Source organism: Camelus bactrianus, chromosome 9, assembly GCF_048773025.1.
Source record: "Camelus bactrianus isolate YW-2024 breed Bactrian camel chromosome 9, ASM4877302v1, whole genome shotgun sequence".
NCBI lineage: Eukaryota > Metazoa > Chordata > Mammalia > Artiodactyla > Camelidae > Camelus > Camelus bactrianus.
This window is the reverse complement of record NC_133547.1, coordinates 39,750,127-39,892,299: the sequence shown is the minus strand read 5'-3', so window position 1 is coordinate 39,892,299 and position 142,173 is coordinate 39,750,127. Positions and strand designations below refer to the sequence as shown.

Here is a 142,173-nt window from a genome sequence, read left to right as displayed (position 1 = left end):
AGAGTGTTGTCAAGAAAGTCAAAACATTAGAAAATTCCACGTGCCCAATATGTGAGACTGACTAGGCAAATTACACTTTATCTACAGGAAGGAATGCTACATAGCCAGTAAATATTTAATAGTGTGTGCAGATGTGAATGGCCAATAGGTACAGATTTTTAAGTGAAATGTTAGGAGCAAAGGAGAAGAACTTAAGGATGTATATACACAGCTACTCCCCTACCCAAGAAGCAGGAATGAATAAAAGTCAAGTGAATATTTGAAGTAACCCCATAATATTAAATATAACTTGCTTAATAACTACTCATTGAGCACCCACTATGTTTAAGCTGCTTTTCCAGGTGTGATAAAAACATCTGTAACACCACTGAACAAGAAGAGACAGAAACCCCTGCCTTCTAGGCATTTACGTCCTATGGGGAGAGATGATAGAGAAAAACACAAGCAAAGTAACAGTAAGACAGTATCTATGTGTATCACATGCAGGAGGTGCATAACTCTTTAGTGTATGGTCTGTGAATTTTAGGTATACGCACTCTTATGGAATCGCCACCTAGATCAAGATAGAAAACATTTCCAGCAGTGCACAGTGCTCTTCAATGTGGAAGCTCACCATTCAGCTGACCTCTGTCACTTTGGATTCATTTCGCCTGTTGACTTTCAGGAAAATGGAATGATGTAGTAGGTACTTTGTTGTTTCTAAACCCTCGGTCCACAGTGTGTCTGAGAATGATCCACACTGTGTGCAGCAGTGGCCCTTTTATTTTTACTGTAGTGAACTCATTGCAATATTCTATCATATGAATGGTGGAATTATAATAACCCACCACAGTTTATCTGTCCATTGTCCCATTGATAGACGTTTGGAAAATTGCCAGTTCTTGGTTCTTTCAAATAAAGCTTCTAGAGGATGCAGTGACTGGTGTCTGGTGAATCAAGGTGGAGAAATCTCGTTTTTGAATGCTCACAGAAGGGTGTGATGGAAGACATTTCCACTTACTGAAGTATGGGGGATAAATGCTGGCTTACACATGATTTAATTTAAACTCTATGCTAACTTGAATAGCTTGCTTTGTGGTCTTTCAAACATGCATTTTACACTTGCTTTAACCATTAAAGAAGAGATGCATTGAAAAATCAAAACGGAGTAACTGTGGTTCAGGCGTTCAAAATGGAGCCAGGTGGCCATTGTAGATGTGGTTTCAGACACGTTCCTAAATCACTGAGAATGTGAATTTTCCGAACTTACAAGACTCAAGGACAAGACCAGCAGTTCTCAAAACGGTATCTGCCAGCTGCAACCTTATGGTCTCAAGGTCTCCTTTGTAACTAGGCAATCATTTCAGACCCAAAACAATTCTTGCCTAACAAGCACACTTACTTCTTGCCAGCTCCAATTTGAATTCTTGACAAACAATTTATGTAATTTTGTGGCATTTGCCTTCAGAAGCCTCCCTCATTTTGTAGTCCAGATAAACACCATTCATGTGCTTCTTGAATCTGTGTCTTCCAGGGTAGAGTCTTCAATTTAGTTTAAATTAAACTTTTTTCCATTCTTACAGGCTGATTTATATATAATTTCCAGCAACAGGAGGGAAATAATGGCCCCAAGACTCCCACAGAGACTTAGGACTTGGATACCTCACCATGGCAAGAAGAACTGAAAAGCTTCTTAAGTTAAAAAGAAAAAAGGCCATCTACCAGACATTCAAGACACACTGGCACCACCCTTCTCATTGGCAATGCTGAATTCTAGAAGCCGTCAGAATGCTCAAGGTCTTCTTCCTACAAGTCCATACCTAACCAAACTAGCAAGACATTTTCAGATGTGAAAGGACTAAAAACATTTATCTCATGGGTACTAAGAAAATGAGAGCGTAAACCAAGAAAGAAGCTTCTGAATGATAGTTGTACATCAGCCTGGAGAGGGCACTTAGATGGCATCTAACATAAGAATGGAAATAGATCCTAGAACATTGAAGATGTGATAAAGCCTAGCAATTTGAAGGGGAGAAGAATCCTGCTCTCTCCATAGGGGATTCCTACCACTCTAGGCCCTACTCACTAAGCTCTACACAAACATGACCTAATAATAAAGAAGGGATGAATGGAGGCTCAGAGAGAGGCCTCCCTTCTACAGAGAGCTCACTAAGGCTCCCTGCTCTAAGGATGTCAGAAATAGGACAAAGAAGTCCCAAAACACCTCACTACCAGATAGGATCTCCATGCACCAGCCACTGCCAGCATCACCTCTCAGTTCCTTGAAAGCAGCAGAGCCACTTGGATATTTCAGGTGGCCAGGAGGGAAAAAGATAAGACACAGCAGGTGTGATCAAGGCTTTATTGGTGATGAGACAGGGCTGGGCAGGGACCACGCTGCACACCAGGCCAATACTGCTCTTCAGGGCACTGCTGGGAGCTCAGCCCTGAGCTCTACAGGCCAGGGGTCTGGTCAGGCTACTCATGGCAGAAACAGCCATAGAAAGGAAGGACAGTCTGGCTGGCTTTCGAGCAGAAAGGAAACGTCAGGAGGTGCCTTCACGGAAGGAGAGTAGGGTGCCGTAGAGCTTTAAAGATCCTGGATGAATGGGAAGTGGGAAAGGCATAGGGGCCAAATAAAGCCTGAGTGGGGACAAGTGGAAAGAAAGGATACACAAGACATCTGGTGGTGGGGGTGCAGGGAGGTCCGGCTGTTCTCCAGGCCCATGGTGCTGCAAGCACAGCCCTGGCTCCGCACTCCGGCTCCTGCCTTCCGGGGCACTACTTGTTGCCCCACACCGCACTCTTTGTGTACAAAGGGCCTGGGAGGAAGCAGCTGGACTTCATGTAGGCAGCGATCTTCTTCAGGCCCTGAGGGTGGGAAGAAGAAGGTCAGACGAAGGTCAGCTGCCCCACTGGAGCTGAAGCAGCTCTACTCAAGTTCGGGACGTGGTACAGCCCTTCCTTGTGGGGTCAAATGTTCAGCAAAAGACAATCCTCCTGGGGTCCCAAGTTTTGGTAAGTTACCTCTTCAATTTCCTGTAACCGATGTGATCATCTTAACAAGACTTACCCCAAAAGGAGACTGTGCTGTGCTACATGCTGCACACCCACTAGATATAATGATATCCAGGCAGCCCTCATTCCACGGCACCTCACTTTATTGTGAGTCACACATATTGTGCATTTTATAACTTGAAGCTATCTGTCAACCGTGCATCGAGCAAGTTAACCAACACCATTCTTTCAACCGTGTTTGCTCACTTTGTGCCTCTGGTAATTTTCCCAATATTTCCACCTTTTCATTATAATTGTATTTATTACGGTGATTTGTGATCAGTGACCTTTGATGTTACTATGGCAAAAAGAGTAAACTCAATGAAGTCTCAGAGGATGGTCAACATTTTTAGTAACAAAGTATTTTTAAATTAAGGTATGTACATTGTTGGGGTTTTTTTTAACATAATGTACTGGACATTTTATAGACTACAGTAGAGTGCAAACATAACTTGTACATGCCCTGGGAACCCAAAAAAGGCATGTGACTTGCTTCACTGCCATATTCACTTTATTGTGGGCGTCTACAACCAAACCCTCAGTGTGCCTGAGGGTTTAGAACCTCCACATGACTAACCTACAAGGCAGGTTCTAGTATCTCTTTACCGAAACTGAGGTACACAGGGTTAAGCACCTTCCTCATGCTAATGCAACTAGTAAGACATAGGCCTGGAACACAGCCTGTCTCCCCTCCAATCCGCTGCTCCTTCTGCTGCACTCCCCTCCCCATCTGAGCACAGGAGGACTTAGCCTTCCCACCTTGCACTAGAATTCCGCTTTTTCACAGGCAGGCTGCTAGTTTTGCCCGCAGAGGGACTCCTAGCACAACAAAGAGGCTCAGAAAGTGCCTGAACAGCATGCAGAACAGACCAGATCGCACCCTGCGACTCGGGAAAACCTGGATGAAAGGCAGTGGGAGGCTTTGGAGCAGCAAGGCCAGGCCAGGCTCTAGTTATTCCACTTAAAGGGCAGAGTCCAAATGCCTGGCCTGGTCCCTGAACCCAGTCTCACTGGGCCAAAAACCTATCACATCTCCAGTCCTGCTGCAGCCAGCTCGGCAGGATGACACTCAGGTGCATCTGTGCACCATGTTCCTAAGACAGAGAATGTCCAACATGTTCCAAGGATTCAAATATCCTGAGGCTGCCTGTACCCAACAGCCCAGATCCCATCAGGCCACACATTGCTGCCCACATTCTGTCTCCATTCTCCCTGCCAGGTAGTTATCTCATCTCTTGCAAAATTCTCAAGGCCATAAGCCTGGAGCAAAACCAGAGCTGAAGAGAAGTAGCTGAGAAACCACATTTCATAATGGGAAGTGGGGATGGGAAACAAATTGTAGGCTGAAAAACCTATTGGACTAATGCCCCAAATCCCCAGTTCTGTGATAAACAGGCTTTGTTGCTCTCCAATTAGTTAAATGAGGGTGACCGACGATGAGCTGTGAGGTGAGGTCAGGCTGTGCTCCTCCAGCACCAAGATGGTACCACACACACCACACAGCTCGGTATTCCTGTAGTTCTCCAACTGCTCTGAGCCCCAGAGGGTGGGCGCCAGGCCTCTGTTACGTCTGCATCCCCCTGTGCCTGACACAGTGCCTCACGAAGAGGGGAAATCAGATCATAAATGTGACTTAAAATAAATGTACTATCCCATTTCCCAGACAGAGTCTTGGAGGGAAGAAGGGAAGGGAGACAGGGAGGGAGGGAAGTGCCCACCATAACAGATGTCAAGATAAAATCTTTTCACAGAACACCTACATACATACTCAAATCCCAGCACTAACTACAGTCCTGGGAATCTCAGTACAACCCCAGACAGGATCCCATTGCTGCAGAGCCCGCTTGAGATGGGGAGAAAATATTCTGTGTTTTTGGTACTTAATGTCAATCCTACTGTGTCTCAACTCTACTAATGCGAGCTACAAACAAATTCCTGAAGGTTCTCCTTCATCCGCACAGTCCATATGAAACCCAGACAAGGAAAAGAACTGAGTCTTTTCTTTTCAGTACAGGAAGAGACAGCCACTGACTGCTAACCACAGACACAAGGTGCTATGCTTGGGACCCCTGTAAAATCTCTGTTGGTTCTGTGACCTTCAGCAATTACTTAACTTTTAGCTTAATTCCTTATCTGTAAAATGGAGGTAATAATTCTTCTATGATGGAGGAATGTTATAAACATTAAATCTGATACAACATGTGCAAATTCTTGAGTACACATTCTGATACGGCAGTCCTCAATGAATGCTAGGTATTCTTCACCTTATCTCCACAAATAGGAAAGCATCAGGGAGAAGAGAGAAGACAAGAGATATAAATATTAGGAGGATCAGGGGAATCACCTCAAAGCGGCTCATGAAGTCTTTCAGGTTTGGGAATTCATCCAGGCACTTGGGCTCAAATATGCGGTGCAGGTCAAGGACGTCATAAGCCAAGAAATCCATAGTTGAGCTGCAGGAAGGCAAAGGAGGAATGGGCACCAAACTCTGAAACTGGGACAAATGACAGCTCATCACCCCTCAAAGCCGACCCCCTTACCTTGTCTCCTGCAAACCAAGTCCTCTTCCCCAGAAACTCTGAGAAGAGCTTCATCTTTTCAGGGATCTCCTTCAAGTACACAGGCTTCAGTTTCTCCTGAGGCAGAAACCAGCTGTCACTAGCCTCAGACACAGACTCCCTGGGCAGAGAGCAGGCCTCCCAGGGCTGTGCCTGATCCCAGATGCCAGGTGAGCAGCCATGTCCCCTGACGGCACCTGGGTCAGTGCCCACGCTCGAATTTAACCCATCTGTGCTCACTAGACTCCTACTGGGAACCACCACCCATCTGTGATGGATGATGGGAAGGCAAAGGGCAAAACCACACTGTCCCTGAACCTGTCACCACTCATCTCCAAACACCACCCATGGGTCAGAGCAGTAGTGCTAGGAGACCCGACAGAGCTTGGGACTCAGACCTCAGGCAGCACTAAATAGAATCAGAAAAGAAGTTGAATGTTCCAGTCCTGGGAGACAGAAATGGTGTGGACACCTGAGTGGTTTCTGGACAGCTGAGGAGAATTTGAGACGCTAAAAAGGAGGGAGAGGGAAAAAGTCTGATCCCGAGATGTCTACTGGGCAAACGTGTTCCTGCCTGAGTTGCCAAGGAAGAGGCACTGATCTAACAAGATAAACACCCTGTCTAGGTACTGAATTTCCACCCTGGGGAGTCTGGACTGTATCCCAACATTGGTGGGAACTGACAGAATTTCCACTTCATGCACAGTGGGGTTATGAGGCTCACTCTGGGGACACTATAGGGACTGAACTGGTGGATTAGTAGCTCCAAGAGTTTAAATAACAAAGGGATCAGTGTAGAAGGAACCAAGAATCCAGTCTCCTTTCAAACTCTGTTCAGCCCAAACCAGTAGGAGGGGACTCACAAAGTCAGAGCTGTAGCAGACTCTGGCCAAGTCATTAGAGGTGTCCACAGCCTGGTTCTCCAAAACGTCCACACGAATCTTCTCCTCCTCTGTCTCCCCACCTGTGTCCATACAACAGAGGCTCACGTTCAGCATCACATTCCAGCAAAGCCCAGGGCATGGTCACTTGTTCCCCTGTCCCCGCCCCCAGTCCCACTCACACATGTTGTGCTTGTGAGCAATGTAGCGAAGGATGGCGTTGCTCTGGGTGAGCCTGTGAGCCCCATCAATTAGATACGGTAGCTGCAAGAACAACAGGGCAGGTTGGTTGGACCACCAGGCTCCCCTGCACCCCGTCTCTTGAGCAAAGGCAGAGATGAAGTCTGGCACTCAAAGGCCCTGGCCCATGGGAGGTACTAAATAATGTACTGTACTATCACTGAATGAGCTGGGACATAGAGCATCCTGGAAAGGCAGTGAGAGAACTAGGGAGCTGAGAGGTGGAGCAGAAGGCACCTGATCCTGAAACCTCTAAGCTGGGAAAGGAAAAGGAGGAGAGACACCGTCCACTTTCCCCCACAGCACCCGCATCCCCTGCACCTACATTGGGGAAGTCCAGGCCCAGCTTGAACTTTTCACTCAGCCACTGGCTTCTGTCATAGTCAGGAGCTGTGGTAAAGAAGATGCAATAAACCAAACCTCCCAAGAGAAAAATACTCCTTCCTGTGAGGTCCTACCAAGGAGTCAAGAGGCCCGACCCCCTGAACAGATGGTTTTGGAATCTGAACACTAAGTCTCACATTCCAGCTTAGGGAGGAAAGCACACTTAGGAGGCTCTGGAACCTAAATGAGTAAGGCTTGCAAAGGGTTTGTGCAAGCACTAAGGGGAATCCGTGCCAACGGCTGATACAGGGGCCCAGCAGTAGCCTCTCATGTCCTGCCTTGGCGGCCAGCTGCAGCCTCAAATGGTTCCAGAAGAGGCAGGCCCCTGCTCCAGCTGGTGGAGTTTGACAGAGGCAAGGAAACGGCCAGGACAGGGGTTGCTTGGCATCAGACAGGCATGACTTGAGCGGAAGTCAGAACAGGATGAGGATGTCATTACCGTCTCCCATCGTGTAAGTCTTCTCATAGTTTGAGTCTGTACTCCAGGAGCAGGCGGATGGCATGAGCCAGCTAGAATAGATGGCCTTAACAGACGTCAGGTGTTAGGTGCTGATAACCTGACTTTCTCTGCTCCAAGTTACCCCCCAACACCATAACCCCCTCTCTGCGCGGCCCCTCCTACACGCCCACCTGAGAAGGAGGGGTGGAGGGAAGGGGCTCTGCTGCAACAAGCCGGGGAGAAAAAGATTCTGGGTGAACTGGTCCCCAGCTGCGCAGCATTTCCTCGCCCTCACGCCCGCCTCCATCCCATCCGCCCCGGTGGACCCCTCGATTACCCCGCGGATGTCCCAGTAACCCAGGGTCATGGCCATAGTCAGCGTCGGTAGATTCGGGGGTGGGGGGTGGGTCCTCCTTGGCAAGGCTGGGCTGGAAGTTCATCCGGGTGCCTGGGTCAGGCCTGGGTGTGGCCTGAGACCACGCCCCCTCGCCGCTCTCCGCTCCGCCCCGCCCCCAACTACTACCCAATCTCCTAGACCTCCTGAGACCGAGGGCACCCGGGGCTCCTGGGGCTGGCGTCTGCGCCCTGGGGTAGGCAAAGTAGACCATTTCCACCTCCAGCCGCGAGGACTCCCGAACCGAGCTCGGCGCCGGGTCGCTGAGGGCCGCCTGGTTCCCGCCCCCAGTCAGATCTGGACTAAGTCGGGGAAGGTAGCCGTGCGCTCGCGAAACAAGCCTGAATCTTAGCAAAAGCAAGACTCCTCCCCCTCCCCGTCCCGGTCAGGCACCGCTCAGCTTCGCCCCTCGGCTGCCGAGTTCCCGCGAGCTCTGGGAGGCTCTTGACTGCGAAGTTAAGGCCAAAGTGGTGCTCCTCAAATTGAGAGATGAAATCAGACCCTGTCACAGGAAGATCAGGCCTCCCAGGCATCCTAACGGTCCCCCGCCCCTTGCTTTATAATCCATGACAGCAGCAAGTGTTCCAAAACAGACTATCACTGGGATAGGAAGAACCACTCAGGGGAAGAGGCAGAAAAGGAAATATGGTCTCAGTGCTTTTTTTCAGGGACTGTGGAGGACCTAGCCCTCAGTCATGTGGCTAAAAGTGATAATGATCGAATATAAATTAATCAAGTGGTTTATGGCCTAAATAGTGACTCTGTTAACATAACCAGGCCCAGCAAAGAAGGTATCTTGGAGCAGTCCAGAGATATCTCGAAAGCCAACTAAATGTCCCTCACATTGACTGGCTCAGTGACCTGGAGTGTGGTGGTCTCGGAGTGAATGTGACTGAGGGGGAAGAGTAGTCTTCTGAGGGGTGAGGTGCCTCTCCTACAGTAGAGGGTGGCCAGCCAGGAGTCTGGAGGACCGCCCTCAGGACCACAGTCAGCGTGGGTCCAGGAGACTCTCAGCCGCCCAGGTCCACGAATTCTAGCCCCGATCCTGGCTCCTGTCCCAAGTGTGATTTTGTGGAGAGGGTGGCTCAGGTGGTCTTTGATGACACTCTGTGATCTGTGACCTGTGTTACAACCTCCACAAGAATAAATGTTCTACTTGTCAGCTTTCTGCTTTGAAGGTTGAAGACTATTTCAAAATTAGGAGAATAGGACATAGGTTGGCCTGTGTCTCCTTTTCTTTTGTTTAAAGGATATTACGAGGAAATGGATATATGAAAGAGATGAAAGGAACTTTAAAAAACAAATGGGTTTTACAAGTTAGAATGCAAGGTTGGTACACTACAGAAAAATAAGTTTAAGGTTAACTAATACTTTATAAGGATAGAAAGGTATAAACACAGTATTCAATAAAGGTTTCAGACCTCAAGATGTAGTATGGAGTGGGGATTGAGGAGGACAGGTAGACTTTATCTAATGCCTGTGAAATCACAGAGTCAGAGGTCTGCACATCTCTGCTAAGTTGGGGAGCTGGGAGAGTGTGTCACCAGAGACCAGCAAAGCCCCTTCCCTGTGTCAGACACTCCCCAAATATTCAGATCTTGTCAGTCGTCGGGGCTTGAGGTCTGGATCCAGGCTCAGGATGCAGCTCGAGGTCAGGAGGATTCCCTTGTCAGTTTGTCCACAGGGAGGTGATGGTGGCCATGCACACACAAAAGTGCTGCCCCTCTTAAAAGTTATAATTTTCATAATAAAGGAGTTATTCTAAGATTTATACATCCTGAGCTTGGAAGAAAAACATGACCAGATTCCACTGAGAAAACGTCTTTCTTAAACTAACATTAAACAGAATAATAATATTTTAAATGAGTAGAACAGATATTGTTACGTTAGCATTCACCCATCCATTCTTTTTTTGGGAAAAAAAAAAAAAAGAGCTGCGATCCTGTCATATAGAAGGAACGAAGAATAAGAAAATCCTGGGTCTTTTGCACCACAAAGGAAATCGCAAACAAAATGAAAATACAACCTACACAATGGGAGAAAATATTTGCAAACAATGTGACAGACAAGGGCTTAATTTCCAAAATATACAAACAGTTCATACAACTCAACAACAACAACAACAACAAAAATCCCATTCAAAAATGGGCAGAAGACCTAAACAGACATTTCTCCAATGAGGATATACAGGTAGCCAACAGGCACATAAAAACATGCTCAACATTGCTAATTATTAGAGAAATGCAAATCAAAACTACAGTGAAGTATCAACTCACACTAGTCAAAACAGCCATTATCAAAAATAATAAAGCTGGAGAGGGTGTGGAGAAAAGGGAGCCCTCCTACTCTGTTGGTGGGACTGTAAATTACTGCAGCCACTATCTAGAACAGTATGGAAGTTCCTTAGAAAACTAAAAATAAAGTTACTATATGATCCAGCAATCCCACTCCTGGGCATATATCCAGAGAATATCCTAATTCAAAAGATACATGCACTTCAATGTTCATAGCAGCACTTTTTACAATAGCCAAGACATGGAAGCAACCTAAGTGTCCATCAACAGACGACTGGATAAAGAAGATAAGGTATATTTAATGGAATATTACTCAGCTATAAAAAAGAAGGAAATAATGTCATTTGCAGCAACATGGATGGACCTAGAGATTATTACACTAAGCGAAATAAGTCAGAGAAAGACAAATATTCATATGATATCACTTACATGTGGAATCTTAAAAAATAATACAAATGAACTTACAAGACAGAAACAGACTCATAGACATAGAAAACAATGGGATGATAACTAAAGGGAAAGTGGGGGAGGGATAAATTAAGAGTTTGTGATTAACAGATACATACCAATAGGTATAAAATAGATAAACAACAAGAACCCACTGCATAATACAGGGCCCTATATTCAATATCTTGTAATAACATATAATGGAAAAGAATGTGACAAAGAATATATACATATACATGTACATATAACTGAATCACTTTGCTGTACACCTGAAATTAACACAACATTGTAAACCAACTATACTTCAATAAAAATTTTTTTAAAAATAGAAAAAGTAAAGTGTGTCTCTTGTAGATATCATAGAGTTTAATCATTTTTAATGCATTCAGCCAATCTCTGTCCTTTGATTGGAGAGTTTAATTCATTTACATTTAAATAAATTATTAATGAGAGACTTACTTCTATCATTTTGCTATTTGTCTTCTATTTACCTTATAATTTTTTCTGCCTCATTTCCTACATTACTGTCTTTTGTGTGTAGCTGATTTTTTGCCATGAAACTTGTTCTTTACCTTCTCATTTTTATTTGTGTATATTCTATAGCTATCTTCCTTTGTAGTTACCGTTGGGGATTACATTTAACATCCAATAATATAACACTAATTTGAATTGATATCAACTTAATTTGAATAGCATTCGAATCCTTTGCTCTTACACATCTCTGTCCCTTTTGTTTGATTATTGATGTCACAAAATTGCATCTTTATGCATGTGTGTCTAAAGCCATAGACTAATAATTTTTAAATGAACTAGTCCCTTAAATTATGTAGAAAACAAAAAGAGTTATAAAACAAAGTTACTATAGTACTAGCTTTTATCATTATCCATGTATTTACCTTTACTAGAAGTCTTTATTTCTTCACTTGGCTTCATATACTCTCCAGTGTCCTTCATTGCAACCTGAAAGACTCCTTTTAACATTTCTTGCAGGGAAGGTCTAGTGTTAACAAACTCTCTCAGCTTTCATTTATCTAGGAATAATTAATTTCGTATTTTCTACCTAATAGTTGAAGGACAGTTTTGTCAGATATAGGATTCTTGGTTGATAGGTTTTTCTTTCCTTTATCACTTTGAATATATCAACCCACTGGCTTCCAAGGTGTCTAAGAGAAATCTGATGATAATCTGTTTGGAGCTCTCTTCCATGTGACGAGTTGCTTCTTTCTTGCTGCTTTTAAAATATTCTCTTTGTCTTTCAATAGTTTGATTATAATGTGTTTTTGTGTGAGTCTCTTTGAATTTATTCTAAGTAGTGTTTGATGAGTTTCTTGAATGTTTATATTCATGTATTTCATCAAATTTGGTAAGCTTTCAGCCATTATTTCTTCAAAACTCTTTCTGTCCCTTTTTCTTGTCTCCTTCTGGAACTCACACAATGTGTATGTTGGTCTACTCAGTGGTGTCCCACAGGTCCCATAGGTTCTGTTCACTTTTCTTCTATCTTTTTTTCTTTCTGTTTTCAGACTCAATAATTTCAATTATCCTGTCTTCAGATTCCCTGACTCTTTCTTCTTCACACTTGAATCTTCCTTTGAATCCTTCCAGTGAATTTTTCATTTCAGTTATTGTACTTTTCAGCTCCAAGACTTATTTTTGGTTCATTTTGATACTTCCTATATCTTTCTTGACATTTTAATTTTGTTCATACATTGTTTTCTTAACTTTGGCCACATCTTCTTTTAGCTCTCTGCTCTGGGCTGGAAGGAGCAGCTGACTTTCTGTAGGTAGAGATTCTTCTTTAGGTCCTGAGTGTGGGGAAGAGCCTGACTCATGATCTGGAACCCATTAGAGCACTGGCACTGAAGGCAAGACACTGCCCAGGGAGACAAGTGACAGCTGTGCTCTGTGGAGTGAGTTAACAGTAACAAAGAAGACTGCATCTGTGAACTGAATCTGGGCTTTTCTCCCAACCTCTTTGCAACAAAAAGGGGAAACTGAGGTTAAGTAACTTTCTCATGCTCAGATGACTAGGAAAGACTGGATGCAGCCTGGCTCTTCTCTCCCCAATGACTATGCTCTTTCCATTGTGCTCCCCTCAATGCCCCTAACCACTCCCATCCCTCAGGAAGCCTTGTCATTCACTCCAACTTAACAATATTCTTCTGTTTCGGAAGGAGGCTCACAGCTCCTCAACAGCTGCAAAGGAGGGAACCTAGAAGAACAAAGGGGCTCAGAACATGCCTGTGCAACTTGCAAGAGAAGCTGAATGACTCAGCAAAACCTGGATTAAGGTGGATGAGGGAGATGGATCAGCAAAACTGGGCTGGTCCACGCTCTAATTATTCCTGTTAGAGGAGAGAGAGAAACTCTTTAGCCTGGTTTTGGGACTGTCTCAAATTTCCCAGCTTGTCCCTATCACTTTGTCTCCTGGTCTCTGAGGCGGGGTGGCACTCAGGTGCGCAATGTGAGTAGCTGCCTCAAAGATTAGTAATTCCCCCAGAAGCTGCAGGGATTACTGTGACCTCATCTTCTAACACTAAAACTTTCACATCACTTTCTCCCACACTGACCTTGATGGAGTTAACAATCCTCCCAGCTTCAACCCTCCTCCACCCACCTTCCAAGAAGAACCTTCTGGCTTGGAAGAAAGGACCTAAATACCCCCTGGGCTTCCCTCTGCAGAGACTGACCCAAGAACATGTTCCCTTAGTCTTCTCTGCTCCCTTGTCCCTGAGGGGCCATCGTTGACAGGATGGAAGTGTCCACTGGCCTGAGCTGTGGTTGGAGCACAGAATTCTTCCTGGACAGCCCCCTTCCAGTGGCTGAGAGGGTGGCTCCAGCCACTCCTGCCCACCTGGCCTGCCAGGTGCTCTGAGACCCGGGAAATGCAGAGCCTCTAGCTGGAACCATTTGGGGAAGAAGTGAAGTCTGTTCCTACCTCTTAACTCCAGGGATCTGAAAAACCAAGCTCTGGAAGCTCTTCAAAGACAAATGAGGGGGTAGAAACAAGAGCTTGGTTGGTGTTGGGGAGAAGGTTCTCTAAAATCTAAAAGGATTTAGGTGAAAAGTGCCCGGTGAGCTGTACAGATCTAATCTCTACCCTCAAGAAGCCTCTGGTTCAGATCTGCCCTGTGCAATATGGGGTCCACCAGCCACATGTGGCAACTGAGAGCTTGAAGTGTGGCTACTGCAACTGAGAAACTCAAATCTTAATTTTATTTAATTTTAATTAGTTTAATTTTAAAAGCTGATACTCAGTTCAGTCATTGGAAAACTTATAGGTATATTTGGGATGATTTGGGTATGTGACTCAATTTTTTTCAATTTGTAAATGTTTTGAAATCTACATATAGGTTAAGTATTTCCAGTGAAAATTTAGGATCTGAATTGAGACATGCTCTAAGTATAAAATATACATCAGATTTCAAAGACTTAGTAGGGACAAAAGAACTTGTAAAATATCTCATTAATCATTTTAAGTTGATTTACACATTGAAATTATATTTGGGATATATTGGGTTAAATAAAATATATTATTAAAGTTACTTTTTTTCTCTTTTTAAGGACAACTAGAATACTTAAAATTAGACTGGTAGCTCCCATCATTACAAACTTTCTTCACCCTAGGATAGGTTATCTCCCTCCCCATAAACCCCTTGTAAGTTGAAAATGCACTTAATACACCTAGCCTACCTCAAATGTGCTCAGAGCACATACATTAGCCTACATTTGGGCAAAATCATCTAATACAAAGTCTATTTTATAATAAAATGTTGAATATCTCATGTGATTTATTGAGTGTTGTACTGAAAGTGAAAAACAGAATGGTTGTCCTGCACAGAATAATGGTAAATGCATGGGTTGTTTAGCCCTGAGGTGGGGTGGCTGGCTGGGAGCTGCCCAGCATAACCCAGAAGGTATCATATCATGTGTCATTAGACCAGGAAGAGATCCAAATTCAAAATTCCAAGCACAGTTTCCACTGAATACATTTGGCTTTTGCACCATCATAAAGTCTAATCATCATTAAATCAGGACCATCTGTATTTCCAATGGCTGGCACTGGTCGGGAGCAGAAGGAACGCCACAAAGAAGGGCCACCTGGGATGGAAGTGTCTGGAGGACAGTCTGAACATGCACAGGACACAGGAGGGAAAGGTCAGGGAAGCCTAAGGGAGTGAAGCTTGAGCAGGACCTTGGAAGGTACACTCGGATGTGGGTGTCATCACTCTGGACAAAGGGAGGAAGAACACAGAAACAGGAAGCAATAGGCACTTTCCAGGCACAGCATGGGGGTGAGGGTTATGGTCAGAGAAGAGGCAAGTGTCTTCAGCTCACCCTACGTGGCAGCCACAGCCCATGATCACAGAGGTGGTTGAGGACAGCAGAGTCAGCGCAGGTGCTGGGAGGGGGCACCCTGCTGCCCTCACACGTAGGCCTCCTTCCATTTGAGGATGTGTTTGCACTGCTTTCCTTGGGCTCCAAAACCCAGAGAGATGACTGGGTCCTGCAGTCCATCTATACATTTCAACATGCGCTTAATGATCTGAGTTCTACCCTATGTCTAAAGGGAGTGCAGAGATCTTGGCATCTGAGATAAAGTCCCAAAACTTGCCTTAGTCAACATAGCGATGTACCTTCTTACTGTTGTTGACAATGAGGAGGGGGAGCGAGGGTGAAGTCCACTTCTCAGGTGTGGAGTTTGAAATGAGCCCAGGAAAGTCCACTGGTGGAGCCTTCCTGGACGGCCAGCAAGCTCGGCTAATGTGCTTTCAGAGGCAACCTGGGGTGCGGGTCGGGGGCTGTCCCAAAGAATCGCCAGCAGCCTCACAGAAGGGGCAGCAACTGAGCCAAGTGGGAATGCAGAGGTGCTGTGGAGACTCCCAGGAATAACGGGGTTGGGGAGGGAACAGGACTCATAAAGTGAACATGCTTGGAGCCCTGGCAACCCCGTTTTAACTCTGGGCTATTGGGCCCTGGGAAAATATGGATCACATTCCTTATGGAGCATAAAAAAAGGACATGGTGAGAAGTACCCATTTTATTGATTCCAAGATGTACCTTTTACCCCCCATATTGTAACTTCTCTAAAATTAGGATGTCTTACAGTCAACAGCACGTTGTCGTTTACATGGTTGTGCTTTGTAAATTTCTTATTTGTCCATAAAATAACAATGCATCTCACAACTGATGAAATGGAGTCTGCATGGTTTTTTCGTCCATTCTGACTTTTTTGTTATCATCTGTTTCCCAGAGCAGATGGGTGTAATCTGTTAATATTTTGTTATACAAAGTGTGTGGAAGGTCTAAAATGACACTCTAGCACAGTCACAGAATGCCACTGGTTCCTTTATTGAACCAAAGGCCAAGGGCCACAGAAGTGTGGGGAACATCTATCCAAGGTGACGGTGGGCTGTGTCACAGGGTTTTCAGACATGGACCATCAGTGGGGCATTTCTACCTCACCCCTCGCCCATACCAGGTGGCTAGTTGGTTAATCAGTGCCTTCAGGCTGAACAAAGTAGATTTTCTTCACCTGGAAAATAAGGATTATAATACCCACCTCACAAAGTGACTATGAGGATCAAGTGTCAGTGATCTGCAAACTTGAAAGGGTTATAGCCAATTACAGTATAAAGAAAGAAATAAACTTGTCATTTAGATGGTTTAGACTAAGAACAAGAAGATGGAAACTGTCTTACAAAGACACAGGCAATCCCTGCTCCTCTAAATAGGCACACGCCCTGGCTGTGTTGCTTAACTTCTATGTTAAAAGATCAGACATTCCTCAAGCTCTATTGACTTAAAAGCAGTAATTCTCAACCTTATCTGCACATAAGAATCAACTGAAGAACTTTTAAAACAATACTGGGCCCCGTCACAGACAAATGAAATAAAAATTCCCAAATGTGGTAGCATCCGTAGTTTTAAAAGCTCCCTGGGTGAATCTCTCATGGGCTGGGGTTGAACAGCTGCTTCACAGAACATGCTGTCTCCTTTTCAGAAACACAGAACACCCGCATTCCAGGATTTTGTCCGAAGACGTCAAGTCTGAACTCTCTGCCACTTGATAATTATCAAACACTCTGCTGTGAGAAATAATATTCTGTATATTATTTCAGCAGTTCATTCTTCCCTTTAGATACTTTAGGCTGTAACCTTGGATTAAAATGGACTTCCAAGAAAGTGAATCTTGGGGGAGGGTGTAGCTCAGTGGTAGAGTGCATGCCTATCATGCACAAGGTCCTGGGTTCAATCCCCAGTACCTCCACTAAATAAATAAACCTAATTACCCACCCACCCACCCCAAGAAAACAACAGAAGGTGAGACTTTAGGTAAAATAGACATAATAAAACTCGTCGTCTTAGCCGAGACCACACTTTGGAGACCCTTCACAGAGTGGCTTTTAGCAGAACAGAGCTTTGCTATTTTGACATCTGCCTGCTGTTAGGGGGGCCTCCGGGGGAAATCCCCTTTTATGAGACAGGAGACCCTCTGACATCACCACGAGACAGTGTTCCTGCTGAGGGAGCAGAAGGGGTTAACAGCCCATGGATATGATTTATTCTTACAAAGGTCCTCAAAGACCTGTGTGTCCTTTCCAGGATTGCTTATTTTAGGTCTTAGGCAAAGAAAGAGACTGAAGTGTTTCAAGTCCTGCTTTGTTTGTGTTTCCATCAGAGAAGAGGGACGAAGTTGTGGCTCAGAGCCCAGGAAGACATAAGAGACATGTGACTGACTGTCACCTCCCGCTCACAGCACCTGCTAAGGAATCAACAGTCCTTGGTCTCAGTGAGCTGCCCTGGGGGTGTCCTGAACACTGACAGGTAACAGGCGCTCCTCAAAGCTGGGTAGGTGGAGCAGGCCCTGGATCGTCCAGATGGTGAAAGGACTGCACCTCCCAGTGAGGGGAGGGTGGGCAGAGGCTGGGTAGGAGTTAGAGAGGCCGAGCCCTTGGGACAGGAGCCCTGTGATGCCCCTTACATTGAAATTATGAGAGGCCAGGTACAGCCTGGCCAGGAGGGGGAGGCGATCCTCACCTTGGTGGATCCTAAAATCTTCCCTATAGAGATATTGTAAGAAATAGCCTCCTGAAACCTGTCACTGGGTTTTGCCTTGTAAAGAACATGACAGTATCTGCTATATCGAGATCCTGCAGGAAACATTCCTCTAAGGGGTCATTACTGGAACAGGGGCACCGTCCCCAAGCCACTTGTTCACGTTTTTTACTTTATAGACACAGAATTGCATAACAAATTGTACTTTACCATTTGTCTTATCTTTTAGGAAAGTTATAGCCAGATTTTGTCATCTGGAAAGACTACAAAGTCTCACATTGTTCATTTGTGTAAATCTGGTCTCTGACTCAGCACTATTTCTCCTCCTTTTTTTTTTTTGTACTTTTTCCCCAACTACCTCACTTTTTAAAATTATGTATGTCTTTTACACTTGATCTTAGCCAAAAGGCCAAGAAGCGATGGTAATGTCTTTTTATGTTTCTCGAAATGCTTTTTGGAAAAAGAGAGAGGCCAGAGTGGGAGAGAAAGAGACACAGGCACCTGAGAAGTACCACTGTTATAAAGGAAAGCAACACTCTGCAAAACGTATCTCATCAGACACAGAGTTGTTTTGATATATGAGCCAAGAATTTTAAATGGTGGAGACTGTCACTGCCATCCAGCCAAAGACCACCAGGAACACAGCCATGGTTGGGTTTATTCGTCTTTGTAGCCAAGGGGAACACTCAGGGAACCACAGAGTGTCTCAAGAAGAGAGTGTTACAAAAACCCTATTAGGGGATTTGGGTTCTGGTGGGGTAATTTGGGAGAGGTCCAAAGAAGCAGAAGCTTCCTCTAAATTTAATGCTGTCAGAAAGCTGGGGTGGGAGGATGTGCTGTGATTGGGTGTTTTGTGAGTAACAGTGATTTTGTTTCTGTCTGTAATTAGGTAAAATTATGGTCTTATTTTCTTTCATTTTATCATGGTCTCAGAGTAACTGTGAGGTTGTTGTTCTGTGGGGTTAGTTGTCCAAAAGGAGAACAGAGTCTGCTGTGAGCACCAGAACAGCTTGTGATGACATTAAGGTCTCCCTCTGAATGTCAAGATCAGTTCCAGACACCAAGGACTGCTTTCTTTCTTTCTCAGCCCATAACACCCACCCTTTGGGCCAAGAACAAAGTCAGACCACAGGACATTAATTCAGGAAATCCAGGTGTCCTCCAAAGTTGAGATTTTGCTAAGAGCAGAAGAGTGTGCATTGAGTTTAGTCTGTAGTTAAACTGAAGTTAATATTTTCCTCTCTTTCTGTTGCAGGATGAATGGTTGAACAATTTGATGTGATAATGGCTGTGCAGTAACATTTAAGACTCCGGACATGATATATCAGCCAACTGTAAAATAGGCAATTATCAGAAACAAAATGACCATCAGTCCTTGTAATAGGTCTACAAGCCAAAAGGTAAAGTACTACTTTCCTTTTCAGGAAAACAAAGTAATTAAATTATCATCTTTTAAATACAATAGATGCTGTTAGTTTTTAAATGGATATAAATTGAATCAGAATGTTAATCTTAATCCAAAGTCTTGAGCAGAAGCTGTCCACTTCTGAAGTCAGCATTCTCTGGAAGATACGTTAAGAATCTCAGTTTAAAATTTCCAGTGGAATGGACATCCGATAGTCAGAAGGAAGTGTTTATCTTTTGAGCTGGGAAATATTAACCTAAGGACCAACACTTTGGAGTTTCGTTGGTGAGTCAGTTAATAGTACCTTAACAAGTCCTTTTTAACGAAGTTCAAGGGCAGTTTATCTCAGGTATCTTTTCCAGAACAATTAATATTTTGTTGTAAATGATAAGAGAGTCGTTTGGAAATGCAACTGGTAACTGTTGACAAATCTAGAGGTATCGTATGACTCCCTTGATCATATTTCATTGCAATAGGATAGAACTTACATTGCAGGTGAAATTTTCAAAGACCTGGACTAGACTTTTATTAATTCATAAGGAGATAAACTGTGATAAACTTATACACCTTAAAGCACTGGCAATATTTTAATCCATGGAAGTTTAAGGGTGCTTGTTAATTTCAGTATTTAGAATTCCATTAGTTCTCCCTACTTTTCTTAAGGACTGTGGATGATAAGAACAGTAAGATGTGGGGGTAAAAGGCAAACATTACAGAGTTCCTTAAAAACAGCACCAGTAAAATGAATGTCATTGTAAGAGAGATAAGTGGAAATTCCCCGAGGTCAGAAAACAAAATGAAGCAAAAAAAAGTTTTATTTATTTATTTTTTTTTTTACAACATTTAGAGCCAGGAAGGAAGAGTTTTAATTTACTCTGAGAAGACAGAAAATAACCAGAACATAGTGTTTATAATCCATTGTAAGAGGCAACGGATTTACTTGTCGAAAGTCCATCTGGAGGACTGAAGGGCTCTCAAGACTTCGATCCTTGTCCACAGCCTATCTTTACATTTGACCAGGATCATCACATCGTTGGCAGCAGGACATGTTTTACAACATCTTTGGCAATACCTCTAGAGTTAACCACACCAATGTTTGTTTAGTATTGTTGTCAGTGTATCTCTGCTATTATGAGTAATATTACGAGGCATTTGTGCTAAGTTCCATTTTAAATTATTTGGGGTTATGAATCAGCCATTCTGAGAACACCAAAAGTTATCCTTTGCAACTTTCCCCACTTCTAAATTTTTCCACTTTCCACTTTTCTAAATTAGGGGTTTGTCTCTGACAATTAAGAATAGCCTCTCTGAATTCCTCCGAGGCCTCTCTTTTCTGTACAATTACAGGAGCAACTGTCTTGGCTACAGCTGCTTGTGTAGCACAATGGTCAGCTAAAGCATTGCCATGAGGTTCTGGGTCTTGGTGCTTTGAATGAAGTTCTACTTTTATTATAGCTGTTTCCTTGGGTAACAGCTTATCAGCTAAAGGTTGTTTTTTTTTTTTTTAACTTGTCATCTAATTTTTATGTTTCAAGAAAACCCTTTATTTCTAAAATATTCCAAATTTGCAGGCTACCCCAAGAGCAAATCTACATGCTCGTTCCTTTCCTTTTTACCAGCTGGCAGGCCCGGATGAGGGCAATTATTTTAGTCTTCGAAGCCAATTTAATTTCTGGACTGGTCTATATTTTAAGAGTGAATTTAGGTCTGTGGTAGCATTTTAAAATATAAGCAAATAAAATTAGGTTAGGGCTAACCAAGGGAATTTCTAACAAAATGATTTGACTATGAGAAGAGCACTGAAAGTTATGAGAATCGTTTGGTAAAGAAAAGGAACCTCTACTAATCTGGGCATAAAATAATTTAGTTATTTTACATGAAAGATCCAAATTCTAATTTTACTCCTTTCGTACATTATTTTTGTAACAAATTGTAGTAAAAGGGTCTATTAATATTCCTTTATTTGTGTGTATTTAGGCAAACATAGATATATAAATATAAAATAGATGATAATTTAAAGCTTTTAACTATAGCTTTAAAATATAAACTCAGTATATTAAATAAAACAATATGTATCATATTAAATTTCTCATTTGAATAAATTATAATAATTTTTCCAAATAAACAGAAAATTACCTCTTATTCTGTATAGATACTCTCTGCAATTACTGTATCTGGTACAACTTACCATCTTCATTAATTATTATCTTTAATTAGAGTAACCAATATTTTCTCTTTTTTTCAGACACAGGAGAAACCCAGAGGAAAGAAAGTTTAGAAACCATCCAGCTATTTTTTTATGAGCATTTATCTCACCGTATGTAAACATTTCAAGAAGCCCAAAACAGATATACATGCATCATCATCCAAAGACATTTGCATATTTTACTGGTATTTTAAGAAACAAGGGCAAATTAAAATTATGTTTAGTGACCAGTGTTTTTGTATCTTTCTTCTCCTCTTGGGAACTGCCTTGATTCCGTCTGCCTGGAATCAGGAGGGCTCGTCTGGCCCCTGATAGGTGATGCTTGCTCTTTGACTAAGTCCCAGAGATGCAGGTCACACTGACCATTCTTACGGGTGGTCACACCACAGTTCTCATTGGAGCTTTCCCATCTGGAACAGCGCCCTGCTCCAAGCCAAGCATCTACCTCCTTCATTTTTTCCACTATAATGCTCACTCCTGGGTATATCTTGCTAACTGACACAGTTTCACCAATGACAGTTTGAAATTACACTGGCCACTCTGGGGGAACTTTGAGATGAACAAAGTGTTCATTTGAGAGGTGCCCTAAAGTAAAACAAACAAAAGCCCCAACTGTTCCGAAGTCAACTTTCTTTACTTGGTATTAGGAAGCTAGCTTCTAAATGCAATTCAGTCTCAAAAGTTGCCCCCCCCCCGAAATATTCTTCAGCTACAGCAATTACAAAACATGAGAAACTATCTTTCTAATCATCCTTTTTAGACATTAGTTGGAATTAGCTCCTGCTGTTCTAATGCCCTTTCCACTTTTCTGTTGATGGCTTAACATCAAAACATAAACTGAAACTGACTGGCAAATCATTCTATTGCATGAACTTCAGCATTTAGTTGAGCATTTTAAGGAGGTCCTGAAGACTAAAAACGTAAGAACTGTCATGAAATTTCATGAGAAGTTGTCCTACTTGTCTAAAGAGGTCATTTCATTTAATGTGGATGCATACTCTCCTTCATTTGCATATTTTGGTGATTAGTAGGTGCTTACTCTTTAATCTTATGGCTTGTTTTTGTGTCCCAGGCAGGGTGAGGGCCTCAGAGCTGGGCTGGGATGTCCCTCTTTAGTGCTTTCTTAAGCCCCCAACCCAAACCTTGAGAAAAATAATGGTGAACTGTGACACCTGTCAAATATGAATCTTTGGGGTCAAACCACACCTTGAAGGGAGGGGAAGAGGTAGGATTTCCCCAAAGTGGATATTTGACCTCACTCACACTCAGAGAGGCTTGTCTCAGGCTGGAAGAGAAGGATGGGGGAGGGATGAAATGGGGAGGGAGGCACTTTGACCTGGAGTCCCAGGTGTGGGGAGCCCTGAGGTCCATGTTGATAGAGGCTGAATTTCCAACCCCTGTTTAAAGACTTCTAGGAGTTACACGGGATCTCCGTACCATTTGCACCTGTGGTGCTACCAGTAAGCCCCTCTAGGGACACGCTAGCTTCTTTAGCTCAGCTGTCTGATGTTAAGAGATTAGTTTACTGTTCTGTCCAATGAGAATAATAACAGTACCTACCTCACAGGGTAGCTGTGAAGAGGAAATTAGGTGAAGCAGTTGGAGCTGCCTGGCACACAGTGTTAGCTGTGAAGATGATGATGATGATGATGGCGAGGGTGATACTTCTTTGCATTATCCTCATGCCTGGAGGAAAGTCTCGTTAACTGATTTCCACCTGCTTTCAGTTCCAGGCTCTGGGATGGAAACACAGAGGTATCAGGATGTCACCACAGGAGCCAGCTGTGCTTGGCTCGAGGTCATCGCACTGGGGTCAGAGCAGGGGAGCAGGGGACACATACGAAACAGAGCTCTGGGAACTGAACTGAATTGAACTCAGAACTGAACTGACACTTGGGTCAAAGAGGCTCCTGCCTTTCAAAAATCAGTTGTAAAAATGAAGTGTTATCTCGGGGTAGTCAGAATGGGAACATACAGGCTCAACATCCCAAGTAGTTCTGCACAGCGAGAGAAATAAATCAATAAAGTGAAAATGCAACCCACAGAATGGGAGAAAACATTTCCAAGCCATATACCTGGTAAGAGGGTAACATCCAAAATAAACTGGGAACTCATACAACTCAATAGCAAAAAAGAAGGAAAGGAAGGAAGGAAGGAAGGAAGGAAGGAAGGAAGGAAGGAAGGAAGGAAGGAAGGAAGGAAGGAAGGAAGGAAGGAAGGAAGGAAGGAAAGGAAGGAAAGGAAGGAAAGAAGGAAGGAAGGAAGGAAGGAAGGAAGGAAGGAAGGAAGGAAGGAAGGAAGGAAGGAAGGAAGGAAGGAAGACTTGATCAAAAAATGGGCAAAGGACCTGAACAAACATTTTTCCAAAGACGATATACAAATGACTAACAGGTACATAAAAAGGTGTTTACATCACTAATCATCAGAGAAATGCAAATTAACACCACACTGAAATTTCACCTCACACCTGTTAAAATGGCTATTATCAAAAAGACAAGATATAACAAAAGCCGGTGAGAATGTGGAGAAAAAGGGACACTTGTACACTGTTGGTGGGAATGTAAATTGGTGCAGCTGCCATGGAAAACAATAGGGAGGTTCCTCAAAAAGGTAACCATAGAACTACCACGTGATCCAGCTTATTACACTTCCGGGTATTTATCTGAAGGAAATGAAATCTCTGTCTCAAAGAGATACTTGCACTCCCATGTTTATTGCAGCATTATTCACAATAATCAAGACATGGAAACAACTTAAATGTCTATCAACAGATAAATAAAGAAGCTGTGTCGTGTTTATATATATAGACGCACATATAATATTATCCAGCCATAAAAAGGAAGGAGATCCTGACATTTGTGACAACATGGATGGACCTTGACCATTATGCTAAATGAAGTAAGTCAGAGAAAGACAAGTACTGTATGATCTCACCTATACGTAGAGTCTAAAAACGCCAACTCATAGAAACAAAGAATAGATTGGTGGTTGCCAGAGGCTGGGAGGTAGAGGAAATGAGCAGATGCTGGTCCAAGGGTACAAACTTACAGCTGTAAGGGAAATAAGTTCTGGGGATCTAATGTACAGCATGATGACTGTAGTAAACAATACTGCATTGTACACTTGAAAGTTGCTAACAGAGTAGATCTTAGATGTGCTTACCACACACTGCACAGAAATGGTAACTATGTGAGGTGATGGTTGTGTTCACTAACCTTATGGTAATCACTTCACAATATATACACATATCAAGTCATCACATTGCATACCTTAAACTTACCCAGTGGTATATGTCAGTTATATCTACTTCAATAAAGCTGGGGGAAAATCCCAAGTAGGCCACCTGAGCGCATCTGTTCTTTTCACAGAATCAGCACAGTAACTCTAAATACATCCTTTTATTTGCTTTTCATGTAACCTAAGTGAAGGAAACCTGGCAAACGGAAGAGCATTTTGTCAATCAAGGTCTGCATCAGGATCATTGGTAGACAGAGTCTATGAATGCAGACCTGTCAAGTCTCCCCTAGATCTGCTGAATTCAAATCTGGGGAGAGTGGTGGTACAGGGCATCTGTAGGTATTTATTTCAGACCTATAGGTGCTGATGATGGGCGGTGAGGGTTGAGAGCCCCAGACTGATGAGAACCCCAGGCTGGGCAGGACACTGCTCAAAGCCCTCCAGGCTCCACAACCAGAGGGTGAGTGGTCCTGGAGGTGAGGCGGGAGGGGAAATGGTGAAAAGTGTGGGGAGGGGAGGAAGGAGGAGGGGGCGAAGTGGAGAGCAGAGGAGCCCCTCCAATACTGAGGCTGAGACCCAGCCATATTGCTCTCTCCCGGTCTTGTCCTTGATTTCTTTCCAAGGCTCTTCTCAAACAGGTGACCCTTCACAGGCTGCCCAGAAGGAAGGGCAGGTGCAGACACCATCACACCCATTTCTCATACCCTAACTGAATGCAGATCATGCTTGGACAGTCCAGGAGGACTTCTGACTGCATGAAAGTCCACCAGCCTTCAACCCTGGAGATCTAATTCCCTACAACACCCTCATCATCATGAAAATCTATAGTTTGAAAACTTGTAAGCCAGACCCTTTATTGAAATGTAGGAAAGTTGTATTCTGTGAAAATGGGAAATCAAGGGCAGGTGAAGCTAAGTGCCCCAGAGGTCGTCTGTCTGAGTTTACACATATCCTTAGGTAGCCAAGGGAGGGAAAGCTCCAAGTAAGCAGCTCACAAGAAGGAAAAGAAACTGGTCAGACATGCTGTGAAAACAGGCAGGGGAAGATTGGGAATCCAGAGGCTTGCAGGCAGTTTCTTAATGTGGCCGGGGTCTGAATCCTGACTTGGCCCTTTATACCAGCTGGGGAATCAGGGGCTAGTTACTTAATCTGTCTACTTGAATTTATACCTCCGATTCCAGTACTGTTTACCAACCTCCCAGGGTTTGTTCACTCACCAAATTTTTATCAAGTATCTAATATGTGGCAGGGACTCTTGTGAAATTCATCAGTGAACAAATCAAAGTTCAGATTTCACAAAACTCATTGAATCTGCTAACGTGTGAAGAGCACTTTGAACAGTAACCATGTGTCATCCTCAGTCCACGCCCGCTTGCTGCTTCTGGGGCCTCCAGCAGCTCCCAACACTGGGGCCTGAGTTCTCATCTAAGGCCCCCTGGAGCTCTGTTATCCTCTGAGATTTGATCCCATCTTTGCTGCGAGCCTGTTGCAGAAAAATGTGTTACAGCTCAGTGTTACACCTCAACGGATCCAGTGAGAGGTCAAGCAGCACTCGGAGAATTGGAGAACTGAGGTTTATTATGCCAGCAGACCCCAAAAAGTTAAAACTCCAAACTCTGGACCCCATATTTAGGTTTACACAGGCTTTTATAGGCTGCCAGTTTACACTTTGCAATATTATATGCAAATAAGGTATAACAAAAGTTGACTAATTAGGAACAAGCTTTATAGAAATGGACCAATCAGGAGTGAGAGAAATAACCAATCAGGAGTGAGCTCCATGCAAATGAAGTACTACAAAAGGACCAATCAGGAGTTAGCTCAGGGAACCAATAGAATTTTAGGGGTAAGTTCCACTTTCCTAGAAGTAAGCCTGTTTCAGAGGCAAAGAGATAAAGCGGCTGGGCCAGGGAACCGGATGGTGCTGGCAGGAGAGTAGTGGCCATTCCCGGGGGTCCTGCTGGTCTTTTTTATGGGGCTTCCCACCTCAGGCCTTTTACCTAACTCCTCAGAACAATACTGCCTGCCTGACCCCGCCCAGACCGAGGGCTCAGCTCCTCAAACCAACAGAATTTGGAAATGATCTTTTTCCTACTTTTTTCCTAAGAGGGCAGGTCCCTAGCATCATGTGGCTGCCCCTCTCCCCTGCACCCTGGAATACCCCTTCCCCCTGGCCTCTGCTCCTGGACTTCTTAGGGAACAATAACTTATTGGCAGCCAATTTAAGTATGACAAAGGTGCTTTGGAAAGAGATGTGTTCCTTTTTTAAAAAAAGGGGCCTGTTTGCATTTACTAATGACCCCAGCCAATATTTTTTGAGTGCCAATCACATGTCTATTACATAGACTTTCTCATCGGATTCTCAAAACACCTCTTTAAATTACATATTTCATCCCCCATTTTATGGATGAGAAAATTGAGGCTCAGAGAAATTAAGTAACTTGCCCAAGGACACACAGCTAGCAAGTCACTGCAGTGTATTTAACTCAGTCTAGTCAACCCCAAGGCCCAGCTGTTATCTACCCAGGACACCATACTGCCTGAAAAGGCTGCAGAGTAAAACCGCGAAGCTGGAAGTTCCAGCAACAATCCAAGACTGTTTCCAAACACCGTGGGAGCTGATACGAGACAAACCTGGCAGTCAGCAAGGGGTCCTCACACACCAAGCACAGTGGGTGTTTCTTAGAATGCTTTGTATCTTTTGTATTTCTTATTGGCAAGAAATAGCAGCTTCACAAGGCCAGAATATTTCATTGGAAGTAGATCTTCTAAACACTTGAAGTGGTGTAAACGAGGCAACTATTACCCAAGAGAGAGACCATAAGCCAGAAAGAATGTACTGGGAAGTCTCAGAACAGTGCACTGGGGCACAAAAACATCATTGGGCTGCAGAAGATCTGATGTATCAAAACTCTGGGCTTTTGCACACCATGATAAGATTAGTGAACCTCTAAGTACAAAGAATGTACAGAGAAAGGGTGGGGAAGCTGTAAACAAAGAAGAACAGATTGCATCACCCAGTTCTGCAAGAATTAACTTGTTGCAGTGGCGGACTGATGGTGCGCTCTGTGCTTCAGACAGGAAATTAAGGCCAGAATAGGATGAAGCCCTGGGTGCTCCAGACAGAGAAAATGAATATAATAACAAGATGCTCTGTGCTTTGGACAAGCAGGCCCTCAGATAGTTGTATCTCAGTAAGTATTTCAATGAACCCAGATGCCTACATCTTTCTATACATGGAAAAGCACTAAAATCCTTAACTTGAAATATTTGTTCTTTGTGATTAGTAGTAATCTTTGCCATGATGGATGCTTGACTGCACATATTCCCTAGCTAAGAATCATGTAAAAACTGGCTTCTCTCTCTACCTCTTTGGAGAAATTTATTCAGAGCTACTGAAAGACTATCTCCCAGGTATAGTCCTCAGTAAGACCCTGTGTAAAACTTAAACTCACAGCTCTTACGTTATGCATTCTGCTTTCAGATTTGTGGAAGAAACCCTGAGAGAAGACTTTTGTGTGTGGTCAGAACTGGCTAAGGTTAGAATAAATTTAATTGAGTGAATGAATTTTAACATTAAAAGAAAGGTAGAGTAAAACTAGAAATTGGTTTTCTCTCTGTTAAGAAGACAAAATTTTCTTGGAATATCCATCTGTTTTTGATAATAGACTGTAAAGTTTCTTCCTCTTTTGAGTAATCTGTTGTAACTTTCTGTATTTGCTTTTGAAAACTTTATTATCATTTTGGTTAAGTGAGTAAGTGTTTCACAGGGACCTAGGATACTATTTCGCCAAGTGTTTTAAAATCTTTTGATATCTCTGACAAATATTCCAAAATCAAATTCTAAATGAAGTCCTTTTGACCTCTAGCTAACTTTGGGGCATCTCTGAAACATCTCAAAGACAAATATTAAGCTAATTAGGCTTATTTGTTACATTAAATTACATGGGAAGCATTGTCGAATGATGATAAACCTTTTTAGGTTACATTGTATGGGTGAATGTTCTTCACATAAATGTGCTAGAAATATATGAAATTCTGATACGTCTTGGCATAATGTTATCAGTCATAATTCTAGATATTAGCTCAAAATGTCATATGTCCCAGAAATCAGCACATTTCTTTGTCAATTGCATGGTAATCAGATCTTCTATCATGCCATGTTAAGTCTTTTGTCATTTATAGATAGTTATTGTTTTACTTCGATGCTTTTGCAAAAATGCTTTATCTTTAAGATTCACAGAAAGGACTTTTGAACAAGTACGTGTTTCTGAGAACTTTCAGATCATACCACTGAACTGGGTAAGAAATTACAGAACTCCATTGGAGAAACTGATCGCTTCCTAAAACCATTGACAGAAGATCACGACCAACAAGAATGACATAGAGCCAAATGTTTCCATATGTTGGAAACAATTAAATCATACTAAGGATAATAACACTAGGAAATTGTGCTGAGTGCCTTATGAACAACACCAACATATCATTACCCTTCAAAGCAGCTGTTGGTATAGAACAAACTAGGTCAGGTAATCAGGGATATACTGGGCTGCACCTAATAGAAGTTCTTGACTTAAATTTTTACTTACAACCTTATTAATGCTACCAGCTATATTACTTATATTCTGCCTATTTTACAAGATTGTTTCTTGTATTTTCCAATGTGTAAGTGAGCCTCCAACAAAAAGAATGGTGACTAAGGGACTTGAAATTATTGACCAAATATATAGTTCCATATAAGATTAAAATGATTGTAATAGTGCAGCACTAGGTATGGGAAGAAGCAACAAGGGAGAATCACTTCCTGGACCCTAACAGTAAGACAAGTGGTCAGAGACTTTCACGGCTACCATTGGAAGGGGTACTGCGGTCATAGGCCATTGAGTGGCCCATCGATAGAATCTTCGCTTGACCTAGGAATGAGCCTTCCTAGCATCATGGGACAAATTCGTCATGAAATGCCTCCCCAAACTGGGTTGAATTTATGACCAAAAGAGGAGAAATTGTAAATAAAGAAGGGAGAGCATTGCTCATCGCCCCGTTCTGCAAGGATTAACCCCCTGCAGTCACTGACCAGCAGCACGCCCTGTGTTTCAGAGGAATTGAATACAACAGGATGCTCTGTGTTTCAGATAAGCAGCCCCGTTAGTTAGAGGCATATCTCAGGAAGAATTTTAACGAACCCAGATCCTTGCATCTTCTCATACATAGAAAAGCACTAAAATCATTAACTTGAGATATCTGTTCTTTGTGACTAGCAGTAATCTTTTCCCAAGCTGTATGTTTGACTGCATGTATTCCCTCCCCAGAAATTACATATCAGCTGGCTTCTCCTCTGCTTCTTCAGAGCAGTTTACTTGGAGCTGCTGAGTAGCTGTCTCCTGAGCTATAGTTCTCAGTAAGACCCTGAACAAAAGTTAAACTCACAGTTCTTACGTTGTGCATTTTTCTTTCAGTCAACAGAAGCAACAAGTCGGTCTGACAGGAGCACAAAGCAGGTTATAGGCTTGGCCCCAGAAGACTGGGACTGGGCCTTATGTGCATTCAAGAGGTCTGATCTGTGGTGGGAGATGCAGGAATCTCCAAGCAGCGATGGTGGTGACGGTGGTGGTGGTGGTCAGGTTCAGGGATTCTGCCCTGGGTAGAGCATCAGGGTTTGGGGACGCCCCCAGAGGAGGGGCAGCGAGGGCTGCGGTCTCCGTCGGTAATCCAGGATGCCAGGCCGACTTCAGCCTGGCTGAGAACTGCCCAACTAAACATGAAGCAGGTGATGCAGGCTCAGGCAGAAGTGGCTGGAGGATGAGGAGAGGCTGTGCCTTCATGACACAAGGGGACAGACACACCTGGGATCCCTGAACCTCCAGCAAGGAGAAAAACGTCAACGCACCAGCTGCTGGGTTGGAGTCTTCTCACACGCATCCGGCCTCTCAGCATTGGCCTGGCCCTGATAGCAGAGGCAAGGCTGTCAGTGCAGTTGTTGGAGGTGGCTGGGCTTGGTCAGGGCCTGACCTCCACTCTGGGCTCACCCTCCTCCCTGTAGAAGATGCAGCAACCCCTCTACTCTAGTCAGGGTGCAGGCAAGAGAAGAAGGGGTTATTTATAAAACAGATAAAACAACAAGGTCCTACTGTACAGCACAGGGAACTAAATTCAACATCTTGTAATAATCTGTAATGAAAAAGACCCTGAAAAATGTTATATATGTGTAGCTGAATCACTTTGCTGTACACTCAAAACTAACACAACATTGCAGATCAGTTATACTTCAATTTAAAAAAAGAGAGCAAGGGATAGGGGTATCGCTCAGCGGTAGAGGATGTGCTTAGCATGTGCAAGGTCCTGGGTTCAATGCCCAGTACCTCCATAAAAATAAATAAATAAATAAATAATTTAAAAGTAAAGTTTTTTTTTTTTTTTAAAAAAAAAAAGCATTAAAAAGAGAGAGAGAGAGGAGAGAGGAGCCTAGAGAGATTTTCCCCTCATTTTCCCCTCATTCCCCTCTTAGATTTTCAGCTGGCAGTTAAAGTGACACAAGGCAGATTAACAGAAGAAAATCAAATTTATCCCTGTAAGAATTCCAAAGACAGCAAGGCAAAGGGAGGTAAGTATATATATTTTTTTTCAGCTCAAAATAATCCGCATGCCAAAGGGGCACATGTTGGCACATCCTGCGCTGAACCCCATCATCAGCAACATAAGAAGACTGCTGAGCCCGGACATATCCCACATTTAGTAGACCGCATGGTCACCAGGAGGTTTGAAGTTTAGGTTTGCAAGTTTTGATACTCTGTTTAAGTCCTGAGTCCCCGCCCCATTCCTGGGAAGAACAGCTCCAACAGCGCCCTCTGCTGGCTAAATGTGCAGGTCTCAGGCAAGACAGGCGGCGCCTTCCCTCCTGCCTGGGGAAAGCCCAGCTTCTGCCCCACCAGGCTTCCCTGAGAACCCTCGCCGGCCTCAGCTCTCCCCAGGGACTCCACATCCTGCAAGGGTCACATCTCTGTTCGCATGAGAGCGACAGCCCATTAGGCAACACCTCACAGCTAGAGGTATTTGGAGTTTTTGCCCAGGAACGTAAACCACAGTCCCCAGGGGCCAGCCGGGAGACTGGGGCGTCCCTGTTGGAACCCTATGAAGTGGCTTCAGAGAACAATGCCCAGGAGCCAGGAGGCAGTAAGGAAGTCAAAGGAAGACCCTAGAGGCCAGAAGAGGTATATGGGTGGGACATTCACAGGGAGTCCAGGGGATCGATAGGGCTTTGCCTTGGAAGATACGAGACAGAAAATGGGGACAAAGAGTTGGCTCTAATTTTGACTGGGTCACAGAGACAGGGCAGTCCCAGGAAGCCACCCCAGAGAGTAGGGGTTGCTGACCAGGTCCCAGGGCTGCAACCATATCCTACATGCGGACATTTACTGAGAGGGGCTGGCAAGGCCAGTCTTCCCTTACAATCTTAGGGACCAGCCCCACCCTGCCTAGCCATCATGGGCTCCTTGGCCGCCTCATCACAGAACCCAAAGGAAGAAGGCCATGGGGCACAACAGGTAAAGCCCTGCCTCTGGAGCCAGACCTCCTGGGTTAGCATCCTGGATCCACTACTTCCTAGTTGTGTGGCCCTGGCAAAGTTTCTTAACCACTCTGTGCCTGTCTCCTCCATAAATGGCAATAATGGTAGTACCTACTTGGTAGGGCCAATTTGAAGATTAATGAGCATACATGTCAAGTTCCTTAAACAGTGTGTGGCATACAGGAATGTGCTCTATAAATGTGAACCATCATTATCATTATCCTTGATGGCTCAATTCAGGGACCCACACTCCCTGCCAGAGGTATATTCTGAGCACAAATGGGGAGCAAAATACGGAACAAGCCTCTCATGTCAGCTGATTCAGCCCCTGTCTCCAAGAGGCAAGGAGACTCCTCCAGGTCCCACCCCAGGGAGGTATTGTCCCTGTGGTCTTGAGGTCACTGACCCCACACCAGAGGATGAGGCGGGAGATGCCCCCAACCCAGCCCCTCCTCCATGCAGGTTCTCCCCGTCCTTGCAGAGCCCAGTCAAAGCCCACCTCCTCCTTGGAGCTGTGCCCAAGTGCCCCAGACCCCAGAGCTTCCTCCCCACCCTGACCACCCCAGCCCACGTGGGCCTCTGCCTGTGCTCTTAGCAAGGAGCCTAACTCCTTGACTAGGTAGGACTGGGGTATGGCCAGTACATGGCAGGGACAAACCGGCCTTCCTCACAGCTCTGAGATTACAGAAGAATCACTCAGAGGACACGAAATGAACTCCTGCAGAAATCATCTCACAGTTAAGAGGTGTTCCAGGTGAGGAGCAGGGGCAGCCTGAAATCCAGTCAGGATCTGCTGAACGTAAAAGGAGAGGGGGCCTAACCAAATATGGCCCCCGTGATGAGAGAAGGCAGGTGGAGGGGGTCTAGAGCAGCACAGCGAAAGGGTTAGAATCCTTGTCCGGGAGAAAGGGTGTCCGCGTCAGCCGGCCAGCTCTCCTCCTAAGGGAGTCCTGGCTTAGCCTAAGCCAAAGCTCACCAGGAGGATTCATACGTGAGCCAGCCTGCCTACTGGGCCGGTGGGTTTGGGCTCCACAGTGCCCACTGCATGAGATAGTGGCATAAGTGCCTGGAGAGGGTGCCCCCAGCCCAGCCTCAGAGCCAGGAGCTGCCAGCAGAAGCGGGTGCAGTTCTCACAAGAGTCTCAGTACTGCCACCTTCTGGACAAGTTAGAAACTGCATAGGGCCACCAGTCGAGGGGCAAGTGGAGGCTGAAATCCAGCCTACACCCTGCTTGGTGAATGTAGGCTGGGCGAGTTCCTTGAAAATGAACCCATTTCATTTTCAAGGAACTCGCCCTTGCATGGTTGCCTGTGGTTACCTGGAGCTGGGGACACTCTCTTCTCTACCCTGAAATGCCATCCATTCTGTGAGCTATCAGGACTACGTCTGCCCAGAGGGCATACATTTTCCTATCTCATGCAGAGGTGACAAGTGGGTGAGCATCAGCCCTCGGTTTGTGCATGACCCAGGCACCCAAGCAGCACTGCAAAACACCTGCTGCTCTGGGACAGGATGTGGTAGAGCGGGAAGAAGGCAGCCATGAACCTGGATTCTCCAGCACCCAAGACCGACTGCCCTGGGGAAACCGTGGCAGGAATATGTGCACTCCCATGGCAGCACCAAGGCACCCAGGCAGCAATGTGGGCACTGAGCCTTGTTTAGCTACAGGACAGGATGGGATGGAGCAGAGGTGACAGCAGCTTCATGCTGCTGTCACATAGTTCATGGAGGAGGCTGCCAGGAACTCCCAGACCCATCTGGGTGACATCCTCCAAGAGCAGGTGCAAGAGCCAGTGGCATCAGTGATAATGCACCTGCAAACACACCCTCGGGCTGCAGGTGCCAAGGGGCCCCCCAGGGCCAGTCTGCCACCAACATCCTGCACTGATGAGAGCCGCTGGGTGATCATGGACCACAAGCCAGCCCATTCTCTGCTCAACAAGCTGTGCTCCTCAGCATGAGGCCATGTCTCCTCAAGAAGGGGCATCTTTCTCTAAATACATGAAGGCCCTTTGTGAGCTAGCGTGGCTCTGCCCGGGGGCCCGTGAGTGCATTGGAGAAGGAGGCCCAGGGTCAACAGAGGCCGTTCAGAACCCTAGCTCCATCTCACTACTCACCAAGCCTCTGCTGGGTGACTTTTGAGAAAATCCACTGCTCGGTGTTTTGGCTCCCTGTTGTAAGCTGGTGAGTAGCTTGCCTGGTCTGCTGCACATCTCCTGTGAGCTGGGTCAGAGGGAGTCAGGTCCTGTATACTGGTCTTTTCCAGCCGTGATAGATCAAGGATCTGGCTTGCAGGGCCGCCTCCCCGAGCAGCCTTTTGAAGTCTCCATCTCCATCTTGACCTCTGCTGTGGCGTTCACCCACCAAGACCCTCAGTGAGTACCGCCAAGGGGCCTCTCCTCCCTTCTGCTCCCCTCCCCCTACCTCTGCCCCAGCGCATGCCTCGTGCCCAGCAAATGTCTTCCCTGACTCTAGGATGTGAGCAAAGAGCAGCAGCAGGATGCTCTGCTGGTGAGAAGGAGGGCTGGGTAGAAAGAGACGGTGAGGAAGCAAGAAGGGCATTAAGGTTTCGTAAGTTTCACATGTGCGCTGAGGGTTTTCTGTGTGCTGATCACTCTGCATAGAGCTTTATACACGGTATTTAATGTCCACCACAAAACAGTGCAGGAGACCTGGGTATCCCCATTTTATAGATAACAGAACTAAAGCTCAGAGTTCATACAATTTGCCCACAATCACAGCTAATAAAGTGAAAGAGCTGAGAGGGGAGGGTAGATGGTAATAGCTCACTGGTAGAGTACATGCTTAGCATGCTTGAAGGCCTGGGTTCAATTCTCAGCACTTCCATCAAAAAAAAAAAATTAAATTAGAAAAAAAAAGAAGTGAAAGAGCTGTACCATGAAACAGTGATTTTTTTGTTAACCCTGGGATCACAAAGTCAGATACTTCCCTGGCAACTTATGGATTGGGCCAAGTGAAAGGCAGCAGGGAGGGGTGGGGCTTGGAGCCCACTGGAGTCCACCCCTGCCTCAGGGCATTCACATTCTCAGGCTTTTATCAGGCTGTGCCAACCACAACACTGTGGCCAGTTCTGCTACCCCTGCCTTAACCACTGGTCTTTGCTTCCCCACAAATCTCTCTCCATCCCTGTGGCCACCACCCGAGTCTTCATCATTCACACCTGGTATGCTACAGGAGCCTCCTCCATAGCCTTTCTGCCGCTAGCCTTACCCATGCTGGTCCATCTGCTTTCCAGAGCCAGACATTGTCCCTTCCCTGAGCACCCAGTCCTCAGAGACCCACCCCAGGGGTCATCACAGAGTAGGAGGAACAAGGACTTTGCAGCTAGACAGCTCGAGATTCAAATCCTAGCTCTGCCGTTTGCAAGCTGGGTCACCTTGGATAAGTCACTTAACTTCCCTGATCCTCAATTTTCTCTCTCTAAGAGGGGCATCAGGATGAACGCTAGCCCGAAGAGTCCTCAGGGACACAAAATGCACTCACACTTATAAAGTACTCAGCCCAGGACCAGGTGCCCAGCCGGTATTTACATGGAAAACACAGGCTGGGGACGGGTTGGTACTCTCTCCCCTTTGCATGTCACCCTCAAACCTGGGTAGTCAGGGAGAAGGGGGGACTTGTCCAACTAGTAAGTGTGACACTTAGGTTTCCAATCCAGGTCAGCTTCTCATCTGCAAAATGGAGACAAACTCTAGGCACACGTGGTCTTGCCCAGATATAGAGAAGATGCCCGTGGCGGGAGTGGGTGCTCTGAATCTGTCCAGCTTGCTTAGGGAGGCGGGAGGGCAGAAGGGGCCAGGTTGGACCAGAGCTGAGCAGATCCTTGCCCAGATCAGGACTGCAGGGCAGGGTCCTTTCAGAACCTTTGCAGACCCTGTATCTGATTCTTGGAGGCCCCACCCTCACCACAACAAACATTAAAACTGCACCTACATCCTTCATTAAATATAACCCTTCTTTGCTTAAAATGTAAAAACGTTTTTATGAATTTTCTTTTGAAGTTACTTGACTCTGAGTAACTCATTCAGTTTACTACTGGCTATGATTTCTCCTCAATCATCCTGAATATTCTGGAACTCTTGCCAAAAATCCAACTTACAAATTGTTTTCAAATATAATGACATTTGTCTGGATACCAAACTTAACAAATATTAAAGTTGACATGTTACTCTCTGAAGGCATTTAGTTGAACATTTATTGATTTTGACACTGTCTTATTCAGATTTTGCAGCCCCTAAAGCTTTTCCTTAGAGTTTCCAACATTTCCTGAGCGTTGGAAGTCCTCCCTGGCCCTTGGATGGGACAGATTTGCTCATAAAGCCAGAACACTTGGCTCCTCCGTCTCCTGGTCCAGCTGCAAAAGCATTCACCCCAGGGGGTCCAGGGCATCCTAATTTGGGCAACTTTATTCTCATTTTCAAAACAAAGTGATTTGCCAAATGTTGGATTAAATGTGACTTAATGCTTAAACCTTTATTGGAGTTTTATATAAATAAATTTACAAATGAGGCAATGCTTTGATGGGGTGAATGTTCTGATGTAGGGTTTGGAAATGAGGATCACTGTCATCCTAACCAAACCCTACCACCCCTCCCATCTGAGGGCACAGCCAGCTCCCCCCTGGTCCCCTCAGGTCCCCCAGGACGGGGCGCCAGGAGGTAAAGCAGAGCAGGGCAGGGCAGGATGCAATGTGGCTGGGCACAGCCCTCAGTGCCACCCAGTTGCCATGCTTTGTGACTGACAAGGGACAGTCCCCGGTGTAGACTTCACTCAGGGCCGGCCCTGCAGGGAAGACTGGTCGAGGTCAGTTGGTTTGCCTATTCTATTGCACCCTGTTTAGGGCCCTTTGGAGCAGACCGGTTTTTAAAATTCCCTCTGCTGCCCACAGTCACTCCACTCCCTCCTCCACACAAGAGGCAGAAGCCCTGGATCCCGAATATGCAGGGAGGAGTGGGAGGAGGGAGAGGCTGCTTCTTCACATGCACCTCCCAAGCAGGACCCAAGGAGGGGCAAGAAATGATTCCAAGAGAGGGAAGGAGGTAGAAGGACGGCACGGGAGGAGTGGGGGAAGCAGAGGGCAAGGAAAGGACTTCATTTCGGCTTACGCACTTTGATTCATTCTATCTGGAAGCAGTAAATATAGATAGATGGTAGATAGATAGACAGACAGAGATGGACAGGTTATCTTGAACCTGGTCATTTCACTCATGGCCATCTAGACTAGGAATAATATGTAAAGCCTTATATGCAAAGATAATAACATCTAACATTTATTGAGCGCTTAGTGTTTTATATCCAGAGATTGGACTGACTGAATGAATCCAAAATCAACCCATGAGGAAAGTGCTATTATTATCCCTATGAAATCGGCGAGGACCTGGAGGCACAGAGAGGAGCAGTAACTTGCCCAAGATCACACAGCCAGTAAGCAGTGGAGCCAAAATTCAAACCCCAGTGGTCTGGCTCCAGAGCAAACAGTAGTAGCCACGACATTAGACTATAGTTATTCTTTTTTTAAATTTGTGTTTTGTTTGTTTGTTTGCTTTATGTTTTATTTTTTTTTCTTTGGCACCAGAGATTGAACCCAGGACCTCATGCACACCAAGCACATGCTCTGCCACTGAACTTTATCTCCCACCCCAGACCATAGTTATTCTTAACAGAAAAAAGCCCTGATGATAAAATATGGTGAGGCTACCATGCGAGTGTACAGTAATTAACATTTATAAAGAATATTTTCTTGAAATGAGGAAAGATGTTAAAATGTTTTTAAAACACAAAATTATACATATGTGAAAACTCAAAATGCCTTTTAAAAAATAACTGAAATAAATATGTAAAATGTATTTTAAACATAAACATGTCTCAGACATACAGAAGATGATCAAATAGTTGTTGAACTTGGTGGTTTATGAGTGGGCTTTTTCCTCCTTGCCATTTTTCTGTACTTTCCAAATTTCTTTAATGAAAATTATTCTTTTCAGTTAGGAAAAAGTATGAAGGCCTTACTGTCTTTAAATTATTTGCTCTCAATAAATGTTTAAAAGAGTTCTGAGAAACAAAAAAAACAGAAGCAAGTTGTTTTAAAAAATAGTGGAGATGTAGCTAAGAAATTCTTTAAATTGGTAATATTCTTGGGGCTAGGCCTCAGCACACTAAGAATGTACAAGGGATGAGAAAATGGAATGGATTCTATTATATGACAAATTCAATGAGTAAATATGGAGTCTTTGCTGTCCTAAGCGCTGGCAAAGGAGACTGGCAGTTCTTGCCTTCAAGGAGCTTTCTAGAAAGATCTCCTAATCCACTTCCTTGTCTTATAAATGACCTAATTTATTATTAGATACATTCACGTCCTTGAAAAGTAAGTTCCCTTCAGCTTAGAAAAGCATCCTTCCTTGGGCAGACAGGGCCCAGTGTGGGGTAGGGAGCCCTGGACGCCGACCTCCCCCGGCTCCAGCCAGCTGCACCTGCTGAGCGGGTTTCCCCAACCAGAAATCAGCCAGACTTGTACAACCTCTCGCTCATCACCCAGCTCTATCGTTCTGCTCTACATCATGTGGATGGCTAGAACAGACTGGCCAGAGCTGCCTTCTGGAGACGGAAGGACCCTGGGTCTAGGGCAGGAGCGAGCCCGGCTAGGGGCCATCAGGAGGTGGCAGCAGCAGGGGAGCTTCTGCCCAGACGGACCGGGGAGAGAGGCGGGGCTGGAGCAGAGCGAGCTGCCCGGAGCTGGGAGGACGCCAGCCTCCTGCTGCCTCACAGCCCCCAGTTACACACGCTCACACTGTTCTAGAGCTAATCATTTCTGAAGCAGCGGGTCTGTTTATCTCCCCACTCAGCAGCAGCATGGCCAACAGCTTCTCTATCATCAACACAAGACCCTGCACAGCACAGGACACATTCCACTCTCCTCCTTTACAGGCAACAGACTCCAGCAACCTCTGTACCCAAGGAGGTGCTCCAGAAATTGTGTATTAAATGGGAGTGAAGCCAAGTTGGTTAAGCTTGGATTCAGAAGGCACAGCCTAGTTCCAACCCATTACAAGAGAATCTGACAGGAGCCTGCTGATTTCTGTGCTCCGCCTCCCACCTACTGAATCAGAATCTCTGAGGGCAGGACCTGGAAATGGCATTTTAAACAAGCTCCTCCAAAGAGCCTGATGTCTCAGAGTCTGAGAACCACTGGCCTCAGGTCTGGATGTAAGTGCACATTCCCACATCCACCAGGCTATCCTAGGAGGCTGGAAGTGAGGAGGAAATAAGGTGGAAAGGGGATGCTACTCCTCAAACTGGTGCGACAGGGATGTACCCTGGACATGGGGCCAAATGTCCACTTCCAAGGGAGCAGTTTGGACAGGGGAACTAGGGGCAGCAGATGGGTCCCCAGTGGGCCTCTCCTCCCACCCTGCTTCCTTTGTCAGTTTCCACATGCACAAACACACTCAGCCAAGCCTAGTCGCTCCCCTCAGAATCTGCTGTACCTCCATCCACAATGCTCCTAGACCCAAACTCAGCCACCATGCACCATCGCTCTCCCACTCCCAACAGAGACCCCACCTGCCTCATTACTTAAATAATCTTTATTTTTCATGCACTAGGAAAGATGGGATTGTATGAAATACTGCATTTCACAGCAAAGGCCTCGGTCCAGAACACAACACAGGGGACCAGGTGGGACCCAGGTCTGGTCAAAACTCTGGGGACCATAGTGGGGATTGCCCCCAGGGCTAGTGGCCAATCCAGGACCCTCCAGCTGCAGTGGCCCCAGACATAGCATGGGCGGCTGCCCCCTCCCACAGAGGCACAGGAAGCTGACACCAGAGAAGCACGTGGACCAGGGGAAGGACGGAGAGAGCGACTGGGCAGTGACTTGGCGGAGGTGGTGGTCCAGCACCTCCGGGGCTCGAGTCCAGGCAGCCATGGCTGCAACTCAACCAATTTTACCTCCCTCAGGGCTGCTGGAACTCCCCAGATTCCCAGCAGCTCGTGCCCGTAACACATGTGTACAGGCCCCACCTGACTGCCCCTCGGCCACATAAACAAGGCAGTGGCCTAAACTCAAGCCCCAGCCAAAGCTCGGGTTTGCCTAAACAGGACCCCAAGAATTAGAGGGGCCAGCCCCCCACAACCATCCCTAGCTCCTGCAGACACTGAGATGCCCGCAGGACAGCCAGGCTTCAAAGGATCCTGGGACAGGGCCACCAGCAGGGCAGCCCTCCAACCTGGGCCATCAGATGCCACTTGAGCCAAGACAAGGGCAAAGCAGATCCTGGGCACCACTTTCCCTGGGGCGGCACAGGGACAGATACAGGTAGAGACATGCAGGACAGGACAAAGAAGAATGGACACATGCAGAGACCACAAGAGCATGGGAGGGGTCTGAGGACAGAACGTGGCCAAGGTGCCAAGATGTGGGGCACTACGTGAGCTGGGCTCACTGAGGCCCTGGGCTCATGGTGATGCCCGCCTCCTCCGGGATGGTCTCCAGCATCTCGCTCTGCACGGCCTGCGTGATGAGCGCCAGCTCCTGGCACAGGGTCTCATGGCGGTAGCCCACGCGGATGTCCGGCACGTTGGTGCGGCGGATATCATTACCCTCGGGGCCCTCCTTGGTGTAGTTGGGTCCCAGCCAGTGGCTCTTTACCTGCAGGGGTGGGGGTAATGGGCAGGGCTGCAACCAGCTCTGAGGGGCCAGGGCCCCTGGGACCTTCCCAAATGTAAGGCAGGGGAGGAGAGGGGATGCCGAGGGTGGGAGGGGTGCAGTACCTTATGGGAGAAGCCACTCATGAGCACACTGTTGCGCGCCAGCTCACACATATCACAGGAGCTGAGCTTCCACACCTGGGTGGCGATGCTGTACTCCTCCATCAGCGGCTCCTGCACAGGCCAGGCTCCCTCAGGCAGGTGCAACGGGCTGCCGCCTGACCCTCCCACGGACTTGGGACTTGCCACACAGCCTGCTGCACTCCACCAGCAGAGGGCAGCACCAGCCGTGAGACCTCCCCACCACGTCCGGGTGGCCTTCCTGTCCCAGGAAACCCACCCACCTGGCTGCCCGCTGGGTGCTGACCTTGGTGAAATGGAACTGCAGGGGATCATCGGTGGACAGCGAGACCATGAGGCCGCGGGACAGGTACTCGGGGAGCGGGTTCCGGTGGTAGCTGAGGAAGAGGCTGTTGTTGCTGAGCGGGGACATGGCGATGCCGATCTGGGCCAGGTAGTACAAGTACTGCAGGACCGGGGCCTGGTGGGCAGTAGGGAGGGCAGGGCGGGCCTGTCAGGCGGCCTCGAGGCTGGAGGGGGCACCTGGTTCTGGGGAGCACAGGCCACCGTTGTGGGTGGCGGACAGCCCAGGCTGGGCCTGAGGTACGGAGGGTCAGTTATTGTCAGAACCCTAGTTGGGGCTTTGGTGTAGAGGCTGGGGTCCAAGCTAGGGGTGGATAAGCCTTCTCACTCAGAAACTGAAGAGGCCCGAAGGGCTGGGAGGAGGGGAACCGCGGGGAGCAGAGGCTGGGGTGCAGAGCCTGACCTTGCGCAGAAGGAGCCCATGTGAGATGTTCTCAGCCAGCATGAAGGCCGACACCAGGTGGTGGATGGGCCCGGCCTCCCCACAGTGCGGCCTCAGCACAAACGTGTGGAAGCCCCTCTGCCTGGGGAGCATGAAGACAGTGTCAGGTCCCAAGCCTGGCCTGCCTGGGCTCCTGAGTCCCCACATGGTGACTAGGACCAGAGGACAGGGGTAAGCCATGGAGCCCCAAGGGGAGAGAAGGAACCCATTGGGTCCAGGACTGAGGACAAGAGGTGGGTCAGGAATCTGGTGGCCCTAGCCCCGGGTAGGCCCAGAGCAAGGCCTGTTGGGGAAGAGACGGTAGGGTGAGCAGAGACCCAGCACCGGCGGAGCAGACACCTGCGCAGGTGGTTCAGCATGGCCATGTTGGCGAAGGTGTAGTACAGGTAGTAGGCATAGGGTGGGTTGTCCTCCTCCACCCAAGCCTCGGGGAGGGGGCTCTCCATGTTGAAGACGTGGTTCTCGGGCTTAGACTCATCGTCCACGCTGTCAAAGCCATCCACCTGGCATGGGACCCTGGGGTCAGGCCCAGAGCTACAGCTGGGCCTGAGGCGGGATGTCCTCCCCTACCCACCCCTGGGCCACCCACTGACGTGCTCCAAGAAGAGGTGCAGCTCCGGGTGGCTGGCAGGGTGGATGGTAGCCTCGAACAGTGGCAGGAAGATGTTCTCTAGCATCTCCTGGAAGTTGGCCAGCTGGCCCTTCGTACGGTACACATCACTGCAGGTGAGACATATGCACACAAGTGTGTGCAGGTCAGAGCCAAAATCACAGAAGCCCTTCTGAACCATATTGGGTAGGCCGGCCTAGACAGGCTGTGAGTAGAACTAGGAGGCCCCTCCTGCTCCCAGTGCTTAGCTGGGACAGGGGAGGGTCAGCCATCCCAGGAGGGCAGGAGGCAGGCCCTGGCCCCTTGAACTCTGCTCCCCGTGTTCCCTCCCATTCCAAGGGACACTCACAAGAGGCGGGGCACCTGCACGAGCCAGCGCACGTTGGGAGAGTGTACACGGTGCATCACTGCCCAGCGCGCCAGCTTGTCCCACTCGTCCCTTGAGCGCCCGTAGATGGAGAGTCGAAGCTCCGCATTCTGGTATTTACTCTCCTCCAGGTCCGACATCACCTCCTGAGTGACACGCATGGGGCAACTGTCACCCACAGGCTTCTCACCCGTCCCTGTCTTCGCACCCACCAGATGTGCCTCGGTCAGACCTCTTCATGCCTCTTACCCACACTCCCCACCCACCAAGGCGAGCCCCCAGCCACCCAGGCTCTCACTTAGTCGGGGGAGGGCTGCCTAAGGCTGACACTGGCCTTGTACATGGGCCCCGGCAGCCATGTCTCCTTACCTTGATGATGTGAGCAAAGTACTTCCCAGAAACCCTGTTGTCGGTCTTGATGAAGATCTCTCGGAGGACAGACTCCCCAATAGGGTTGTATTTGGCATTGAACTTGTCAAAGCGATGGAAGGTGTTCCTGTCCTGGGGAAGATGAGCAGGCCCAGGTCACCTCTGACCCACGGCCCACACACTGGCCCAACCCCTCAGCCCCTGTACCACTGCGACAGACCGCGTGCACGTCGAGCGTGTCCACACTCAGGTCGTAGGCAGTGAGATTCATGCTCTCAAAGACCTCCCGCAGCGTCTGTTCGCGACCCTGCTCCACGTGCACGATCTCCTCCAGGTGCCGCTTCATTGCCCGTTTGATGAAGCGAAGCAGATGCTTCTGGTTCATGCAGGACGAGGCATGGATGTGCGTGTCCACCTGGGCAGGGAAGGGAGCTGCTGAGTCCACTGGAGGCCGGGACAGTCTGGGGCCTGGGAGGTGGGATGGGAGAGGACTCTCCAAACTGCATGCTGGGTCGGGGCCCAGGCCCCGGAGAGGGAGGCTGGGCAGGGGTGCAGGGTCAGGCCACGGGGGGAGGGCCTACCTTGCGGATGTTGTAGAAATCTCGGTGTGGCACTTTCTTCTGGGCAGCCAGCTCCTTCATCTCGTTAAGCAGCACATGCATCTGGAATTTGGAGCTCAGATACTGCAGGCGGCGGTAACAGAAGGATTTTCTGGACAGAAGGAGAACCAGGCAGGGGCTCAGGCCTGCAGGGAAGTACCTGGGAGGGCCTGGGTGGCAGAGCAGAGGGAGGAGGCGGGAGAGTGCAGAACTGAGGCTGCCAAGGGAGCAGCAGATGACTGGGTTAACAGGTATCTGGGGCAGGGCTGGGGCTAGAAGAATCCAGGCTCGGAGAGGAGCCGAGATTATGGGACAGGCAGGGACTCACATGGGGCCATTGATAATCAGAGCCATCAGCACATTGACATCTGCCACAAATTCCTGAAGGTCGGGGTATGGCAGCTCCACTTCTGAGCAACTGGAGCGGAGTGGGAACTTGAGTGAAAAGAGCAAGCCAGGCCCTGTGGACCCTCCCGAGCCAATGCAGCACCCCGCAACTCCCCACCAGCACGCCCCACAACCCTCTTACTGCTCATCAGGTTCCCTGCGGGTGTAGACGTGCACCACGCCCCGCACCATGCGGAGACCCAAGCCCAGGTCCCCCGGCATGGTGCTTGGTTCACAGTGCTCATATGGGTGCTGCTCCAGCGCAGGGGGGTGCACCGGGGCATCTGCAGGGATGAAGAGGGTGGAGTCAGGGCCTGGGATCTTCCAGGCCACCCGCTGCCAGGCCCAGAGGCCCCGCAGAGGGTGAGAGACATCAGAGGCCCCAGTAAGACAGCTGTCTCCACCCCCTTCACTCCAAGAGGCTGGAATGAGCCCAGGTGTGGTAAGAAGCAGACAGGGGTTCCTGAGCCCCAAACTCAGGGAGCCTGGGACACCAGGGCACTTGGAGTAGGGCAGGTATGGGGGTCCCACCAGCAGACACAGGGGTGTCAGGGCCCTGCTCATAGGTCCGTGTCTCCAGAGGCTTCTCGGCCAGCTGCTGCAGGTACCGGCGGGTGGTGGGGCAGAAGCTCTGCAGAGACAGGGCCATGTACTTCTCCCGGATGAAGAGCGCCCGCACCACACTCTTGGCTGCGTCCAGCAGGTCTGTAAATGGTACCTGGAGACAGGCATAAAGGATCACTCTCGACTGTCTCAGATCCACACCTGGCTCACTCACACCTCTTCCCTGAGATCTTGACCCCAGAAATACACTATTCTGTTTCCAGCACAGCAACTAGCTCCCAGCCAGAATCTCTGCCCCTCCAGCTTTCAGAAAGAGAAACACCATCTCTAGCCTCTACCCCCAACTCTCCAGTCTCAGGAAGCCCACAGAACCCTGGGGATGGGAACACTCACCCCACACTTCTCCTCCCCGGAGATGGTGACCCGCTGAAATTCCCGTTCCAGCACCACATCACGCTCCCGCAGGCCCCGGTCACCCTGCCCCTCACCCTGCTCCTTGTAGAGCCTACAAATGGAAGATACAAGGGAGGGAGTTGGAGGCAACAGTAAGACAGGCCCTGCCCTTCATCCCCTGCACTCCTCTGCCCTCCTCACTGGAGGTCCGAGTCACTGTCCGTCTTCAGGAAATCTTGCTTTGCCCGAAGCAGGATGTCTGGCTCCAGCCTAGAGGTGAGAGGGGTGAGAGGTCAGGCAGATGGTGAGGTTCTTGCTCCCAGGTGCTGTGCATGTGCTGTCACCTGTGGTCCTCACAGGGCTGCAGAACCCTGTGCCTGGGTGCTGCTCTTGCCCCACATCAGAGATGAGAAAGCACACCCAGAAGTCAAGAAACGCATTCCAGGCCACAATGATGGGTAGAAGACAGAACCAGAACCCAGCAGCCTGACTCCAAAGTCTGCATTTCACACTACTGCTCTATGCTGCCTCCCCAGGGGGCCCCAGAGAGAGGACTGATTGGAAGAGAACAGAAATGGAAGCACCTGGACAGAGACGGGATGATGGGCAGCATACTCTGTACCCCTCCCCCGCCAACCCCATGTTGACTGTACTCCCCACCATAGCTGTCTGGCTATGTCCTCACCCCAGCCCCATGGCTACCTGGCTGTATACCCCCACCCCATGGCTGCCTGGCTGTGTCCCCACCTCGAGGCTGCTTGGCTGTGTCCCCACCCCATGGCTGCATGGCCATGTCCCTACCCCATGGCTACCTGGCTGTGTCTCCACCCCGAGGCTGCCTGGCTGTGTCCCAACCCTGAGGCTGCCGGGCTGTGTCCCCACCCAGAGGCTGCCGGCCTGGCTGAGGCTCACTTGACATCCTGGCTGATCTGCCTCTCCAGGCGCTGCCGCCGCTCCTCCAGCTGTTCGATGGGGCTCTCTTCGGGGAACTCGTATGGGGCACTACGGAGTTCACTCTCAGCCAGGGAGCGGCTGAAGAGCTCCTGGTGGGAGGGAAGGAAGGTTAGTGTGGCCTAGTCCTCAGGGTCTGGGGATAGGGTGAGGGCTCAGAAGCTGGGGGTACCTGGGCCAGGATAGGGATCAGGGCACAGCCAAGCGTGAAGTAAGGGGACAGCTGAGAGGGAGGGGTGCAGGGAGCAGACTATGCGTCGGGACAGTGCTAGGGGGCACAGGGTACGCTGCCAGGTGATACCTCGGCGATCTCCTTGCATTTGCCATCCATAGACGTGCGCAGGTCGAGCGGGAAGTGCTTGAGGCAGGGGGCAGGGCCTGGCAGGGATCGGGCAGACTGCAGCGGAGGGGCCCCCAGCCCACCCCGAGCCTCTGTGGAGACAGTGATGCAGGGTCAAAGGGTGGAGGGCAGGGCCTGGGTACACTGGAAGCCCTGGGCCCCTGCCTGCCTTACGCCAGCCCGGAGAGAGGCCAGAGCCTGGAAAGCAGGCAGTCCCTCCTCACAGGCTGAAAAGTGAGTCTGTGTGGGGCTCTCAAAGGACCTCACTTGCAGTTTGGCATGGAGACCCCTCACCCATTCCAGGCTCAGGGGTGGGGTCCCAAGTCTGCCCCCTAGAACAAGTAGATTCATTCACCCCAGGAATAAAAATCTGAATTCTGGACTAGAAGCCACTCCATCAGGCCATGAGAGAACCTCCATGTGAGTACCTCCTACAGGCAGGCACCCATGTGTCCATGTACACACACACGCACACACGCACGCACCAGGTGCTCATTAAGGAGCTCGTGGCCGCACCAGCGATCCCCAGTGTACAGCTTCCAAGGGCAGGCAGTCCAGGATCAGACCTGCCTCTGGACTAGCAGATCCTCCTTGCGAGGGCCAGGGCCTGTGCCTGATACCCTAGACCTACAGAGCTCTGCCACTCAGCTACCTGGGAACCAGGCTTCAAAGAAAGAGGAGGAGAAGAAGTGGGGGACATGGTTGGCAGCAGGAACCTTACCTCCTTGCTAGAAGCCTGCCCTCCTTCCCAGGACCCCAAGATGGCCAAGATGTGCCCTGGACCCAGCCCTCCTCTCCCACTGCTGGCTGCCCCTCCAAAGGGATCTGCCACAAACAGTCTGCGCCACTCAGAGGCCCCAGGATCTGGGCCGGAGGCCCTGGGGAGGGCCTGGGGAAGGGAGTATCAGAAGCCAGAGTCTCTCTCCAGGGAGGGCTGAATTCCTCAGCTTCCACCAAGAGGCTGGCACTAAAGGCTTTGAAATGACAGTCTAGAGGGGCTGTCTGAGCTCCCAGCCCTCCCCAAAGGACCCTCCCAGGGCTCCTCTGTCCCACCTTCCCCAGCAGGAAGCTCTCCCAGCCAGTCCTGGGGGTACTCCCCTCTGGCACCCTCCTTTCCCTCTCCACCGTGACTCAGGGACGGACTGGGTCTCTACCCAGGTAGCGCGCCTTAAAGTCTCTGGGCCCACTTTCCAATACGCTGGAGTCCTGTCCCAAGGCTGGACAAGAGAAGAAGGGGTACCTGCCCCAGATCCAGGACCCAGCGCCCACTCACCCTGGTGCCTCCCTGGCCCCTACCTGCAGAGTCAGGCAGCTCCGGCCAGCAGCCCTGTGCCCCTTGCCCGTCTGTTTGCTGAGTGGAGCTGCAGCCAGTCCCCCAGGACAGCTCAGGGGCCGGCACGGGCTGTACCAAGTGCAGCTGCATGCAGGGGAGACCCTGGGATGACGGCGAGCAGGGGGCTGGGGAAGTTCAAGAAAGCACAGAAATCAAGGGAAGGAGTATCAGAGTTGGGAGAGATGAGCAACCTCAAAACTGAACAGGGCCTTAAGCTCTACAGTCCCCGGGCCCAGCCCAAAGTGGGGCCCCCAAGGGGGAGAAGCAGGCAGGCTGATATGGGCAGGGCAGGTTGGCAGGGAGGGGACAAGACTTCTTAAAATGCAGTGCCCTAGGGGATAGTGTGTAGGGCCTGGCTAGCCAAGGGGTAGGAGGGGTCAAGCAGCCCTCCTCATCTCCATACCCAACAGCCCCCGGCCAGCTTCCGTGGCCCAGTGGCCTTGTTTTGCTCACCACTGTCCTGTGGGACCCTGACTATGGGGTCCCTTGGGAGAGACAGGGCCTCTGCCAGGGAGAGGAGCTGGCTGGCAGCCGAGGAAGAGGCTCAGTCCAGGTCGGGACCAGTTATGGAGCTTCCCTGCTACCCAGGGGACTGGTTCATGGCCCTTAGACCTCCAAACCCTGTCCAAGCCTATCATCGGGAACAAACTGCCCAGGAGGAGAGGTTTGGGACTAGAATTTGGAGGAGTTGAGTCTGACTGTTCCCACTTACAGGCAGTTCTCTCCCTTCTGAAGGCTTCAAGTCTGCCTACAACAGGGTGATAAGGGGTCCTGCCCTGCCTAGCCACAGCTGCCATAAGGCGCTCAGAGATACAGCTTTGCAAGTAGTCTGGAAAACACCATCATCTGCGATTAAGAGCTCCTGGGACCCTCCAAACACTTCCCACGTGCAGTCCCGTCCATTAGGGAGCTGAGAGGTTCTGGGCCCCGCATAGGCGAAGGCAACAAGCAGTGAAGGGTGTGAAGAGAACAGAATTGGCGGAGGGTGAACACTATCTCTTTCTTGGAAGAGGGCAAAGCAGAAAGAGGAACACCTCCAGGGTGTAAGACACAGCCTAACTTCCCCCCAAGAACCCGGATCCTACACAACTGCTCCAGACTGCTAACCCCCTCCAGGGGGCCGACCACAGACCTCCAGGGCTGGTCTGTATTGGGTCAGCAGAACTGAGTCAATGCCCTAATCTCAACCCCTTCTCCTAGCAGGGTGACCCAGGGCTCCCACAGAAATGCTGGGGTGACCAGGACAGGTTCCAGCAAGCAGAGCCATCCCCTCAGTCTGCCATGCCACGTGCAGGACTGCCACAGTTCACTAGAGGTGACAAGACAGGCAGTAACTTCTACTTTCCCTGAGGTCAGGTCTAGAAGACCCAGCTGTCTGCTAGTCCCTATTCCCAGGGTCTGTGACACAGGAACACACACACACACACAGGGAGGGTTGCCCAAAAGCCAGAGGGGCTACTCCCCAGCCACTCCCACCAACTCCAAGATTCCTGCCAACCATCTACCCACCTGACTCACTGCCAAGACTGCCTTCGCAGACAGAGAGGTACCCAAGGCTTTGACCCACAAGTATCAGATCCTCCCATCATGTGACCACCCAAAGGTGCACAGATTTAGCCCCAGTGGACACACCCTCTGGAGGCACAGACCTGGGCACAGAGAACACAAAACAGTGCAGACCTCAGACCAGCATCTACAGGGCTTAAGAAAAACAGGAAGTAGGCATAAGAAAAAGCACACTATAGACACAGACAGCTGCTGGGGGAAGACTGGCTTCACCTGGTCACCAAAGTGGGCGTGGTCTTTCCTTAGCCTAAACGCCTGGGGGCACAGCAGGTGGCAGGTACATATCCCTCAGCAACACAGACCCAGGCTGCCGAGCCCTCAGGGAGATGGGCACAGCCGCACCCCGCTGCCTGCTCCAAATGGTGCAGAGATGCTTACTGGAATGGGAGCCGAACCAAAGGGTGTAGGAGCACACGCAGGTGGGCAGTGGCCCCAGCCTTAGTCCCTGCATGGGCCTGACCTAAGGATACCCCATACTTCTGAGGAAGCTCACAAGACACACCAGGAATGAGCAAACTGCAAATGAAAGGTACAGTTGAGCCCCCAGCCCCTGGACGACTGGCAACAATAGGTGTGCCCTAACGTCAGACCCCCCCACTAAGAGGGCTGGAGATCTGGGAACCCAGAACAAGGAACTAACCGCAGGAGGACAGCCTAAGCCTGTCTGGTAAAGGCACAGCTGCCAGCAGGGTGGCCAGTCCGCAAACCAGTCCGTCCTAAACATCCCCCACTCCATTCACACACACTCCACATGCAGTCTTAGTACATCCACCCGCTGACACGTGTGCAAATACACTTCTTGCTGCACCCACATCCACGCCCACTCCTCATTACAGAGGACAGCATCCCTGACGTAGAAAGCTGTCACCCTCCACCCCACCTTCCTCCCCACACCACCTCCCAAGCCAGCTGACCCTGGAGGAGAACAAGAGGCACCACCGCAGAGAGGGTGCAGGAGAAGCCCCCCTCCTTAGGGGTCGGGGTGAGAGGTAGGGAGGGTAAGAGCCAGTGCCTGAGGCCAGGAAGCACACACTCACCTGGTACTGCAGAGGAAGCCTGCAGGCTGGCCCGCTTCTTAAAGGGATATTTGGCCTTGGGTTTGCCGGAGCCAGATGAATAGGATGCCATGGCTCAGGCCGCGGAGACGGCGGGGGGAGTCTGAACCGCACCAGCTGGGCCTGGCTCTGCCACATCCAACCCCTTCCTCTGCCCCGCCCCCAGCGGGAGTGACTGATGCAGGAAGCAGAGGCCCCGCAGGCGGAAGAGGCCCTGGCCACGATTTCAGATGTTGTCTAGGCAACCTCAGGAGGGGGGGCCTCCATCCCCGCTCCTATCCCTCCCCTCTTCTCCTCAGTCCCTGGCGTGACGACTGACAGTAGCTGGGTCTGGGGGATGGAGGTGAGGAAACAACATGGGGAAGGGCCCGCCCCAGCGCTCCACTATTCCCCTCAGGAGCCCTTGCCAGGGCTCTGGAGCAAAAGAGTCAAAGTCCAGGCTAACTGGTCCAGCCAGCCTGGGAGAAAAAAAAAATAATAGAGAGAGATCCAGCGTAAGCTTCCCCAAGCGCAGGACACTTTCCTCTCAGGGCAGGCGGACTCCGTGAAAGCCCAGACCCTCTTCCTCCTCTGACCCCCAGACTCAGGGGTAGCCCAGCTCTGAGAAGATAGGGTAGAACTGAGAATCCAAGCCCACTAGGGAGGAGCCTGTCTTGGGAAAATTCCACTGTCCAGCAGAAGCTACCCTCTGGAAAGGCAGGGAGGCCAGGTGGCAGGGGCTTCTCTGGGGTCTGGGAAAGAGACCCCATCGGCTTCTGACTTTACCTTCTGTCTTTCCACACTCAGGCTTTGCGCTCTAGGTCCTCCCCAGGAGGACCCGGCCATGTTCCCTAGGTCTGCAGGCTGTGCCCACCCTCTTGTCACCCTGGCCACTGCACCTCTCTGTCCCAAAGACCCTGCCCCCCAACACACGCACATACACTCACCTGAGGCCATACTGCTCGAGCTCTGAGGGGTTCCGGGGCGTCTGCTCGCCAGGGTCTGCACCGCCAGGAAGCCGGGTAGCGAGGGAGGGGAGGAGAGCTGGGGTCCAGACCCCGCCAAGTCGCTGTAAGGGTCCCTACTCTGGCACTGAGATGGGGGAAGTAATGCAGTCTTTCAAATTGCCAGCTGGCGGCAGGCGGACCCTCACCAACCTGGGCCGCTGCACTGGCCTTGGAGACCCCGGAGTCCCGACCCCCAACCCGGCACTCGAGAGGCGGGCGAGCCACGTGCTCCCCAGAGAGCGGGACCCGGAACTCCTCTGGGCTTCTCCCCACAATTTCTCGGTATTTGGATTCGGACTCCGGCAGTTGCACTGTGGGGGAGTCACGCAACAGGTGCGACCCCACCAAAACCTCACCAGCGCTGGCTCGCGTCTCCGCCGCCCCAGGCCCGGCCAGGTCCATGGCCCCGCCCCTGCCCGGATCCGCCCCCGCCAAGCCAGCCCCGCCCCCGCCATTTTTCCTCTTCCCGGCGCCACGTGGGCAGCCGCCGCTCGGCATCGGCCCGGTGGCGTCTTGGGCAAGCTGTGTGCGTCAGCTTCCGCACAAGTAAAATGAGATGGGGTAATCGCAGTACCTCACTCAAAGGGGTTATTGTGAAGATTAAACTTAAGCACCTTTGCATGGTGCCTGGCACAAAGCCAGTGCCCAAGAAAAGATAGCTCTTATTATTGTCCCAGGATTCTTTTAGCAGAAGTCCTACCCGCATTCTTACTCGAGGTCTGTGCTCTTTTTACGCAGGCAGGTGTAGCTAGGCGGGGTGTGCGCTGCAATTCTGCCTCCCCTTCCCACATTTATTTCTGTATTTGTTGGTTAAGAGCTTAGGCTCTGACGTCAGAATGCCTGAGTTCAATTCCAGACTCCACCTACTTCCTGACTGCTGCTGGGAATTTTATTAACTTATGTGTGCTTCTGTTTACCCTGTAAAATGAGTTCAAGGGACCCTACTTTATATGGTGGTTGTTAGGGTCAATGAACCAATGTAAGTTAAGTGCTTAGAACAATGCATGGCTTGCAGTTACTACTCAGTTAATGTTCCCTATTATCATTGCTTTGGTCTTGGCCTTGGTTCTCTGTTGACACTCTCACAGGTTGATTTACCTTGCAGCCTAGAAAGAAGTGGAGTTTGGCTGTTTGGGGGACTGCTGATACCCCACCAACCAGCACCCCTACTCCCAAGTGGCAGAGAATCCTACCTGAAGGAAGCCTGTGGAGCAAAGGTTCTAAAACATCACCGGACATAATTAAGCGTATTAACAGCAATTAGTCTTTTTCCTATTTCTTCAGCTTATGGGAGCCCTTTGTCCCCCTCAACCAAGATGTACTAATGTTGTTTGTCCAGCTCCTCCCAGTTTTCACTACCCCCACAGCCAAATTCCTTCCCAAACTGTGCCTCCCCCACCTCTGCCTCAGGCTGGATTGTGGACCCTGAACTCTATTCTCTACCTGCATCTGTCACCTTCGTTGATCCCTGCCTACTGCTCTTCACCCTCAACAAACTCAAAAAACCATGGCCTGCATAAACATGGTGAGGGGAAAGTTCACCCCACAAAGAATCAATAAAACTAAAAAGTGAACAAGGAGATATGTTACCCATCAAATTAGCAAAGATTAAAAGGAAAAAAATCCTAAAGCAGGCAATGGTGTAGTTAGTGAGGTGGGACACACACATATACTAATGGTGGCTGTAAACATTAATATAATCTTCTGGCCATTTCAAAGCCATTTGGTAACATATAATCAAGTCTTTAAAAGGTTCATATTGTTTGACCCAGTAATTCCACTTTCAGGAAATTGTTTTTCTAAAAAGAGCTACCAGAAAAATATGCACAAAGTTGTTCATAACTGCAATGTTTATCACATAGAAAGTTGAGAAACTTAAAGGTCCAAAAATAGGGAAATGTTTAAATTATGTCACATACATACAGTGAAATACAACCATTAAAAATTCTTCTTGAAGAATTTCTTAATAAGGTGAAAATGTTTACAATAAGGTGAAAATGTTTACAACGTAAAGTTAGTGAAAAAAATGGATGCAAAAACCTGTACATACAGTATGGCCCTAATCATGTGACATATATACATAGAAAGTAAACACATCAAAAAGTTTAACAAATGATTATCTGTGAGTGATGAAATTATGAGTTACATTTATTTTTTTTATTTATCTTCTTCTTTATACTTAACTTGCATTTTAAAAATTGTCTACAATGCATATCCATTTCTTTTATAATCTAGGAAATGGGAAGCAACAAGTCTATAAAAATCTGAAATAGCCTCCACACCCCACCCTCAACAGACTCTCCTAGGTTTTAACCCTAGACTAAATTGGTCTTGGGCCTTTAGGAATTTTGAGGCTGTGGGCTCTCAACAATGAATACAGTAAATCTCAAAATTAAAATTCAAGTACTAGGTAACCATGTAGAATGTCATCTATATTCTGATAAAATGGAAATTTTGACATAGTTTTAAGGGGTGGTATCTTGCATTGGGCCAGGTCTTTTTAGGACTCCCCCTTAATCCAGACCTACCTACCTATTTCCCTACCTAAGCAGCTCATAGGTGACAATTCCTGCCCTCCACCCTACCTAGGCAAACCAGTTCACTAGTCCCTTCTTGTTCCTCCCTATTCCCATCTATAACACACCCTTCACCCTGTAACCCTCCCCTATATCTAGGTCTTTTTGGTATGCTGTCCCTGATAAGAAGTCTGCCCTGATGACAGCTAAGCATCAATCTACCCACCTACACATCAGCAAGAATCTCAGTGGGGTTTCATTGTCTCTGTAGAACAGTTTGGAAAATGAAGGAGTAAGTCATCCTCTATGACCTTCAACTTTTTTCATGTTGGGGCCTTAATGTTGTCTTTGAGCCTCTAGGACCTTCCCTAGCTGGAAACAGTTTCTGTACTTCCTAGCCCGTACCTCAGCTGGTTCCTTAAATGGCCCTCCCTGAACCCCAGGCCCCCACTGACAATGTACTCCTAAATTCTCTGAAGAACTGCTTCTCTTAGCTTCTGACCTGCAGTTCACTTATGATGTCAGCATCCTACTGAGGCCAGACTGCTGTCAGCAGACATTAGACTTAGGAGAGAACACCTACAGCCTCAAAAAGATCATTGGCATGACTGTTTCCCAAACTATACCTTATGCCTAGATCCTTTTAGCATCAAGCTATTCAGCTCTTTTTCTCAGCTTGTTCTAGCAGCCAGCACCCCCAGCATTGTTTATAGCACCATGCAGCTGTATTGAACCATACTTGTTTATAAGTCTTCAGTGGAATTTAGCCAAACCCTTTAGCCCTTCACTGGCTAGCCCCGATTTTCCTTTCCTGTCTTCATCTCCCAGCCCTCCCCTCCATGCACTATTCACTCTTTCACTCCAGTCCAGTCATATCAAACTTCTCAGTTCTCTCTGAGCACACTTTGTACCTCATGCTGCTGTGTTTTTCTCATGTTCTCTCCTTTTCCCCAAATGCCTACCCCTCATTTCTGTTGTTGCCCTGCTTCTCTGTTGAAAGTCTGTTCATTTACATTGTTCCCTTCTTTCTTCTACTATGGAACTTATCTGTCTGACAGTGAGATGTGTGTATAATTGTCTTTCATACCAGGGGTGGAGGCTAAGTTTGAAACAGCTCCAAATTCTCCAGCACTAGGACACTGTTCCTTTAACTAAATTGTTTCTCTGTGAATTTATGCAACCTCTTTCTTGAACTGGAAGGTCCCCAAGGCAGTTCCTCTTTCTTCATGTTCCACTCCCCCCATTCCAGCTGGGACAAGGCTTTACCCACAATCCCTACCACTGGGTATATGACAGATCTGGAGATCTCCCCTTAACTCAGAAGCAGGACTAAATTAGTTGGAAAATGGTGATTTTTTTTCTTTCATTCAAAATAATTTGGTTATAAGGGGTATGAACTTGTACACCTGAGTTCTAGCTGATTCCAATACTAATTTATAAACATGAGCATTGCCTCTCTGTGCTTCAGTTCACTCACCTCTAAAATGGGGATAGCACCTACATGATTTACCTACCCCACCAGGACACTGAACCCAAATGCAGTAACAAAGTAAGCAGCCACAGAAAAGGCACAGGAGCTGAAGACAGGAGGCAAAAGGCCACTGGCATCAGGATGGTCCATACACAGCAGCTGATCTGTGCAATTAGAGGGCAGGCGAGGGCTGGTGAGAGGTAGGAGTTCCCATACTCAGCTTAATAGTGGGATGGGGAGCCCGGCAAGCTAGGAAACAAGCAGAAGCAGCAGAGAAGTTTGCAGAGGTGGTAGCTGGAAAAGGAACAAGCTCAAACATTTTCCCCCGTGTGTGAAACAAGTGAGTGGTTCCTTTAATAATGCAAGTGCTGTTGTTACTGAGCTCATGCATTTGCCCATCATTTTTGCCCAAGTGTTCTTTCACCAGCTGCATTTGTGGAGTAGTGGAAAGAAAGATCATCTGGTTTGTTTACCAAGCTATAGGACCTTGAACAAGTTACTTAACCCTCAAGTCTCAGTTATCTGGTGTGTAATTTGGGGACAAGAGCACTTACCTTGCAGTTAGTTTGAGAATTAACGGAGATGAGCTACATTAACTGTCTAGCGCAGTTCCTGGCAGTCCCTTGCTCTGAGCAGTGCAGGTTGCAGCACAGCTCGGGCCTAGGTGTAAGTTACCAATATTGTGGGTAGGCTAGGCAGGGCTGCTGAGGTATGAATACTGAAACCTTATAGCCACGATTCCAAGACAGTCACAATTTCAAAGACACTCTCCCATTTTCCCTTAAGTCAGGAAGCACTTGCCAGTTTTTGATTGGGAAAAGATGATCACAATGGAAGGCACCTTGGCGGCTGCCTACTTTTCCATCAGCCCTGGGAGTCTGGGCTCCAGGCCCAGGGCTTCTTAGCCAGATACCCAGATATATAGCTGAGAGGTGGTGGGAAGAAGGAAGATGATCAGTGATGGCTCAGGGTACCTGGTAGGTGGGAGACCTAGGTTCTGCCTCCCACTTTCTCTGTTTACTTGGCCACCGTTGCACAATTCCACTCTAAAATGAAAGAGCAAGTCAAATCCTTCAAGCTCAGCGATTCTCCACATTGGCTACACACTGGAATCACCTGGGGAAATTTTAAAATCTTGCCTGGACTGCACTGCAGACCAATTACATCAGTATTTTTTAATAAGTTCTCTGGGTAAATTCCAATATACACCAAAAGCTGAGAAGCACTGTTCTAGATCAGGGTTTTTCAAAGTTGCCAGATGCTGATAAGTACCTATACTGGTTTAAAATACAGCTTCTCAGGCTCTGGAACTAGAATTATTACTAGAACTTACTGATTATAAAACACACTCTTTTAAAAACATATATTTTAACATCTTTGAAATCAGAACGATCTTCCAATCAGTGGCATCTAAGATTTGATGAAATACAGAAGCATCCCAGGTGATTCTTACAATTCAGTCAGTTTGAGGAAAAATCAGTTCCCTAGTACTCCCTAGGGCAGTGCTTTCCAACCTTTAGTATCCTTAAAGTCATCTGCGGTCCTATTAAAATGCAGATTCTGAATCAGAAGGTCTGGGTTAAGTTCTAGGATTCTGCATTTCCAAGAAGCTCCCAGATGATCTGTGCTGGACCGTGCATCACATTTTGAATAGCAACATGTCCCTCTGTCAAGTCTCCACAGCAACTCATTTAACTAAATTGAACTAACTGGCATAGAGAAGTTTGACCAATGGAAAGAGTCTTTGATATGTCTGTGAGGCAATTTCTAGGCTGCACTCTCATTTCTCCCAAGGAAGGGGCAGCTGGGATGAGAGCCAGAGGGAGGGCTGCTCCAACCTTTGAGGAACCAGAGACTAGAGTCCAATTTCCCAAGGAAGCACTTTGTTACATGAGGCAGCACAAACCACCCCCACCCATGCTAAATACCAGCAAAGTTCACTTGCCAAGTGAAGCTGGGCCTCTGGTGGTTTTAGTGGGTAGCGAGTAAGCAGCCCCATTCTCTCTACCATATGCCCTTTTCCCTCTCTTCCTTCCTTCCTTTCTTTCCTTCTTCCTTCCTTCCTCCCTTCACCAAACTTTTATTGAAGATCCACTGATACCACAAGGTCTGAAGGACTCAAAGATGAATCAGATTTGGTCCCTGATCTCCAGGGGAAGAAATTCAGTATGGGGGAAACCCATTTGTAAAGCAGACAATAATGAAGTGATTAAGTGCTAATAACAGAATTATGTACAAAGAGATGAGCCAACATAAAGGAGCAATGCTAACAGCTCCCTGGTGCAGCGGCCACTGGAAGAGCTGGAGGAAATACTTCTTATGTTTCCAAGAAGGGGCAACAGCCTGAACAAAAATTCCTTGCCAGGACCTGCCTGCTGATGGAGGAGTGTACTTTGAGGCTCTGAAGCCCTATAATCTGGAGTCTCAACATGGGGAGAGCTTCCTACTTTTTTGCCTCTAATCTCTAGCTCTAAGATGCAAGTGAATCTAGAAGGAAGAGACTTTTAGGAGATCAGCCCCTCAAAAGGATGGGGCAATCATTATCTTATTCCAGAGAACTCCAGTATTGGCATGCTATCCTCCTATGTCAGAATCCAGCAGATCATTCCCTTAGTTACAGGAACACTTAAGTCTTTGCCCTTTGTCATATTGAGCTCTTAATTGGCTTGACCCATCACACTGCTAGATATAAATGCTATAATCCCTAGACTAAGTCGGTTTCCGGCTGGGGTAGGGAGTCTCAGGCAAGAGAGGCAGAGTACAAGAACTTAGAGCCTGCTCCCTCACCCAGCTCCAGAGACCAGCTTTTTAGGAGGACTACAAGACTGATACTTGATCCCAATTTACTGTTTCCTTATCTTCCATCTCACAGATAGGAAACCCTAAACAAGAAGTTTAAGGGCCGGAGGAAGAAGCCAAGGAGGAGACGGCAGAAAGATGGGGAGTGGAGCCAGTGCTGAGGACAAAGAATTGGCCAAGAGGTCCAAGGAGCTAGAAAAGAAGCTGCAGGAGGATGCTGACAAGGAAGCCAAGACCGTCAAGCTGCTATTGCTGGGTGAGCAAGATGGGAAGATGAGCCAGTGAAGGAGAAGGTACTGCTCCTTCCTGCTTATCCTGGATGGTAGGTGGGTTCTAGCCCATTGCATGGGGAGGAGGGATGGCAGGTCATTTTCTCTCTTCCTATCCAGTCTCGGGCTAGGGGATCAGGAGCTCTAGGACCCAGCACAGCCACCCCAACAAGATGTAGAATGCCAAAGCTACTCTGGAATTGTTCTGCTCTTCCTTGAATCAGGAATAGTACAAGGGCCAGGATGGACCTACCTATCTCCATATCTAACCAAACCTAACACCTTATGGCTTAGCAAAAACCATGAACTCTGGACTTGCAGATACCTAACGAATCTGCAGTCAGAGAACTCTGAGTCAAGGACTCAGACGTCCTACCATATAATCAGTGTCATGCAGTCCCAGAGATAGGCCCACTGGTTCTCACCACGTATACTGGTTCCTCCTCCTTGCTTTCAGTAAAATAGCTGTAAAATTATTAGAGTTTTTATAAAATAGAGAGTCTTTACAGCAGTCCCTTCCTGGCTTTCTCTTCAGTAGCTACTTCTAAAGCCCCTGCCAGATGGGAGGCTCATCAGCTTGATGATCTCCTAAGTAGATCACAGGTTTGTGCTGAAAAAAGAAAAGCACCTCAGTCAGTCAGAAATTGATCATGGCTGTAAATAGAACCAAGACAATAGAATTTAGGACATCTGGCTTAGAAAAAACACCCACAGTAGGGCAGAGGTAGGCTAGCTGGAGTAGGTAGGGTCCTTGTAGCAGGAGACTGGCTGGCTGGGCTGGGTTTCCAAGCTCATGTGGAGCATGAGAACTAGCTGCCCAGGCTAAGGCACCTCCTTTATCTTAGCTGATCTGTGGCATGGCCCTAAGGACACACTGAAGGAACATACTGAAGGGGCATAAGCTCGACCCAGACTCCAAGGAGCCCAGGAGGCTACAAAGGAGAAAGAGATGGCCAGGCGACTGAAAGATCTTTTAAGCCTAAGCAGCTTTCTTCTACATTCAGGATAAGAAGCTTAGAGGGAACAAGCACAGGATAAGGGGGAGGGGGTTAAGGTATCAGGCGTAGTATAGACTAAGGGGTTGAAGGGTATGAGTTAGGGAGAGTGGAGAGTGAATGAGGATATTGGGACATTTTAGTCAATAAAGCAAAATTTCATCATTCAAGATGATAAAAGACAGTATTTCAGTGAAGTGATACAGCTCTCTCCAATCCTGCCCCAAGAGGAAAAATCCTGCCTCCTGAGTAAAAACAGGCAAAGAATAGAAATGTATTAAAGGAATTCCCCTGAATCAGTGGTTCTCCATCAGATTTTGCACACCCCCACCCCGAGACACCTGGAAATGTCTGAGACATTTTTAGTTGTCACAACTGTAAGAGTGGAGTGCTGCTGGCCTCCAGTGGGCAGAGGACAGGGATGCCGCTAAACATACTACAAAGCCCAGCACAGCCCTCCACACAAACAAATCATCCAGCCCAACATGTCAACAGTGCAGAGGCTGAGGAACTCTGCTCCATATACAGATTGAATGGCACTTGAGCTCAAGGCTGGCAGAAACTAAGAGTGGCAGTCACCCCAGTGTGTTCTCTCCTAATAAGGCTTCCAAGCAAACAGTGGCTTAGACATCTCACAGGCCATCTACTGAAGGGTTGGGGAGAATTGGTGGAAATCTGAAGCATAAGCATTTCTCCCTGCAGGTGCTGGGGAGTCAGGAAAGAGCACTATCGTCAAACAGATGAAGTGAGTAGGAACAAAGCCCCAAAGGACTGAGGTAGGGTGAAGACTCCGGTAGAGCCAGCAGTGGCATGGAGGATAAAGGGCTCTTTAGCCTTAAGGAACCTGGATGTAAAGGGTATATAGCACTTTATTCCCAGTGCCCCTCATCTGCATGTCCCGTGTCCCATGTCCCTTACTCTTCACTTTGGGACAGCAGTAGGAATAGAGAGATTGGGTTCTTATGACCCTTTAAATCCTCCCAGATTCCCAATCCCTTAGGTCTGGTTTCTCAGGTCCAACTAAGGGCTGGGTGTCTGCTCCTTACAGGATTATTCATCAGGATGGCTATTCGCCAGAAGAATGCCTGGAGTACAAGGCCATCATCTATGGGAACGTGCTGCAGTCCATCCTGGCTATCATCCGGGCCATGTCCACACTGGGCATTGACTATGCTGAACCAGGCTGTGTGGTATGTGATTAACGTGTGTGGTTAAGGGTGGAAGGAAAGGCTAATGAGAAGAAACAAACCAGTGGTCAACAAGCTGAGGAAACATGGGTCAGAAAAAATTTTATGTAACTAAAATCCTGCTGAGCCTTGAATCTTTTTACTTCAGTCCTAGAGAAGCATGCAATTTCTACCTTTATAATAAATGTTCATAAAAATCTGCTCTCTGCTTCCTCTGCCTTTTTATCTTATTTTACCACTTAAATTGCTCCCCTTGGTTTCCTTGCCCTGGATGTGAAATTTTTATAAGCTGAATCCCTAGTTCCAGTATTGGCCTTTTCCTAGATTTGAATCATTGAAATAGCAAAGGTGACAGGTTCCTGTCTACCATCTTGTCCATTTCATGGTCAATCTGGTCTTTAAACTTCCAATCTCCCTACAGCAGAGGATCCACATTCTGTGGCAGGACACTTGTTTTTGGACTAAGGATGGAAGATGAAAACATCACAGAGGAAGCCCCTGGGACCTCTGCTCTCCACTACACATCCCAGGGCTTGATGTATTGCCACACTCTACATCTCAAAAATTAATCAGTATTTTCTTACATAGAATCTTCACTGGACAATGTCCCTACCTTAGGCTTTGATAGCAATGCAAAATGCTTTTTTTCCACCAATATTCCCAAAAGCCTGATGGAAAGCCATTACTCCCATGTAATTCTCAGCCTGGTTTGTCTTACAGGATGATGGGCGACAACTCAATAACCTGGCTGACTCCATTGAGGAGGGCACCATGCCTCCTGAGCTGGTGGAAGTCATCAAGAAGTTGTGGAAAGATGGCGGGGTGCAAGCCTGTTTTGACAGAGCTGCAGAGTACCAGCTCAATGACTCAGCATCTTAGTAAGACTGATTGGAGAAGGGGTAGGATGAGGTATCAGCAACCTTCTAGGAGAGCTTGCAGCCAGCCTAAAATTTCAGACACTGAAAGCTGGAGACCCAAAGATTGAATTCAGTCTATATACCTGTTTTGTCAGGCTTGAGCACTGTTTTACTATGCTCTGAATTTAATGGCTTTACATTAGGACATTTGCCACAGGTCCCACCAGTCTGCATTGCTTTACACTGCTTCGCTGCAACTTACAAAGCTGAAGAGTCAAAATTCAAAACGGTGCTCTGTTTAACAGCCCTCCTCCCCTGTCCTCTTAAGTCAAACACAGAGCCTCTCCTTTCAGAACCATAAACACTAATTCAGCACTGCAGTTTTGCTACACTCTCTCCTAGGAGGCATATGATTCATGATGGCCCTTTTAGGGCTGAAATTTTTTAGCTGGTAACCCAGGCTCTACTGGATGCCAGGACATGGGACACACAACTGTCAGGGCAGACCAAAGGAAGCTGGTCAGGTATTATAGAGCATCAACTGTGCAAAGCTGGTCCCCCAAAAGATAAAGTATACAGAGTTTACCAATCCTACCTCAAACAGCATGGTATCACAGATGGGCATGAACTTTGGAGTCAAACACACCTGGGTTTTTAGCTCCTGTTCTGTCACCTAATCTTGTAACGAGGTTGTCATTCACTATACGAAGCACTCACTCACTCAGGCCCAGGCTCTGCTCAGTGCATTAGGTATACCTTCTCATTTAATCTGCTCATTAAGCCTTTACAGTAGATAGTATTTTTTTACTAGTCCTATTTTTAGATGAAAACTGAGGTTCAGAGAAGTAAATTAGCTTGTTCAAAGTCATACAGATAAATGGAAGAGGCTGGACTTAAACCCAGGTCTCTCTGACCACAAAATTGAATGTTTTTCATAACACATCACAATGCCTCTTGGCCTGGACAAGTTATTTAACTCTTCTGGACTTTTCCTTCATCTGTAAAATGGGAGATGAAACTTGAAGCTTCATGAGGTTAAATGAGAATTTAAATGTGAAAATGCCTGGCACATAGCAGGCACTTGTTAATTTTCCTTCCTTCCCTCCTCTGTCATCTTACTTCATATCTGCCTTCCATTTTTAAAAAAATTTTAATGGTAACTGTCAAACATAAAAGCAGAATAATACAATCAATCACCTGGCTTCAACTGTTATCAACTGATGGCCACTCTTGTTTCATTTTATCTCTATCCCCCACTGGATTATTTTGAACCCCAGATATATTACTTTGTCCTAAAAATTTAATTATGTATCTCTAAAAAATAAAGATTCTTTAAAAAAGAAATCACAACATAATCATCACACCTAAATATTTAACAATTCCTTAATGTCATCAAATACCCAAGTCACTGTTCATTCATGTTTCCCCAGTTATCTCAAATGTTTTTCCCTCAGCTTGATTCATGATATAAACAAGGTCCATGCATCACACTGATTTATGTCTCACATGTCCCTAAAATCTTTTTGAATGTACTCCTGCTTCTTGATAGAAATTTTGGCACTCATTTAAACCACCAAATCTCATTCAAGGGTCTAGAAAACCTTGCAGTCAGAAAAAACACAAGGAAAAGTTATCTGACTTGACTTAAATGGGACAGAACCCCTGCCTCAAATGTCCATCAGCCCATCCCACACTTACTTTTGTAAGGACACAAGAAAAATAACCCTAGATTTAACAATATGCATTCTAGTCCTGGTTCTAGCATCAAGTTAATTATATGACTTTGGGTAAGGCCCTTCACCTTTCTTGACCTTGGCTGTGGAAAATTTAATGTCATCAATGCCAATCACTTTTCTCTAGCTACCTGAATCAGTTGGACCGAATTACAGCCCCCAACTACCTTCCTAATGAGCAAGATGTGCTACGATCCAGAGTCAAAACCACAGGCATCATCGAGACCAAGTTTTCTGTCAAAGACTTGAACTTCAGGTGAGTACATGGTTTCCTGGAGGCAACCGATACACATATGGTTTCCCTACGGGCATCTCAGATACCAAAAAAGGGCACAGGCATGCTTCTTGGCCTTCACTAAAGCCCAATCTGAATTACTCCTACTTCTCCTTTCCTCTCCACTTCCCATCTTACTGCTAACTGGCCCCAAAGTGGCCACCTCTCTGGGGTAAACACCAAGTGCATGTGGGTCATAAATTGAGCACACTTTTGAAAACAGCTGTTTCTTCTCTCAGAATGTTTGATGTGGGAGGACAGAGATCAGAGAGAAAGAAGTGGATCCACTGCTTTGAGGGAGTCACCTGCATCATTTTCTGTGCAGCCCTCAGTGCCTATGATATGGTGCTGGTGGAAGATGACGAAGTGGTGAGTAGCCTTTGCACCAGGCACCTTTGATAGACAGTTCCTGCATGACCCTTCCTCAAAGCTTTGTGTCACTCCAATGCCCCAGTTTGGGTGATTTCAGCTAACACTTATGGCCTAGCAGTCTTCTAGTAGATCAATCAATGTCTCAGGCAAATAATTTTAGAAAAACCCTTCTTCTGTAGGTTCTAGGTTAGCACTTTAGAGCTCCAGGTTTACTGAGTGCTTGATTTCAGATTAAACATCCAAATATCACTTGGATATCATATCAAAAAGCTCGTAAGAGAAACTGAGGGACAGGTGATCATTAACTTGGCAAAGCAAAGGAGTTACACTTAGTATTCTCCCAGGCTGCCTATGGAAGTAAAGGGTAGGAGATGCAAATGATAGAGCAGAAAAAACTATGTACGATGTGTTATCTTTATGCAACACGCTGGAACGGTTGAACTACTAACCTTATGCAGAAACCTAAATATATACTCAGTATCAACAAGACTAAGGAGAGGCTGGCAAACCAGGTTTCTCACATGCCACTTAAATTGGCAGCTGGACAACTACCTGAGGGTGGTTCTCTTGATCCTGTAGGGTTTTACAAGATGAGAGCTCTGCAGGACAAGTGTCAGCCCAGACAGGTACCTTCCAAGTTTAACACAAAGGATGTCAAAGGCATGGAAACCGCCACTTCACATAAGCATCCAAAAACGGAGGCCCACAGTTTATTGACAGAAGACAAAGCTCCTATCCTCCCATCCCCTGCTCCAGTTCTTCTCCCTTCTCCTGAGTAGTTCAAGTTCACATTAGAGCACTCTGAATATCTTGCGGCCAAAATGTGTAACAGGGCCATTCATTTTTCAAGGTCTCTTCCAACTTAAACCTTGAAGTCTATGAGGTCTTAAAAGGTTTTGCAGGAGTACTAGCAATGAGAAAAGGCTACAAATTAGTTTTATTAGGTGAAAAGACTGAGTCCAAGTCAGCTAAGAGCACACAAGACCCTAAAGGCCTGCTGCCTAAGGGTAGGTAGGTCTGGGTCACTGGGTAACCCCTGCACTCTGCGAATTATAGCCCCACTTCTCACTCAAAGTGGCCATCAGAGAAGGAAATAAGCCAGAAGTGCTCGTGGTGCGGCATTAGGAAATTCTTTAGCCCTTACCATTTGGCACCAGGGCCAAAGAATCCTTATTATGTTCCTGCCCAAACTGATATCTGGGACTCTATAACAGAAGCCTATCAAAATCATCCTGGAGATGTAAACGGGCACATGTTAACTCGGGCCCAGTTTCAACTCTCAATCAGCAGCTCTTATGGATATCAAAGTCCTTAGCTGTGCCCTGGCTGCCAAAGATCTGCGTAACATTTTTTGTACACCTGTATGCCAGCTACTATCGTGGACACTACACATACATGATCTCATTTAACTTTCATATTAAGCCCATGAGATAAGGAAACTGAGACTCAGAAAAGCTCAATAATTTCCCCCAAACCACACAGCTATGATATGAAGAGGAAGTCAGACCTCTTTGGCTCTACTCCACCACACTGAAAAGAGACAAGCTGTTGCCTATCTTTCTCTTTACGTTTGGAACACTAGTCTCTTCAAGGGGAACAAGAACAGTAAGTAGACAGATGTCCCATAAGCCCAACCTGATATCTCTGATGGTGTTTCCTCTTACTAGAATCGTATGCATGAATCATTGCACCTGTTCAACAGCATATGTAACCACAAGTTCTTTGCGGCTACTTCTATTGTCCTCTTTCTCAATAAGAAGGATCTCTTTGAGGAAAAAATCAAGAAAGTCCATCTCAGCATTTGTTTTCCAGAGTATGATGGTAAGTGCTAAGGGCTGGAGATAAACGGTTATTCTTTCTTAGTAATGACTGGTGATTACCTCTTCCTATACCAAGGAGACACAAAGGAACTTGTCTTTAAGAGTTGTGTTAAGCGTAACTCCTTCACTTTGCCGAGTTGATGATCCCTTATCCCTTTAATACTCAGTTTCTCTTGTGAGCTTTGTGATGTCCAAGTGATGTTTGGATGTCTAACCTGAGAAACATGGGCATTCAGCTAGAGGTTTAAATTCAGATGTCTCTGGAATACAGCAGACATTAGATGCACGAGAGTCACTGACTGTTAAAATGATATCTGCTAGAAACCAAAGGTGGGAGACAGAGACACCTCTCTCCTCAATTTCTTTGCTCAACTGGGAAACACTGGAGTGTAATAAAGGAGAGGACCCGCCCTCCAAAAATAAGCCCCCAACCACAACCATTTAACGTATTTTGAGGATCAAGTCAGTCACTTAAAAAGTAAGTGAGCAACTAAGAAGGGCTAATTCATCTCACTTCTTTGCTTTTTTTTGTTAAAAACAGGGAACAACTCTTATGAGGATGCAGGGAATTATATCAAGAGTCAGTTCCTTGACCTCAACATGAGAAAAGATGTCAAAGAGATCTACAGTCACATGACCTGTGCTACAGACACACAGAATGTCAAATTTGTATTTGATGCAGTTACAGATATTATCATCAAAGAAAACCTCAAGGACTGCGGACTCTTCTAATTCTCACCATTCCTCAGTTATACATTCTATAAACAGGCTTGGAATCTGGGTGATTTCAAGCAGAAAATTTTAGGTCACTAAACCATGACATGAAGAATGAATGTATTCTCCCTTGGAGAAGGAGTACGTATGACTGCAACTGTGTCTCATACGCTCTTTTAAAAGTGGGATAGCTAGTGCAGTTCAAAGAACGCAAGGCCAGGAGTCAGAAGACCCAGGTTACAGTACTGGTTCTGCAACTTACTACAAAAATGTAAATATTTCACTTCCATAAAATGAAGTTACTTCTCTACTACTTCACAGGGTTAGTCTAATGACCACAAACATAACTGAAGGAAGAGAAGGCACATAAAAGCTATATGGTTAGAGTCACAGAAAAGAGATCCCACATAAAAGCTGCCATTTATGAAATTCAATACCAGGTTTTTACATGAATTATCTAAGCAAAAGAGCAGATCTTCCCTGCAGTCTGCAAAAAAGAAAAAAAATTAATTAAAATAAAACTTCAATAAACCTACCACCCCTTTTTACTAACACGCCTTTATGTGCCTTAGCTCAGAGATCTGGATCACTGGATAGAAGATGTGAGTTTGTTAGTTTCTAAGGCACACATCCAAAAATGATCATCTTTATTAATCACAGATTACCCCTCTGCTCCCAAACTGCCAAAAAGACTGTGTTCCCTATATCTCTATAAGCTGAGTATCTCTCAGCTGTACAAGACACTTTCTGAATAAACTTGGAGGACATCAACAAACTCCCATTTGAAATATTAATGATTTTATTGCTGCCACTGCTCTATCATAGAATTTAGAACAAGTGAGCAATCCTGAGATTGTCATTTCAACTGCTGTTTCAGGAGAACAAAAAAGGCATGTAATTTTGCTTTAAGCACTGAAAATCTTTGCAGTTAAGCCATGTGATGCTTGGCTGAAAACAACATCTCCCCAAACAGGCCAACAATTAAATTATTCTTTGAACTCCTTTGAGGGGAAACAAAGCTTGTATTTATCTTGACTGGAGGTGGTGAAGTCAAGTATAGATTTAGCATTTACAATTACTAGTGAGGAAAGCTCTTGGCATCCAAGATTTAGTATATAAAAGAAAGTGTCAATTAAAATGGAAATCTGCTCCTTGCCAGAAACACACATTCACACTTAGGCTACTACTAGCAATATTGATACTGTAGAGCCATATGAGCTTGAAATACACTGAAGAATAAATTTGCAGCTGTTAAAATTTGATTCATTTAATAGTCTTTCTGATTCCTTGAAAATAAATCAACTTGGGAAAGTTACCAGAGAAATAAGAAAAACTACTCTGCCTAATGTCGATTAAAAAACATAAGTCAAAGGAAAAAAACCTGGGCAAGACTTCCTGCACCCAAGAGCTGTTCAGGGACTATTGTAAAGGGCATGCCCCAGTGATCACTAACCTATTTGCTTTAACTCAAAATAGAGGGGCTCTGAGTCTTTTTGGTGTCATGGATCCCTCTGGCAGTCTGATGAAACCTATGGATCTCGTCTCAGAATATTTTTAAACGCATAAAGTAAAATTCAGAGTATTACAAAGGAAACCAACATACTCAATCCAGTTCTATCTTTGAAGCTCTGAAGCCCCAGGTTGAGAATCTTTGCTACAGCTATAATCTTGTCTATTCGGCGCCCAAATGTAATTTTTCCCATTTATTCCACTTTCAAATAGGGTAGCCCCACCTCCCCCCAAATCATACCAGACTGTTTGCTTCTTTTAACTTTTCCTTAATCTTTGACTCTAGGTAGGAGTTGGTTATAGGCCAAACTATAAAAGCCCAACCCAGACTCCTCGGTTATTTATGATAAATTAGGAACTGCCAGATAGTACTAGCATGAAAACAGAGCCAGGGGACAGGTCTTTGGTAGAACAATGTCTAGCAGAATAAAACAGGTTGTATTTTAGTTTTCTTTTTCTCTGGTAGACATCCCAATTTTTAAGTGGTTATAAACAAATCTACACAAGCCACCCCACATGCACTTTGCAAAAAGTATTTTGGAGGCTGGACAGGCAAGTAGCAGTACTTAAAAGCAAGTTCTACAACTGCTTTACTGAAGTTAGGATGTGGTTATTCACCTAACAACGTTTTACCATCTTACAATGTTTTCAAGCTAGAACTCTTCTTTAGCTCTCGAACCTAAAAATCTACAAAGAATAAAAATTTGGGGCCTTGGTCATTCATTCACCTGTTGCTTAGAACAAAGTCAAAATAATTTTCTGAAGCTCTTAGCCAATGCTGGACTCTTCTCTGAGTAAAGGTAAGAGGACTTCCCCCTCCAAGTGTTCTGGATAGGCTTCCCAAAAAGGCATTAATGCTTGCCCCAGCTTAAATGTTTGTCAGGCCCAGAGATAATTCCCAGACTTCACACTATCAGAGCTAGAGAAAAACTGCATTGGTACTTCTCCTACACAATTGGCTTATTTTTATCTCGTGGACATTTTGATTATGTGCATGAAAAATTCTTTGCATAAAATAGCTGCTAGAAAGCTTAAAACCAAATCAAGCCATATACCCACTCTGCGGTCTGTATCTGTCTTCTTTTGCTTCATTTTAAATTTACACTATACCGCTGAATTTTATGAGTCAGCAGAAATTCTTTTTTGAAACAAGATAGGTCAGAAACATATTCAACCCTATTTTCATGTCCTGCAATCTCAATTCTTAGAATAAGGCTAGAAGAAAATTAAAAATATTCCAGGTCCATCATTAGCACATTTATAGATAAGAAACTGAGGCCAAGGAAGATGGAGTGTCTTCATCAAGATCACAGTGCTAGAAGTCACAGATCTACAACTCCAAAACAGGTCTTCTGAATCCACAGCCAGTGGTCTTTCTATAGACACCACGCTACAAACAGCCCACCATACACTATGAAGTCAAAGTCAATTTTCTCATTCTCCTAAGGTGCTTCTACTCCCAAATTCTTGGTTATTTTAGAATTACTTCATCTCCAAATCACAGATATTTAACAAAGTCATCTCCAAACTAAATAAAATTGGCCTCAAAATGGAATGTGACACTAGCATAAAACAGTAAAAATATAAATAGCTTTAAATTTGTTTGTTGAAGGTATAACTTCCTGCTCTCATCCTTAGAGGGCAGACTGTAATACACTTCCCATGCACTGCATGATTAGACAATGACAGTAAGCCAAAGGTAAATTAGGTTCCATTCCATGTAAATCTGATGAGTTGCTTTTCTTTTATATAGCATGATTCCACTTATAGGAGGTATCTAAAGTAATCAAATCTATAAAGACAGAAAGAAGAATGATGGTCACCAGGGCCTGGAAGGCGAAGGGAATGGGGAGTTATTGTTTAATGGGTACAGAGTTTCAGCTGGAGGAGATGAAAAAAATTTCTAGAGATGGATGGTGGTGACAGTTGTGCAATAATGTGAAGTACTTACTACTACTGAACTATATACTTAAAAATGGTTAAAATGACGAATTTTGTGTTATATATCTTTTACCACAATAAAAAAATGGAAAAATATATTTGGAAATGTGCTTTTATGTTTCTGTGGATTAAAAGATAAAAGCAGCACAAAAGTGCAGTCTTCAAAGCAATATAAAAGACACATTTACTTATAACAGTTCCTACTCTGATAAAAAAAAAAATTCACTTACATGTACCCCAAATAGCCCAAATCAGGGTGGCCCCATCCCCACGGTAAAAAAAAATAACAGCATTCAAAACCCATTCTATACTTGGAGATGTGCCGAAGACCAAAGTGTGCCGGCCGTGCTGGGTGGAGAAGGTGGTGAAGGGCGAAGAGCTCTGACCTTCCACTGCCCTCTCTACCCGGCACAGCCCCCGGAGCACAGATTCCAGGAGGCCTACGGTGTTGGGCCAGGGCTGCAAATGTGCCAGAGCCTCTGGGGTTCCTGCCAGGTCAAAGCGTGAAGACGTCTCTGTGAGGTCAGACAGGCACACTGCAGGTTGCAGGAGAGAACTTTTCTGCCTTTTGGCCATAGAAAAGTAACCACTAGTTTGACTAGAAAATAAAGAACTGGATTTAAATGTAAAACAAAGACCTTTTCCCCCTGCTTCACAAAATATAGAGCAATTTGCAGCTGAACTTCATTTCAGGTCTTCAAAATGAATATGGGAAAAGTGATGCTGAGAAAAGACAGCCAGCTACAACGAATACATCCGTTGGTATTGTCTTAGGAGATTACTTTTTTTTTTTTTTTTGCAGTGGGTATATTCTTGATTATCATAAAGAATACTTACAAAACACTTAAATATGTTACTTCTATTTGATCAGAACAATAGAACATGATAGGTGGAAGGAATAATTTAGTCCATCTTAAGGTAACAGAAGAGGGATGTGAGACTGAAAAGATTTCACAGCTAGCTGGAAGAGGGGGAAAGACCAGAACCCAGCATGCCAAACAACTCTCCAACCTCATAAGATGCTGAGAGGTCTCAGGCCCTTTATCCTACATAAGCAAGGATGAATAGTTAGAAAACAGGTAATTTCTTGTGATTTGTTATGTATACTGGGAATCTGTCTTAAAATGTTTGGATAACAAACGAATATGGCAAGGTGGGGTGGGGACTACAGGATAGGAGATAGATAAACCAGGTTCTACATAATTTAATACTCCAGCTTCAAAGATCTTACAGCTTAGTGAATGCTGATAAATTGAGATGGTGCATCCTAGCAGTATATTTACTAATATTTGCTTATTTCTGCTACCATTTCACTCCCTCTAGATTTCAGGAAGAAAAAACATACACCACTGCGCATAAAAGCACTTCTATACCATGTTTGACTCCTCAATCATTCGCTTTACCTACCCCTTCCCAAGCCCTCTCAGAAAGACTTTAATTCTGTAGTTTAGAGCTAGCTAGCTTTGCTCTTTATCTACCAACTGTAAATAATTATTCATGTTATTACATAGTTACCTTTGTCAAGATTTTATCTTTACTGGTGTGTCTTTCAATTTTTACTGAATAAATAAATGGAGTGAAATAAGTATTTGAAAACCTCAAGTTTCCTGTTTTGTCTAGACTTTGTTTAAAAACTAAATACTCCGTATCTAAAATGTAAGAACATTCTTTGACCAAACTGTCCTCGTACTAATTTTTTGGGTGAAAGGCACTTTAAGTTAGGTACAAAAGGTGCTTTGTACTTTATTGGCAAAAAATAACTCAGTGGCTCACTAGTGATTTTAAGGTTGCCTACTATTTGTGCTGATCTTTAATATTGTCTATTCAGCTGTTGCCAAATGTTGGCCCAGGTTAGTTGCAGGAGAACCACCTGAGGAATTTATTTTAAAAATATGTATTCCCAAAACCCAGCTGAGACATCTTATTTGAGTAGAGTTTAGCCAGAGAATCTGTATATGTTAATCTTATACCTCAGGTATCTACTGCTACATAATATTTCATATTATCTCTTATTCCTGAGAAGACTTGTCCAGCCCTAATTTGTTCTGAAGTATGCTTTCCTCAGCAGAACTTCACAAAAGGTTACTTAAAACCTAAACAAAGGTAAAGGAACAAGGATCTTGACCATCCTGGAAGTTAGTTCTCCAGTACACCTCACTTAAATCTTTTACTTCCTGATAGCTAATATCAAGACCAACTTTCAGTTACAGGCCTCTAAGCAACCTTGGTTTCTCTTGGGCTTGGATGGTCACAGTTATGTGAAGAGCTGCAGCTGTTTCAGGGCAGATCTCTGATTTGAACTCTGAAGCCTAAAATAGAACATAAAAATTACCTGGCAGTATAGGGAAATTGAGATTAATTTTGCTCTTAAAGTCAGTATCACATATGAAAGATTTCACAAGTAGTAAGAGTAAAGGGAATTAGTAATATTTTAGGTTTATATCAATGAGTAGAGTAGGACTGTTGTTTTTTTAACATTTGAAAGGGAAAAAAAGTCAACTAAAGGAGATTTTTTTTTAACTGGATGAGAGACTAACTTACATGTAACTGTCAATATAGCAAGGAGCTCTGCAGCAGGAAACTCCAGAACTATGCTAAGCTAATGGATAAATATGTAAAGCAACTAGTCAGGTCAGGCAAACAGTGTCCAAAGAAAGTCACGGCTACAAATCAGAGAACAGAGACCAGGGGTATAAGAATATAAGGTGGGCAAATAAACTAGAAGAACCAGCAGTTATTTTTAAATAGTCCAAAAGGTGCATGTAACAAAACACAAATAGAATACATAATAGAGAATAAAAAATAAACGAGGCAAGAAAAGAGTTTTTAAAAATTTGGTCCATCTATTCTTAGAATGCAGCACCTTATGAAAAACAATCCATCAGTATGATACACTGAGCTAGAGGTTTAGAATTCAAACTGTTCAAGATGAAAAAGTCATCTCAAGATCCACTTATGAATAACTGTAAAAGTTCTTGGAATTTTCATGCCAGGAGGTGAAATCTGCTACAAGAATGAAAGCATAAGGTTAGAGAAGACTGGCCATTAAGGAGCAGAATACTTCCTCTTTATACATAGCCTAGTGTAAAGACCAGGGTTTTAATCAGGTAGAGAAGATGTGACTATTGACAAAGCTATTGTTGCAGTCCTTCCTGCTGGGGTCTATTTACTGTTCTTTATTTGTTAAAACTTAATTTTCTTAAATGTGCTGATTTCTTAGATGGTCCAAAGCCTGGCCACCTGAATTCTGAAACATGATCCATCACAAATCTCCAGTACTCTCCACTGAAAAGACACAAGGCAACTTTTACATTTCTTTGATTACAAATATCAACCGTTTTCCTCCAGGCTAGTCAATACGATGTTTCATCCCTACATTATGGCTCTGCTATAAGAAAAGACCTTTTATTTCAAAATACAATAGTGATTTGTAAGGCTCATGATTAGAATTATTTTTCAAAATTATCGAACGCCAGCCTATCAGCCAAGAGTCAATCTCTGAGATGGATCCAGGAGATTTTAACTTAAGGCATATCTGAAAACCACTGACTGAAATTGTGTCCCAGTGTCATCAAGGAATGTGCATTTAGCTAAATTATTTGGGATGGTGGGTTAGGAGGTGATCTTCCTGTAAACACAAGACAAATGTAAATGGTGTAGAGGCAAAAAAGTGGACATCTGTGTTCAAATGAAAATACAAAATGCATTTCAAAGTAAAATTAATTTTTTTGGATTATCTCTTATTTTGGGTTATCAACAACACCAGCCTATTAGCCTGGACTAGAGAAAGACTACAGTCAAAACAACATTCCACTAGTTCTCATTTCCAGATGATCCTACATTACAGAATACAATGAGAAAAAGATATACTCAAAACGAACAAGTAAGAACTATCAACCCTATTTACATTGTGGGCAGAAGTCAATCACCAATTGAAGCTGATAACTTTCTTTCTTTTAGATCCAGTTTCCCAATATTAAAAAAAATGTTTTTGTTAGATAATACAATTATACCGTCTGCATAGTTATATTTTTCCCCAAAAAGGAAAAAAAAAACCTATCAATAAAGGCACTGAAGTGCTGTGGCTTGCTTTCTGAACCAGCTTTGATGACCACCAACCTTTTTTTTAAAAACTAATGAAAGGTCACATCAAAAGATGAAATGGAATCCAATCCAAAAAGATTGGATCTCAAAAGGCACTGCTTAACTGATCTGGAATGCTCAACATGCATTCTCTTCATTTGCCTTCCTCCAATGGACCATTCAGTATTTGATGACATTTGCTGTACATTGTACAAAAGGACCTGTAGGCTGAGTTGAGTAAAGCTCTCTACACAACCAAAATGTAAATCTGGAAAATGGGTTATGACTACAGATCACTTACACAGATATGACATAAGACCTTCAGTCAGGCCGAGATTCAACAATACTATTACACCGAAAAGACTAGACCTTAGGAACCCTTCTACCTAAACCCATTCTCAGACAAAGGCCAAAGCACACTCAGCAGGGGCAAAAAAAAATTAAAATTAAAAAAAAACAGAAGAAAATATTTCCAGAAAGGACTAGTTACAAACAGGAACAAACCTGGACTCTTTACTCACCATTTTAATACTGCTGCCAACTATAACAGATTAAAATCTGTACACACGGCAAAGTGGAAAAAAGTCCCAAAATCAATAGTTTCAGCAAAAGAAGGTACTGACTAAGGATCACTACAATTAACATTGCTACAATGAAAACAATGGCAAACAGGGATTTGGCACCACATTGACAAAGTAAAAGCATGCACTGTTAATACACTTTAGATGTTTCCCAACAGAAAAGGTCATGGAAGATGGAAAACAAGGGGCATCTTTTACAAAACTCCCTATAACTGAGACAAACAAGCAAGATTCAAAGTGGTCAATTTAGCAGATACGTAGCAGCAAAGTCACTAGTTCTGTTTCAAATTTTGTAATTTGCATTTCTAATTGACAGCTGCCCTGGGTGCAGCTGTATCTGAGAAGTTGACTTTATCATACTGTATAGCATTTATCTAGTAATTTGGTAATCAGCTTAAACCAGGTCAACCTTTAACCGTAAGTTTAAAAAAAAAAACATAAGTTTAAAAAAAAAAAAAAAGAGAGAGCTAGAATCCTATTACAGAACTCTTCAATGTAATTACTATTTAGAAACCATAATGGTACTTGGAACAGGATAGTGACATAAATTTCATCCAAAAAAGCTGTAGAGCCCCAATAATTGTAAAGAATTAAGTAATTATGGAAATACTATATTCTGACCATACCAAGAGTTAAAAACAAACAGTTCCTACTAAGAGGAATATTTTCAAGATGATCTGGTCACATCATGTGCATAGTTAAGATTGTTTGTGTTTTAATAAAGATTCTTTTGCAAAGAAATAAAATTTAGTGAAGTTATTCTTCCCTTGATGAAAAAAAAAACTTTAAAAATGAACTACTGGTGGTTTGTTAAGAAGGGAAAAAAAAATAAGCTACATATTGAAGTTCTGGAATGCAGCACCTCAACTTCACATCTGCCCTAAACATTTGTGATTGTGAAATCCAAGTGATGTATTGATGACTGAATCATACTTTACAGTTGTTCCAATTCCAATGTCTGACTTTAGCATCTCGTGTCAATTAAGAGTTCCCTAATACAGAAGATTGTGCTAAAGAGTGCTAAGATTCTGCATGCTGCTGCCATTCCCTGGTCCCGTTCATGCTTGCAGCTGCCCAATGAGACAGCAAAAGAAGTCTGGTCTCAACACTCCACACTGTAATAACTAGAAAAGAAGAACATCTGTAATTAGAAAAAGTTTACAAAGTCAAGAGACATCACTACAGCACTCTAAATAAACTGTCTAAAGCTTTACCTTTTATCAACATCCATACTCTTCAATAAAGTCCACATTCCTTTAAGTTGTTTTTAATGATGACATCTGTAACAGCATCAAAAACAAACTGCACATTCTTGGTATCTGTGGCACAGGTAAAGTGGGTATAGATCTCCTTGGTATCTTTTCTTCTGTTCAGATCTTCAAACTGGCACTGAATGTAAGCAGCTGCTTCTTCGTATGTATTGGAACCTGAAGCAGACACCCAATATCCTCAGTTCAAATTATTACAGCTGCCTAGAGTCAACTAAGTCAGGCCATCACCATTTACTTATGGAGAGAGGGAATATGACCCAAATGAATATAAACAGATTTCTACTTTTCTATAATCATTAGGTTTCTCTATAATCATATTCTTCTTGAGAGTAATGATGACGACGTAACAATTTCGCTTACTCATAAGTAAAACAAAATTATCACAAAGATTCAGAAAAAAAAACTTTTGTTTCTCTTTCATTCAGAATTTTTAGCTAAAAAAATCTAGAAAGTATAAAAGGAAACTAGGGAGGATGCATTTCTAGAAGAACACAATTGTTTAAAAGGTCAGAGAACGTGTGCTCCTTGGAGTGATGCTGAAATAAACAATTCAAAACAGTAAGCCGGACTTCTTTTCAAAATCATTCCAATTTTAAGGAGTTTAACCTCAGAGTCTTAAGGCAATCATTTAAATAACCAAAGGTAAACCAGTAGATGCAAAAAGGGAAAGGGGCCTGAATTGTACACTTTTAAATGGTGAATTTTATGGTATGTGAATTGTATTTCAATAAATCTGTTATTTTTTCAAATGAGAGGACCCAAAAGTAAACCCTATTTCCAACAACATTTGTAATTAGCACTCTTAATTGCCTGCTTCCTACACCAGCTTGTCTATTGTGAGCCTTCAGAACAGCCTGAGGGAAACTCAAAGACAATACACACAGTCATTCCTCTGAACTAGGGGCTGTTTTCAGTGACATTAAGCATGAAAAAAAATAACACGTAAGTATGTAAAGAAGACTAAGTAACAAAAGCTTAAGAAAGAAATGACTATTATTTAAACAGAATATTTAAAGAACCGAAGGAAGATCGTTTGGTAGATGCTTGAAATAGCCTGAGGCTTCTTTGTTATGTGTGAAGATTCCCTGCTGAACATTAACGTCAATCCTTTTACTTGTCTTAAGTAAGATTTCTCTCCCATCCTAGAACTTGGCTACTTTCTATAAACTTACCCAACTCTCATCTCCCTTCTCACTCTGAACAGATGACCACATTTCTAACTTCCTCAAGAAAACAGAGGTCATAGGACTTTAAACTATATCTCAATTTTTTAGCCCACAACCTCGCTTAAAAAGTTACCTGTATCTGCACTCATTTGTACCTTTGGTCTTAGAGATGTCTTCTTTCTGGTTCAAAATTCAATTGCTCTGTCTAGACTCTTTTTTCAAAAGTTGAAATGAAAGTTACATAAGTTTGCAATACAGTGTCATTTAGTTTATTTATATGTTATGCAATCATCACGTCTCTCTAGTTTCAAACTTTTCCACCACTCCAGAAAAACACCCCATTCCCATTAAGTAATCTTTCCCCATTTCCCTTTGCACCAATATCCTGTTAATCTCCAACCAATCTGCTTTCTGTCTGTAAAGATTTGTCTATTTTGGGTATATCACATAAAAGGAATCATATAAAAGTGTGAACTTTTCTGTTTGGCTTCTTTCATTTAGTATGTTTATGAGGTTCATTGAATTTGTAGCGTTATCAGTACTTTGTTCTTTTTCAGTGCCAATGAACACTGTATAGACATACCACACAATATGTTTATCCATTTATCCTACCTACTCTTGATTCCTTCTTTTCCCACCCGCTTACAAATCTTGCTCCATCAGTTACATCCACTTTGTGTAACTTCTTTTTTGCTTCAGTATCTGACCTGTAAGTCTATAAACATTTTCAGATCCCTCCTTCCCCTGTAATCTAAGCTGCTCAAAAGCAGGCTATACTTGTCTTCATTTCCTCGCTTCCCACTCAGTAACTCACTGTTTCTGGCTCTACTCTCATCATTCCACTGATAATGCTCCCCATAACAGTCAACAATCTCCTGATTGCTAACTCAAGGGGCCATTTTCAAAATGTTATTTTATTTATTTGCACATGACATTGTTCACCACTCCTCAAACTATCCTCTTAGCTTGATACTTTGGCTTTCCAGACTCTTCTCTTTGTATCCTATACAAACTTTTCTTTCTCTCCTGCCAACAGAAGCTGGTACTCTCATTCTATTCTTTTCTCTCCTTATTCTGTATAATCGTGCTAGGTCATCTCATCCATTTCCATGTTTTATTTACACATGACCCCAATTCAATACCTGTTACTAACCCATAACCTCTCCCCAAGCTCCAAGGCCACATATATAACTACTTATTAGATATCTCCATCTGGATGTTCCACAGATACTTCAAAACCAACATTCCTAAGTAGGAATTCAGATCACAGTACCAGCCCTCAATCAAGACAGAACTCTGGAATACTTTTGACTCTTCTCACTTCCTTACCCTAGCTACACCTTTCACCTTGTTATACCAAGCATTTAATGTCTGCTCAACTAAAAACAGTTCTCCTTTCCTGGAAATACTCAACTCTGATCTAAAGGGCACAGGGTACAGCCCTGGCACTCACGTTTCTATCTCTGACCTTGACTGACTGACTACAGAAAGGGTTTTTGTGACATCACCTTGGCCAGAATCTCTCTCTCAGGAATTTGAACCTCACAGCAACCAACCCTAGTCTAGCCTAGTTTTAAATGGAAGAGACATAGAAACTGTAGCAGGGCCAACGTTTCACATAAACCGAGTAGCAGAGAAAATTAGTAAGGAGCGAATGAATAGACGATATAGAGAGAAGAAGAGAAAAAGAGATGGGGAAAGAGGTGCTTCCAGAGTTCTTGACAGCTTTCTATTTCCTAATTCTAACTGCATCCTTAAGAACCATCTGCATTCTTTCTGTGACTAATATGATATATCCTTGTATCGTCACCAGAAGTTTCTATATGCATCCTAAGAGAGTCCTATTTCAACTCCCCTAATATCTATATTGCCATTCATCACATAATCTTTCTAAAGCACAGTTTCTACTACATCATGTACCCCAATGAAAATCCTTCAGTAGCTCCCCACTGTCTCAGCATGAGACACAATGCCCTCCATGGCCATCCCTGCCCACTCCTCCCCACCACTTTAAGTTCCAGCAATACCAAACTCCTCCTAGGTTCCAGAACAAATCATGTCATTTTTTAACTTCATAATTATTCATATACACTATTCCCTCTTTCTAAAATGTTTTTATTTCCCCATCTGCCTGATGATTTCTAGTTCATCCTGTTACATCTCACTCCAAGTGTCATTTCCTCTAGAAAAAGACTACATTGGTCCCATTGAGGTAACCACTTCTTTTGCTCTTCTATTAATGAACATTTTATACTAAAAGGAAATTCTTTATACTAAAAGGAAATTCTTTCTACAACTAATGTCAGATTCCCGAGTATAACAAGAATCTGTATTTTACCCTTGTATTTTATGAATATATTTACATCAAATTTTGATTTTTATCTTTCTCTAGTTGCCTCAAAAAATGGAGAGGAATATAAAATAAACACTGTAAACTCAATTATGTCTGGAATAGCACTTTAGACTTAACGGGTCTTAATCACATGCTTAATGTTGATACCACCACCAGTGAACACTTTCCCTAAGGAGAACCACACATTGTTCAAAACAAAATACAAGTTGTAGAAAGATCACTAAAATTTGGATCTAACATGTGTACCTCCAACAAAATTTTTCATGATCCCTTACCTGTGTATTCTGGATAACAAATAGTTAATGGACTCCTCTTTATCTTTTCCTCAAAAAGGTCTTTCTTGTTGAGGAAGAGAATGATTGAAGTGTCTGTAAACCATTTGTTGTTACAAATGCTGTCAAACAGCTTCATGCTTTCATGCATTCGGTTCTGAAAAAGAAATAAAGGATGACAGGTCAGTAGCAAACTAAAAGTAGATGAACTTCATGAAAAAAACAGACCAACAGGTTTTAAAAGCACTGAATCACAGAAACAAGTCAGACACTGATAACACAAAAGCTGAGTCAGCCCTCATTTCTGTAATTCTTGGAGGTTGAAAGGTGGGTGTAAGGACTGGCTAACAAGGGGACTTAATCCTGCCCACATACACAATGTGTTATCCTATCTCTTATGCGTTAATAGGACATGGATCAATGTTTTGCAAATCTAATCGCACTGACAAGGAGAAAAAGTAAGGATATTAAGTTTTGGTTCAATGAGTAAATGGATGCACAAAGTCTTCCTAAGGGTTATTTTCCATTTTCTGCCTACATTAGACCTTTTATTTACCAGAAGCTCCAACATACCATTTCCTCGTCCTCAGCCAGAACAAGGTCATAATCGCTGAGAGCCACACAGAAGATAATTGCTGTCACTCCCTCAAAACAGTGAATCCACTTTTTTCGTTCTGATCTTTGGCCACCTACATCAAACATCCTGAGTACGGGGAAAGAAAGCACAATTTCAACAAGGTCTCTCTCTCTCTCTCTCTCTCTCTCTCACACACACACACACACACACACACACACACCCCTTCCTAAACTGAAATGGTTAGGTGATTTCTTACTATTGCACATTCAAAACCCTGTTTATAATAAAAAAAAGACAAACAAGGAGCAGATAAAACATAATAAAAATAATTATCTGTGGTTAAATGTAAAAGAGAACATAATGAGAAAATTAAATTAAGAATGAAAAATTCTCATTTTAGATAAATAGTTGAGCTTCCTCACAATCAAAGCTTATATCAGACGTGCCAAAAGTCAGCAGAGTAAGCACTGAATGGATTAAAGGAGGGAAAAAAGACAGGAAAAATGAAAAGCTGAGTAATACAACTTAGGATAGTAACAATAATAATAACAACTAATATTTACTGTGTGTTTACTGGTGGCAGACACTACCCTAAACACCCTAAATTACAGTGACTAATTTAACCCTCGTAACACTCCTGTCAGCAGTATTATTTTCCCCATTTTACAGATGAAGAAATTAAGGCACAGATGTTAAATAATTTGCCCACTACAAGAGATGGAGACTGGAACTCTAACTCCAGCACCAAAGCTCTTACCCACAGCACTACTCTACCTCTCAAAATGGTTTATCTCTTTAGTTAAAAAAGAAAAATGAAAAAATATAAATCCTCAACTTGCATTCTACTTCCATAGCTCTACCAATTCAAAAGTTTGTTTCCTTACTTTTTGTTTCTTTCTTTAAAAAAAATTGAGGTATAATTGAGATTATTTTCTTTACTTTAAGGAAGACATATTAGATTAATTATGGAAAAAAGTAAATTATATTTTATGGTAGGACTCTACAAACCCAGTATCTAAACACAAAACTTAACCAGTATTTCCCAACTCCAAGTCTTATTTTAACATAATTAATAACAAAGTCTCAATTGTTCACACACTTTATGTTCCACTCCAGATTAGTTTTAGTCCACTACTCCCTTCTGGGTGGCCTACTTGATATCCTGAGTCAACTGCTGAACTTCTGACAGCAGTGTCCTTATCTACCTCCTGTTGTAAAAGGAGAACCTGCACTGCCTTGTCTTTTAGCTGGTACTAGGGTCTGAGGAGGTATGCGGACAAATGGTTAGATACTCTTAAGACATATGTTTTATGACAATGATAACATTTTCAAAGGTTAAACTCTGCCAAGCTGGTTCAGTGTGTCAGATCTACAGTGACTAGGGGTCTATTTCCAGAGAATCTTGCCTCTAGAGGTTGACAGAAATAAGACATAGTTGAGTAATTTCTCAATGTATATTTGAAAGAGAACAGTCATCTCAATTTTTCATGACCCAACTTTTTCTTTTGGCTACTCTTACCCAGTTCTTTTCAACCATTAATCATGGCACCTGAAATGAGGCAATCTGTCACAAGTTGGCCTTAATATAAGGTCATATTATTGGTTTTAGGAAAGGTAACATCATATATTTCACCATTCATCATTCAAGAGGAGACACACACTGGTACACCAATAATTTCAGTTTGCTCCTCCATTTCTTTCTATAAAGTTCATAAAATTGATAGAACACTGTGAAGTTCCCAAGGTGGGCTTTTAGCACATATTAACATTTACAGTACCATTCACTAACATATCAACATTTTATAAACATTACCTCATAACTGAGAGGCAAGTAAGCAATTACACAATGCCTTGCATATAGCAGATGCTCAATAAATGACTGAATAAATGGATAGTGGTTTTGCCTAGAGAGAAGAGGAAAAGGAAGAAGTGATAGTACTTCATAATCAGATATCTACATGCCAACAATAAAGTGGGTGCAGCACCTTTATAAGATCTGGCTATTGATCCTGACATAAGAACAGTACGATTTATCTAACTAAAGATTAATTTATGACAACATCAACAAAAAATTTTCCCACACTAAATAAATAAAGGCGACAACATAAATTACACACTGATTACTAATCTGACAGCACCCAGGGACACCTCACTCAGTCTCACAGCTGATCATCTACGGAGCCTCTGCCACTCTCGTTAAACAAATTCATCAGCACTAATGATAAGCAGCTCTTCTAGTCTAAAAATACTCAGCAGAACTGCTATTTTCCTGCACCAGGTCTCAAATCTGTATTGCTGTATTAAGATTTCAAAGCCTCAAGCTAACACTAAAAAAAAAACACAAAACCACACCTACAAATAACAAATGTCGATGAAGATATGGAGAAAAGGGAACCTTGTATGCTGTTGGTGGGAACGTAAATTGGTGCAGCCACTGTGGAAAACAGTATGGAAGTTTCTCAAAAAACTGAAAGTAGAACTACCATATCACCCAGCAGTTCCACTCCTCAGTATATAGTCAAAAAACCCCAAAAACACTAATTCAAAAAGATACATGCACCCCCAATGTTCATAGCAACATTATTTACAATTGTGAACACATAGAAGCAATCTAAGTGTCCATCAGCAGATGAATGGGTAACAAAGATGTGTTATATATATACAACGGACTACTACTTAGCCATAGAAAAGAATGCAATAATGCCATTTGCAGCAACACGGATGGACTTAGAGGGCAGTGTGCTAAGTGAAATAAGTCAGACAGAGAAAGACAAATATTTATGGTATTACTTATATGTGGAATCTAAAAAATACAACAAACTAGTGAATATAGGAAAAAAGAAGCAGACTCACAAATATAGAGAACAAACTAGTGGTTACCAGTTGAGGGTGGGGAGTGGGAGGTACAAACTACTGGGCATAAGATAGGCTCAAGGATGTATTGTACAACACGGGGAATATAGCCAATATATTGTAATAACTGTAATTGGAAAGCAACTTTTAAAAACTGTATAATTTTTTAAATTAAAAAACAGATAACAAGACATCAACTAGTATCTAGTAATACCTAAACTCAGTGTAGATTTTGCAAATCCTGTGAAGCAATTTTTTTCAGAGAAAAGAAAACAGAGTATCTCAGGTAGAAGCTACATTTGCATGCAACAATGCTGAATATCACATTCTACAAACAAAGATACTGAGGTAGCTAAAAAGGATATATCATATATTGAAGAGGGAAAGTTTATTCCTATCTCAAAGGTCACAAAAGCAGAAAACAGGAACCAAAAAGACAGTTCTATTATTTACAAAGGACCATTAACAGAGACAAGCTGAAGCCTATTTCAGAATTACTAATGCCGATGCTGTACAGAGGATTTTGTTTAAAACAGTAATTATTTATATGTCATAACTCCCCAAAATATCTTTATTTCCCAGATCAATATTCCATTCTGCACTGTATTAAGAACTTAGTTGTACATGATACTGTGCACAAATCAGTCAAAGGCCATGACAATATTAGCTCTGTTCCATTAAACTTAAAGGGAAGTGCAATCCAAAAAGAAAGGACTGACACTGGTGAAAAAAGCATTTCTATTTTAATATCAAAATGCCAGAGCAAAGCCACATAACTAAATCAAAACACTGGCTTTCTATCCTTTTAGTATTGTTGTTACCCTTCTACACAACAAACATTCAATACCTGTTGTGGTGATTCCAACAAAAAAGCAGCTGAAAAGAATAAAATTAAAATAAAATAAATTGGTAATCATATGATTGCTTTTATTGATACGTTACAATTTAATTTTGAATTTAAATTCCTCCAAATGGACACAAATATTTGATGCTATCTGGGGAAAGAAGAAATGTTTGGGCCCCGATTCAGTTAAAACAGGCAAACACTGGCTGATGAACATGATAAGTTTCTAAATCAAGGAATACTGCTTAGAGAAACTTTATCCCGATGAAGAGAAACTAACTAAAGGAAAGATACTTGTGTTTGGTATATCTAGAAAAAGGCTAATGACTTACTTGAAGTACAGGTCCTTGAAAGTGAAATGTGTTTCCACAATGCCTGTGGTCTTCACTCTTGTCCGCAGAACATCTTGCTGAGTTGGAATGTAGTTGGTTTGAGATATTCTATCCAAATCATTTAGGTAACTAAATAAGTAAAATACACATTTATTTTTACCTAGTAAAGCCACTCATGTGCACAGCAAGTCAACTGAATAAATTAGTTTCTTGCCAAAAGTAGATTCTGAACCTCTCTAAAGTGGCAGAACAAATCAGATCATCAATGTCACAGAAATGATAATGAGAAAAAAATGTGAACCAAGCACAGGACAATATACACTATATACACTATACAGAATATACAATATACACTACATACACTACACAGAAGAGGTTTTAATTCTACCAAAATTGGGGGTGAGTATAGTTCAGTGGTAGAGTGCATGTTTAGTATGTATGAGGTCCTGGGTTCAATCCCTAGAACTTCCATTCAAAAAAAAGGGAGGGTTTGCTTTAATTCTACCAAAATCAAACTGTAAAAAAAAAAAATGGAAATGCTACTCTTTATTAAAGATTTCTGAAATTTAATACTAAATCAACCGCACACTGTACAGTACAAAAACCTAACCAAAACAAAAGCCCTCAGATGTTTAAAGTTAATGGGTTATTTGTATGTTTAAACATTCTCTAGAACATTAGAAAATGCTACTTGGACTACTAAAATTAAAAAAAGAACTAAACTCAGTAAGAAAGAGTATTTCCTGTTCTGACTCACGAAACAGAAAAGGGTTTTTTTTTAATTCAAGCCAAAAACAAATTGTAAATACCTCCAAAGAAACTTAATTTGTTCAGTGAAATAATGAAAAAAACTGCTTCAAAACTAAATTAAATTCTTCACAATTTCACGGTTCCTAAAGATTTTTTTCTTGAATAGGGGATACCACTATAAGAGAATCATTAACAATCTTCTATAAAATCAAGTACCATCATTAATGTTAAGGAATCAGTCAAGCTTAGATCAACAATTATGGGGAAAAAATTCTATAAATCATATATCTTCAGGTGTAGTTAGAGGATTCAGAACTTACTGAATATACAGTTTAAAAAATTACAGTAAGCTTTGAAGACTACTGGGAGAATTATTTAAACTACCAATATATCTACAACTAAAAAATATTATTGAGAGATGGGCAAGAGTCCTGAAATGTTTCTGAAGTCAAGTTTTCATTTAAAGAATAAGCTAAATTTTTCAAACATCATTTAATTTCTTCTTATAACTATTTAAGCTAGAATGATAGGAAAAGTAGAAAAATATAATATTGGGAAAAATATCTTAATGCTTAAAAATTCCTTCATTTAGTACAGAGATGAATACAGGTAACAAGAACTCACCAAGCCCCCCAAAAGCACGTTATGAATAAAAACCCATACATTCTGAATATAGGTCTTATAAGTAAGCTCACTGTAAAAGAAGCAATATAGGATAGCATATAATAGCTTAACTGAAGTATTAATTACAAATCCTCTAAAACTATACAACACTCAAGAAAATATCCTTAACAAACAGATGCTTCAGCTTCACTCCCAACATTCTCTTTTGATACAAAGTCTACTATTGTGATCTGGCAAAAGATTTATAAGTGGTGACTAGTACCAGAGAAATTCATAGTGCAGGCCAGCCACAGAGAGTGTATGCATAAAAAGGATACCACAATTGTCATTTTCCTCGCTAGCTGGCAATCAGTGTAAAGCCCTGATGATGAGGGAATTTACTGAGTTGGAAGAGACCCAGGACCCAGCTGCAGTAGATTTCTCTCCTCTTTCACTTGCTTACTATAAATGACCATGGAGCTACTTTCATGATGCCAAATCTCCCATTTACATTCCAAGAAGAATTACTTTTCTCCAAATGACTAAGGGCCTATAACCCTAAACTGAAACAATCTTTGTAAAGGGATCCTACAGAGTTCTAAGAGTGTCTGTTCCTTAAACATTTCCTGAAGAACGGGCACTGAAATTTCTCTAGGGTCACTAAGTTATTTTGTCATAGTTTCACAGAGAAAAATTACTTACTATGAAGCAGAATCATTGAGCTGATACTCCCTGGATCTGCTGAAGCAAGCTTGCACCCCACCATCTCGCCATAACCGTTTGATCACTCCTGCTAATTCTGGAGTCATGATTCCTTCCTCAGCACTGCCGGCTAAAACAAATAATTGCCGGGCATCGTCCTGAAGAAAGCAGTTAAGAGAGAGAGATAGATGATTCTCCATTTCTTAAAGATTTAACAAGAGTCTTTTTAAAACACACATGCACACACATATTATATGTTATTATTATTTTTAAAGAAGTATTAAAGAGACCTCTCCTGGCAGTGCAGTCTGAGAGAATTTACAATGAAGTCTGACCCCTTCTCACTCCACTACAGTTAGAAGTGCAGAGCTGAGCAGAGGAATGATTTCATTCCCCCTTCCACTTCTCCACACACCACCATCCCCTGGAAGAGATCTCTTCTGACTGGCCTACAAATCTCCATCCTGGTTACTCATTTTTTTTTTTTGGCAGAAAAAAAAAAAGATCTGTGAGACATATACATGTAATACATCCCCATTCTGTTAAAGGAAGCCTACAATAAAAAAAATGAGAAGACTAGCACGTAAGAGGTAAAGTCTAAACACGTCATAGGGAGTAAAACATTAATCAAGTTTAAGGAAATCATATTCTCTTTTTCTCTCTTAAGCTCAGACAGAGGAACAGGAAGAAGAAGAGACTGAGGCATTTAAGAAGTCTGGAAGCCTAGTGGGGGAAATAAATCTCTCAGGGAAAACTCAGTCTCTGGGTTTCCCCAAAGGAATAATAATCTGCTAAATAAGAGAGGAGAAAAAAAGGCAGCAGGAGAAAAAGAAAGTTACAGAGACAGATTTGATCAAAACTTCAAGTGTCATAGATATAGCTTTCTCAGTGGTGACAGTTTTCAAACCTAAAATATGTGGGAAGTAGAGAGGACAGAAAAGGGTATGAGAATTGTGATTGATTGCTTTGCTTTATTCTACTCAGCCCTGAGATACTTTAATATAGGTCTCATGGGATGATTTCCCCACCTCAAATCTAATATTTACCTGCCTCAGGAGAATGCCTAATAACTATAAAAATGCAGGTACTAAAAAAACCATTTGCTGAGTAAAGAAAAAGTAGTGGGGGAAGTGGAGCAATCAGCGGTATTACAAGTTGTCATTAGGACAAGACACTAGCAAGCAAAAAGCATTTCAGACCATAGGTCAAATTATACACAAAAACTCCTAAGACTTGCGTATTCTCAAAACTTATGCATCCACCTCAACAAAACAAAATTAATCTTAGTGCATTGCAATTAATTTTGCCCAACTCAGGATCTTCAGCCTTAATGGCTTTTGCCAAGTAATACTCTCTTCCTTTGAGATCCTTTCCAATAATACTTAGACCCAACCCTCTTTAAGAAACTTTATCTAATATCTATATTGCCCTCCCCTCTTTTCAGAGATAAAAATTTTAAATAAAGGAACAAACGAGGAAAGTTGAAAAAGTACACAAATTGGCAACATACTCAACAGTGGGCATGTCCTTTTATGTATATGGTACAGCACTTTGTTTAACATTTGAAAACTTTACAGTCCCTTGGTTCTAAAATTTGACCTCTACTCAGGCAGGTATTCAAAACCTCAATAAGAATTAACTTTGTTTTTTTAAAATACCACAATTCTAGTTTTAGAAACTTTTAAATAGAATGCTACTGCTACATATTTTTGCTGTCCTGACTTTGTTAACAGTTTTAGGAAGAAACACTTTTCCTTTATCACTTAACCCCTTCCACAGACCTACTCCTGCTTGCCCACAATAAACCCTTTTCATAGGTCTATAAAAAGGCCCCTCTTCACAGTGAACTTCATATATTTACCCTTAAGTAGATATGAAAAAGCAAGCTATCCCACACACAGCTCTATGCCTTTCCATTCACTCTGTAGCCAATATAAAAAACTAGAGGAAAAGGGAGGAGCTATAAATATAAATCATTACATATTAAAGGAAAAAACAGAACCCTGAAAAAATTATACAGGGTTGTAGATTAGGATGGGTGGATACTGAAGGGCTAGGTGATTCAGGGAGCCTGAGAGGAAATAATGTCAACTGCATCTGATGACACAGGAGTGCCTAGGACCCAGAGATTAATGACACTGATTTGATAAAGGAAAGATGAAAGGAGAGAGACTATGGTCTGAATGTTTGTGTCTCCCCAAAATTCCTATGCTGAAAATCCTAATGCCCAAGTGATGGTATTAGGAGGCAGGGCCTCTGGGACATGCTAATTTAGATCATTAGGGTGGTGCCCCCATGAGTGGGATTAGTGCCCTTATAAAAGAGACCCCAGAGAGATTCCTTCCCCTTCTGCCAAATAAGGACACAGCAAGAAGTCTGCCACTTGGAAGAGGGCTCTCACTCAGCCATGCTGGCACCCTGATCTCAGGCTTCCAGCCTTCCAAAGTGTGAGAAATAAATTTCTGTTGTTTATAAGCTATCAAATCAGTAGTATTTTGTTACAGCAGCCTAAACAGACTAAGACAGAAAATGTCAACTGCGTCTGGTGAGAAAGGAGTGATAGGACCCAAAGATTAATAACAACTAATTTGATAGAGGAAAGAAATGAAAGGAGGAAGGATGGTCAAGAGATATAAAGGAGGTCAGAGGATGAGAAATAAAAAAGGAGGAAACTAAGAGAAGAAGTAAAAAATGGAGATGGAGAAAAAGCCAACAAAGAGAGGAAAGAGAATAAATAGTTTTACTGACTAGTTATTGGATACAGCAAATACAACAGAAAAACAGGTGATAGGAAGGAATGAGAAAAGGGAGGAAGAAAATAGAACACAGGAGAGAGCTGGTGGAAAGAGGAAAAAAAGAAGAAAGAAGATGATGAATTAAAGCAAGCGAGAGAAGGGATAGAAAGGAATAAGACAAATAGACTGTTTATTCTCGCCTTAGCTATCACACTTTCCCTGCTCAGAGGCTTAGAAAAATAAAGTCTCTAATTGTTGTGATATGGAACCTTTTCCCAAAAAGACAGAAGTCTTGTCTCACACATCTCCTCTTCCCTTCTTTTGCTCCTCTTCTCTCCAATGATTTTACAACCCTTACTCTAGCTCCCCTTCCTTTACAGCACTTCTAGACTTCCCAGTCTAGTAATATCCAATTATAACCATGCTTCTATTATTTTTCTCTGCAACAATTTCCCCACTTATTTACTGAATATTAATTTGCATTTGAGAAGTTGAGAAGTTGCTTAAAAGGGCTCCTAAGCTATTTCACCAACATACCAGCTTTGCCTTTCCAGGTCATCTCCCAAGTCACTTCCTTTTATTGCCCATAGCACCTAAGTATGACACTGAACACAGCTGATGACTCCCTTAGTTCTAGGAAAGCATTCTTTACATTCCTAGCCTCCTCTTGGAATTTAGCTGATAATGATACAAAAAATCCCCCACCTTCATTTTGACTCTCTCCCCACTTCATCACATACCCTAATTTACAAACTAGACTTTCAAGGCCCACTAAGTATCATAATCAATCAACAAAACTTTTGAATATCTGACATGTGCAAGAACTATACTAGGACATGGTATAATCCAATTCTATAGCCTACAGTTCAGTATAGTACAGGGACATAGTATTCTTAAATACCAGAAAATTGCCTCTAAAATTGATAGTGTTCATGTTCTGACTAAGTTTATTTGGAGAGATTGATACTTGCCTTTAATCTCTACGCCTGTGAAAGCAAAACTACGTATCATGACAACCTCTTTTAGATTATTTCAATTTACTATCATTTACTACTATAAAATAAGTCAACAGTTCTGTAAAAGAAACAAGTGAATAAAACAGCACAGAAACCTACAGTACATCCACAAAATCCCATTTCCTAGACTCATCTTTGTGGCAGGAATCTACTATCTCCTAAATATCTGAAAGCAGCCAATAGTACTTTGCTATATCTTATCTTGTTGCTTAAATTTATTTCCTTAAAACCTGAAGCAAATTTTGCTTAACTGAAAAAGAGCAAGTAAAGAGGAAATGATAAACACTTACTGCTCTGGCAGCTTCCCCAAAGTCAATCTTTAGCCGTCCCATGGCTCTTATGATCGCAATGATGGACTGTATAGTATTGCTGTAGACAACCACTTTATATTGTTTACACTCTTCCTCCGAATAGCCATCCTCATGAATGATTCTTTAAAAAGAAGAAAACCACAAATCATTACCATGGACCTGAAATGAAAAGATACTATGGACTTTTATGCATTATGAGGAACTGTAGTCTTATAAAGGGCAACAACTTACTTCATCTGTTTTACGATGGTGCTTTTACCAGATTCCCCAGCACCTGAAAGAAAAGAAAACCAGATTTTGAATTCATCTATAATCTAACACTAAAGTATGAAATCAACATGAGTGATAACTCTAGATTAATGGAAACCACAAGTCCTAGGGAAAGGTGAGGAAAAACTACTCAGCTTCTCCATTAGAGATTTTACTTTCTTTATATTACTCAGTAACCAAATAATAATTCACTGAAAGTGTCCCAGGGCCCACTTGATATCACTTAGGTAAAGCAGGCACTCTAAAAGAGATATGGCAATATAAACACCTCTCAGAACTCACCCTCTACATGAAGCATCACACATGATACAGACACTGAACACAGGCAAAAATGAAATGATAAATTTTTGGCTTATTGGCTTTAATTAATTCCTCTGACAACCCCCTGGGACCTGAGGAATGCTCCAAGAGCAGTAGCACTCTCACCCATGAGACTAAAGAGTTCAAAACAGAAGCAGAGGAGGCCCACCACCTTTCCACTGTATTCCCCCTCAAGACCACTTCAGCCAGCTAGAATCACATTAATAATCACAAATGTCAGATGGGCCCTCTGACCTCCTTGACATTCTATCTGCATTTCCCTAGTCAACTCATTCTCCCACTCTCCAAGATGCCTATCTGACGCCACCTGCTCCCTCAAACCTTACAAACCCCTTTCCACTTCTGACTCTCAGTTAATGACCCTGCCTCTCTCTTACTGGAAAAAGTAAAGCACTCTGAAAAAATTACTTATCTCATTTTCCCATAACCAAGCACATCAATCTATCACTAGTATTCTCTACCTTCATCAGTGAATGAACTATCTCTGTCAATGTCTAAGACTAACCTCTCCAACTGTGCACTTATCCACCTCATTTTACCCACTCAAGGTCTTGGCTGCTGCACTTATCCCGTATCACTCAAATATCACTGAGTTTTTTCTTCCCACTGAGTCACTGTCACCAGTATACAAACTTGCTATACTGTCTTCCATCTTAAAATCAACACACACACACACAACTTCCTACATTTCCTTGACTCCACAAATCTTCCTCTAGCTACCACTTCATTTTCTCTCTTCATCTTCATAGCAAAACCCCTGAGTAGTCTATATGCATGTTCTCCAATTCTGTAGCCCTAATTCTCTACTTAACCAACTCCAACCAAGTATTCATACTCACCACTCTACTGAACCCAGTTCTCAAGGTATCCAATAACTTCTATCTCAACAAATGCAATGGTCGATTCTCAGTTCTCATCTTACTCAATCTCTCAAGCATAATTTGTCCAAATTAATGACCTCTCCCCTTGAAATATCTTCTTCACTAGGCAAGCTCCTAGATCCCATATACTACTGGTCTAACTTCTAGCCTACTCCTTCTCAACTTCCTCCCTCTCTGAATTCTAAACGTTATATTGCTTCAGGGCTCCTTCCTGGGACCTTTCCTCTATCTACATTCATTCTCCACAAAATCTCATCCAATCTTACAAACTGATAACAACAGTTAGTATCTAGTGAGTACTGCACGCCAGACACTGTTCTAAACACTTTGCTAGTGTTAACTCATTTAATCCTCACAATAACCCAGTGAGGTATATGTTATCACTATTCCCATTTTATAGAGATGTCCAGTTAACTTGCCCTTCATTACACAGTGAGTAAGCGGCAAAGCTGAAATTTGCATTCACACAGTTTGGCTCCAAAGTTCTTGTACACTGCCTCTATGCTAATGATTTCCAAATTTAGATCTCTAATCTAAACCACAGCTTCTAACCTTGGCTCCAGACTCATCTAAACCACTTACCTGATAAATCTCATTAGATTTCTAGCAGGCATCTCAAACTTAAAATGCCCCAAATTGAGTTACTGCTTCCCCACTTCACCCTTAACCCTCAAACAAACCCTGCTCCAACCCTGTTTTCTCATCTCAGTAAATGACACCAGCACTCACCTAGTTCTCAGGTCAAAACTAGTAAGTGACATGTAGCTAACAGACAGATGGAATGTGGGTGCCAGGACTAATACGTATATTGAATATTAGTAAAGCTTAAGTTTTAAAAATAAATATGAATGTAGTTCTAACAGTTTCTTCCTGCACCACAATGGATGATCACAAGCACCTTGGATCACAAGCACCTTAGATCATTGCAAAAGTTTTTTAAATGGTCCAGTGCTTCAGACTTTGCCTTTCCCATGGTCAGTTTTCCACCTGGTAGCTGGAATGAACTTTGCAAAATGTAAATAAAGATTCTGTCACACAATTCTGCCCTAAAACTCTCCTATGGTGTCCAAGTACACTCAAAACAAAATCCATTGGTAATAATAAGGCCCAATATGCTTGGTACCCTGCCTACCTCTGCACCCTCAACCTCTATTATTCTCCACTTTGTTTTCTCTGCTCTTGTCAGACCAGCTTTCTTGCTTTTCCTCCAACATACCGAACTGGTTCTCTATGAGCTAGATTCTGACTCATGCATGGTCTCTGCATTTACTATTCCCCCCATCCGAAATAAGTTTTTGTAAGATCTTCTTTACCCAGTTTCCGCTTCCCTCAGAACAGTCTTTCTTGACTAATCTACCTAAATAGCCCCTTCTCGATCACATTCTGTTATATTTTTTCAAAGCACTTATCACTTCTTCTTATTACAGATTCGTTCATTTCCCGTCTTCTCCACAAAACATAAGCTCCATGAAGGTTTATTCATGCTAGTATTCCCAGGGCCCAGAACTGGGCCTGACATAAACTGGTTATGCAGATAAACACTGTTGAACAGATGAATGACTGATGTTTAATAAGCATGATCCTTTACTAGTATTTCTCAACTCTATCAACTAAAAATGTTAGTTAAAATAAAGTTCAAATAATTTTAAAATTCCAGACATCTACATTTTTACAGAATCAAGAGACATTTATATATGATTTTATCTCTGTTCTTACCACTTAATTGATAATCAAGGGTAGCACTAAAATAGTTAACATTCATTCAAGTAGCACACAAAGAACTTTCTAATGACATTATTAGAAAGAAGTGATTTCATCTATGCATATCTTGAAACAATTAATGATTCAATTCTGAGGAAGAGAATACAAAAGCATACCAGTTATATTTTAAATACTTTAAAACACAGAATTCTCAAATTATCCCACATTAGCAACAACTACAAAATTAACTACAAGAAGTAGAGACTGATGAAGTAATTAATGTGCACCACTTTTTAAACAATGAAAACAGCATTTCTACCACTGACGTTGGATTATTTTGAGTGAAATTATAAGTTTATTAATCTCAGAATTGATTTCTACCCATCTCATTAAGTTCTACCCTATGAAGTTGCTGATTAAAAAAAAAAAAAAGTTGCCCTACCTCTCCCTCTTTTTTCCCCAAGGCTCCCTCATAAAATGCCAGTTTGTCCTTCTCTTTATTATCACACAACATGTATTTACTCAGCTTTTATTAGGCATCCAGTGCCATCTCTTAAAAGAAGGCATCTCTTACTGACCACAGCACAGAACTGATTACAGGATCTGTCTCAGTGGGTGTTCCATGGCATTTCATACAAATAAAGAATGAACCGCTTGACACCAAGTCTTTGACCCACTGAGTTTCTAGGTCACCATGAAAAGTGCCACCACCTTACCTTTCTTCCAAGTAGGAAATCTAAGAGTCATCTGGAACTCACTCAGTCTTCTCTCCTTACATCAAGCTGTAACAAAATCTTCTTATACATTTCTCAAATTAATCCTTTCTACTAACATGTCTGAGCCTGACATTACACCTACTGTATGTTACTGCTGTAATTTTCTCAAACTTCTAGCTCAAAGTCCCTCTTCTTTCTCATCATCTCCAAGTGGCACTATTGAAAAATCATGAATTTATTCTGCACCTCTTGGAGAGTGATGGAAAGGTTAGCTATCTTCTATCTTGATTGCGGTAGTGGTATCACTGGTGTATACATCTATCAAAAGTAATCAAACTGTACATTTGAAATATGTGTAGTTTACTGTACAGGAACCATACCACAATAAAGGTGTTAAAAAAATCATCAGTTTATCTAGCAATTCTCCAAATTCTTCTAACATTTCCTATAACCCTTTCTTAATAGATTGGAGTTCATTTTTACCTCAGTACTCTGTGCTCCATTGCTTCAGTAGGAAGTTTTCTCTAATATCATCTCACTCTTAGGTTTTTCCCAAACAGCTTCCCTTGTCTCACCTTCCTCTCCCAATACATATGCGGTGTTTGAAACTTCCTAATTTTATCTACATCTTTCTACCTATCTTTCTTCAAAATTCGTCACAAGTTTAAGGAGAGATTCATTTGCCCATCTTCAATCTTCAATAGTAAGGATATAAAGAATGGGACAGATGTAACACAATTGCAAAGACAGATCTATGGCTTGGAGAGGGAGGAACTGAAGATGACTCTGTAGGCAGAAGGGATGCAACTGGGTAGGGAGTACGATACATAGAGGAGAAAAGCCTGAAAGGTTCCAGAGACAAGAAGGAATGGGATCCATTTAACTTAAAAGATTTATCCTTAAAATGATATACACCTAAAGGACAACCTATATAAACAGGAAGAAAGGATGAAGGTTGAAGCTACAGAGATTTTCGAGAGAAAAGGGAGACAAGTGGCTGTTAGATGGTCTTGTTCTCAATAAAAGAAGCAAGGCAATCTGCAGAGAATAAAGTGGTAGAATTAATTTAGAAAATCAGGTTATAAACAATCAAAACAAGTAAGAAGTGTGTGTACAGGTCAGCACGCATAATCTCCAATACTATTAGACAGAAAACAATTTACCAGCACATACTCTACAGTGGAATCACTGTATTTACCTAAATACGTTCTAAATTTTATTTTCAAGAAGCTCCTTGGAAGCAGTTACCATATCACATGTCTCCCTATTTCTTCCCATAACATATATTACAGTATGGGTGTGAAAAATAAGAGATGGTGATGATTTCTTTGCAAGATTTTTTGTAAAGGCCAGTGAATTGCTAATATAAATCATTATATGAGTAAACACATTCAGCTCACAAACACACCGATTTTAAAAATTAACTCTAAAGGATGGCTGATACTCAAGAACACTGTGTCACCTGATACTTTCTCTTTTTTCTCTTTCATTTTGACTCAAAGAAAACTTAGAGCTAGTCCAAAGAAGGTACATGAGTATATGATGCTCTTTTACATTTCTGTGCCTTCAGGCACAATGAATTTCCTCATCTGTAAAACAAGGATCAATAGAAGATGTTTAGAGCAGTGCCTGGCACATACTAGGTATTCAATAAATGTTAACTGGCCATTATTCATGAATGCTGTTTTCTCCGTTCTGAGTACCACCAAGTAATTTAAGACCCAAATTTACCAGTACATACCAGTTAAGGGCCAAAGAGTGTAATTTAAGAAAAACTCCTTGGATACCGATGGTTCAAAATCTCAGTAGAAATGGTATCTATACTTAGCTGCTGTTTCACAATAAGAAAACCACAGATGGAACCTGATTCATACACTTAAGCAGCAACTTATAACCTAAAAGCTACAGTAAACTACATCAAAGCATTATTCATTTTCTCTGCCCCACCCAGAAGAACATAAACACTTTCTTCCTTAAATGTAATTTCAGCCCTAGATACTCCTGTCTACTACCTCTTTCCCCACACTTCTCACCCATCTGTGTCTCTACAGCTTTCCTTTGAAGCTTCCTTACAGGTCTTTGTACCACTACCAGCGTGTACTAGCAGTTATTCCAGTGGCACCTGAAACACCTCCTTTTCCTTTTAAATACTTGTTTCTGTGGAGAAACTGTGAAACTTTTAAAGGCCAGGGTTGTAACTAGAGCACAGTCCCTTTTCTAGAGGTCTGCACAGCTAAATCCCAATATGCCACTATTGTTGGTTAACTCTCTAGCCAGTGCTAGACCAAGGCACTCTCATGGTTTCTCTACAGGCCTCCACAATCAGACATATGAGAACATGTGATTGGAACAGGCATAGACAGCCTCTCTATCTCAGCAGATTGAAAGCTTAGTCAGTAAATTTGATTTTTCTTTCTAAGTTATTCTCAACTTTCATTCACAACTCAGGCACTTAAAAAATTCTTTTAGTTAAGGATACTGTATAGACAAACAGTAAGTTTCTTCTGTATAACACAGGGAACTATATTCAATATCCTATAGGAACCTATGATGAAAAACAATATGAAAACAAATATATGTATGTATATATATGACTGAAACATTATGCTGTACACCAGAAGTTGACACAACATTGTAAACTACTTCAATAAAAATTTTTTAAATTAAAAAAAAAAAGGATACTGTGTAGTAATAAAGAGAAGGAGAAGAGGAGACTGGTCCTAACTCTGCCACGACTAGCTGTGTTACCTCGGGCAAGTCACCTAACTTAATGCCATCTCCTTATACATAAAATGTGAAGGGCTTTGGCCTAGATGGGTTTTATGGCTACACTCCAATAGTCTATAATAATTATAATGCTAAAAGCAGACTAAATCTCTAATTCTGACACAAAGAGGCTTCAAATCAAACCATGGATTCACATCTTCCTATTAACCTAACAATTCACAACACTACCATAATACAGTGATCAGCATGTTCTCTAATTATGCACTCCTGATCAAGAAGGGACAAAGGGCAGAAAGAACTAAAGAGTGCAGCAACAGTAAGGAAGTAAGAGCTGTCCGGCAGCCAAGCTCCTATCCTCAAGGATATTCTATAGTTACAGAGTCTCAAATCAGCAGAACAATCAAGTTGGATTGCTGTCCTTTTAAAAAAAATGTGAATATCTATAACTAAAGATAACAGGAGCACCATTCATGCTACTTCCAATAATGAGATTATCTATTGTTCCCACTGATTCCTTTCTATTCTTGAGGCATAAGGAGCTAACAGAATAAAAATTCAGGTTAAGGTAAAAACTACATTTCATCCAAAATGCTTTTCAAAGTGCCATACTTAATACAATAACCAGCTCCCAGATTCCTAATTCAGTAAAAGAAATGGTTAGCAGAAATACAGATGGGAAATGTCACAGAGCAAATAAAAATGGTTATTCAATCTTTAAAAAAACAAAACAAAACAAATAACAGAAACCTTGTCTTGTATGTGCCTGGAACTGCTAGACACCAAGACTTCAAACACAAGTAAGTTTAGAAATTATGGTCTCATGGGAAAAGTTAGATCTATTTTTCTTGTGAAATGAGCAAGTTTCCTTAACCTAAAATATAAGAATAATTTTTTTCACCCACCCAGTGTCTCTCTAAACATGCCAAGCCTCTGCATTTAAACATTCTTGAAAATCCTATTCAAACTTCAACTCTTTGCTGAAGCCTCCCCCATTCCCTCTGAACACAATTATTATTTCACCTCTGTTGGCTGGCACAGATTATTCCCTTTCAGCATCAGTCCCAGAGGTTAATTTCCAAAATTAAGTCCCAAACTGTCCTTGCCAGCCACTTCACCTCATTTTATCTCTCGCCAACTCTAGCTACTCGGGGAAAAAAAAAAAATTGACTAACTTGACAGCTCCTAATCTTATAAGCTACAAATGGGTTTTCTTGATTTTGATTAAAATGGTAATGAAACTCTTTCTGATAGAATCTGAAAACGCTTTCACATCTTTGTAATTCTTCCTCAAGGTGACTCTGACCAGGCCCAACCTACATGCTAGTGTCAAACACTGTAACACTATTACTTGGTCAAATTATTTTAATTATTTGAGTTGGCTCCTGTTTAGTGTTCCACTGGTCCTAAACTCAAAAGCACACTCCTCAAAAGCACAAAACAGTGCCTTCTTTTTGTGTCTTTCTACCCTAAATCTACAGCACCATCCAGGACAGAGTATACACATAATAACTGTGGGATGAATGGCTTGAGTTTCTATGAGATTCAGTGGTTGCCTAATCACATTTTGCAAATGCCAGTTGCAATAGATGGAATTTTTTTTTTTATTTTTTTAATTTTTTTAACATTTTTTATTGATTTATAATCATTTTACAACGCTGTGTCAAATTCCAGTGTTCAGCACAATTTTTCAGTCATTCATGGACATATACACACTCATTGTCACATTTTTTTCTCTGAGAGTTATCATAACATTTTGTGTATATTTCCCTGTGCTATACAGTGTAATCTTGTTTATCTATTCTACAATTCTGAAATCCCAGTCTATCCCTTCCCACCCTCCACCCCCCTGGTAACCACAAGTCTGTATTCTCTGTCTGTGAGTCTATTTCTGTCCTGTATTTACGCTTTGTTTTTGTTTGTTTGTTTTTGTTTTTGTTTTTGTTTTTTAGATTCCACATATGAGCGATCTCATATGGTATTTTTCTTTCTCTTTCTGGCTTACTTCACTTAGAATGACATTCTCCAGGAGCATCCATGTTGCTGCTAATGGCATTATGTTGTCAGTTTTTATGGCTGAGTAGTATTCCATTGTATAAATACACCACATCTTCTTTATCCAGTCACCTGTTGATGGACATTTAGGTTGTTTCCATGTTTTGGCTATTGTAAATAGTGCTGCTATGAACATTGGGGTGCAGGTGTCATCCTGAAGTAGATTTCCTTCTGGATACAAGCCCAGGAGTGGGATTCCTGGGTCATATGGTAATAGATGGAATTTTCAATGTGGGCAGTTAACAGAAACAGATGATTTCCATTCCTCTACTATCTTTACTCAGCCCCACACCTATTCCTGGCTAAGCTTTCAATTCTCACCCCACAACTATATCTGAGAATAAATTTAGACTCATTCACAAACCTCCTATTCTCCCTATTCCTCTAAACCTTACTCTCAAACCCTGTCCCAGCTCCCTTCTACCCATCATCCACATCAGTGAAATTAACTGCTATGAATCTGTCCTGCCCATCCTATACCCCAATATCTGAAAGAGCGCAAGAAGTATTGTGAGTGCTCATTAAAAATTTGTTCAGTAAATGAGCAAATGAATGAATATCTTAAGAATAAAAGATGGCACTGAGTTGTGATTGGGACAGAGATAATGCATCTCTTCTCTGAAAAAGATTTTTCTAGGAAGCATTCACATACCAATCACCAAAGAGGCTTAAAATGCACTAAGAAATTTTTGATAAAACTTAACTGATATATTAGAACTTCAGAGTATCTGCCTGACCATAACCTCTTCTGGAGAAATTCCTATTTCACTTCCTTAGCAGGCAATGGCCTACAGAATCTAGGCTACACCTCTCTGTGTGATTATTGGACCATGAGTAAATACCTGGCACAGGCTGACAGAGGACCTACACCCCGTGTGACCTAGCTCCAAAAGATGAGCAGGACCAGTCAGCTTATCTGAGGAAATCTGCACTAGAAGACACAGGAAAAGAGGAAGACAAATATCACGTGGTATCACTTATATGTGGAATCTTTAAAAAATGATACAAATGAGCTTATTTACAAAACAGAAATGGGACGCACAGACATGGAAAACAAACATGGTTACCAAAGGGGAAGGAGGGGAGGGATAATTAGGAATTTGGTATTAAGAGATACATACTACTATATATAAAACAGATAAACAACAAGGACCTACTGTAGAGCACAGGCAACTATATTCAATATCTTGTAACAACCTATAATGGAAAAGAACCTGAAAAAAAATACATATATATAATATATATATGTGTGTGTGTGTGTATAACCGAACCACTTTGCTGCACTCTCTCCAACTCTATGAGCTAGTCTGAATGAGTTTTCTGTTCCCTGTGACCAAACACAAAAACCAAAAAAAAAACCAAAAACAAAAAAACTTTGAATGGAACTAGCTTCAAGTTAATTAGAATCAATTTCCCCCTTTTTCAGCCTTTAAAACTTTTTAAACACTGAATACAATAGGGCTATTTGTGTAACAAAACAAACATCTGTGTACCTATCTCCCAGCATAAAAAATGAAACATTACCAGTTATTTCTGAAGTCATCTATGTGTCCCTCCCTGACAGCAATTACTTTTTCATTAAATATTTCTAGAAGGTAAATATGCAATGAGAGAAGGGGTGATATAAAAAAAGCCCTAACACTAAAATATGTCCAGGTTACACAGTAGTGCATGGTTTATTCAGTTTCACATCTTTCATGGACATGATCCTATCATTTTACAAGCCTTATAAATCATAAAGTAGAAAGCTAATAGCCATTTTAAGGCTCATAAATCACCTAAAGAAGATGTTGGTTTGATTAAGGGGGGAAAAAAGAGGCAGCTCACTTAGCCAAGAAGCTCTCTTCAAAATCTTTTCACTTTGAGAATATGAACAAGGTAACTCAAGTGTTGCTAAGGATCATGTGTTCTCTTTAGGCAATCGGCCAATTAAGAGGGAGAAGTAGGGTTTCTTCCTCACTTTTGTGAAATATAAAAAGAACGCTTAAGGGATCAGTCATTTGTGAGCAAGAAGGGGGATTATCCTCTGGCTGCTGCAATGTTCTAATTTTGACCTCTAGTGAGTAAGTTTCCTTTTACTTCCTTGAAAGCTGAGCAACAAAAAGCCACTGTGATGCTAATGCCAAATTATATGGTATGTACATGTAACCTGACTGAAGACTATTTTTGCATAGGTAAGTTTCTAACTAGCTCTAATTTAAAATTTTCTTCTGAGACAGAAATGTAAAACACACATTTAACCCATACAAATAATGATTCATATATAGTGGAGATGTTCTACAAAATTACCTGTAAATTTAAATCCATTCATCAAAACCCAAATATCCCAAATTTTTACATTAAAAAATGTTAGAATCTCATCCCTACCTAAGTCTCAAACACTGATGGCAGCATACAGCGGTTTTCTACATGCCTATTTAATTGAACATAAATTAGTACCAACTTTAAAAATTCACTAACAACAAACTATTATAAATTCAGTTGGCTATAATTTCAATTCAGTTTCAATTCAAATTCAGTTCTTACATCCATAAGGATGCCTAAAATTTCTATTCCCTTTACCATATAAATGCTCACCAATGCTCTAAGTTAAAACCCAAAAAAGCCTGGGTTTCATATATGTATTTCCTTTTACCAACCATTATTACAGCATGAATTAGTAATGGAATGGCCAAAAAAAAAAAAAAAAAAGGCAGGTTATAAGAGGGAAGAGAATGCAAAGTCTCTAGATGATTTCTCCCAAATTACATCTATATTTCTCTTTCTTTCTATATATCTAAAATGTGACTTAAAATACGGCTACTAAAAGTTCAAATCAACACTCTCCAAATCCACCTTTCCAGCCTTATTTTCTACACTCTTTCCGTACCAACTCTTCATTCCAGGGCAAATCTATTTGCTGGCCCATATTTCTAAGCCTTTGTCTATACTATTCCCTCTGGATGTGATTCTCTTCAATCTCTGCCTTAAAAGTTCCTATTTACCATCCAAGGTCCATTTCAAATGTCACCTTCTCTGAGAGGACTTCCCTGATACGTCTTTCTCCTTTCTCCACTTCCTCCTTCCAAACTTGGCTACTCTTTCTCTAACCACATTCCACATATATTACCATTCTTTATTTGTGTATCTCCACAACTTAAACTGCTTAAGAGTTTTGTCTATTTCTCATTTATATCTCCAGGCTAGGAAAGTAAGAGAGAGAGAGAGAGAGAGAGAGAGAGAGAGAGAGGGAGAGTGTCTGTGTGTGTGTGTGTGTGTGTGTGTGTGTGTGACAGAGACACCTAATCACAAATAAGTTAATAAATGAGACTCTTTCTGAGCAGTGCAACACTGAAAACCAAAAAGCTTAATAAAAAGTAGCCTTGACTCGATGCAATGCAGTGTCCTGGATTGGATCCTAGAGCAGAAAGAGAATACTAGTGGGAAAACTGGTGAAATCCAAATAAAGTATTAAGTTTAGTTAACATTAATACACTAATACTAATCTCTTAGTCTGGACAAATGTACCACAGCTATGTAAGTTGTCGACATTAAGGGAAATCAGGTGAACAATGTAAGAAACTCTATGCATTATCCTTGCGGATTTCCTAAAAACCTAAAATTATCTCAAAACAAAAGTTTACTAAAAAAACTTTTAAGTAGTCTAGAAAAAGCTGAAAGAACTACAAATATCAATGAGGCCATGAATGTGGCTTTTAACTGCAACCATAATAACAAAAATAAAAGAATAAGAAATATACTTCTTTTGGAAGAAGAGGAAGGAAGGAAATTACATTTTAATAACCTGAGATGAACCAAAATATTTGAAGATTTATTAATGCTGCAAAATGGTGGAAAAAATTTACATCATTAAACTGAAATAGTTCAATTTTTATTTTCAGAAATACATAACATCAAAATCACTTTCATAGAAATGTTAAGACTATGCTATTACATCATATACATCAGACCTACATACCTACATATATCATTATAGTATTTGTTATTACATCAAAGTCCTGTTTTGAAGTTAATGATTCCCATGTTCTGTCTTCAGGAAATAGAGGGGAGAGGTTCTATGAAAGAAATGTCACTCTAAAACAATCTTTCTATAATTTAGTCATTTGTAAAATGTAACTTCCAAGGTCCTGGGCAAAATTCATTTCCACATTAGATCAAGAGCAGTGAATAAAGAGGAGTTCTGCTGTTTCTCAACTGCCTTTAAAATATTTTTAAACTAATGATTCCAAAATCATACTGGTAAGTTTCAAAGTCATATCATAATATACACTATACATTAAATTAAAAAATATAAAAACTAGGGCTATCAATACATAACTAAAACAGAAATCCAAATACAATGTAATATTTCCATAAGTTCTTCAAATTCAATGGAATAGTATATGAATTTTAAAATTCAACTTGAGAGGGGAGGGTATACCTCAAGTGGTAGAGCGCATGCTTAGCATGCATGAGGTCCTGGGTTCATCCCAGCACCTCCTTTAAAAATAAATAAATAAACCTAATTACCTCCCTCTCTTAAAAAAAAAGTTAAAAAACAAACAAACAAATAAAAACCCCAAAAAACAAGAAAATAAAATCCAACTTGAAAGGATAAAGGAAATTTTGATTATTTAACCCGGTTTAAATAGGTTGCACAATCAACCATTACAGGAACATTAGTTACAAGATGACAAGAATCAAGCTACCTTGCTAATTTTAAAGAGGTCTGATTTAAATGGTCCCTATATCACCAGGGTAATAAGCGTTAACAGTAGGCCACATGAATAAAAGCAGGAGATACAAGAACAATTTAAATATACCTAAAGTGTATGTTTTGATCATGGTGATACATGACTTACTCTACAGCTATAGATTTACATGAGCAGCTACAAAAAAATTTAGAATACCATCTACTTTGAAGTTAAGCAACAAAAAAGTTTTTAGATGAAAAATACTAACATCAATCAAAAAACTAAAAGACTTTTGTATGAATATTAAAACATCCACTCATTTGAGAATTAGACTTGGTAACCAAAAGAGGGCCACAGCAGCAATATAGTAATGGAACAATGTATACAATAACATCTCAGCTAATCCTTAACAGTCTTAAATTTTAAGTATCTTCCCAGTCTAATTTAGAAATCAAAGGAAATTCAGGTCTAAAGATCATATCCTCTGAAAATTGTTTCTTGTAAGATCACCTACTCCATTAGTCAGGTACAGTCAAACAAATTTGGTCTTTTTGGTATCCTCTGCTTGGTTCTTATCAGATACATTCATTTCTGTTACCATTTAATAGCTAGACATGGGAAATAGTATATTTCATTTACATACAGCACTGCATCAAAACTAGAACAATTTAACAGTGATCCTAACACAATGCTATTCAGTTCAAGCAACTTGAATTACAGAAATGATACTGACGATTGTTAAGCAGGTAACAGGATAGCCTGGATAGATAAAGGCTTAAAGATAACTCTAACTTGCTCAACACCAATAAAGAATTATACTAAAATAAAGACAATTAAAATTAGTGGGGAAATCAAATACTAGAACAATTTTTTTATATTCTCTTCAACACTTATTTACATTATGGGCACTTTATGAATTTGTCTTTCAGGCTTTTAACTTCAGTTTTAACTATCCTAAACAGCTTTATTATGTAAAACTACTTTTAATCAAACTCAAGAAAAAGAGAAATAATAAAATAGCCCTCTTTATAACTTGCTAAAATACTCCATCAGGTTGATAATATTACCTTCACAGACAGGGACCCCAGAGATCGGGCCTCATTGTACAGAAAAAGGAATGTGAAGCTCAGAGATTAGGACTGCTCCTCCCATATTCAGTCTCTGCTTTTTGCCCTACATTATGTGGTATCTCCTATTTCTGAACTGAGTTATTAGTTTAAATATATGGATTTTCATGGTGCTAGTCTACTGTATTCTGTTAATAATTTTTTGTTAAAACAAAATTTAAAACAAACTAGTAATCTGAACAAATTTAGTGTCCACTGCTCTAGACATTTCTTATGATACCCACATTTTAATTTTTTGGTCTTTACTGCTGTTATTCTAGCTCCTGAATTCTTAAATTATCTCTTATTCCCCATTTCCCATGACAAGCCCCACCACCCCCAATAAAACTAAACTAACTAAACATAAGGAGAAGACAGAGCATGGGTAACTAAAATCTGTGAGCAATCTCTTTGCCAAATGTTTTTAACTATTCCTTAACAAAAATCTCTAATCAAGGTTACTAACAAGGAGCAAAATTATCCACTTTACCTCTTCCCTTAGCTTTGGACAATTTTCTGGTGCTCATAAAAATGGTAGGTGGGAAAATTAGTGAGAAAAAAGCAGCGATGATGAAGCATAGACCCTGAACTGATTATATGCATTTAATAAAACTAATTCCTGAATTAAAATCAAAGGTAATTAAATGCAGGTGACATTAACTATTCTGAGTTGGTTGTGTTGATAATGGGAGTTTAAAATCCTGCACCCTATCTCAAGTTGAATTTAATTACATCTCCCAATCATATAAAATGACAATACTGAGAATTAGCAGGCATGCTCTTGTGACTTAAAGAAAAACTAAAGCAATGATATGTTTAGTTCCTCAATATTTCCATCTCATTCCATTATGCTCAACTTATATTTAATGAGTGTCTACTAGGTGGTAGCCACTGTCATCTATTAATCATTTAACTTTCTAGCCATGCCTTCTTAATAGCGAATTTGACCCACTCAGTCCCTGAAGGGGCCAGCCTTATCACACTCATGATACCCCATCAACTCTGCCATATTCCGATCACAGCTGACTAGATTGTGGTGGGCAGCTGAAAAAGATAAGCTAATATGATATTCTTTCCAGGAACCTGGAATGGAAATCCTGGGAACTTGAGTCAGATGACATGAATTACCTGAACTACCAGGTTAGGCAGTGTGTAAGCCAGAGAAGATGCCAAAGTAAGCCAAAGCTGAAGACTGGGGGAGAGGGAGTAGGGGCAAAAAAGTATGCAAAGAAAGCTGATCTGAAGAGGTGACTTACCAACAAAGCAGAGCAAGTGACCATTCTACACTAGGAGAAATGGGGGGAGGGAGCATGTATCACAATCCACGTGTATGCAACCTGGTTGTTATTTCATTTCTTATCTATCCTTGGATGTCTGACACCTATGAAGTTGCCTACTGTGTCCTTTCACTAAAACTCTCCTTGACTGGAACAAGTATGAATGAGTTTCTATTCTTTACAGGCAAAACAACTTAGTGTTATATTAGGTGCTGCACAGAAGATCTAAAGATGAGAAATGCCTAGCTCTCAGGGCCCTCAAGGACCATACAGTTAGGATCAACTAAGTATACAAATAACCATAATATAAAGGCAGACTGTAAGAAGCATAAAAATTATTATGAAGTTTTAAAGAGGGACAGATCATACCCAATTCAGAACATCGAAAGGTTTCATGGAGGAAACAGACTAAAATAGTAATCATAATAGATGAAGTTTGGGAATTTTTAAGATGTATTTATTAAGAAAAATAAAATGTAGGAATCCTAAGTCAGTCAACAATGAAAAAAATTAATTTTAATGGTCCACGAAATCCACAAATCTGGTAACAACTGAGTCATAGAACTTGGTAATTGACTGGTTATAAGGATGAGAGCAAGCAAGAACTTTAAAAAATGGGTTCAGTTTTCAGCAAGGATGATTTTTGAAAATGACAATGCTGGAACAGAAAAGTTCACAACAGGTGGTTTTAGGAGAAAGAAGAGAGGAGGCAAGTTCTGTACTGGATATATTGACTTGAGGTAAGTGGAAGTGAGTAGTTCATTAATTCACTAGGGGAAATGGAGAAAGAGGAGCTATCTCAAGTACAGAAAACAGATTTCTCAAAAATTCCAAGCAAAAAACTGTCCTCTAGAAGAGGAAATAAAAGATTTTTCACAATGTCTAGGTTTTTTTTTCTTTTGCATTTTGAACATTCGATTTTTGACCAGCTACTGATTTTCCTGGTCCAAAGATGAGGAACTTTAGGGAGATAAGGCAGTATTACGGAAGAACTTGAAAAATATGGCTCCCCAGAAAAAAATGCATATAATCACAAATTTTGCTAACAATTTTAGGAAGTTCCTGTATTTTCTGAAGCCCTAAGGGGTACACACACCTCAGATTTAAAAAAAAAAAAAGCATGCTGTGAAAGAAACTGTTAAAGAAGAGAGCTGGGGGGAAGGGGGAAATATCTGCAGAGACTCATTCACTCCCTTTTTCTTTCCAAGAAACCAGAGGATGAAGCAGCTCAGCATCACGGGGAAGGGACAGAGTAAAGAGCACACTGCTTCAGGCTTTACCAACCTTCTCTAAAAGAGGAACTGCTTTTGTCAAAGACAAGTACCCCAAAACTAAGACTTTTTTGCAGTAGTACAAATAAGTTTAAAGTGCTAAAAATTATTTTTAAAGAAACATAGTTGCTGCCTGATTAAAAAGTCACATGCTCTTTCAAACCTATTAAGTACTGAGCAGTCAACTCTATGGTCATCACAGTACTTACTACAGAATTAGCATACTCAGGCAAGATTACAATATTATAATCCTGAAAAGAATACCACACTTTCAGACTGCAGAATGAGGAATACAAATAAATAAAAGACACAAAGAATAATAAGTACTTATAAGAAACAAAAGCTATTTCTGCAATGTGAATTTCTATTTTTTATGCCAGTTTCCTTTGCCTAGGCACAAGATGCATCTTCACGAGAAATCTAACAACTATCTATGAATCTTATGCCAAATAAATGGCAAACATTATTAACGAACAGCATCCTATGAAGTATAATGTAATAGTGTATTTATCAAAGGGCAGTCTGATTTTCAATAACAGGCATATTCAGGCAGTAATATGCAGATATTTAAATATAAATAATCAGTTATAAAATATAGGGCTTAAGTAAATTATATGGTTCCAGTTCTTCGCAAGCAACTTAATTTTGCCATACCACTACCAGCAAATCCTAAAGAACAGAGCATTAATCTCATTTTGTATAACAGTGTTTTCTCAAGATCTACTAGGGGAACTATCAAGAAATGGAGAACTAGACAAAGCGCAGGACTAGATAACAACTTATAAAACTAAATTATAATGTTTAATTCCTCTTACCACAAGAGTGGTATTAAAGTTCTCTGATGATCTTTGAAAAGGGTACATTAATATCTGAAAACAATCAAGTATCTGCCTAAAAAACCTTGAAAAAGAAAGCTAAAATTGTAATTGTATGATGTTCTACAAACATCATAACAAAAGTCATCATTTACTGAATACTTATCTACTAATTATTTTACATGTTATCTCACTTCATATTTTGAAATAGGCATCACATCCCCACTTTATATATGTGAAAATTAATATTCATATGGTTAAGTTACATGCTCTGGGTCTCACAACTAGTAAATGGAGGTGGGAACTGAACTCAGTTTTACGTGACTCCAAAAGCAGTGCTCTTATCCATTATACCAATGTCTCTCAACTTTTATAATATCATGTCACACACTGAAAATGATAATACTTATAAGGCTTACTGAAGTAAGCTGGAGGGACTTGGTGAATATATATTTTTATGACATGAAAAATAAAATACAAAATATTACAAGTGATTTAAATACTAATCGGTATAAACCTTCCAAGCCAAATATTTTCAATTGCCAAATTCAGAAAGTTTACTGATGCAAGCATACCAAAATGTTCAAGTATCATTTCAACTGCTGTAAAATTTTAAGAAGTTATAAAAATGATTTAAAATTTCAAAACCATAAAAAACTTGCAAACAGCATACTTGTATGCCTTCTTATGTACAGCACTCTGGTTAGGAAGCCCTGCATAATATACTTTTGTCTTTCTATAGAATGTTATGATTAAACACTAATTTGGTATATCAAGAGCTTCTCAATAACGCATCTAAAAGAAATTTAAACCAAAGGTAACCAAAGAATTATAATACAGTATTCTTCCATAACTAATCTGAATTTCTATAGCACCTTTAATCTGTAACATTGATTTTGATATATTAATAATTATAGCTAATATTCATTACACTAATACTTTGTGCCAGGCTGTGTTCTACTTCACATTATTATCATATTCAATCCTCACCAATTCTAAGAAGTACCTCTATTTTCTCCACTTTAAAGATGAGGAAACTGAGGCAGAGGGAAATTGAGTAAATAACTTTACCAAGCTTATAGCTGATAAATGGAAGTTAGAATTTGAAACAGTCTGACTTCAGAGCTAATGTTGTTAATCACTAAGCTAAACCACATCCTTGCAAGGAAGGAAATACTGTAATATTAAGTGAGTAACTATTATGTGCTAGGAGAGACAAGAGTAAGTAAACAGATCTCAACTTAAGAGTAAATTTGATAGTTCTGCAGTGATGAAGTAAAAATGACTTGCGTGTACATCAAAGGAGGTATTCTACAGTAAAGAGAAAATTATTTGTTTGCTGTGATAGGTGCATTTTGGTCACAGAAACAGCAGGGAAGGTAACTTTAATTTCATGTGTGTTATGATATGGTTTAACCAAGAGCATCTGTCTCTGCAACCTATTTGAATTTGTTAATTTAACTTATTCAAGAATAGTGAAAAAAATCTTACTTAAAACAAAATTGATAAAAATTAAAAGCAAATGCTTCTGTACTTTTTTACTTACTGCTTTTGAAGTTCCCTAAGTGACCACGTGTTTAATTTTGTTTTTAATTAAATGCAATATTTATAAAGTTTTTTTAAATAAAGATTTTTCTAGACATTTGGACAAGTTCTGTTTGCCTAAGTTCTGCCTGCCAAATCCTGCCATTTGGAAGAAAGCCTCACAGTTTATGACTATACCACAATAGGCTAACTAATGTCCTGAGGGGATCTCTGATGGTGAACGTCAATCAAAACAATCACAGAAGATGAAAATACACCTTTACTTTCATAACCAATAGATCAACAGAGATAATGCTAATGCCTTGAGTATTATGGTTTATATCGAACATCTGAAAGACCCCCAAGGAGCAAAGTTCAACACCAGCTAGTTCATGCTGGTTAATAGCATATATTTAAGAAGCACCTACTGTCTGCTAGTGATCATGCTCATTCACAAATGACAGCTATTACACAGAGAGAGGCAGTCTGGAACTTCAATTTGAATTCATACATTTTCTAAGATCTGGTATTTAAACTGAAAGCTCAAGCTCCAAAGCATAACTTTCTCCCTTTATCCAGAAAGCTGTTACCAGGGCTTCTGCAATCTACAAATCATCAAACATGTTAACATTAAGAGACTAGCATGGGCCCTGAGACCATCCTGGACTACAAAATAAACCTCGGGTTACGGTGGTGCATTCTGTTCTCTGGAGCTTTACACCATAAAAATTTGGCACTTCTCCTAAAGCAACTTCTTTTTCTCAAAAATCAATTGTTTTAAAAAGTAAAGTTCTACTGTTTATAGAAACCATTACTCTTACTTATTCTTCCCTAACAGATCCCTAGAAAATACTAATAGTGAAGAAATGAGGCTTGATTTATTGGTAAGCTGATACCGGGGTATTTTATATGGTTTACTGAGCCTCTAAAAACCAGTCTCTCAAAAATTCTAAAACTAATCATGCTGAGTAAAATGCATCTGACTGTACATAAAAGCTACTTAAAAATGAATGTCAAGTAAAATAAACAGCAATTCCTGAAGCCAATATTTTTAGTTTGAAGAAATGAAAAAACATAAAACAGCTTACCAGAAGCCTGTCATTCTCACACTTTTTATAGCAAATATGTCCAATTCCATAATTTATCCTAAGATAACTGCATTCCCACTGCACATCATCCCCAGCAACCTCCAGCAACTCCCACTGTGTAAATCTACTGTCCATTACATCTTATGCCACAAACCTCAAACAAGCCAGTCCTTATATTTCCTCAGCTCACACCACCTCCTCCTTATAAAAACAAGGGAAGAAGTTATAAAATCTTAAGAGAATAAAAATAATAGAAGACTGGATAAGTACACACAGGCTCTGCACCCAAGCTCTTTTCCTTTATACCTGAGACCCTGTCATTTATCTCGACCACACACCTTCGTGTTCCTGGATAACTCAGGGTTCCTCCGCCTTACCGACAGTTCAAAATGCCCATTCTCCAATAAACGACAGGGTCCTAAGTGACCGCTCTGTCCCAGCCCCTCTCTATTTATATTAATCATTCAAGCCTCCCAGCTCTATTCTGTCATAAAGTTATCACCACGCTCCAAATTCACAAACCATTATACAATCTCCATACCAACTCACTCCAACCCCTCCCGTGCAAAACCTTCCCTAATATCAGCTCATCCTTTATGAGCTCTTCCCATGTTCCTAACAGTCTCAACGTCCTACTGGACCACACTCTCAATCTCTCTTCGTTAATCGCAATTCCAGCATGGAGTCACACCCTCTCTCCAGCCTAATTCTTACAAACCCCAAACCCCACCCCTCATCACGCCCTTCGGGGCCTCAGCCACCAACCTCACACCCCGCCTCATGCCCGTCACGCCCTCCAGACCCTTCGGGGTCCTTACCACCCGCCCCGACCCCCCTCAGAGCTCCCCAAGGCCTGGGCCCTCCGGGACACCCCGCCAGCCCCGCCCGCAGCCCCTCACCAAGCAGCAGCAGCTTCACTTCTTTGGCCGCTTTCTCTCCGTCCTCCCGCAAGTTGCGGTCGATCATCTTGCTCCGCTCCACCGCCGCCTTGTCTTCGGCGCTCAACGTGCAGCCCATGGCGGCGGCGGAAGAGCGGACTGGGCCCGGGCTCACTCACACACCACGGAGACTGCGGCTCGGCCGGCTGAGATACCGTCTACTGCTGGGCGGCGGCCCTCTCCGTCAGCTCCCGGAGCACCCGAAGGAACCGGATATCCGTCGTTTTACGACACTTCCGGCAACGCCCGGCGGCTATTACGGCTCGGGCCTCGTTAGCTGAGGTAGGGGAGGTGCAACCGAAAGCGGAAGTACGGAAAGAGGGAAGGTGAGGCTGAGCGGTGGTTCCTTGAAGTAGAGAGGCCGTGTTGAGCTCGCCTTGCGCGGTTCGAACTTTGTCCCCTTTCACCTTTTCGGCTACTTTATTTGGATAAATGTAGAAAAACCAGCGACTTGTTTCTCCAATTCATGGCACCCTCCCGAGGTTATACAGCCAGCTTTAGTTGGAGGTAGGAAGTAGGGATTCTCAAATAAAAGCCCACAGCCTGCTCCGGTGTTTCTGCTGGGAGTTTCTCCCTGGCCAGTAAAGCTCCTTAGATCTCTGGCTATGGAGACCCGGGGCCCTTGCCCAAGTGTAGGACACTTCTTTGGCGGGGTAGTCTCAGCCAGATCTATGGAATGACAATTATGAAGCCTGGGCCCCGGCCACCCTCCACATTTGAGATATTTGAAGACCGAAGACCATGCCTACGTCTTTATCGATCTCTTTCTGCCCTCTCCTCTGTCCTACCGCCTCCTGCTCTCAAGAGGTACCTTGTGTGCTTGAGAGTTGCCCAGCCCCTACGTTGGCAAAAGACCACTTGAAGTCGCTAACAGATCCTGTATTACCTGAAAGGTAAGCATGTAATCCCTCCATAAAATTTCCATGCTCCCTTTCTCCAACACAAGCCAGTTTTAGTGCTCACAGATCGTCCTGCTTCAGGGGCTTAGGACTTACACCAAGAACAGCCAACCAAGGTCCCACACCCCAAAACAAAGCAGTGCATCCTGTGAATCTCCTTCTAAAATTTCCTGTTGCAGTATCACACGAAAAGGGAAGTTCTAGTAAAATTTGCCTTTCATCTATAGCAGTGCCTGAAAGTTGACATACCCTCTGAAAGCCTCAGACTGATAGCCTTTTTCACTCTGAATCCTAGATACTAGGGTGAAGGTGGCCCTAAATTATCTTTACTTCCATATAGCCCCACAGATACTCTCACCATATAGTCTAGGGAGGGGAACTCTTGTAGCCCCCAAGACCTTTCCCTGTGATTAAAAATTATTTTCCTAACAGGGAGGGTATAGTTCAAGTGGTAAGTGCATGCTTAGCATGCATAAGGTCCTGGGTTCAATCCCCAGTACTTCTAAAAAGAAATAAACCTATCCCCCCCCAACAAGATAAAAATAATTAAGTAATACAATAATAAATAAAAATATTTTAAAAATTATTTTCCTAATAGAATCTAAACCTTAGAATATAAGGTCTGATCAGAAAGCTCTATATGATGATTGATGGTCATTAGAGGGATTTCTTGAGAGCCACCTTAAACAGACTTGTCCAACAAAACTTACAATTCCAGTTCTTCAAAGTTCAAAGTCTCCTACTCTTTCTCAAGTGACTGTTAGAATAAAAGGGACTGCTTTCCCATAGTCAATACTTATGGGGGAAAAGGGCAAGAGGAAAGGGAAGAAAAACCAATATTTATTGAGTACCTATTTGCCAGGCATGGCTAGGTGCTTCCAAGTGTCATCTCTTATTCCTCACAACAACCCTGTGAGGTAGGTAATGTTATCCCCATTTTTACAGATGAGGAAATAGGCTCAGAGAAATTAAGCATCTTTTCCAAGTTCACACAGTGAGTAAGAAGGTATAACTCCAAATTTACCCCTTTTCTACCATGCCACTATAAGATGTTACCTGGGAGACCTGACAACAGAAGGTTTTCCTATAGGACTGAGGGTTTCCCTAGCATCACAGGGTGCAGGAAAAAAATAACTTGAGAGCATGGTGTTCTCAACCTGTTGATTTCTTTAGTGGTTGAGAGATCAAATTTTTATCCAGGAACAGCTTTCACAGCTAGGAATTACATATGGAACTTTATCAAGAGACCTTGGTGACTAGAGAACTCCAGAAGGTGGTCATGACAGAAATTGTTGGGCAAGTTCTCAGCATAATAGAAGAGAAAATTTTATTTCCTTCATGATCAACTTAGGGTAAAATAAATGGTAAATGAATCAGCATGTGTCAAATTCTGTAATAAACGCCAGTGAGATCACAGTGTCAGGAAATTTCAGCCTGAATTAGCGATATCCTTGCACTTAAAATTTTCTCCTTTGATGTATGTGAAGAAAGGGTTGGAGGGCAAAGTCAAAGGAAAAGACAAAATAAATTAACAAAATGGCTGCTAGGCAATTTTTAATGCCCCTCCCCCCTTACACACCTCTTTCCTATTTCCACTGGACTCACACTGCCACCTGCTGGCAATGCTTGCTCATCAGTGATTGAAAGTTTTCCCTCTGTCTGAAAATGAGATTCCTCCCTTGTAAGTGTATCTTAAAAGGGAGGAGAGAAAGGGAGAGAAAATGTTTTTCAATCACAAAAGACTCTGCTCGATGTATATACTATTTAAAGGATTTCCTCAGTATAATAGGCACTGGACTAGAGGAAGTCCAGTCGTAGGAAGAAAGAAACCTGGAGATTTTCCTAGATCTAAAGGAGGAAAGCTGCCCAGTTTCATTTAGTAAATTATTTTCTTCAACCAGAGTTTCATTGACAACCCGCACACCTTCCATTCTGCAGGAAGCCTCCATATAGGCATCTTGCTGCAATGGGCTGAACTCTCAGAAGTTAGAGCCATGAACATATTCTTCAATATATTTCTTAAACACATCCTATAGTACTTCACCAGATGTAAATGCTCTGTCAAAATACAAGGTACCTGATCAAATTAGACTATGAACTCCTGGAAGGCAGTGACTCCACATCCTCTGTGAGTCTCACAGAATAGAGTATTCAACTATTATGCACTGAGTTGAACTAAAGGAGTCAATGTTGATATCAGCATAACTTTTTATAATAAAAATTATTTATTGGCTGTTCAAAGGGGAAACTATCCCATTCCCACCAGCCCATCATCCCCTTTGATGCTCAGTGAGCCCGGAATTTTTTCAAATACAGGTCACACCACCGTCTGGTCCTGCCTCGACCCCTTTAATGTTACCTGATTGAATTGAGGGAAGTGGATGGACAGGTAGTCCCAGATGGGAATCCTGTCCAGTTTGCAGTTATTCCCTCTCCCTTGAATATACCCCCACCAGTAACAACCAACACAGTGCCTACAGTATCAATCAGTGAACAGTTGAGCCCAACTCCTCTGCCTCTCCAACCCTGGGCTACAGATAGGAGAGAGATTTAGGTCTTTGTCACTGAAGCTAATTTTGAGAGCGATGAATGGGAGTAGGGGAGGCATTTAATGGACCATGGAAACCCCACCTTTCCAGTTCCCAACGTTAGTCTCTTGTACCCGATTGTCCAGGGGATTGGCGATGGATCACTGCCATGAGGAGAGAGATCAGGGAGGCCAGTTCTGGAAAAAAAAAAAAAAAGATTTACAGTATTATTGGTCAGGGTGATTAGGGCCCTGTCTGTATCCAACCACCTTACCAATTCAAATGCTAACTCCCACCTTCAGCCATGCAACCCCCAATCTTTCTCTACTTCTTTATCCTAAAAGACAAGGAGAAAGAGCCATCCTGCTTTATTCTTGCCTCTGCTAAGATTAAGCCCCAAACTTGATCTCCCATGTGCAAGAGAGGTGGAAAAATAGAACAGAAGGGCTGTTCCTGGAAAGTAGAAGAGAGCTGCAGTCAGCTTTCCTACCTTCTACTCTGTGTGCCCTGAATGCTAGTTCCCCTTGCTTCTGGCCAAACTGAAGAAAGGAATATTCCCAGCTAGTCCTCTCACTTTAAGGAAATCTCAGGTCTAAAACTAGAAAAAGATGTATTAATTCAAATGGAAACACTTGGCTATAATTTAGTTCTGTTTAAACCTAGCAAGGAAATGAGAAGATGGGTCATTTTCTTACCTTGCTTAGGTGCAGTTTCTGCCCTGGACAATTACACTGAAAAATGAAATATCCTAAGGGGTCCCCAGAATAACTCCAAGCCTGGCCTGCTGTCCTGTATCTTCCAACTCCTACCCTTAGAGTTTCCCTGTTTTCTGGGGCATGGAAAGTTCACTGGTTGAAAGGCATCATCTCACCTTCACGACCCTTTATTCTCGTCACCATCTCACCAGGTTCCCTCCCCCAGTAGTCAAGGGTCAAAGCTGTGTCCAAGGCTTTTGCCACTCATCCATCCTGTTGGCTCTGCTCCTGACCCAGAAAACACTAAGCAAAAGCTGTGTGCAGAGACCCCAGCCCCGGCTAGCTGGGAAAAGGTGGTCCCACAAGGAGTTCCTTGCAGTCATAACCAGCCCCCAGCCCCATCTCCCTCCAAGTGTCCATCAGCCCATCATGACTCCAGTCGCGGTGAGGGGGCAGGACGGAGGTAGCTGTCCGACATGATGATGTCGCTGGTGAGCTGTTGCTCCAGAAACTCAGAGGTCTCCTCGGCTATCTGGCCTGGAATTCGAAAGTCAACAGCAGGTGGCTCCTGCTTGGGGCTGGGTACGGGTCGGGAAACCCAGGACTCCGTGGGACAGCCAGTCGCCTGAAGAAACTGCAGGAAGTTCTCCTCAATGGAGCCCTCCCGGCTCGGCAGCCTCAGCTCCTCCTCTGGAGCCTGCTTGAAAAAGCAGACAAACTGCTTGCTGAGCTCCCCCCGAATCTGCCGATTGAGACATCCATAGAAGAAAGGGTTGGAAGTGAAGCAGAAGTAGCCGATCCAGGTCACCACATTCTCCACCTGCCCAGTCGACATGGGCTGAGCACTTAGGGCAACATAGAGGTGAAAGGAAAAGTAGGGCAACCAACAGAGCAGGAACTGTCCTCCCACGGCCAGGAGGACCACCGCTGCCTTCCCTCCCCCAAACGTCCGGTGCGGGGTGGTCTGGGGCGCCCCCGAGCTGGTGACCATAGTGGAGCGGCTGCTGAGAGACTCAGAGCGTTGCCGGGGCGTCTCCATCCACGTGGGCAGCGGTCCGTGCTGCATGGCAGCCACACGGGCTACTCGGAACATGCTGCAGTAGACCACAAGGATGAGGAGCAGGGGCAACAAGAAGTAAAGGACAGCAAAGACCACCACAAAAAGCTGGCAGTAGGCACTGTGGCTCCATTGGAGTGAGCAGCCTAGGGGTACACTGGGAGCTCCTTCCTCCTGGGAGACCCTTCCTAACACTGGCACAGAAGCCATGGCCAAGGCCTTTACCCACACACCCACCAGAACAGAGGCCACCAGCCCTAGTGTCATGCGCACCTCATAGCGCATGGGGTGGACCACATAATAGTAGCGCTCCACGTTGATGGCCGACACCGAGAGAATGGCCAGGCTGACAAAACATACGCTCAGGAACAAGTAGAGGCGGCAGGCGACCTCCCCAAAGAGGTCATGGTCAAAGAGGGCAGAGCTGGAGAGCATAGCCAGGGGCATGAGGGTCAGGGCGGCCAGCAGGTCCACCAGGCAGAGGTGGAAGACAAAGACAAATTTTCGGAGAGCGGGTGTCTTGGCGATAACAGCCATCACAGCAGCATTGCCAGCCACAGCGGTCAAGTCCAGCAGGAGCATGAAGAAGAGGGCCACGGATTCTGAAGCCACGTCCCGCAGCCCCACCTCTGGGACTCCACTGGCAGTAGAAGGACCTGGGGTTTGAGGGACCCTCCCTAGAGTGGAAGAGTTCCCTGATGACTGGGGGATGGGTGAGGACTCCATGGGGCCGAAAGAGGACACCCAGGGCACCTCCTATCACAGGCCCATCCCCCATCCTAGTCCAGTGACCCTGGGTTGGCAAGCCCAGGCCCAGGCTTCCCAGTTTTCTGTGTGTGTTGAGGAGGGAGGGGAGAGCGCCTCCTGCTGGAGCCTCTTGGGCAGGCTCTTATAGCCAGCCTTCAAGGCCAGTGACTGAGGGCTCAGGAGTTAGCTCCCAGTCCACCCTGGTGACTTCAAAGAAGCAGGAAAGTGAGAGATGCAGGAGCCTCGCCCACTCAACACTCCACCTTCTGAGTGGTGCCCAGCCCCTTCTTTTCCACTTTCTTTCCTCTGTTCTCCACACCCTTCTCCCCTTTCAAGGACTGTTATCCAGAGATTCTAAATCCACGATTTCCTTTTCCCAGGGTCCAGCTGAGCTTCAGGATAGTGCCCCAGTTTAAGATTGCTTATGTAAATTTCCTAGTTTCTGGTCTCCTCAGAATGGCAGGAGCTGTTGGGGAGAAGGAGCATAAGGTTTGGTTTCCAGTCCCAGGTCTGGGAGTTATTAACTCTGTGATGCTTCTGAACTGCAGTTTCCTCATAAAGCCATCTGTAAAATAAAGGGAATAATGCCTACTTCACAACTGTGTTTGGAAGATGATGTGAGATTTATTAATAAAAGTACTAATAATGAACAATGAAGTATATGGTGCTTTCCACATGCCAGGCCCTGTTCTAGGCTCTCAACTCACTTTAATCCATATACAACCCTATGAGGTAGATACAATTCTTATCCTCATTTTGCAGTTGATAAAACTGGGGCCTACAGAGATTAAATAACTTACCAAAATTCACACAGTTAGTTAGTAGCAAGGTCCAGGTCCTCAGCCAGGTGGCCTGGCTCCAGGGCCAGCACTCCAGCCCACCATGCCGTGCTGCACTTGCTGGTGCCCTCCACCGTGGCTGGAACATAATAGATATTCAGTAAATAGTTGTTGAATTTGAACCATCTCTAAACATGTCTCTCACTGCACTGGGGCTACCACTAGGGAGAGATCATCTGAAAAGTGGAAGGACTGCACTTTAGTTTGCTGTGACACCACCACCCCCTGGACAAAGAGCTTCCACTTGGGGAGTGTTGAGAAGGAGCAGTGAGAACAAAACGTCCCAGCTGGAAGGAAACTCATCCAGCCTCCATTGCTCTCGAAGCCACAAGGGCATAAGTCACATGAAGGCTGCCCTTCCCCATGTACTCGTTAACTTCCCAAGTCACTGTGTCCCCACAGGTGGGAGAGGAGCTGCTTCTATCCTCCCACTCCCCAGGGCCCCAGATCTCTGGTCATGAGTTGACCATCAAAGGACCCCTGGCCAAAACCCTCCTGTTCCTGGTCTGTTACCACAGTCCCAGAACAAGGAGGGAGGAGTAGGCATGTGTGTAAGAGCAGGGTAGGTATGTGGGGTGGAGGTGGGGGTAGAAGGGGATGAGCATAAAGCAGAGAGGAAAATTGGAAGAAACTGGCAAAGGAAGACATCTAGGGGTTCAGGGTCTCTCATTTCTACCTGATCAAATGGCAGATCAAAGCTGTTTGATGTGTCTCATCCATGCTGAGTTTGCATGGAATTGAAATAAGCTGCCCAATGTACAGCTGACCCCTGAACAACATGGGTTTAAACTGCAGGGGTCCACTTAACATGCAGATTTTTTTTTCAGTAGTAAATATTACAGTGTTACACTATCTGATCAGTGGTTGGTTGAATGCACAGATGTGGAACGTGGGTTTGGAGGAACTGTGATACAGAGGGTCTACTATAGATTACACCTGGATTTTCCACTGCTTGGAGGGGCCAATGCCCCTCATCCCAGCATTGTTCAAGGGTCAGCTGTAATTTTAATTTTTTAAATTTCCATTTGCTATTTTTGCAGTCCAGATTCCCTCACTACAGTGTGCTAAGGTATCAAAATTAGAAGCAAACTACGGACATGCCAAGTCTGATGGGCTTTCTGCAGACAAGTCAGTTTCCTGAGTCAGTTTCCTTATCTGTAAAATGGGAAGGTTGGACTGGCAGACCTCCAGAGTTTCCATATATGATGACAATTGATGGCTCAGTGAGTTTCTGGGTTACGGAGGGCCTGGTGGTGGCTCAATTAAAAACCTTTTAATTCTCTGACTGCAACAAAGAGGCACATGTTGGGCAGATGGGCCCCCGTCCCCCTCCATAGTTTGTCTTACAATTACCCTTGGTTTTTGGCATTACAACCAACCTCGCTAATTTAACTTCCAGCATGCCATGCATACAATAGTGCTCAATACAACTTTGTGAATTGAATCAAACTCAAATTGATCAACTGAATCCCTGCCCCATAGTACACACTCCAGGAACACTCAGTTCATCAGTTGTGTGCCAGCTAGGGGCCTCTCTTCTGGACTTGAGGCAGCCCTAACTTTGGACAACTACCTAGGGACATACCTCTACCCAGAGATAGCAGACAGTTCATTTCGCAGTTAACATGACCACATAGACTCAGGGTCTGCAGAGAAGGTAAAGAGAAGGCCCAGAACTGGGGCCATCTCTTCTCATAAGATGATCTGTCAGAAAAAGACGTGGAAAGAAAAACCAGGGGAGGCATCCGTGCCCCTTACTCTATACCATGACTACCCGCACCCCTTCTGCCTGGGAGTGGGGCCCAGAAGACATGGCTCTGGGGCCCTGGGAGCTAAAGGAGTAAAGACCCATCATGTCTGCATGGACAGCAGGAGTGTAACTGCAGGGCGCACCCAGGGTCCCAGACAGGGAAGCAGAAGTGATTTCCACATAGAGATGGAGGGGCGCTCTGCAGCCACGACGGAGCCCTAGGCAAGAAGGCATTGGACATTTCTCTTTTGCACAGCCCTCTCAGCCTTGCCAGTATCTCCACACTGATTCCTAAATTCCAGGACTCCCATTTACCTACTGACAATGGGCCAATATACCTTCTCCCCAGAACTTCCTCACTGATGGACCAGGGTAAAGGAGGGGAGGGTGGTGGTATGATGATTTCATAGGGGAAGCCCAGGGAGCCTCACTCCACTCCCAGATAATATCACTGGGCCTTCTCAAATGCTCATGTCCTCCACCGCTTCCTTCCAACAACCCTTCCCTCACCTCCGGGACCTCTCAGTACCTGGAAGGCTTTGCCACCCTGGGGGCTGAGGTCTGGGTCTCCAGCAGGGGAATGGTCAAGTTACAAATAGCCTTGCTTCAGGATGCAAGATGTACAGAAGCGCCCAGCCCAAGGCCACAGAGGTGTTGTTGGGATTCACATGCACCTGTTTCCCAGATACAGAGCTTCTAGGCCAAGGCCCCAAGCCGGGCCCCTCTTCAGACAACAGTGTGCCCCTCTTAAGCCAGGTAAGATTTCCAGGGGGCTAGAGCACCTCTCCCCAGCAGAGTTGCCTGTCAGCCTGGATGCCAAAGGACCCATTCCTAGGATATAGGATCCATTTCTATGACATGGAGCAAGAGAGATGGGAAACCCTGTCTGTGTGCGGGATGTGAGTACTCCTGCTGGTGGGAGATCAACCCCCATCTCTAGGCTTCAGAGATGCTCACACCCCAATACCACCTTTGGGATACCTGGGAACCCATCCCCTGACAAAACTGCCCACCGTAAGTTTGGGTGGGCTGTACCCTTCTGTAGGGTACCTCAGCATTCACCACCAGGCCTGGGTCTGGCCCCGGTCCTGGCCTAGTCGGCAACTCCTACCTTTGCTGAGCAGCTCCCGGCTCCCATGTGATAGCTCCTCTCAGCTGATGCTTCTCCAAGGCTGCTGAAGCCTGAACCACTGCAGTGATCGGTGAGAGGCAGAGCAGGATGCTCTGAGAGCTTCTGGGTCCTAATGGCCTCCTGCTTCCCACCCAGCCCCTTGGAGCCACTTCTGGAGTCAGGAGCCAGGCACTGGCACCCCCAGACAAGGTGCCCAGGAGTGGGCCCAGCCCCTCCACTTCTCTCAGGTTGCTGGAGTGATAGCTCAAAAGCCTAGAGGGGGCAGGTGACGGTAGGCAGGGGAGACCGTCCTGGCCAGCCTGATGACATAAAAAGAGCACTCAGAGTCAAAAAATCCAGGTCTGAGGCCTGGCCCTGGTACTTTCCTGCTGTGTGTCTTCGGGCAAGTCACTTGCCACTTCTGGCCTTGGTTTCTTATTTGTTCAGGGATAGAGATAGCATAGATGATCCCTGAAGTTCCAGACAGCCCTGCCATTGCATGGTCCTGGGACATCAGAACCAAGGTGCTTTTTTAGTAGGCCAGTCAGTGCAGACACAGAGCCACAGGGTTGGGTCTGGCAGCGCCCTGGCCTCCAGGGTGTGATCCAAGGTTTGGCTCCTTTGGAAGCTGCCTGTGTAGAGAGGACGGGTTTAGTTAGGAGTGGTGGTCATGTTTGAAGGGGAGCTAAGGGCCTTGTCCCAACCTTGCACTTACCCCTCAGAAGGTGCACTGCTATTGTTTTAGATCGTATGTTCACATGGTGTGGGTCTGTGAGAGCTGGTGGAGGTGGCGGAATTGAGCCACCCTGTGGTACCAGCACAGCACTGCTCCCTGCAGGCAGCTTGGGTGGCAGGCACTGGGGAAGTCTCTGACTGGTCTGGGCCTGTGGGAACGAATAGAGCTAGAGAACATTACCCACAGAAGGTCCAAGGCCAGGCAATGAGCCTTTATAGGCGGGATGAAGGGGCATGGCTTCCCACTAGCTAGGAAGAACACAGTTCCCTAGGTGGATGGCTGATACCCAAGGATAGGATCCGAATGCTGTAGAGCTGTAAGACATCCTACAGGCCAAGGCATCCAAATTTCTGAGGCCCAGAGAGGTGAAGAGATTTCCCAAGGCCACTCATGGTGGAGCCATGAGCCTAGACAAGGAATTCAAGCATGATACCCACCCCAGAGCCCTCTGCCCTGAGACTCCACTATCTGGGAAGTCTTGTTGCTAAAAAGAAACAAAGGGGATTCTGGAAGTGTTTACTAGATCCAACCCAAAGAGCCTTAAGAACAATTAATTACCCAGGGAACTCAGAGGGGACAAGGTGGCTGCCCCAGGCCCCAGGTCAACAACAAACAGGCCACTGACCAGCCCAGACCCAACACAGTGATCTCCACTATTCCCAGCCACCCTTTCTTGCGCTCTCCTGAGTGCCTGGTGCTTCATCTACAGAACTTCAATCCTCACACCGGTTCTGCGAGGCAGCCACTACTCATCGTATTTTATAGATGAGAAAATGGGTACCAGGGGTGAAGTGAATTTTCCCAGATCACACAGCTAGTAAGTGCCAGAGCCAATATTTGAATCCAGGTCTGTTTGAAACCAAAGCATTTACTCTTTCCTCCACGCCCCCATGGCTTCTCTGGAGGCCTGGCATGAGTCTCTGGACTGAAGCCCTAAAGCTAATTCTATAGAAGTGGCCACTGTCTTCCAGGAAACAGCCTAAAACAAAATTAGATACACCTGAGTAAAGGGAAATCAAATTAAAACCTGTAAAGAGCAAAGTGATTTTTATCAAACCCTGTGCTGGCGTGTTGGCAAGATCACTGGTATCAGTCAAACCCTCTGGGATCAGGTAAATCCTGTCCCTGATCAGCATCCATGCCATTCCTGCAGGGGCCCAGCCCAGACTGACATGGCCACCTTCCAAGGATTTCACAAAGAACCAGAGAGAACTCGGGTTCATCAGAACAGGATTACAGAAACACCACTGGATTGGTCAGAAAACCTTGGTTCTATCTGGGCTCTATTCTACTGGTTGACAGTAAGACCTTGGCCTGTGAGTTGGCCATCTGTGTCTTAAAATGGGCAAAATTCTTTACTTCCCAGCTTGTCTAATAGAGATAGGAAACCTGTAACACATAGCCTGCTTTTCAGGGTTGAGGAAGCCTGTACAGTTACTCTGGCTGGCCAAAAACAACCAGTGTGGTGGCCTGCGGGCAAAATCCCCAGGCCCTGAGGCCCCTCCCAGAGAGCCTTTGGGAGAAGTGGCTGTAAGGAGACAGTGGACCCTATAGCATCTTCTCAGTTGCTGGAAGCCACCTTGGCTCAGGAGAGGAGGAACTCGCTAGCCTGGCCTGGAGGCAGCTGATAACAATGACAACAATAAGGTGATGATACTAGCTCTCGAGGGCCAGTCTGCGTTCTCATCAAACGACCTCAATAGGGGTTTGGGGGAGCTATTGACATTACATCTCCCCACCCCACCCTGCCCACGCCTCCTTTTAGAGCTTAGCTCAAGGAGGTGGGAAGGCCAAGGTGGAGAAACTGGGAGTGGTCCCACAAGCCAGGTCAGAGAGCCATGGTCGGCCTTGCTACATGCATACCCAGGAGCAGGCTCCCGTGAAGGGTCGAGGAGGGGCAGCTCTCTCCTCAGGATCGTGATGGGGCTCTTGGTGCTGAGGTCTGATTTCTCCACCCAGACTTGCTCCTTGGTGCAGCCCTGCCCTGCCCTGCCCATCAGCACCTCTTGACAACGTTATGTCCACCCCTACCCACCCTTTCCTGCCCCCTCAAGGTGAGACCTTGAAGTGGACCAAGTTTATCTTTCATTCATCCATCCACATATTCCATACTCTCTCGATTGCTTTTCATGTGCCCACACCCTGCTCCCTGGAGCCCCTCATCTGCTTAGTGGCACCCACTGCCCCCCTTCTCTGCTCTCTCTGCCTCTGTCAAGACCTGCTCTCACGAAAGAGGCTGATAATATCCATTCACACTGATAGCAGCTTAATGTGTTCTCTCTCCCAGGAATATTAACAATTTAACAGGGAACAAAGGGAAAGAAGCTGGATGTTGGGATTCCAGCATCAACCAGGGGTGTCCCTGAGAGCCTACAAACACTGGCCTCACCCCACAGGATGCCGACACAGCGCCCTCCCTGCACCCACCACCACCCACATGGACTCCCAACCCTCCCCACGTGGAGAGCTGGCTCACAGCTGGGACCTCCCCACCGCAACGCAGCTCCCGGCTGTCCAGAGCTCCCTGTGCCCACGCCAGCCCTGGCTGCTCCCCAGACAGCCACCCCCTGCCCGCCATCTGCGGCCAGGCTGAGAGGCTGCAAAGGGAGTTGGAGGAAAGCAGAGGTGAAAGCCTTTCCATTCCCTTTATTCCCCCACAGTCTGGCCTACACCCCCTGCCAGGAGCCAAGATCCGACAGTATATTCAGCCTGCAGCTGCCACTGGTCATGTGAGCCCATTGCTAGGTTACAGGGACCCAAAAATAAATCCTTCCCAACCAGATTAGAAACTGGGGGCCTTGGATGAACCAGGCTCAAAAGAGTGACAGGAACACCCACAGTGCATGTGCAGGCCAGGCCTGCTATGAGACGGGGGAGCCTTCCCCGTGCTACCCACCCCCCATCTATCAGCTGGGGCTCCATGCTGGACCCCTGAAGAAAAATTCCCAGAGAGCTGCCGGGCCTTTGGTGGTTGCACGATAAGCAGGTCTATGGACAGAGTCGCCCTTCCTCACTAGCACCAGGGGCTGCTGGGGCAATACTCCCCTGTCTGTTTTTCCCATCCAACCTCCTCGGCATTGGCCTGCCCCTGCAAAAGCCCGCCCCACCCCCGGTGTACCTGCAGAGCACCATTGACCGTTTGCTCTGTGGCCTGAGGGGCAATCCATGCCAGGAGTCCTTTTCCAGACTCGGGCAGGGAAGGCGACCTAGCAGTAGACCTAGAACCAGGCACATTCACAGGAGAGATTTCACAACCATCCTTTGAGTTAGTTTCAATACCTCCATTTACACATGTGGAAACTGAGGCTCAGAGAGGTTAACTGACTTTCTCAGAGCCATGAAGCTGAGCAGCTGGGATTTGAATCCCAGATCTGTATTGACTAAATCTGGGGATGGGATAAGGAAGAAGACAGGGAAGCACAGCGAAGGAAGTGGGGTGGTCCCTGAAAACTCTTCCCTAGGGCCTGATAACCTACCCCGGGCACCTTACCTTGAATGGGGGTGTTGTCTCTCTCTGCTCCCCACCTCCACATCCTCTGAGACAGCACAGCTGACCCAGGCCACATGTCTCCTTCTTCATGGCGTTGGACTCTGTCACCTCTGGTACAGAACCTTAGATGGGAGTCATTCCTGGTGCTCAGGCCTGAGGGGGGTCTCCATCAATCAGTACCCCTCTACTTCAGAACCTTGACCTGGAGTCAGAGCTGAAAGGGTCATAAGAGGTCAGGTAACTATTTTACAAATGAATAGGCCCAGAGAGGGGGAGTAACTTGCCCAAGGCTACACAGCTAGAGGGCAAAAGACAAGTGACCAGAATCCGATCCTCCAGATCCCTACCCACCCCCTTTTTCTGCCCGTTACCAAATACAGTTGAGAGACCATCACACCTGGCACTGGGGCAAACCTGAAGTTCCCCTAATACCAGGCTCTTTACCTCAACCCACGATATCTCCAAGGCCTCACCACCACCACCGCCCTGACCTGCCTGTTCTCTTCTTTAAAGTACTCCTCCTCCCCAGGCAAAGGTCTGAGTGTCCCCTCAGAGGATCCCCACTCACCTCTCTGTACAGTCCTTGCCTCCCCACTCTGATCCAATTCTGTAGTCACCTGAAATCTCTGAGTGTGCTGTTCCCACCTTCTTCAGCCCCCAGCAGCCCAAACTGCAGGCTTCATGTCACTTGATTGTTTATTGAGCACCTACTATACGAAAAGCTCTGTTTAGGGGGTGAGAGAGAGGGTTACAAAGGAACATTGCCCTCTTGGTGCTTACAATCTAAAATGGTGACAAAGCTGGTTATAAGCTTCAGAGGAGAGTCAAGGTGCTGTGGAGATTCAAAGGAAAAAGAGAACCCACTCCCTCAGGAAATCTGGGAAGGCTTCATGAAGGAAGTGGCATGGGTCTTAGAGGAGGCATAGGGTTTTAACTGTGAGTAACTGAAAGAGAAGAGTTCAGGTGGAAGGAGCAAGCCTAGCAAAAACATGGAGACAGGCAGGTCTACGGACTATCAGGGCACTGTGAGTTGTCCACTTTGACTGAAAAATAATCTATGTGTAGGGAAGAAGTGAGACTAGAGAACTTGACTGGCTGGACTGTGGAAGGCCTGGTAAATCAGACTGAAAAGAGCACAGTAAAATGTTTTGAACAGGTAAATACAGGGCCATAGATGCCACCATCTCCCATCTTTAAGTGAGTCAGTTGATAAGTATTTATTGAACCCACAAGTTCCAGAGTGAGAGGTTGAACTTGAGGCTGGGAATTTTCTTTGTCATTCAAGCCTAAAGAGAAGAGAACAAACATATAGGTCATCAAGGAGATAGTCCCTGTGAACCTATGACAGAGTGAACTCAGGAAAGGGGCCGTCAGAGATGAAGTGATGGAGAGACCAAATGATACTTATGCGTCCCAGGTGGGGATCTCATGTGTGACTTGCATGTCCATTCTGTGGAGGTCGAGAAGGGTGGAGTGGTAACTTGAGTGCCTGGAAATTCTCCCTTCCAGATTCATGGTGTCATAAGAAGCTGCCCAGCCTCATCTGCAGGGACAGGACACCCTGGACCACCCAGCTTCTCCTTCCAGCACAGGCTGCCCAGCTGCCCAGCTCATGGCCAGGTTCTGGGCTCTGATTTAAGAACAGAGCTGTGCTGGATTTCCCAAATTGGGGTCCACAGAGCAGTCCCAGCAGTGCCTGGTCTCTGACTCTAGGGGGCACCCCTGCTCTACATCTCTGGGACAGTCCCTACTGAAAGATGTGTACTCAGCCCTGCCAACCCCGCTGAGTTCTAGGGTAACCTGACCCTTCATTTGCCAGGCTGGGCATAGTTGGGCGCAGGGATACAGGACCTGTGGCCTCTTTCCCTGACATTCTCTTTTCTTCCAAAGTCCTCTCCACGCATTCCTGACCCACCTAAAAACAAGACCCACACCCCATTCAACTCTCACACCCCTTTGTCCAAGGAAGGGCCAGACTCTCAGACCCAGAGCTCCTTAGGGATGGAGAGATGGCTTGTGATTGGCCCTTGGAGGCAATTGTCACCCCTCACCTACCTACCTGAGGACTCTCCTGGAGAATGGTGTGTGAAAGCTTGGTCTCTCAGATGACCTAGCCTGGAGGGGTAGCACTGGAGGGTCTAAATCAGCCCTGGGGACAGGTGTCCCTGGATGGTGAAGACCTGGGCAGATGGGAAGACACCAACTACTCCATTTCGGGGCCTCTAGGCTGCTCTGACATTCAGAAGACACAAGGGGGCAGTGTTGGCCACAGAGCTGCAAAGAGTCAACAGCCCTTTCCAGCTAGAGGTTTCTCACTTGCAAACCCCCACTGGCTTCATCTTCCTAGGGAACCTGCTGTCTTGAGGGCCCTGACTTTTCACCTTTTTGACCCTCCACAATCTCGGCTTAGAGGGCCAGGCAAGAGGGCCAAGGGTCCCAACAGAAAATCCCTCCCACTCCTAGGAGGTGGTTAGGAAGAGATGGGCAGGCTGGCATCCTAGAAGGAGCACTGAACTCAGGGTCCAGAGGCTGCATCTGCATAAGTGAGCAGTGCTCCTCTCCCCATTTCCCTGAGCCCCAGCTCCAAATGAGAGTCGGACTAGGCCTGTCGGCGCTCTCTGAGGTCCTTTGCTGCTCTAGATTTTGAGTGTGAATCAGCAGCTGCTATCCTCAAGTGGCTTCTCTTCCCAGGGCTCTGACAGTTTGAGAGATTCAGGGCCTGGGGGCAGGGGGCGGGTGCAGGGAATAGCAGTGGGCACTTCTGTTCTCCACAAACCAGGTCATTCCTCTGGGAACCACAGTCAGAAAGAGATTCAGCCCTAGGGCTGGGAAGGGGCCCAGGAAAGGATGACCAGTGTTGGCTGAGTCCCAGAAAGACCCCACTAAGGGGCTCCATCTGACTGGTTTTTATGTGACTGTGTGGATGTTAGGAGGGCTGGAGGATGTGAACAATGTTGCCTCCCAGGTCTGGGCTACCCAGACTGAGCAGCCCCAGAGTGGAGGCTGCAGAAAGCCTAGACCCTTTCCAGCCTTTTCACTCCAGAGCCCCCAACAGTCACCTTCTCTCCTTCTCCCCATGTTGCTCTGATTCCTGCTTCCAGCCCATACCCTCATCCCCAGAAAGCAGAGCCCACAGCCTGGATTCTCGGAAGAGTCCCTGCCTGGCCTTCCCATCTCTGGACTCCCCCACCCACACCCCCTCCCTCCAGATCAGCTCTGCTCCCTGTGCCTCTTTGACCCCAGGCAATCTCTCCTGACTCCCATCATTTATATCATGTCCCTGGACATGCTCTGCTCGACACCTCAGCTTCCCTGACGGGCATCTGATCCAGCACCTTGGCCTTGACCCTACTCAGCATAGGGTGTGTACTGCTTCTTGTATTCCATCTTCTCTTTCTTCCCTGATGGCCCCGTTTCTCCCTTTTCTGTCTCTTACTTGGCTTCCTTCCTTTGATCTCTCTCATCTGCTCTCCCTGTCCTGTTCTCAGAGCTCTCCAAGTCTCAGAGCCTCTCTGCCCTGGGCCTCTGCTCCCCCACCGCTCTGTTTCTTTGCCTCAGTGTCCACCTTTCCTTTTCCATCTCTCCCTCCACCCTCACTTCCTCCTCTGCAGCGAGTACATTGAGAATTGGATCCATCCCTCCATGGACTGAGAGTATAAATAGCAGAGGGAGGCTGGGCTAGGAGCCAAACTTGCTATGAGCCTCCTCCTTGCAGCCCCAGGCTTGGGCATCTAGGACTAGTTATGAGGAGGGTCCCGGGCAGGGTTTCCAGGGCAGGGAGTTGGAGGGCTGGGATTGAAAGCCACTGTACAGAGTGGCCAACCAAGGCAGAGAGAGGGATGTGACAGGAAGCTGGGGACCTGGGGTGTCACGTGCAGGCCAGGTTCTCCCCACCAGCCTATCCACCTCCACTAACACGGTTATGGAGTCCCTACTTGTGCTGTTAGAGAAGGAGCTCTGGGTCAGAAGACTCCCCAGGGCCACTCGATGGCCCTGCCCCCTCCTCCAGGGCACAGATGCGTGGGCCCAGGTGGCTGCCAGCAGACGGCAGCTGGGGACTGGAGTGGAAGTGGTGCCCTCAGGAAACAGGCCACACTCTCACCCTAGCCAGCTCTTCGGCCTAATTAGAGACCAGAATGGGCATTGATTGTCCCTGAGCTCATTATGTCACAGCTGGGGAACAGCTGGCCAGTTTTTTCCAGGCCATTAGCTGCGCCATGAAGTGGAGAGAGGGAGGGGGCGTGCGAGCAGGATCAATACCCCGTCTGTCTGTCGGGGAAGCGCCTGGTGGCTGCCCGCTTTGGCACTCTGGGCTGCGCTTCTCTCCGGGTTGGGCTGCAGGGGCTGAGCTCCTCCGAGTTCACACACAAAAGCTCAGCTCCATCCAGCCTGGAGGCTGAAGACAGACTCTGACTTGCGGCTTCTGGGCTGATCTTGATCTGGCCCACCGGCACCCCCTGAATTTTCTCTCTCAGGGGATTAGAAGGGCAGGAAAGGGGTTCAGGTTACCCACGTGGGTCTCAGAGGAGACCTTAAAAGTCCAGCTTCTCCCCACCCCCACAGCAAGATGACACCTAAGGCAGCTGTTCCTGCTGGCCTGGGGCCACCTCTCTGTGCCCCTGGGCCAGCTGGCTTGGGTTTCCTGTGGGGATGGGGAGATGGGAGAGGATGCTCCGACCCTTGGGGAGTGGTGGGTGGTGGAAGGAGGGAGGGGGAAGAGATGGTAGTTCTCACTTTCTTTCTCCCTCTCCCTGGTCTGGTAAGCAGGTCAGCTGGGCAGGACTTAAGACAGGAGGAAAACTGCCCGGCTGCCGACCCTAGGAGGCCCACAGTCAGAGGGGACTTCAGCTTTAATGAACCAGCTTTTTACTTATGGATTTAGGAAGTGTTGAGGCCTCCAAAATACCCCAAGCCACGCTCTTCTTTTTACAGAAGGAGAAAGCAAACTCTACCGTGCCTTAAGCTGTATATGCCTGGCTGATTGCAGTCAGTGCTTCACTTTAGTTCTCTCTGTTCCTTTCCTGTTTGTTCTATATGGAATTCTAATGCAGCCCCGACGTCTCTCAGACACATGTCCTCAGGCCACTGGTGGAGGCCTTACCAACAGTAGAGTTGGGGGAGGTACCAGGCTCCCTTCCATCCTGCCCCCACCCCTACCACCCCAGCACCACCATGGGTCCCAGTGCTGGGTCCCTGGGCAGTTTCCCTACCCCACGGAACAGAGGCCAGGCTGTGCAGTGCCCTCTGCTCCCCAAACATCCTGCCCTAGCCTCTGTTTCCAGAATCAGCAGTTAACTGAGCCCGGGAGTTGGAAGGCCTGGGTTGCAGACTTGCGTTCCTTCTAGGCTCGGCTCCGGCCCTGAAGAGCTGGCAGACTGCTATGACTAGAAGTGCACAAAGGGCGGAAGGTCCCTTGAAATGTACTCCTCTCATTACAGACGAGGAAACTGTCCCAGAGAGGAGAAACGATTTGCTCAAGGACACCCAGTTGGGCAGAGCAGATTTGAGCCCGGGCTTGCCAACTCCCAGGTGGTCAGTGTTGGTTCTATTCCACCACAGGGCCTTGGCTCTAAGTTCCAAAAGCCACAGCTCAAGGTCTAGTGGCTCACCCTTGACCCATCCAGCATGTCCCACTAATCTAACAAACCCAGAGTGCACCCTCTTCCTCAGGCCTCTCAGAGCAGAGGGGGCACCTGGGACCAGTCCGAATGCACCTTGGTCACCAGCGCTGCCAGCACCTCCCCTTTCTCCTGAGAGCCTCCGTCAGCTCTGGAGCGGCTGCTACCAAGGGATCTGGTGGAGTGGAGACCGGCTAGGCTCTGCTGTGTCTGATGTTGATCCATTGGTCTGTCTGGGTCCAAGAGGTGCCGAGGGCAGAGGGAGCCTGCTGATAACCTGGCACTGCTGAACCTCGTCCAGCCTGACTCACAGGGATGGAGTGAATTAGAAGAAATTAAATATCGCTCCTTCTGCTGGAGCTATGAGGAAAGAAATGTCTACCTGGACTTAAAGATGACACGGCCACTGGCCTCAGAATCTGAAAGGGCCTCTAAATGAGTTCCTGGGGCCGGCTTCCTGGGGCCATCGGCAGGATAGCCTCACCCTTACTGTCTCCTCCTTTGGCTCCAGAACAGGGGGTGACAGCCTTAAGCATCAGGGGCTAAGATGCTGAATCCCTATGGTTCCAGCTGGAATGTGGGGGGAAGGGGTGGCCAGACAGCCTAGGGAGCGAACCCTAACATAGGGTGCTTTGGGTGGGGATCTTGTGGCAGAAGAGCTCTGAGGCCCAGGGCACAGGAAGCCGTCCCCCTGAGGTCGGAAAGGGAGCGAGGGAGGCGCCGGGGACAAACCATCTCCCGTCCTGACGAGGAGAGCCAATGGCAGAGTCCTGGCTGGGTGTCCCACGGGTGCCATAGATTAGCCCTGTGGATTGGGGCAGGTCCTGGGCCCTCTGGCTTTTAGACTTTTCTGATCTGTGACAAGATGCAGAGAGTAATATTTGCCTCACAGGTCGCTGTAGCTTTAAGGCTCACAGAGGGGAATGTCCTCCAAGTGAGGCTTTGGAAAGTGTATAAAACAGGAATGATGGTTTTCATTACCCCACACTGCTGTCTGTCAGCTCCACTGTGGGACGCATGGCATTAGGACCCTGATTCCTAAGTTGCCAGAGAATGATTTGTATCACAACATTGTATACACAAATATTTTTGTCAGGAGTGACAGAAGCAAAGGGCCTCTCCTTCTAGAGGGGACTACCCAGGCCCCACTAGCAGAGGTTTATGAACCTATAACAGCATCCCTCAGTCCCCACAGGGTCTCTCTGCTCACGGAGAATGCGCCTAAAATTGAAGCTTCGGGGCGTGAGTGTGTGCACACACATGTGCACACACAGACGCACGCACCCTGGCAATCCTGTGGCTCTGACATCAGCTGTCCCCCTTCCCAGGTGCTGGGCCTCCTCGCTTCTCAGTCCACGAAGGGAGTAATCTCTGAGAATAACAACGTTGCGATGGTAACGGGATGAGGAGCTAAGAGATGTCAGGACTGAAGGGACAATTTTGCATTCATTAGTTGTAGCTTTCTGGGAGAGATACTACTGATGATTTATATTTGGTATCATGTTTTAGGACTTACAAAAGACTGTCACATACATTACTATTTAAGCCACGTGGTACTCTTAGGAGACACATACTATTATCTGAGGCTCAGAAAGGTGAAGGGCCTTTTTCCAGATCACTCAACTGGTAGGTGAAGAGATCAGGACCCAGTCTAGGTCATTGTTCCCAAACCCTGTTTGCTTTCTATGACATTTTACTGCTTCTCACCTCCCGCTAACTTCCTCCTCTCACCAAGTGTCTCTCCTGCCTGAGCCCGAAGGCACAGATGTTCTGTATCCTATGCATTATACAGTCTTTTATAACTTTTTATTTTGAAATAACTTCAAACCTACAAAAAAGTTGTGAAAAGGGTACAAAGAACTTCTATATTATTTTTTCACCAAGTTCCTCAATTTGTTTTAGGTTTCAAATTTTACCCCACTTGCCTCAATTCAAGCATTGCCTCCATCCCTCCCTCCCTTTCCCATCCCTCTCATATATATGTTATTTCTGCCCATTAGCTCTTAACACCCCAGTAAACATTTCCTACAAACAAGGGCATTCTCCCACATAACTACAGTACAACGTGACAATCAGGAAACTAACGTTGTTACAAAACCATCCTCTTCTCTAGAGACCTCATTCAAATGTCACTGATTGCCCTATTAACATTGTTTACAGGTCCAGGATCCAGTCTAGGATCATGGTTGCATTTAGTTGTCTTGTCTTTTTAGTCCCCTTCAATCTGGACCAGTTCCTTGGTCTTTCCTTGCCTTGATAGTTCATGATTTTGATCTTTTTGAAGAATACAGTCCAGTTATTTTGTAGAATGGCCCTCAGTTTGGGTTTGGCTGATGTTTCCTTATGAGTGATTCTGGTTATGCATTTTTGGTTAGGAATGCTACAGAAATGATGCTGTGTTCTTAGCTTATCTCCACAAGAGGCACACAATGTTGGTTTGTCCTGTATAGGGGGTGCTAACTTTTATCAGTTGTTTGGGATCAAGTCAGCCAGTTTCTCCACTGTAAATTTGATTGTAAGTATTGTGTGCTCATCAATTAATAAGCATTTGTGAGGAGATACTTTGAAACCATGTAAATATATTCTGCATCCATAAATAATGCCATTTGCAGCAACATGGATGGACCTAGAGATCGACATTCTAAGTGAAGTAAGCCAGAAAGAGAAGGAAAAATACCATATGATATCACTTATATGTGGAATCTAAAAAAAAGAAAGAAAAAAAAGGACACTATGAACTCATCTACAAAACGGAAACAGACTCACAGACATAGGAAACAATCTTATGGTTACCGGGGGAAGGGGGTGGGAAAGGATAAATTTGGGAGTTTAAGATTTGCAAATGTTTGCCACTATATATAAAAATAGATTTTAAAAAAGTTTCTTCTGTATAGCACAGGGAACTATATTCAGTATCTTGTAATAACTTTTAATGAAAAAGAATATGGAAACAAATATATGTATGTATATGCATGACTGGGACATGGTGCTGTACACCAGAAACTGATACATTATAATGGACTGTATTTCAATAAAAAGTTTTTTTTTCATCCACAGGTTTTAGCACCCATTGATGATTTTTGCCTAAGTCATTTATTACTATGATGGCTGCCAAATGGTAATTTTCTAATTTCATCTCTTTTCTGTATTTATCAATTGGTATTCTAATGTAAGTGCCTTCTCTTCTTCCCATGTATTTATTTATATCTGTATCAACTCATCCATTCCTACTTTATTCAGTGGATTACTATACTGAACACTAGTACTAAAATTATTTACTTTGATGCCTAAATTGTTCCAGACTAGACCTGTGGGTGTCCCTTCAATATGGATTATGTCTCCTCTTGACATCTTCCTATTATTCTCTTAGTATTTCCTTACTTTCTAGCACAAGGAGAGGCTCTGGCTTCATCTAGGCTTATCAGTCCTGGTTCTTTTTAGTGGAAAATGGTATTTAGAAGCTAGGATCTGAGTGATTGGTGTGTTCACTGCCTTTGGAGTATCATTGTACCTAGGACCTCTCAGCAGACAGAGCTAGAAGTATATATGTACACACACACACACACACACACACACACACACACTCTACATCTATTTATCAATGTTAAAAACATGAATTCAAACTAATTGCCCCAATTCTGATGGTTTATTTCCTTTCCATAAGCAAAACTCCTTTCACTAACCATGAGAAACAAAGCTCCCATTATCTTCAATATATTGTCTATTTTCTCAAGTCCTCTACTTACCATCAGTCTCCCAGCCATACAGGCATCTTCTCTGCCCCAGGCTCACCAGACATGCTGGTTGCACTGGCCAAATTTTGGCCCCAGTCCCACTGACCACATCCACTGTGCTAGCTGAATCCTCCATCCACATCAAAGGGAAAGAGGAGAGGAAGGGCACATTCTATAATTTTTTAAAGGTTTGGACTTATTGAAGTTTGTCTTCATCACATATTGATATCAATTCCACAGTTATCCAGACACTTGTTATATAATCTAAAGATAGCTGTTCCAATAACAGAGCATTTTTAGATATTTCTAATAGATTAATAGGGCCAGTATTTATGAAGTTATTTCTAGATTAATTTGAAAAACAGATTATAATAGTGTGTGTTCTGCATTTTTAAAGCTTTCTCATAATCTGTTTACCTATTTTATATTCACGCTAACTTTGTAAAGATGACAAAAGTAGAGACCCTCTGCCCTACTGATAAATTCGGGAACAAAATTTCAAAGAAGATATGTTGTTTACCAAATCATTTCCTTTTACCTCCCAGGTTCAAGCTTGACTACATTTCCCAGCCTCCCCTGCAATCAGGTGTGGTCATATGACTGAGCTGTGGAATGTGGCCAGAAGTGATGAATGCCATTTCCAGACCTGTAAAACCTTCCACACCACTCTGCGTGCTCCCTGCCTCTTTTGCATTTGCTGTCTGAATATAAAGGATCCAGTAGTGGATTCCAAAGCCTGTAGCAGTTAGCAGAGCTACAAGATGAACAGTTCTGAATCCCTGAGACACCCTGTGGAAGGCCATCAACTGGACATCAACATTAAACTGTTATGTGTGTGTGATATCGACTTGTGTACTGTATTGACACTGAGACTTGGGGGTTATCAGTCACATTAGTTAGCTCACCCTAACTATACAGAAAGTAGATGAATTGCCCAAGTTTATCCTTTAGAAGTGATAAAGCATCATGTTGAATGTGACCTTCTGATTCCTACCTGAGGTCTCTTCCCATCAGATCAGACCAGGTTGCATGCACCTGATACCTCAGGAGGCTGTAACCCTATTTTTCAGAAACGTTCACTATTCTAAAAGCGACATTTTCCTCCTTAGCCCAAGCATGACACTAGCCCCACCTTTTCTCCCTTCCTCTTTCCCAAGGGGACTATGGCCCAGGTTTGCTCTTTCATGGATTCATCTTCATCAGATGAAAAACCTGACTTTGCTAGCACCTGACCTCTGGCAGGAGACTGACCCACCCTTTAAAGGTGAGTCTCCCCAGTGAGAGGGGACAGCCCTTCAGTTTTCCACAAGATAACTCTGTGGTTGGTGATGAGCTGGTGACAGGACCCAGAGTCTGAGGATGGTCCAAAAGGCATGGGGCACAAGTTGATTTCTTCCTCTGACACAGGAGGCCAGCAGCAGTTACTTGTCACCTCCACATCCTGGCTATTCATAGGCTCATAGCTACTGGTTCAGCAATCAGCACAGCCCAGGCTACTAGAAACTTAAATCTTCCTGAGGATGATGTTCCTCACCTTCCTCTCTCCAGGAAAGACAAATTTCTAAGACTGAGGGGGTTAGAGAAATTGGGTCAAGCAGGTGGGAAAAGTGGAGAACAATGCAATAATGTTGGGGAAAGGAAAACAGCCTGGAGATGTGAACATGAGAGGCCTTGGGAGCTCTCCTAATATCACAGTCTAAATTTCAGAGTTAGAGTCACAGAGTCATATTTCTAAAGTTAGGCAAAGCTCCAAGGTTTTCCTAATCTTTTCATAGAGAAATGCCTAACCCTAATTTTATAGAAAGGGAATTGAGGACCTGAGTGATTAAGGAGCATGTCCGAGGTCACAGAGGTAGGACTAGACTCCAGACCTCTCCAGTCCCAGATCAGCATTCTCAGCACTTTCTCTACTCTGCTTGCAGGCCTGATGGGAACCACTCAGTTCAAGCAGTTGGAGTAGCAGATGTAATTAGGATCCTGAGTGCTGGAGAGTATGGTCCCTGTGGACACATCTCTCTATGACCTTGGCCAATCCCCAAGACTGCCTGAAAGCCTTTCCCTGCTTCTATGAGAAGCCAGCTCCCGTCACCCACCAGGAGAAGCAGGAGTGGGAACATCTCCACTTAGAACTCCAGAGCATCTGGGAAGGGAAGTGTCTCCAGACTGGAAAGGCATGGAAATTTCCCTGCACCCAGAAGCATGCTTGGAATAGTATCAGCTGCCACATCACCACTCCAGCCCGGCCTTGTTAGCGAGGCAAGCCGCAATCAGGAGATAATTAGCTTGCTGTTATTTATTTCCCGCACTAATCAGCAGCCCACTGCTTGCACAGTGGAGAGGGCTCCCGCCCCCAGAGCCGTGGGGGTTCTCAGGGACCTTTAGTTACCAGCCAGGAAACAAGTAGCAGAAGACAAAGGGCTGGGGAGATGAAAAGAGGGAGGAGGATATCCGACTGCAGGACCTAGGCGCTGCGCTGCCGGCTTCTGCACAGCGCACAGATCCCCGGGGAGAGGCGGCCGGCTGGGGATCACCAGGAGCCCCAGGCAGCCCACATGCACTTCGTTTTGTTCTTGGGGTTGGGCTTTGGTCGATAAAGGGCGGCTGGCGTTCAGCTCCCTGTTCTGCCTCACTGCAGTCAAATTGCCTTTTTCCAAGGCGACTCTCAAAAAAAAAAGATGACATTTATCAAAGCCTGCTGAGTGGTGACCTTGGTGGGAGGGAGAGAGGGCGGGTGTACTGTCTGTGGAAGCAGGCAAAGAAAATGAGGGAAACCTGGAGGGAAGTTAATGCTTTCAAACCTCAAAGTTGTTGGAACAGTCATGGGGAGATGGCTCTAGGTTTGAGGACGTGCTCAATCGCACCCTCTCTTGGCCCCTTCCTCACCCTCACCAGTACAGCCTCACTGGCAGTCCCTGCCTGTCTGGCCCAAACAGTAGACTGAAGATGCTCCATGCAAATAATAACCCCGGGGAAGGGCTCAGACCTATGACTTGTTAACTTTGCAAAACATAGGACCTTAGGATCAGTAGCAGTTCCAGAATTTCTGTATAGGGCAGGCTAACAGGCTGCCATTTGGTTGGAAGGCAGGGAGTGCGGAAGCTGGAAGACTTGCACTAAAGGTAAGTTTGCATAGCAAGTACATTGCTTGTTGTTGTTGTTGTTTTTTAACATGTATTGTATATCTGTCTGGAGGGTGTGGATAAAGCCCTCCCAAGCCACTTCTTAGCCTCACCGCTGCACAGAATCTCAGAGTTGGAAGAGAACTTAGGGGTCAGCCTTGGGCCCGCCACAGGACTTCTCCACAAGTCTTCTCCCTTATCTTCTTGGGCCTCCTACGCTCTTTACACACAGGCTCTTATAACACCTGCCACCATGCATTGTGACCATCTGTGTCTCAGTTTCCTTCACCAAACCATGGCACTTGAGAACAAACACAGTTTCTTATGTATCTGTCTTCGTATTTCACTCTTCTGCTCCTAAACACTCACAGGGATTCTTGCTATATGTGCATGGGGGTATGTATGATTGAATGAACAAATGAAGGGACATCTGTGCAAAGCAGTCATTCAGGCCCTGCTTGAACACTTCCTGTGATAGGGAGTTCAATATCTCAAGATGGAAAAGATCCATTATTGGACAGTTGAAATGTCAGAAAATGTTTCTGGACATGGAATGGAAATCAGCTTCTCTGACACTTCTACCCAGTAGAACAGTTCTTCCCTCTAGACGCCCAGAAGAACAGAGGTATTCAATCTAGGATTCCATGGGTAAGCCCTTATGAGATCCCTGCCCCCAAGAAATGTGTGTAAAATTGTGTGTCTGCCCATGTGCTTAGGGGTAGGGAATCCATCGTTTCACAAAGGAGTCTGTATTACCAAATTTTAGAGCCATACTTCGTTTACTCCCTCTTCCTCAGGAAATATATGCTAGACAAACCAAGAGTCCTCAAAATGCTTACTTTTTAAGATTTTCCCTCCTTACTTTTCCAAAGAGAGTAAAACCCCAAGTTGTTATGTATCTCTTTTTACAGGAGCATTATTTTATCCTTTATTTTAAATACAATTTTGAAAAGTAACTTTCTATTTACAGTTATTACAAAATATTGGATATTCCCCATGTTGTACAGGACAACCTTGAGCCTACCTTACAAGTCGTTATGTATCTTGAGCAAAACTAGCTCTGCCACTCTAATCACAGATGATTGGATGAGGATTAATTCACATACTGAAGTTAACCATGTACAGGTGGGGCACACAGGAGGCCAAAGGAAAGAGCTTCATGGAAATTCTAATTGAAAAGGTGCTCCATGTTGGATGATAGCAATTTGACTCATTCAAAGCCTCTTCTTGGGGAAGTAAACATCCTGGTGGTAACCACAGAAGGTGGATAACTTTTGAGTTGCAAGTCTCTTTCTGCCATTCAAACTACTTTTCAATTCTCCAAGCCTGGGAATCACTGGGCTCATAGTGACTATAGCTAATAAGACAACTCCCTAGCTACAATAAACCTCCGTGGGGCCTGCAATAAATCTCTCATCCTGGGGGTGGGGGGTATAGCTCAGTGGCAGAGTGCTTGCTTGTTATGCACAAGGTCCTGGGTTAAATCCCCAGTACTTCCATTAAGGGGAAAAAAGCCTCTCTTCTCCTGAAACCTATTAGGTATGATTCTTTGCCGTTCCAAGGATTCTAATACACAATCCTTCAACTTTCAAGTGGTTATTTGGCTTCCTCCCAAAGTAAAAGGTCCTCATTGCTAAGTCATCCCTCATGTATGAGCTACCAAAGTTCACATACCTTTTCATTAAATCCTGACAAAAATCCTAGAATCATGGTTCTTAAATTTAGGGGTGGGGGTGTACAAAGATTCACTCAGCTTCACCTTAAACATAGATTCCCAAGACCCAATATCCAGAGGTTCTAAACAAGTCTTAGAACTTAGGGGCTGGGGAAGGGGCTTGAAATCCATCTTTTAAACAAGTTCCTTGGAGATTCTGATGTAAGCAGTCTGAAGCCCACACAGGAACACTGCCTTCAATATCAAAATGCCTCTTAGACTCTTCTCCCAAAAGTTCTAATTCAGTGGATCAGGAGCTCTGGAATTTGTACTTTTAATGGGGCAGGTATCATAACATCCATTTTATCTGTGAGAAAATTGAGGCTCAGAGTAATTTATTCACAGTCATACAAATTGTTGATGACAGAGGTGAGACTATCCAGTTTTCTCGGCACTCAGTCCAATGCTCCTTCTACTGGGCCACAAAGGCCATACCACCAACGCAGAGTCCTGAACATAACAGGCAACTGATGGATGTTTGTTAAATTGAATAGACTCTACATAGGTTCTAGAGGGAAGAAACCACTTCTATAAAGTGTATTTGTATCCTGCTCTACCAAGCCTCACCCCAAGGCCCATAACACAGTGGTCTGCCCTCAGCTCAACAGATGTTTGTGAGAGGATGCATTATGGCATGATTACTGGACTGTGTACCACTCTAACAACTACCTCTGGCTGTGCTCCAGACTGTAAATGAGCTGTCCAGAACTGAACTTGATACATCAGTGATGGTCTGACCCAAACCGACTACAGCAGGAGTTCCTCTGCTCATGTTTCTACAGGAACGGCTGCCTGTTCTGGGGAGCCGGACACGGCCCCTCCTGCTGGTCTGGCGTGTACCCTCATGGAACTAATAGGGACTGACTGCTCTGTTACTGGCCCTGGGCCTCCTTACTCCTTCAGCCTCTACTGTGGCTTTCTAATCCTAGCCTCTCATTCATCAACACTTAGAACTCTGTTGTGCCCATAAACTTGGCCACTTTCCCCCAATGCTATGTGCTTTGCACTGCTCCTGGAAGTGTTATGGTGCATTGAAAAGAACCCTGAACAAGGATGAAGGGCACAGCCCACTCCTACCTCCCCACGTTTCCAGAGTGCCTACTGCATGTCAGAAACTCTGCTAGGTCCATGAACTTATTAAATACTCAAACCAGCCCCACTAGGTAGATATGCCTGTTTTACAGGTTAAGTACCTGGTTCAAGTTACCCAGCGAGTGGCAGAGCCACGACTTGATCCTAAGAAGCCTGGCTCCAGAGACTCTAAACCACAAAGCTACTCTCCTCCAGGTTAACTCAGCTCTGCCATGAGCCAGCTTGTGAACTTGACTGTGAAGGTATCTTCGAGGGCTGGCAGTCTAAACCTCTCTCATTATAGGTAAGGACCAGACCAGCTAACATTATGACTGGCCTGAGAAGAGGCTAAAAACAGAGTAAGTGGTTGAAGAGTGGAAACATCAAACATAAATGAATAAACAAGGACTCAAAAAGTATGATTAGAGGGAAAAGCTCTATTAATTCAAAGAGTTAGTCAAATGGTCTTAGATAAGGGAGAAAAAGCCTTAATGATGGGTTTAACATTTAGTTTAACTATAATCCTTTCCAAAATCATAGAAGCACTGACTTCCTAAACTGGAATATTAACTCCAAATACAATACAAACTAGTTAAGGATTCATATGCTATGAACTAGCTTAGAAGTCTCACATTAGTTAAAATTTAGTTTTAAATATAAAGCCTTTCAAAATCAAAAGAGAGGGTTGCATGTACAGGAAAAGAAAACATTTTCAGACTTATGACAAAACCTCTTAAAGAAAAAAACACCAAACTCCTTTTGGAGGCACTTCTGGTTATCCAGGCTCATAGGCAGGTGCTCCAAAGGAATCTTATCTGTAACAGTGTTTTGGAACAAATGTTTTCCGTCTCTGAGACGTCCAGTCAGTTACAGGCTGACTGAGGTGGTGGAACCCCCTCCCCTAAAGGCTAAAATAACATTTTGAACTATAAATTTAAAAAAAACTTTTTTCTTCAGTCTTTTTTCTTGGTTGGGGGGAGGTAATTATGTTTATTTATTTATTAAATGGAAGTGCTGGAGATTGAACCCAGGACCTCGTGCATGCTAAGCACGCACTCTACCACTGAGTTATACTCACCCTGCACCATGAATTTATTTATCAGCAACATTTCAAAGACACACCTATCTGATGGCTCAGTACAGGACTATTTTGAGATGTCCATACGTGGGTGTCAAAAGTGAAGAAAGTGTTCATGATTTAGCCATCAAGAACAATCACCTCTTTGGGAGCAGAATAACCCTGACCAAGAGCATGAGCGACAGATTTTATTAGGTGCCTTCAGAATTATTTGACAAACCTGAAGATCCCAGGAATCTGAAAGGTGATTATGGCACCCCTCCACCCACACCACTGACTCCTCTTCTACCCCTGGTTAGTATCCACATCCTTGTGGCATCTGCTTCCAGAAAGTGTACAGGACCGAGGTGAAAAAGAGTAAGGAGTAGCAAAAAGGGAGCTGGATGTCAGTTGTCCAAAAAGTGGACATATTTGTCTCCTGGACAGTAAATAATAGGTGAGCATGCTAAATGGCAAGTTAAAAGG

At 44.1% G+C, this 142,173-nt stretch overlaps 5 protein-coding genes and 2 non-coding genes across 12 annotated transcripts; 3 read left to right on the top strand and 4 right to left on the bottom strand.

Moving 5' to 3' along the window:
- Window positions 1–2,327: 2,327 nt before the first annotated feature.
- Window positions 2,328–8,514, bottom strand: GSTM4 (glutathione S-transferase mu 4). The gene is given in 9 exon segments (XM_010948265.3): window positions 2,328–2,850; window positions 5,381–5,489; window positions 5,569–5,672; window positions 6,458–6,558; window positions 6,658–6,739; window positions 7,041–7,105; window positions 7,539–7,576; window positions 7,578–7,609; window positions 7,876–8,514. Coding segments are annotated over 9 exon segments (657 nt in total). The 5' UTR covers window positions 7,912–8,514; the 3' UTR covers window positions 2,328–2,760.
- Window positions 8,515–16,871: 8,357 nt separating this feature from the next.
- TRNAD-AUC (transfer RNA aspartic acid (anticodon AUC)) lies at window positions 16,872–16,944 on the top strand. The gene has a single exon. It is a non-coding gene; the product is annotated as a tRNA-Asp (tRNA).
- Window positions 16,945–39,729: 22,785 nt separating this feature from the next.
- AMPD2 (adenosine monophosphate deaminase 2) lies at window positions 39,730–51,765 on the bottom strand. Of its 5 annotated transcripts, none has more exons than XM_074370117.1 (20): window positions 51,613–51,765; window positions 51,197–51,341; window positions 47,613–47,774; window positions 46,278–46,408; window positions 45,938–46,068; window positions 45,227–45,295; window positions 45,026–45,137; window positions 44,600–44,786; window positions 44,211–44,352; window positions 44,010–44,099; window positions 43,664–43,793; window positions 43,303–43,497; window positions 43,083–43,214; window positions 42,696–42,859; window positions 42,330–42,456; window positions 42,076–42,239; window positions 41,698–41,818; window positions 41,239–41,412; window positions 40,935–41,045; window positions 39,730–40,812 (listed from the first exon to the last, which is right to left on the bottom strand). In XM_074370117.1, the coding sequence occupies exons 1-20, from the start codon at window positions 51,709–51,711 to the stop codon at window positions 40,603–40,605; spliced, it is 2,796 nt and encodes a 931-aa protein (XP_074226218.1). In that variant the 5' UTR covers window positions 51,712–51,765; the 3' UTR covers window positions 39,730–40,602. The 5 variants fall into 5 exon arrangements, with proteins under 5 accessions (XP_074226218.1, XP_045367592.2, XP_074226219.1 ...); XM_045511636.2 differs by adding an exon at window positions 50,253–50,728 and having other exon boundaries at window positions 51,197–51,672; XM_074370118.1 differs by lacking the exon at window positions 47,613–47,774.
- A 6,412-nt stretch (window positions 51,766–58,177) lies between these two features.
- GNAT2 (G protein subunit alpha transducin 2) lies at window positions 58,178–66,281 on the top strand. 2 transcript variants are annotated; one of them, XM_010948256.3, is made up of 8 exons: window positions 58,178–58,298; window positions 60,009–60,051; window positions 60,355–60,496; window positions 61,214–61,371; window positions 63,211–63,339; window positions 63,597–63,726; window positions 65,397–65,550; window positions 66,091–66,281. In XM_010948256.3, the coding sequence occupies exons 1-8, from the start codon at window positions 58,181–58,183 to the stop codon at window positions 66,279–66,281; spliced, it is 1,065 nt and encodes a 354-aa protein (XP_010946558.2). In that variant the 5' UTR covers window positions 58,178–58,180. The 2 variants fall into 2 exon arrangements, with proteins under 2 accessions (XP_010946558.2, XP_074226220.1); XM_074370119.1 differs by lacking the exon at window positions 65,397–65,550 and having other exon boundaries at window positions 66,091–66,203.
- A 7,138-nt stretch (window positions 66,282–73,419) lies between these two features.
- On the bottom strand, window positions 73,420–111,743 carry GNAI3 (G protein subunit alpha i3). Its single transcript, XM_010948255.3, has 9 exons — window positions 111,484–111,743; window positions 90,394–90,436; window positions 90,142–90,283; window positions 86,101–86,258; window positions 84,046–84,174; window positions 80,013–80,142; window positions 79,443–79,596; window positions 75,592–75,804; window positions 73,420–75,501 (listed from the first exon to the last, which is right to left on the bottom strand). Exons 1-8 carry the CDS (start codon window positions 111,599–111,601, stop codon window positions 75,614–75,616), a joined length of 1,065 nt encoding a protein of 354 aa, XP_010946557.1. The 5' UTR covers window positions 111,602–111,743; the 3' UTR covers window positions 73,420–75,501; window positions 75,592–75,613.
- Window positions 111,744–115,208: 3,465 nt separating this feature from the next.
- GPR61 (G protein-coupled receptor 61) lies at window positions 115,209–121,769 on the bottom strand. The gene is made up of 3 exons (XM_045511635.2): window positions 121,149–121,769; window positions 118,249–118,366; window positions 115,209–118,013 (listed from the first exon to the last, which is right to left on the bottom strand). The coding sequence occupies exon 3, from the start codon at window positions 117,425–117,427 to the stop codon at window positions 116,072–116,074; it is 1,356 nt and encodes a 451-aa protein (XP_045367591.1). The 5' UTR covers window positions 117,428–118,013; window positions 118,249–118,366; window positions 121,149–121,769; the 3' UTR covers window positions 115,209–116,071.
- Window positions 121,770–139,272: 17,503 nt separating this feature from the next.
- Window positions 139,273–139,344, top strand: TRNAN-GUU (transfer RNA asparagine (anticodon GUU)). The gene has a single exon. It is a non-coding gene; the product is annotated as a tRNA-Asn (tRNA).
- Window positions 139,345–142,173: the final 2,829 nt, after the last annotated feature.

What these genes read in the sequence shown, in the direction of transcription:
- AMPD2 (XM_074370117.1), bottom strand. Translation starts at nt 51,711, where the DNA reads ATGGCGGGGGCGGGGCTGGCTTGGCGGGGGCGGATCCGGGCAGGGGCG. An exon ending in GGAGACGCGAGCCAGCGCTG is followed by an intron (nt 51,342 to 51,612) that starts GTGAGGTTTTGG and finishes CCCCCATCTCAG; the next exon opens with TGCCAGAGTAGGGACCCTTA. An exon ending in GGAGCTGCCTGACTCTGCAG is followed by an intron (nt 46,409 to 47,612) that starts GTAGGGGCCAGG and finishes CTGTCTCCACAG; the next exon opens with AGGCTCGGGGTGGGCTGGGG.
- GNAT2 (XM_010948256.3), top strand. Translation starts at nt 58,181, where the DNA reads ATGGGGAGTGGAGCCAGTGCTGAGGACAAAGAATTGGCCAAGAGGTCC. An exon ending in ACTATCGTCAAACAGATGAA is followed by an intron (nt 60,052 to 60,354) that starts GTGAGTAGGAAC and finishes TGCTCCTTACAG; the next exon opens with GATTATTCATCAGGATGGCT. An exon ending in CTCAATGACTCAGCATCTTA is followed by an intron (nt 61,372 to 63,210) that starts GTAAGACTGATT and finishes ACTTTTCTCTAG; the next exon opens with CTACCTGAATCAGTTGGACC.
- GNAI3 (XM_010948255.3), bottom strand. Translation starts at nt 111,601, where the DNA reads ATGGGCTGCACGTTGAGCGCCGAAGACAAGGCGGCGGTGGAGCGGAGC. An exon ending in TTGGGGAAGCTGCCAGAGCA is followed by an intron (nt 86,259 to 90,141) that starts GTAAGTGTTTAT and finishes TGCTTTCTTCAG; the next exon opens with GACGATGCCCGGCAATTATT. An exon ending in TTCAAGGACCTGTACTTCAA is followed by an intron (nt 80,143 to 84,045) that starts GTAAGTCATTAG and finishes CCCCGTACTCAG; the next exon opens with GATGTTTGATGTAGGTGGCC.
- GPR61 (XM_045511635.2), bottom strand. Translation starts at nt 117,427, where the DNA reads ATGGAGTCCTCACCCATCCCCCAGTCATCAGGGAACTCTTCCACTCTA.